The sequence below is a fragment of the Corvus cornix genome, chromosome 1, assembly GCF_000738735.6.
Source record: "Corvus cornix cornix isolate S_Up_H32 chromosome 1, ASM73873v5, whole genome shotgun sequence".
NCBI classification, from domain to species: domain Eukaryota; kingdom Metazoa; phylum Chordata; class Aves; order Passeriformes; family Corvidae; genus Corvus; species Corvus cornix.
The window spans coordinates 2214752-2358930 of record NC_046332.1 but is presented as its reverse complement, the minus strand read 5'-3'; the positions used below and the strand labels follow the sequence as shown (position 1 = coordinate 2358930).

At 41.6% G+C, this 144179-nt stretch overlaps 4 protein-coding genes and 2 long non-coding RNA genes across 13 annotated transcripts; 1 reads left to right on the top strand and 5 right to left on the bottom strand.

The window, feature by feature from the left end:
* Positions 1-35499: 35499 nt before the first annotated feature.
* LOC109144567 lies at positions 35500-43297 on the bottom strand. The gene is made up of 3 exons (XR_002045413.3): positions 40502-43297; positions 36983-37045; positions 35500-36253 (listed from the first exon to the last, which is right to left on the bottom strand). It is a non-coding gene; the product is annotated as an uncharacterized LOC109144567 (long non-coding RNA).
* Positions 43298-45414: 2117 nt separating this feature from the next.
* On the bottom strand, positions 45415-51427 carry C1H3orf38 (chromosome 1 C3orf38 homolog). Its single transcript, XM_039560425.1, has 3 exons — positions 51281-51427; positions 49793-50013; positions 45415-48361 (listed from the first exon to the last, which is right to left on the bottom strand). Exons 1-3 carry the CDS (start codon positions 51411-51413, stop codon positions 47786-47788), a joined length of 930 nt encoding a protein of 309 aa, XP_039416359.1. The 5' UTR covers positions 51414-51427; the 3' UTR covers positions 45415-47785.
* A 3252-nt stretch (positions 51428-54679) lies between these two features.
* Positions 54680-85212, bottom strand: ZNF654 (zinc finger protein 654). The gene is made up of 9 exons (XM_039556081.1): positions 85058-85212; positions 76237-76382; positions 73200-73281; positions 71785-71920; positions 67813-68015; positions 66944-67083; positions 62669-62810; positions 58868-61184; positions 54680-58539 (listed from the first exon to the last, which is right to left on the bottom strand). The coding sequence occupies exons 1-9, from the start codon at positions 85187-85189 to the stop codon at positions 58532-58534; spliced, it is 3306 nt and encodes a 1101-aa protein (XP_039412015.1). The 5' UTR covers positions 85190-85212; the 3' UTR covers positions 54680-58531.
* A 522-nt stretch (positions 85213-85734) lies between these two features.
* Positions 85735-92953, top strand: CGGBP1 (CGG triplet repeat binding protein 1). Of its 2 annotated transcripts, none has more exons than XM_039555028.1 (2): positions 85735-85776; positions 87705-92953. In XM_039555028.1, the coding sequence occupies exon 2, from the start codon at positions 87727-87729 to the stop codon at positions 88228-88230; it is 504 nt and encodes a 167-aa protein (XP_039410962.1). In that variant the 5' UTR covers positions 85735-85776; positions 87705-87726; the 3' UTR covers positions 88231-92953. The 2 variants fall into 2 exon arrangements, with proteins under 2 accessions (XP_039410962.1, XP_039410972.1); XM_039555038.1 differs by having other exon boundaries at positions 85754-85770.
* N6AMT1 (N-6 adenine-specific DNA methyltransferase 1) lies at positions 90128-100786 on the bottom strand. Of its 7 annotated transcripts, none has more exons than XR_751768.4 (8): positions 100607-100786; positions 99889-99978; positions 99396-99486; positions 98749-98832; positions 98501-98642; positions 97706-97833; positions 97003-97319; positions 91729-93451 (listed from the first exon to the last, which is right to left on the bottom strand). XR_751768.4 is itself a non-coding variant. In XM_019285912.3 (7 exons), exons 1-6 carry the CDS (start codon positions 100738-100740, stop codon positions 97727-97729), a joined length of 648 nt encoding a protein of 215 aa, XP_019141457.1. In that variant the 5' UTR covers positions 100741-100786; the 3' UTR covers positions 90500-92633; positions 97706-97726. The 7 variants fall into 7 exon arrangements, 1 of the variants encoding a protein (XP_019141457.1); XR_751769.4 differs by having other exon boundaries at positions 97776-97833; XR_751771.4 differs by having other exon boundaries at positions 97776-97833; positions 98526-98642.
* Positions 100787-101593: 807 nt separating this feature from the next.
* On the bottom strand, positions 101594-108076 carry LOC109144577. The gene is made up of 3 exons (XR_002045430.1): positions 107623-108076; positions 105330-105453; positions 101594-101733 (listed from the first exon to the last, which is right to left on the bottom strand). It is a non-coding gene; the product is annotated as an uncharacterized LOC109144577 (long non-coding RNA).
* Between the last annotated feature and the right edge of the window lie 36103 nt (positions 108077-144179).

Genomic DNA, 144179 nt, shown 5'->3' with positions numbered 1-144179 from the left:
AAATGGTCACATCTATCTTTACTATGAGATACGTGAGATTATTTTACTGCTTTAACTCATCTTAAAACACAGAAAGAAAGAAAAAAAAAGTAAAAATAATAGGCATGCCATGCAGCAGGTTAACTTGGACATTAACTGCAGACCATTGAGAAGAGAATGAGTAATTATACTTAACTCATTGGTGATAACTCTGGTCTCCAGCTCTCCACTGCCCTCAATCAAGAGCAATTCTGTTCAAGTTAGTCAAATGGACTGAGTGGAAATTGGTGTGAGATCAATACCCAGTTCAAGAACTAATGAAACCTAGTGGAGAGTTTTTGTAGGGTCTTTTGTTTCTAAGAAAGAAGGACACAGGGAGAGAGGGAGGGGTTTATTGTCAGCATATAAAACCTAGCTCAATTTCAGTCCTTCTTTCCCCATAAAATACCAACAGGAAAGTTGATGTCTCAAAGTACCACGAATTTTTCAGTGTTGTTTTGGGGTCCTTGCTGAAATTTTGTTACCTTTGATGGGGGTGAATGGTTGCACAGGTATTTTTAATAGAAACTCTGGAATTTTACACCATTTTAGAATGAAACAGAAAATTTAAGAAAATATTGTCTAGCCTGAGGATTTAAATACTGATATTAATAAAGCTTTTATTCCTTAGCATTGTCTTTAAGATTTATTTCACTTCTCATTATCCTGCTCTGATTTTTTTAGTGATAAATTCAGCTAACATCCCCAGGTTGAGTCTGTTTTGCCTGTGATGGTATTTGGTCCATCTCTCTGTCCTTAACCCATGAACCCTTTGTTTTCTCTCCCCTGTCTAGTTACAGAGGGGAGTGAGAGTGTGTTGTTTCTCATTGTTTCTTTTTTCTTTTTCCTCTTTTGGGGGTTGCATCTTTTTGGTTTTGGTTTGTATTTTTTTTTTAAGTGAATAGCTTGCCACAACAGACACCTGAATTTTAAACTGCTACATGAGCATACATTTACTCCTCAAAATCCTGACACCTGTCAACAAATTTTCAGGACGACATTTTCAGAGAATAGTTTTGCATGTTAAAGCTGTACCTTGAAGAACCTGAAATTTTAAAATGCTAGAAAATTTTTGTTTGCTTTTTAAATAAAATTCATTTTGGCAAAATACATTTGCCCTTATCACAGAAGTATCACACAAATTTTACCTTTTGCCTAATAACATTATGGGGTCCACTGTCCACCCTCTGTACACGGAATTGTAATTTAGTGTACAAATTACAATGATATTTAAAACACTAACATTTATGCTAAAAGTATGTATACTCTTGTGCAAAATTATATACTGATATAGACAATAAAAAGCGAATTAAAGTGTTTCAGTTTCGTCTTTTAAAACACTTAAAAGTACAGATGAAATCACACTCTGCCTGAAATCATCAAGAAACCATATAGAAAAATCCTTCCAAAAGTGATGTGTGGTGATCACTTCATGATCACTGCACACCTTGCTGAAAAAGCCCACTTTTCACATCACAGACCTGCTGTTTCATTTTTCGGCTTTGAAAGGACCCACACATCTAAAAGTTGGGAAAACCAACAACCAAACCACAAAAAATTCTCCCCCACAAACACCAAAACCCAAACGTTATACTAATCTCAATGTGAAGATGATACAGATACACATGTTAGCACGGAAATGTTGTTTGTTTCAGCAGTCCTGGGGATGTTCATGTGCTTACAATGACATTTATTGAAGTGGTTTGACAAACCAGGCAGTGCTTCCAGCATGGGAAGTTTGATATGACCATGCTTATGCAGACAATTGCTGGCATGTGCAGAAATTCCTCATGGCTGCTAGACAGAGTCCTGTTTTCCTTGCAGTGGTGTCTCTGGAATATCCAGAGATTAACAGAGTAAGCTGGCATTTATCCTCACAGAGCTGTTATTAAATCCTGGTTAGCATCTCTTGCCCTTGCAAGGAGTGGAATCATCTTTTGGTTTTTTTGTTTACTTCCAAGGGAATTATCATCCCACAGCCTGTGAAAGCAAATAAATCTTGGACAGACAGAGTCACACACACCTTCTTTGCAGTGCACATACGTAGTTATTTTCCCATTCACATCCATGAGATCTAAAAAATTAAATAAATAAAAATGCTTGTTCCTGGCTTGTCCATAAAGGAAAACACTGTACTCTCAGCATCACAATTCCCCACATGGGAATTTTTTTACTGGGCTCATACTTCCAGGACAATGGTGCCCATACTAAGGTATATTCTTCAAAACAAAGATGTAACACTGGGAAAAGAAGGTAGAGAATAAGAGTTCTTGTCTATTGAACTATTCCTGCATTCTTTTTGGTGTTCGCAAGTCATAAAAACTATCATAACATTTTGACTGAAAATTTCTCAACATACAGGTATGCAAAAATTGATTTTTTTTCTTTTAAGTGGTTTATTGTTGTGTTTTATTGGCATTTTAAACAGGAAGAAAAGTGGAATCTTTTCCTCCTGTAATAGCAATAGGAGGTTTTACTTGTTGTTAATGAGAAACATTATCTTACCAGAGAGCTGAATCTTCTCATTTTCATTTATATAGGAGATTGATTAACACTTAGCTAATTGGCACATGCAAATAAGGATTAGCTGAATTTGTTTTTCTTTACAGCTCAACGACTACAATTTAGATACTTATTTAGATTAAAATCTGTAATTTTTTGGAGGTAATTATCTGCCTGTTGTCAAAACTAACACAGTAAAATATATTACTATTTGTATTTTACACGTGTTTCAGAAAATAATTAATTAACTTTACCAAATTACCAAAAAAGTAAGCACAAGAAAAGCAAATCTTCACTTCACAGTATTGGAACCAGGTCTTCTAATGAGAGAATAAAGACACATTTTTTTCTAGTGAGGTGAGGTCAAATCAGTAGAGGATAACTTGAGATGCAGTCATACCTGAAACCATGAAGATTTCCAGCAGAAAACATCTGCAATATAACTAGAAATAGGTGAGAATGCAGATTGTCTTTTGAATAAAAGATAACTTTTCCAGCGTTGATTTACAAGGAAGAAAGATCTCCAGGGCATCTGGCCTCCTACCCACTTGCCCTTCTCCATTATTCATGGCAAGGCCTATTTTAGAGAACAGCTTGGGAATGACTGTGTGGCTTGATGGGACAGGGCAGCTGTTTTCAAGGCATTTTTGTGCCTCAAAGTTCTTTTTTGGATGTTTTGGGCTGAGTGAGAACAGGTGGTCAGATGCGGGTGTTCGGCAAAGCAGCAGTACAAGAGCAGAGAACTCACAGCAGCGACTGTGTGTGGCTCAGCTTGTTTCATGGCTTAGGAAACAATGCAGGCTGACACAGAAATTGCTCCAAAAAAACCTTCCTCTTTGCTCTCTTCCTGCTCTGTTACTGGAGGAGCTCATATAGATGTAAATAATTAGTTCTAATACTTATTATCTCACATAACCAAAGCAGCTAAATCATGTACATGACACTACAAAGATTTGAACTTCTATCATCATCATCCAAGGTTTATACTACCATATATTTTAAATATTTTAGTAGAGCTTCTCATGAAGCACCAAGCAATAGACCAAAGCCAACTCCACTCAAGAGCTTACAAGATAATGTTTAGAATTCAGAACAAGCACTGTAAAGCTTCAGTGACCCACAGGGCAGCAGCTGGAACTGTGAAATGCAGCCTCTGGTATATGACTTGAATGTTTCTGTGAGGTGTAGTTACTGTGTCTCCAAGTTTTCCTACAGCAAATTCAGCGTACTGCAGCCCCAAAATTTATTAAGGTGGTTGAGTTTATCGACCAGACAGTGAGTGGTGACCATAATGAAACAATTTTGGAACTTGACTCAGCCTATTTCCTTCACACCTAATTCAACCCTCCATTCCCTCCTCAAATCCTAGTGAACAGTATACCCTCTAAAATTAATCTCCACAGATTGCCTCTTTGGCCAGCAGGATTCAGGCTCCAGAGAGCTGCCATGGGCATGTTGGCTGTCACAAACACAGCTGCTAAAATTGCACTCTCCACTTCTCTCACACACCCCGCACATCACCCAACAGACCCTTCCCCACACAAAGCAGGAACACCTCAATCTGCCCCTGAAGGCAGGGTTCATTCCTCACCCTCTCTGCTTCGAGGTGGAAGCCCTCAGAAAACCAACAGGGAGAAAGCACTCTAAGGATGCTCTCTGGGTGTTTGCTCACTTTCTCTGCCTTGCATTGTATCTGGCTAGTTTGGGTATTTTTCTCTTTAATAGACAAGGGAAAGAATTGGATTATCATGTCCCACTCCATGGGAAATTATCATGTCCCACTTCTGGCCCCTCCAGAGCTAGCTGAGGAGTCTCTCCTCTCCTTTCTTTCCCTCAGAGGGCCCAGAAGGGATGACAGCAGGTTGTCCCCTGTCTGGTTGATGTCTGAGTTGTATCAAGGCGGAATCAGCCTGGCTGTAGCCACACAGACCTTATTGACCACTTTCTGTGCAGTCCATGCAGAGTGTCTGTTGCATACACCCTGCATTTAGTGCACAAACTACTGGTATGCCATTAGGATACCCCAAGTACCTCTGCAACACCCTGCTAAAATCAGGTTTAAGCAAGACAGCATCAAGATAACAAGCTTGAAGTTCCTCTCACACCCAAGCACATCACTGGCATCTTGCAATCTAACTGAAATCTAATTGTACTTCCTGAAACAGCTTCTCTATTTCTTCCAGAGCTCAGCATAATTGTTCCCTACAATGCTATTCCCACAGTTTAAAAGGACTGTGACCCTGTCACAAGATGAAGGTGTTAGCTCCAAACTATAAAATATTAAAACTGGGGCACATGCTCTAGAGCAGAGAACTTCCCACTCAACCTCTGCACAGAACCAACAACTTCCCAAGTTAAGCTTAAAAATGTCTTAGTTACAAGTGTACAGGGCAGATCGGAATCAAGCAAGCTCCACACCAAACAACTTGAAAAGTTTGCCAGGAACACAGAAAAAATATGCATGTTCTCCTTAAAGTCTAAAATAATTTAGAAGCTTTAACTAAAATGTCAGCATGTGTCAAGAAATATTAACTTATATAATACTGCACCATTTTGCTTGCCAGATAATATTATAGAAACTTGGCATTCTAACTGCTTCATGCTTTTCTAAGTGTTCTTACATGACTACAATAACTCAGCATGATTGAAAGAGCAGTAAATTTTCCCCTGTTTAATTTTCACTTTCCATTTTATTCCACAACTGCTATGAGCAGTTATACTTGGTTACAATGCCAAAACTGTAATGACTTAGATTAAGGATGCTTGTTTTCAAATACCCAGGCTAAACCGGTCTTTAAGGAGTTGAACACTTCAGCACCCATTTAATCAAATGGCTCATAACTCTACACCACTAACTTCTATATACATAATCTTATATAAACCTCTGCATCCCTGTATGCCTTGAAATATAAACATTGACTCAACCAACTTTTGAGGGTCTGAGTCCACAAGGACCTCACTTTGACAAACACCTATTAGCACATCTAAGATTTCGAAGGAACCAGCCCCAAGACCCTACAACATTTTTGGTGATTACTACAAGACTATTAAGATGGATTAGCATCCTTTCCTTCAGAATAAATACATGCCTGAGCCATCTGGACCTTAAAACCCAGCAAAGAGTGGACGGAATTTTATTAAGATTTAGGAAAGATGTTCCATAACACTAAGAACTTGTGAACGAGCTTTGATCTAGGCTACTAGAACATAACAAAGAGGGTTTTTTATTTTCTTTTCCAAACAGCACGTAGAGGTGCCTGCAGTTTTATACCAGACAGTAAGAATGCCATACTGAATTACCCCACCCATTTGCCAACACCCCCTGCATTTTTAATTGCACTTCATATGTTCCTTTCAACATCAGCTTTGAAATCTTTGCCTGTCTTGGAGACAAGATGAGTGGGAACTGGCAGAGCAGCAATGAAGACTAAAAGAAATCTCTGTCCTAGAAGGCAGAGCTGGATTACCATAAATATCTGTGGTACAGAGACCAAACCCCTGGTGGTTTACGAGGATGATCACTTGATACATCGTGTTCTTTAAACTTATTCATAATTTGTGTCTGTTTTTCTGGGATCCTGAATCCTGTGCCTGCATTTTAGCTCTCATTAACTATAAATTAAAATTAATAAATGGAGAGCTAAATAACTTGCTGGAAAACCCCTAAGACCACTAACCAGATATCAGGGTTTGTAACCTTTCCTAAGCCACTGGGAATAGAACACTAAATAACATTTTTATTATCTCTTGATTCTTAGGTATTTATTCATCTTTGAAACAGTGACATTCTAAAGGGTGATAGCAAGCCAAAAAAGCCCAACTAAAGCCAGCTGCATTCAATCCACATTTCAAAAATATACAGACCTAAATTCAATTGATTTCTTAAAATATTTTTAATCTTCCTTCCAAAACGTATCACATAATTAGATATTGTATATTTTTTTAAAATAGGAAATACAGAAAATTGATAGCCTGACATAAAAATCAATATATCATTATCTAACTTTGGCTTTCAAGCTACCAGCAAACAAGAAAAGACTGGAGATTAAGAAGGCAGAATATCTTGCTGGCAGCATTTTACTTACTGGTAGAGGCAAGCACAAGAAATCAGGGTTGGCAGTTCCAGAAATGGGGGTGGGTAGGGCTGTGCAGGCTGCTCCAAACCTATGGAGGCACTGACACCCAGGATTTGATTTTACCAGGCAGTTCACGGAGCTTGGGTTGGAATGAGGTGATCTCTAAGCTCCCTTCCAACCCAAGCCATTATAAAATAAATAACTATTAACCAGCAATGGCATGGGATGGTAAAAAGCCTAATGAAAACAGATCTTTTTTCATCCGGCTTTTTCCCCAGTTAAAAAACACATGTTTGTACAATTCCATTCAAAAACAAAAGAAGGTTTTTGAGCCAATATGCTACAAATATCACACCCGGCTTTTTGCTACATGCACCAGCCAGAACACTCTAACTCATCAGCCTAGGTGTGAGTGCAGTCAAAACATCTGGGGTTAATCCACACTGGTTAATCCCAGGGATTCAAATCCCATCCCACAGACATTCCTGACATCATCTGTAAAGACCGATATTCCTAATCAGCACATCTTCACCAATATGAACTTCCAATGTTAAATATTTCACACAATCATGCAGAATGAAAACATCACCAGATATGAACAACTTGAGGAAAAATCCACTCATCTAAAATATAGCATTTTTGGTCATGTGCTCAGCAGGTAAGCAGATCACACTGTGCTGGAACCTCTGCTTAAAAACATGAGCAGATTTTACAACCAAGATTTTTTCAAATTTGCTTGGGATGAAGATATCTGTGCCAAATTCCAATTCAGAAAAAGCTTCCAAAGCTGAGATATCATCTAAGTAGGAACAATGGAAGGAAAAAATAACACCCCACACACAGTTAGAAACATCTAAACCTGAATTTAAAACACACACAACAGAAAAACCGCAACTAAACCTAAAAAACCAACCATACACAAAAAAACCCACCAAACCGTCACACGCACAGGAAAAAAGAATAACGACACAAGATGGTCACACAAAGATTTAATGTGTCCCGTAACCAGACACCACACAAGTCCAGAGCAGAGACTGAAGATGCTGGAATACAGATTTGTCCCTGTGAGTCTTGCATGTGAGTTCTGAATTTGAAATCCAAGCTGAAATCTCTTTACAGGAAATCCTGCATTCAAATAATATCAGCCCTCTGTGCTTTTTAGTGTTAATGCACAAGAAAAAGTAAAATTTTTACTACAAGTACCACTACAAGGAAAGTCTGGGAGGGAACCCACCAAGAATAGCTTCCCAGATACATAATTTTGGTTTGTCTCTAAAGTAAAAGGCACACAGAAATAAGGAAAATCCAAGTAGCTTGCTAGAACACAACCACAAGAAAGGGGAGGCGTGAACATAAAATGAACTTTTCAAGAAGCCAGAGCTACATCCCTTGGTGCAGAGATCAGTAAGAAGAACAAAGTGTGACAATGCAACCCCAGCAAACTGCTCTCTGTAGTTTTCAAATCTGAAGGAAAGATGAACTTGTGTCTTGGCACACTTGGCAGGCAGCTCTGGATCCATGGTGCTGAGGGAGGAGACAACTTGGAGATCTCTTGCCTTGATCTTTGTCAAGTTTCTACACAAATGGATATGCTGTTGCTCTTTCTACTCTGAATATCAGTGAGACCCTTCCAACTTGCTCTCCTCATTGTTATTCCCCCACACACAGAGCATTTATTGCCCAGTGAGTGCAGATATATATGCATAAAATTATGTCTACCATGGAGCAACAAGCACATTCCCTTAAAAAAATCATCTAATATTGATTTTTATATTCTGCAATTCACTCTCCACACTATTGTCAAACCCAAATGTTAATGAAGCATCAGGTAGACCTACCTGGAATTCTGTGCTCAATTGAAAATACAATTTATTTTCTTTTTAGTTTCTCTTGGTTGTGTTATTTCAATGAAAAATCGGAAAAACGTGATCTGGAACAGTGCTAGAAACCTACTCAAAGGATAAACAGAAATGTAAGAGACTCTTGTAGCTCCTGGACTCCAAACCCAGAATTACTGACCCAGACTTCTGCATGGTTACATCTGGTCAGGATTTAATTTCATTTGTCAATTTGATTCTACTTCATTTTTTTTAGCATCTTAATGTAAACATTCTCCTGGAAAGAGTGAAAACTACAGCTACAGCCCAGGAGGATGCATGTGTGAGGCTGAGACAGCTGCAAAGCTGAGCAAACACGGCTTGTGAGAGCTACTGAAGAGATGCTTGTGCAGTTCACAGGAGCAACAGTGTACTGAGCCTGCATCCTTACAAGCCATGACACATTTTCCTGTGCCAGTAGGTTTCCCTACAAGGCAGATGTGTGTAGGTAAATAGTTAATAGATCATGTCCTTTCTATAAAGGCAGCTCGTCTGACAATAATAAAGAAAAACGTGCAAACACAGCACACGAGAAAATGCCTGAAGATGGTCCAATTTACATTAAGGACAGATGTTCTGGCCCTGAGCATATTCCTTTCCTAAGGAACATTTTTTTGGCTTAGTCTGTCAGGCATACCTGTACATTTCACACAAAGTAAAAAACAAATTTAAAAAAAATCTGGTATTATCTTTTATTTCTTGTGCATGAAACAGAAGGTGACTCTAAGGAGATCAACAGATTTCAGCTGAAGCTGGATGCTTCAAAGCTGCTGTTTTGAATGTAAAGACAGTGACAACACTGCCACAAAGACAAATTTTCACGTGCTCATTTTAATGGGGAATTTTATTCTACTCGTTTGCCTTACCCTTTTCTTTCACCCAAATAAGGGGCCTGATTCGCAAAATCATTCAAACTCAAACAGTTAGTTCCAGACATATCTGGGGAGCTGGAGGGCAGGAAATAGGTCATCAGTTTTGCAAGACCTTTATTTACATTTTAGCCAAAAAACATCTTTGGATGGGGATTTTTGGTCTGGTATTGTCATTTCCCATCATCCCTGCCACGACGCCACACAGAGGGGAGGGAGCATTGGTGTGTTCCCATGAAAGGCAGCTCGTGGGAGGCACTGAAACCAGGAATGTGGCAGATGTTGGATGCTCCCCCTTCCCCTCCCCTGGCAGGGATATGCCCGCACAAATGCTGGAGCAGGAGTGGGGTAAAGCAGCTGCTCCTGGTGGCATCATTCCCAGGTGGGAGCTCCTTCTCCTGCCTGTCTCTGCTCCTTTCCCTTCCTCACGGCTGTTCACCCAGCCTGGACCCTGGGCAACCTGCTGCTGGAGCCCTCTCCTCTGCCTCTCTTGCTAGGAAGACGGATTTCCTACAAAACTTTCCCCCACCCTTCCTTTGAGTCTCTGACTGCAGCTCCTCTCTTGCCCTCTTCCCCCTCACAGCACCCTGTAGCTGTTAAGTGGAATGTGCCCTCACACAGCAAAACCAGTCTCTGTTCACTACCTCCCCCTCAAAACAGTTCAGATAATTAATAATAAAATAAATGTGTTTTCAGGTTAAAAATGTGCCCCAGCCCTCTGTACACAGAAGCTATGCTTTGGGCTCCAGCACAACCAAAGGTCAGAAACACGTGGTCTGAAGTTTTGTCTTCAGAGGAAAAAAAGAGAAGGGTTTTTATCCCCCGAGTTTACAGCATAGCCCATACCCCGGGAGGCAGACCCAAGGAAATGCACGGTCCCAAAGAGAGATCCAGTGACTCCTAAGCACATCAATCTTATTTCGCCCCCATTTTAAGTAAGCTGACTGCATAGGAACTCAGCCCTGTTATGCCAGGTATCCTTCATGCACTGTAATTTTAATTCCTGCATGGGTTACCAGATAAAGCTCCCTCCAAAGTTATTTTTCCTTACAGAAAGATGAAAAATGTCATAAAAAGTTTCAACTTTCACTCCTTAAAAGGGGTTAGCAGAAATTAATGTTATCTGGGTATGCTTTGTGATTAAGTCTCAAACATCTTTTCAGATAAAAGGAGTTTATCACTTCACACTTTAATAACAGCTGAGAGCGCCAGCCCAAAGCTAAAAAAGTCATCATCATGCCAACAAGAAAATGATCCAGAACCATCTTAGAAAAATATCTTAATAACGAAAGCAAAACTTTTGCCCTTTCGCTTCAGAAACAGAGATACACTAAATTACTCAGATCCTCATTAAAGATTTACTCAGGAGGAAGGAGGGGGAAGAAAAGAGCCAAGGCAAAAAGTTTCAGTAATGTTTCAAAGAAACTTTCAGCAGCAGATTAAAGCCTAAGGAAGATCAGCCTTCTCTCCCATCTATAACAGAAGTGCTGGTTCTGGGCTCTAGCATGGATTTCACAGCTGACAAAAGACCACACACAATTTCACAGGCATTGTCAGTTCACCTGAGCCTAAACACTTCTGGTAGGGGCCAAGCACTCAATGTCTTGACCTAAACCAGGAGCAAGTCTTAAATTTGCTGTAAATATGTCCAACCAATTTAGACATGTTAAGTAGTTTAAAAGGGGGGAAATATGTAAATTAAAATAAAATACGGGGGAAAAGTCTGAAATCTGCAGATGATGGTTGTTTGAAGTGCAAGAACTTCAGAAAACTGTGGTAGCACTACAAAGTCTGTGTGGCCAGGAGCCTGTCAGTGGAGAGGAAGCAAAAACATTTCAGCTATTACATTGCTCCTGGTAAACTTATTTCCCTGAGCAGAAATGCTGCTCGCACCAGCTGTGGAATCCCTCCCCCAAAAACATCCCTCCAGCCCTTCAGGTTGTTTAACCAACCAGCTTCATAGACTACACAGAAAGTGTTCCTAATGCCACTCATGTTCAAGTCCTTTTTATTTTTTAATCCCTGCTGAAGCCCTGTGTCATATTTTGCATAGGCCGAAGAGAAACCCATATGAAACATACGCAGTTACATAAATTGTGGTCAAAGACTTCCTGACATGGAGATCTATGAGGCTGTGGGATATTCTCCCAAAGGAAGTGGAGGAGACTCTAAAAAGTGAGACCCTTAAAACATGTCCTAGCAGGAGAATGGCAGGCATTAACTCTGCAGTAACTAAAGGAATATTGCTCGGAGTAGCTACTTCCAGAATTTCAAGTTTTTCATGGTTACTCTCAATAGAAAGGCCAATTAAACACTGTAAAATCCGACAAAAGACCATATAAATCTATTTGCATGGTTTCCTCAATCCTTAATAGGTTTTTGCAGCACAGGAACCAGATGTACTTTTATTGAACTGGGACCTTAAATATGGTGTAACCCATATGGCCAAAATAACTAGGTAATAACAGTGCATTTACTAGGGGACCATAATAATTACAGGATATTTCTCTTTATGACGTTTAAGCAAAAGTTAACCACAAATGTAATTTATAAACTATTATTTTCATATATGAAATAAGCTACAGAGTAAGTGGCAGTGGGACTGCACTAAAAAAGACTTCATTTCAGGAGGAAAAGACATTGAGTACGACCATAGCTGGATCCTGTTTATCTCCCAAATGAATAATAAGGAAGAGACCCCCCTCCAAGCACAGATCCCCTTCCCATCCAGAGGGAGGGAAAGAAATCCTCACCTCCCAACATCATCCTTCCCCAAGGCTGGACGTACAGGAACCACTGCTGGAGATCTGCAGCCCAAGTGCTTCCAGGTTTTAGCTCAAGGAGTGGGAACTCCTGGCCGCATCCAGGAGAGCCACACGCAGAGCTGCAGCCCTGGGCTGTTCAACACAGTCCTGACACCTTCCCCTCGTTCTCACATTGTCAGTGCAGGCTGGAGCCTTTCAGGCAGTTGGTGCTTGGCCTTTCATTCCTTCACATATTTAATAAAAACCATTCCCAGCCATGCTTGCCTCGCTCCTCCCTGGACTCTGTTCCTTCCAGCTGCCCCAAATAGATGTTTCCAGAAAAAGGAAAAAAATCCCAACCCTGACTGCCATCCACTGCTCTCTATTATTGGTTGTGCAAAGGACTGGTTAGGCAAATACCACCCATGATTTTCTTGATTGCTCCAGCAAACATTACCCTTCAAGAAAACTGTTCGAATACAAAGTTTCTAATTCAAAAGTAAGAGAGCAACATCTAAACCTAATTGCACCATTCTTTTCTTTTTGTACACCAGAGCATAATATAAGAGCAGTTTTTAGTAAAAAGTAACATTTTGACTAAAGTTTAACCCTAGAGTAAGGTTACAAAGTGCTGGGACAGAGTTTCAACATTTTCAGATTTAACCTCTTGCCTCATGGGATAACCATATACTCGATATGGATTGCTTCATGCTTCCCAGGATCCAATGCAATTCATCAAGGTTTTCTGTTTGCTTTTCAAATTATCATTAAATGCTTTTAGGGTTGGGGTTATTTTGTTGCTTTGAGGGCTTTTGAATTTTTGCTTTTCATGAAATTCAGCAGCAGGATATGTGCATTTCTAGCATCAGATTTGTTTCTTCAAGTTCCATTCAGAAAAGCACACCTGAAAAATCATTTGACAACTTCCAACAAGTTCAGATTGAAATAATAAAAATAGCAGGTTAAGTTTCTCATCTGCACTTGAAACAAGACCCCAGAAACATCTCAGGCTCTTTCTCCCAAGAGTTCAGGTGGCCAAATTAGCCAAACAACCACAGTAAGACAAACCTCTAACTCCTTCTGAGGGTCTTATCTATGCAAAAAATGTATTAATTTTTTTTTGATGCTTCCAGACTTAGTGATAGCCTAAAATGTTTTACCCTTTGCAGAGAGCAGCATTCACAGGAAACAGAGATTTTTGTGTTGTAGAGGGGAGAATAAAGGGGAAGCATATTTTATTATTTCACTTTAGTTTCATTAACTCAAATTATTGAATGAAGGATTATGAAAATCCTTTGCAGTAATAACAACTTTTCAGATGATCAACTTCTAACAAGTCTCTTCAAGCGAACTAGTGTTATTTCTTTCTGAAAACCTACGTTTAAAGCATATACAGTTGTCATAAGAGGGGATAAATTATGTTAACTCCTCAATTTAACCCCAGAGCAGAGGGGATGGCATGGGGTCCAGCACAAAAAACCTTGTGGCACAGTGTGTGGCAAAGCTGAGAACCCGAGCAGAGTCCCACTGTGCTCCACCACGATTTTTAAGATACAGATCCTCACCCACCATGCAGGAGCTGGGCTGGCTCCCAACCAGTCCATGCGCAGCAACTTCATCGCCTCAACAACTTGTCTGGCATCAGCCTGAGCAAGAGGCTGCAGGTGAAAGGCTCTGCACTCCATCACCCATCACCCAGCACCTGCTCCTGCCAGCATCCAGGCATTCATTGTGCAGCACTCCAAACAAGAACCTGCTTCTCTGTCACTATTCAAAATCAATTCTGCGAAGAGCAACCAGAGCAGCTAATAATTAATTACACTCCAATGGTCTTCCAGCCAGCTCCCATACATCATGGGCTGTTGGATGCTTTTAATCAAAGTGCTGCATTATCATATAGCAATGTATCACTTTTATTGGTGGGGGTTTTTTTTAAATAAAGGATGACATTTTTATAGCAGTAACCTTAAACTTTCCAGCCACACATCTTACTAGCAAAGAAACACCAAGAACAAGTACAGATGTTATAATAAACTATTCTTCCCTTTAGTAAATGAAGTGGCATCCACACACTTCGGGGATGTGGGGAGGAAACAATGGGTATCATTTCAAATAGAACAGATGTGTATGAAAGCAACTTTAAAATCATTTTCCTCCTACCCCCATCCAGCCAGATTAGGTCCCTGTTCTATCAGCAGAGGGTGGTGCTGCTGAAGTCCCTGGTGTAATGCTACAAACCAAATGCTGTTCTCTACATTCACCAATCTCATCCAAACCTGGACAAAAATGGTCAAGGTTTTCACTTTCCTGCAAAGTGCTTTCCTGAGGGGGCACAGCACAGGGGAGAACACAGCACAAGAAACACAACTTGCAAGTTGAGGTAATGAGACAGCCACCAGTCATGAGGTAAGAATCAATGGCTGTGCCATTTTAGTTCTGCATTTTCTTCTGGTAAATAACCCAGAGCCCTTCCCCCACACGTTCAGTATGACCCCAACTACTCTCTGAAATGCACAATAAATGCTGTTTGAATAAATTCCCTCCTAAACCATTCCCAGCAGTGGGCTTTCACCATTCCCTGCCTCCACAAATGTCTCTTCTCAAAGAGTTGGCCAAAAAAAAAAATCTATCACAGAATCATTTAGGTTAGAAGAGACCTCCAAGATGCTTCCCTGGACACACTCCAGCCCCTCAATGTCTTTCTTGCTGTCAGGGGCCCAGAACTGGACACAGCACTCGAGGTGTGGCCTCACCAGTGTCCAGTACAGGTGGCAATCACCGCCCTGGTCCTGCTGGCCACTCTAGCCCTGATCCAGGCCAGGATGCCACTGGCCTTCTTAGCCACCAGCACCACCAAGTCCTTTTCCTCTGGGCAAAATTCCACAAAAATCTTTATAATGTGGTGGGGTTTTTCACATTTATTTCTCCCCTGCTGTTAATCTATGGGTAGTTAATACATATTTTTATGGGAATTATACATATTATGGAAACTTCATTTATTTTGAAACACAGCAGTAATCTGCTAATGCTCTCATGGAAAATTAATCACCCACAAGCAAATACCTCTAGCTTCTCTCTTCAGACATCGAGGGTAAACTGCACACAAAATTCATATTCCATGACCACATGGCCAGTTTCATGTTCATCACACACTTCTAAATCTGTTTGGGCTCCTAACAATAAAAGTTTCTTGCAGGAAAAATTATGAGGAATACAGCTTTAAAGATCCCAAACACTGTGCAAAGTAAAACAGGTCTCGGGCTAGACAAATATGATTTATTAAAACAAAGCAAGTGACACAGAAATCACTCAACTGTTGTGCCATAGGACTTCCCCCATTTCTTTTTCATCGACACAAAAGGCAAGGACCATTTTTCTACACAGAACACCAGATGGGCTAAAAACTATGCTCTGAAGGCCAGTTTTTACCAAGGTGATGCACAGCTTCAAACCTTTTTCTGGGGCACACAGCCTTTGTAGCATGGTCAGTGACTGCTCCTGCAAGAAGGGGTGTTCCCCTTCAGCAAATAAGTTATTTTTTACATAGATGGGAATAGAAAGGCAAGGAAAAAATAGGCTAATACTGGAAAAGTGGCACCAAAATGAAGGTACTGAAAACACACACATTTTTACCTTTCATCTTAAAAAAAAAAAAATATAGTGTTAGCATACAGGCCAACTGGACAATTTGGGGTATTTTCTATTATCTCAATCACATTTCTAGTCTTGCAAGTAATCATTTGGGTCCTGATAGCATTTGGTACTCAGATTTTTGTTTCTGCAATGTTTATAAAAATCCAGCCTCCTACAGCCATTCATAAATATGTTTTCCAATAAGATATATTCAGGTAACAATGAACAATTAAGCTCCAACTCCTCAAGCTGCCGTGTCCAAATGCTGGGGAACTGGAATATGGAGCAGCTGGAGGAGACAAAACTGAAAATATTCTGGTTTTAAACAGCATCTATGCCCTCCAGCAGCAGGATGGGCTGCAGGGGGTGCTGCCCATGGTGACAGTTGGCTCTTGGGAAATAGTGACAGGAGTTCTCTCCCTACAAAAGCAGGGATACAGAGCAGCCTTTCCTTAGGCACACACAATTTTCATCCAGCACTGAAACATTAAATTGTCTCATGAGCTGCCATTTCTCACTGCTGTGACTTCAGCTGACGGTGCCAAGCACACCAAGGAGGTGAGGTAGTTCCTTTTCTTCTGCAGAAACAAGAAACAAACTCTTGTCCTCAGATGTTGACTCCTAGAGAGCTGTGCCCCCTCCACACTGGCAGAAATGGAGAGAAACGTTCACTTCCTGCCACACAAGCACAATTATGTGGCAAAGCATCTGCAAGAGATGGGTCCTATGAAGAAGGACTCCTATGACAGGCTAAATCCCCAAGTTGTTGCTGGAAGACACCTCCAGACACGCTTCACATCTCCCAGCTCACCCTGATCCACAGATCGTGCCCATGCAAGAGTCTCCACACTTGGGATTTAACTCCTTGTCACGGTTACTTCACTGACAGCCCTGAAAAACCTGGATTTCAAGCAGCACTTGCAACCCTTGAAACACCATGAGCACCTTTGGGTCCTCTCATTACTAACATTTGAAAGCTAAGAAAGGTTTAGACAGTGTCCTGGGGCATGCTCAGTGTGAAATGCCAGCCTGGGCAATTCCAAGAGTGCTCACCACAGCCCAGGTTCATTTACTGACAGGCTCTCAGACATTTCCACCCTAGGCAGAAGTGTGTCCACAGGGTGTAACTCACCTCCTGAAAATCCCTTCCTTCAGATCTGATATCTGCCCATTGAGAGATGTCATTATTCAAAACAACAAGCTCAAAGAGGTAGAAGGCAGGGGAATAATTCTGAATCAGGAGTATGAAGTTACTGCCACAAATGAAAGGTCATTTCACCAATTATCTCCTGCACATATTTTGTATTAAATCCTGCATTATTAAGTTCACCAGGCTTTCTTCTGATTGCTATATGGAGAACTGAATATTTATGTAGAGCAAAAGGTTAAATTATAAGTCATTGAAAAACCACGATGATGGATTTCTGTTTAATAAGCAGTGACATAAGGAATAAAATATGTATGTATATATGTAAAGTAAATATACTGTGCTTAATTGATTGAAAAACCTGCTTTGCTATCCTAGGTGATCTCCCAACCATGCAAGAAAAGCAGCATCAGGAAGGGTTTCAGATTAAGCACTATCCCCTGCAGTGATTAGGCCCTCCACAGCAAGGCAGTTGAGAAGAGTTTCATTTCCTTTATGATTTAACATTCTGATAAACCTTTCCTAATTCCATTGTGTTAATATTAAACCGCCTCCACTTCCAAATTTTGACACTGAACAGAAGCCATATTTGAAGCAAGCTTTTGCTAGGGTTTTTCCTCTCCCCCTCCCCATTTCTTTCAGAGCAGGTCCCCGATTTTGCAGAGGAGCTGGAGGGCGCCAGGCCCCCGCTCACCTGAGACTGATGGTGGCTGGGTGGGGGCCAGGCTGGAGCGCAGGCACCAAGCCCGTGGGCTGGCAGTGACAGAGACAGATGCCTCTCTGTAGCTGTGCAGATGGCACCAGCAAGGCATCTCTGGCTCCTCCAACTAGGGGATGTTATCCCACTATGAAGTGAGAGCAGAGATAAGAAGAGCAGGGGGGAAAGTATCAGCTTGCCTATCAAGTGGGAGAGATCTGAAGGCAGATCGAATAGCGGAGGATAACAAAATGCGCGCGTTCTAAAAGCAACGATCTGGCCCAGAGGGCTGAAATCTGGGAAGTGATAAGGAGCTGTAAGAGAGTCTATCAGAGGCGGCAGCAGCCTGACACTTCGGGAAACTCGCTCAGATATCTATACAGCAACCCTCGGAGCAGGGGAGAGGAGGAGGAACAAATAGGAGCTCTCATACTTGAACCAGCACTAGAGGAGATTTTCCTGGGCAAACTCTGCACAGCTGAGCACCACTCACTCTGTAGGAAGAAAGCGCAATTTATTGAATTAAATTTCAAGCGTAATTCAATGTGAAATAAAGAAAAATAGACCAAAAAAAGGAAAAAAAGACCCCAAGGGTGATGTCATTTTAGACATTTTGCTACTGCTAGGTGAAAAGCCCCCCAGAAAAGAAGCCACTGATGCATAGGGAAGATAAGTTCATCTAGGGATGTTGAAAAAGCAGCAGAGACCCACACTGACCACTTGGAATTCAACAGGATAATCTGTGCATAACCTCCCCTAACCACCACCAGCTACCAAAAAAACAACAAAAAAAAATTTAGAGAAGGTACTAGAGGGGAGTTATTTCTGCTCCAGTCCTGACTAACAGGAGAATAGAAGAGAAGCAATTGAGAATTTGACATATGGGAGTAATAAATAACACTGTGGATTAAAGCAGTCAAAAAAAAAAAAAGCATGTGTATATACATACATAATTATTTTAAGCAAAACAGCTTTTCTTCTGATAGAGAGGAACAGAATGCATAGCAAGACCATCACGGCTGTGCCAGAAAGAGGCACTTGAAAACAGAAAGAAACATAAATCATATGTCAAAAACAAGTTTACATTACTGAGGAATACAAAAGAACCAACATTAATCACAGTGCATTAAAGACAAGACACAAAGCTAACTAGAAAGGGACAAAATGCATCAGGAACAAATTGGTTCACATATTACAAGAGGAAGCAAAGGAAAGCAAGACCTTGTTCCTAAGGAGAAGATGATGCATTTACTCCCTTGTGTAAAGGCTTCACCAAAAGGGGAAGTGTCCCCATCCTCCTGGGGTAACTAATGGGAGAGCAGCCCAAGGGCTTCCTTTCCCTCCCTTAGAAGCTCTTTGAAAGGATAGATAGACAGGTACCTCTCTGCAGTCCTTCAGTGCCTCCTTGATCTCCATGGGAAGTTCTCCATTGCTAGGGGATAATTAGGGAATTGCACGCTGCTAAGATCAGTAGGAGCACACAGCACTGTCTGTAGTGGCTACAAAGTGGTAGGTTGGCTCCAATAAAACCTAAATTAGGGCAGCAATCCTCTATCATTATCTCTGACTTCTCTGGGAAACCAATAGCAGAGAGGGAACATTGAACTGCCCTCTCCAACCCAGCTGTGGTTGCACAACTGATGGGGACCCAGAGCAGTCAGGGCCAGAGCCCAAACCCTGCTTGCCTCACAACGAAAGGATGCGCACATCCGGAAAAGAAGGAAATTTTAAACAGTGTTGGGAGGTAAACTACAACCAGTAACAGATCTTGAGAACAAGCTGGCCCTACAGGCCATGTGAGGAAGCACATTTTGAGACAACGGAAGCTGCCTTTAATCTTGTGTCTCACTGATGTGTTTTGCTGATACACTGCATGTCCAACAAACATTACAGGAGGATTTCCGAAAATGCCCCTTAAATTTTAAACAAACAAACCCTTTGGAAAATTAAACTGATGAAGGATCTCCCTATATTAACTTTGGCTTAAATCAGTTTTCATAGGAGAGTACACTAAGAAATAGTAGCTTGAGTTGATGTTCTCAGCGTATTTAACAGCACTCACTGCACGAGCGATGTCAGGAATGCATCAGAACCGAGTTTTGAACCATTCACAGTTTAATAGATGTTACATTTTAAATGGTTGTTATTAAAATGGTAACCATAGTCTTCACATTGAATGAATTTTCCATTTTGTAGGGAAAGTAAACTATTTCATTAGAGCTGTATCTCACAAACCCCAACTCCAAAAGCTTGCAACTGAAAATGGCTGGATATCATCTGATCACGAGTAGTTATGCAAAGAGAGGATCCGAAGGACTTTGGCTCCCTGAAAGAGGCTGAAGACATGAGCCAGATGATTTCTACCTTGCTACAGGAAAGGTGGTCTACACACTAAAGGGCAAAGAAGCTTTCATTTGCATCAAAAGCCATACAAAACACATCTTGGGAAGGAACAGCACAGGAAAACAAGCAGCAGCCAAGGATCAGATCAGTCAGACATCCATCACAGATGACTTCAGTGTACTTGATTGCTCTCAAGTGCACAACTTCTTTTCAAGTTTCCTCTGCCTTTGTAGTTTGATCAATCTTATCTCAAGATCTCCTAGAAACCAAGCACAGGATGCTGCTGCTGCAAACCACAATTAGGCACCAGAGTGGTGAAGTAGGGGAATTGGCTGTCATTATTTGATCTCCAATGATTTTCAATACTGCTTTGCTGTGGCAATAATTTGCATTCTTATTAAGATGAATTAAGATCATCATGTTGTATCATAACAAACCCCATTAGTACAAAGCAGCTTTGGAGATTTATCAGTGAAATGCATTTTCCCCCAAAGCCCAACATCCTTGCACTAAAAAGCTTTTAGTGTTGTTACCTTTCTACATTTTCACTGCATGAGCACAACAAATCCTTTCTATGGCTTCTCTATGTGTTATAAAGTATTTCATGTACATTTTGCTCAGTGTATATTGGAAGTACAAGTGTTGTGTGAATGCTGCCCTTGTACTGTTTCTGGCTTTCATATCCAGAGATAACACAGTGCATTAACACACTCCACTGGATTTAGTTTAACAGCTGAAGAACGAAAATATAACCATTTATAAAACTTGATATGATGCTGGATCCATTTGGACCAGGACCAGGTATAGATGCCCTGTGTGATGGGGAACAGGAGACATTCCCTCTACCCCCACACACTCTTGTTTTGACTTGGGAACATGATATACTTTTAAAGACACTCTCTTCAAGTAACGTGGTGGAGAAATTTCCTCTCTAAAAAGCAGGAAGCTATTTTTCAAAGGCTACCTTTTTAATTTTGAAAGAGACTGCATTCAAGCCAGAAGATCAGCTACCAATATTTTTTAAGTGATGTAAAGCATGACAAGCTTAGCCAGCAATAGAAAACCCATACAATCTATCCACTATTGTCTGAGGGTTAATATAGTTATACCAAGCCTATTACTTCTGAGCCTCCTAATGAAAAATGTTCTATTTAACAAAGTGAACATCAACATCCTGAAGAGGTTCTTCTGCTATCTGTCTTCTACCTTTAATTTTAATTAAGAAAACAAATGGACAGTAAATTTGAAGCAAAGAATCAACATTAATCTCTAAAACAAAACGATTTACATTGAGATTACAATTAATCATATGCATGAAATATCTTATTTAATAGGGCGATGCCCTCAGTTACTTTGTTTAATCACTAAAACAATTCAATTTCCAAAATTAGAATTTGGAACCATTCCAAACATAACCCATTAAGATTATCAATCCAGCAAGAACAGTGACACTGAACCACTGAAAAATAAACTCTTCAAAACTTTTCCATTCGTACACTGAAGACTGTAAAGTGGGCCCAGACAGAGCCAACCTCAATTAAAAATAGGGAGGGGTAATGCAACATCTAAACAAGGAGATGACCCCAGGACATTTGCACTTAAACTTGTTGGTGATATTACTCAATCCCCATTCAAAAAAAGGCCACCAGGCCAGATTTTAACCTCTAATAAACAAATCAACTCCACAAAATTATTGGATTTACCACCAGTTACAGTGGCTGTGGGTTTAGTTAATTAATAAAGGCAAGATTTTGCCAACATTCTTAATAAAAGAGCAGAGAGGACACAATCTTAGCTTCGTGGCTGGAATCAGCAGCTGTCATGTGGGACATTGCACAAACATCAGGTCTTGGCCCAGATGCACACACAGGCTTGTCACCAAAAAGTGGGCTCCAGGGTACACCAGTGAGAGCTTCTATAGCTGGCTGAGCCTTTTATTCTGGTTAAATGTCTAAAAATGTCTCTTCAGCCATCTTATTCAGACACAGTTACAACCATGGCCCACACCCTCCTGTTGTTAGGGAGAATCACACATCCTTCACAAGAATCTCCTGCTGTCCACAAAGACAGGTGGAGGCAGGATTTGAGCAGGCAAACCAAAGCAGCCAGCTTTGATTTAGCCTGGCCATAATATTTCAGCCAGCACATCAAAACATGGCTGGAACACTTCATGAAAACATGAATTTACACACACACACGTCTTTTACGTCCAGCCAAACGCCATAAGTCTTGAGACACTGTCTCAGCAAGATTAACACAAGACTATTCATTATGGGATCAATAAGCCTGTCCTCTCAGGAGCTCTTTTCCTCTTCCCCCATTTAGCTTTCCTCTCTGTAGGGTGGATTTATTTAAAGGATAAAAGTCTTCTTAACTGAAGACTGCCCAACAATTTCTGTTCTCATCGTGTATTCTAGCACTGTGTCTCCAAAATTTAAAAAAAAAAAGGAGCAGGGAAAGAAACAAAGAAGAAACTGGGTCATGGTGCTCTGGACACCCCAAAGAGTGTTTGTATATCTGTGTGCCACACCTTAATAGAGAAGAGCAGTCACATTCTGCTTTCCTACATAAATGGCACTTCTCATCTAAAAATTCTTTTTTCAAGCAGATTTTCCTCGCTTCACATGCTCAGAGTCACCCTGCCAGCAGAGGAGAACAAGTCCTTCTGGCTCCCTGCCCCCTCCACGTGCCAAATCTCCTCCTGTGGCACCTCAGCCACCTTCTCCTTTTCTTCCTTGCATGGCTCCAGCCTCTCCCTTCTCTGCAAATCCACCAGCAGAGCCAGCAAAGCAAAAAGTACCCCCAGCTCCAAAGCCAGAGCTGCCACTGAGACCCACCCCAGCACATCCCCACCTTCCACACAGGCCACCAGGACCCCTGCTACGAGACTCTAACCCACCTCGGCCAGGGACAACCCCAATCACAAAAGACAACAAAATTTACTATTATTCTTCTTCAAACAATCAGTGCAGAAGAGGTGAGCAATGCCTCTCTGTCCTCTCACCCTCAGGAAAACACAAGTTTACCCATTAGAGCAAGGTTCTTCCTCCTAAAAGCTTCTTGAGATAAAAATGTGCTTTTATGTCTCACAACTCTCTCTGGCACTTCTGGCACTTCTTTTTGGGGACGTGGAACGTGCCACATGGCTGGTTAGGAAACAGTCCTAACTCTAGCCCTTATTTTTCATTTGCTGAAAAACATTTTGTTACCTCCATGGACAGCACAGGCTTGCATCTGCCCGGGTTGCTGATGTGTGCGGAGTAAATACCCGCAATTAATGCTAAAATGGGACAAGCTACTGGAGGGGGCACCATTTTATTAAATATATAAACAAAAAAAGTTCTTCTCAGCTTGTCTTCTTGACATACCAACTTCCATGTTGCCTCCAGGCAAGAAATAAAGAATATTAAGCAACAAATCAAATAAACACATTTTGTGTGCTGCTTTTGGAGTGCAACGTGATAATGGGTATCCTAAATAGTTCTCGCATTTGCTGGTGCCAAACCAAAAGAAGGATAAATATAGCAGCAGCCCATCTCACCTCTTCTGAGCATGCACAGGGATTGAAAGGGACTCAGGAGCAAAGTATTGGGCTTCTCTGTTCCATAAAACCTATGGTGAAAAATTCAGCAAGAGAACATAAACATCTGAAACCAAGAGTGGTGACAGCAAGGTGACACTTCATGAATCTGGATGTTGCTCCAGCAGGAGCACTTGTCCTTCCCAAAAGTCCTTGTCCCCCCTGGAAGCTGTGCCAGCTGCAGCTCCGTGGGGTAAGGACAAGATGCTGCCATTGAGCCCATGTCCATCTGGAGGAGACCCAGCCAGCCACTGCCACCCCACACAACTTCCCCATGGCCATGAGGCTGGGGAGGCCTGATTGACCCCATTAATGGGGAAATGGAACACCTCATGCTGGGGGAAACCGATCCTTCTCGCTGGCAGTAGAGGCCCAATCCCCTGCAGCACCGATGCTGAGGAGAGAGTGATTAATGGAGAAGAATTGATCCTCCCAGTCCTTGTCAGGCAGCCAACTGCTGCCTCAGACAAAGAGGTCTATGTGGAATGCTACCAGGCAGCCACTCAAATCATGCCACAGTTTATAATGCCTCCCCATACCTTCCCCCTTCCTTTTTAACAGCTACTTATGCACTAAACAACCTCTTTTTCTACACGTTTTGAAGACTGATGGTGGAAAAACATCCCTGAGGTATGGCAGCCTTATCCACCCAGCTGCCCCCAGATCACATCCCACTTTCTCTCAGAAACAAGGCCATGAAAAGTTTTCAGAATAATTGAGAGGAGTCCAGGCCAAAGAAACTCTTCCAAATAAAAGAGGCAGATGGAGGGAAGCTTCCTTGTTGAGACAAAGTTAGTCGACAGGTAACAAAGGAAAAGGAGGGAGGATGTGCACAGATTTCAGGGCTGAAGTGTGCTGTGTCAAAACCCAGCTTGGACTAGACACAATGAAGTGTTATTGTTGCTTTTTGGCAGCACGCATCCATGAATTTTTTTCTTTTCAGTCTTCATACAATTTTTTTCCTGAATTAATTCCGTAGCATGGTGAGGCAGGAGAGTCACATCTATCCCTCCGTGAAGGGCAGGAGCACACCTCTCCTTCAGCTTTAACCCTCAAATCTCATTAATTGCAGCAGCATCCTCAGGGCCCGGTGTTTGCACACGACGTCCCCAAAAGGAGAAGGGAGGGAGAGGAGATGAGCGCACCCCACACGAGCAGACGGCTGACTGCTCAATCGGGCTCCCTTCCACCCCTCCCTCAGAGTCCCCAGGGCAAAGCTCTGCTAACAAAAAGGGGCTTTGCAAATACCACGCGAGATAAGCACGGTAGCACACGCAGCTTTTGGCATCTGTTTATCATTAAAGATAACCTCACCTGGATGGCTGGGGAAATGGCCCACCTGTTCTTTAAAAATAGGTTTCATCTCTTCTCTCACAGCAATCTGCCTGTGCTGAGTGATGCTTTAAAAATATACCAAGACATGGTGCTAACACTGAAGCATTTCCTTACCCAGCCGGGCAGGGATAAGATCTGCATCTCACAAAAGGCCAACATATGGTGCTGATAGCTCCCTGATTATGTCAACATTTATTAGTTAAGTAAAAATCACCAGTCTTCTTTAAAGGAAGGAGCCCAGATGCCTGCAATTAATATTTCTCCACTCCACCGAAGAAACTATAATGCAATTCCTAATGTCTCTACTTGAAAAGGCTCAAAACTCACAAATTATGTCATTAGAAACGGCAACGGGGTAACAAGAGGTTCGGTGTAATGTATTTTCATTAGCCGAGGCTAATTGGAGCCAAATGAGTAAAACAATGCAGGGAGGGCAAAGCAACAGAAATCCTCGGGTCTTTAGGAGCCGAAATAAATGAGGGTAATCAGCAGCGGAGGCAGAATACAGCATGTTCAATTAATATAAACGGGAGAGCAGGCGGCTGCGGCGCTCCACCGGGGCTGGCGGGCAGCTGAGGGCTCCGTGCGCCCTGCGAGCACCAGCAGGATGGCAGCGGGGCTGAGGAACACCCCAAACCAACAGGACTAAGGGGTGAAAAACCCCACAAGGGCTGTTCCGAGCAGGGAAACCAGCACAGACCTTCGGAGGAGATGGGGGAAAGGGAGTAGATGGCCACCTGTTTGAGGGACACCCAAAAAAAACAGAACTAGGGGGTGGGAAAGTCACCAAAATTGCCACAGAATGGGAAGCTGAGCAGAAAAACCAACACAGACCTCGGAAGGAGGTGGCTGACTGTTTGAGGGACACCAAAAAAAAACCCCAGAATTAGGATTGAAAACCCCCAAAAATTGCCACAGGAGGGGAAGCTGAGTAGATAAACCAGCACGGACCTGGGGAGGAGATAGCTGCCTGTTTGAGGGACACCCAAAAAAACCAGAACTAGGGGGTTAAAACCCCACAAAAATCGTCACAGGAGGGAAATCTGAGCAGGGAAAGCAGCACAAACCTTGGGAGGAGAAGGGAAAAGGGGAGGAGACGGCCGCCTGTCACATTAGAGGAAAGGCAGTCATGGCAGCTCTACCCTTGGCAGCGCCAACACTTGCCACCTGCACACACAGATATTTCGTGGGGGTGGATTCTCTGATCCATCCTCCTCCTCCATCTTTTCATCCCGTCAGTTTAATTGTTACAGTAACCACAGTAAATTGATTTTGCAATTTAGCTTTCAGACCCTTCTGAAGCGAGAACAACCAACCTTGTCTTTCATTTCAATCTTCTTCTCAATGAGATCAAGGCTGCTGTCCCTCAATTTTCTCTTCTTTTAGAAGAGAGAATAATGATGAGCACCTTCTTCAGCATTTGCTTCTGGTCCAATCTGTGACAGAGCACAAATTTTCTTTTTTTTTTTTTTTTTTTTTTTAATTCCCATTAGGCAAATCCCCTTTTTTAATATTATGCTTTGGGACTTAAGGCTTAAGAGATGACGTTATCTTGTAGCTCAAAAGCCACAAAATGCCTATGTTTTTTCAAGTTCCTGGCATTTTCATGCAATTCTCAATACACTTTTTTTTTTGGCCTTTCCCAAAGAGAAATTGCTAATAAGTGTATTATTGTCCTCCAAGTTCCAAGCTCAGAGGCTCACATACCTTTAAACACTGATGTTTACTGTACAAAACCAACTGAATTTAAGCAAATTATATGAAAGCTTAGTGAGCTATCCATCACTCACAGCCACAGACACCCTGCCTCTTTTTCATATTCTGGAAAACAATAATAAGGTTCTGCATCCATTAATAAAATTGCAATTTCATGATCAAGTCTGCACTGACTAACCTTGTCTTTCATCACTTCCCATCAATAAATGGTGCTCTGGTGACTTAAGGAGTGTATGATAAACATGTCTTCGGTCAAAAACCAATTTTATCTTAAAGCAATTAATTCGTTTCTGTTTTAGCATTTAATACACAGGTTTAGATTGGGGGGGGGTGGGGGGGGCTTGGTCTTAATTCCAAGATTGCCTTCCCTCCCTATTCTCTCCCAGAAGAAAACAGCTTTCACTATTCACTTCTCACTATTTCACTGAAGAAATCCAAGGGAAAAGACAGAAGTTAGATATCAGGAAGGTCAAAAAGCTTAATCATTATGAAACTGAAGATGAGGTAGAATTTCCTTTTGTGCCCTACTACACTGATGGTGTTTGAAGATTAGAGCAGACAGCAAATTACACAGAAGATATCCTTGTAATACAGCCAGAATGAAAAAGCAGACAAACCTACAAGGTGGCACATCAGGGGTGCTTTAGGAAAGAGTTGCCCAGAGAAGCAAAGACTTAAAGCAATTATGTGTCCTAAGTCACGCAAAATTACTGATGAGCAGCTGAACATTCATATCCATGAGCTGTTAAAATATATTCTGAGTTCCTGAAATTTGCCTAGACATTTTTCTCTTAGCTTGGTTTGTTGGTCCCAGAAATCCACCTACATATATCAAATTAAAAAAAAAAGTTACTACTGCAAAATCAAACAGCCCTAACACTGCAACAGATTTTTGAAAGAGGCTTGAGGCTGCATCATCCTTAAAGCCTGAGTAGAGGCCAGCTTCAGACCTTGCTACTAACGCTGAATCCAGAAAAAGTACATGAAATTCACTGCAAAAAAAATTAAGCTGAAAAAAATTAAACTAAGTTTCACAGGCAGCAATTTTTTTATTCTTTTACTTATTCTGCACCGGCCTGACTGGGCTGAGAGACTTTAATTTTTCGCTGTCCTGTGTAATTGAAATAGAATGAGTTATAAGGCAGACCATGCAAATAACCTGAAATAAGTGAAACTGCAGGTCTGGGCTGACCAAGATTGTTGGCAGTGCAGACAGACAATGATCAGCTCCTTGGATCACTTACAGATGCTACAAAAGAAGTTCGACTTAGGTTTAAATTAATTTTTTCTGAGAAAAATGCATTACAGGGATATTTCCCTGTGAAATATTGGAGAGGGGGGGAAAAAAAGCAGATTACTGAGGTCCATTTTTTTGGTCCCGAAACTGTTATCTTTCCACTAAAACCAAAATGATTCTGCTCCCTTCCTCCCTCAGTGGAATAAGACAAGAAGAAACCTGAAGAAAGAACCTACAGATCCAAGAGGAGATTCAATAACTGTTTTTTTAAACCTAGAGAAGAATCTGTAAGAATAGGAACAAGTCCGTAGATTTGCCCCTTCTGCTTTATTATATGCCCCCTCCATTTTTATGTAACTAAATATAAAAAAGGTTAAAAGAAAAAAAATCCTGAAGCATTCCTGCAAAACAGCCCTCCCCAAAAGAAAAAAAACTCAAATCCATACTCAATTAAAACAGTATTTCCCCCAAAATACCACAAGTATGTAAAGCAACAGTTAAAATGCCTGTGTGAATACTTTGATGTACAGAAACTCTGGTGACATTTATTTCCAGTTTAGAAATTAATCAGGAAGAGTATTTCTATCAATAAATATATATTTTGAGGTAAGAATAATTTTCCAGAAGATGTCAGGAAAAACACAAGTCTAAAGGTGTTTTTCCCAAGCACAGCATTCAAACCACCTTCCAAGTCAAACTCTACAGATTTTGCTATTTTAGCAGTGTTTTGCTTTCACATAAAAGAGTGGGAGAAGGGATAGGGGGGATGGTCAGTGAGAATAAATTGCACGTTTGTCAGCACATGTTTGTAAACACGTGATCTTAAACTATCTCAGTTAAATCCCTCCTAGGAAAGTCCTAAAGGATCTGCTGAAGGTCAGGAGTCAGGTTGACTTCAGCTCCAGGAAACCACAGAAGCAACTGGCAAACAGAACACAAACAGTTGAGGTTTTCCAGACAAACAGAACTTGGAGAAGAATCTGTTTTCCCACATGATAGGGAAAAGCATGTTCTGTGTACAACCTGGTTCAGCTTTTCCTATATAGGTCAGAGTATGTAGGGCAGGCAACTTGTGAGGCAGATCCCTGTGACACCAGAGGTGCCACTACAAAATCTACCTGCAGCAACTCATTTTTTCCAGCAGCCAGCCCATCCCAAAGGTTTCTCAGATAGATTGCTTAGGTTAAGTTCCTGCACCCCAACTCACCTTAACATTCATGTTTGGGCATCTGTGTCCAAATGCTCCCTGTTTGCCACCAGCCCAGCATGCTCGGTTTTGTCCTTGCCCTATATTGCCTTTGGTATGGAAGGAAAAGGAAATAGTGGCTTCCAAAGACAAAAACATTTTTGAAAATTGAAAATTACTCTCTCAGGCTTGGATACTAGCCATAGAAACAAGAGTTAACCCAGTGACCTTCCCAACAATACCAGCTAGAACAGGCATCTTATAATTTTTTTTTCCTTGGAAAAAATAAAGCTCAAAACACTACTGCTAAACCCACAGAGCCTTGTATCACTGTATAGCAGAAGAATATTTTATGTTGCATTTTACAACACCAGCACTTCAAGAGGACAAAACCATCCATGAGCATTTCCACAGCACCACAGACAGAGAAACCCACTGGACACCTCCCAGTTTTATTTCCCAAACAAATGAAATGAAGATCCTTCAGCTGATGTTTATTTGCCAGACTGCCAGCTGAGGGTTCCCTTCTGCAGTGCCTAACTCAGAAAATTAGCAGGACACCAGTGAGTGTTTCTCTGCAGTGCTGTTTATTTGCCAAGCAGGAGCTGCAGCAGGGGAAGGCCTTTCTGGCATAACAGGGTATCTCAGGCTTTTGGGACTCCTCACGTGCCCTTTGCCAGTGGACACAGAGAACTGAGGAGGCTGTGCTGTTCCCCGGCAAGGAGGCTGAGGAGGCTCCAAATATCCTTGCTCTCATCATCATGCAGGAGTCCTGCATTATTTCCAAAGAGGAATAGTCATTCTCTCTCTCTCCACTCCCTCAAAATTATGTCAATCTTTCACCTTTATGCACCCTGAAACAGCTCTGCCCCATCCCTTCTGAAAACTGTGTTATCCACAGATCATTTCTTTGACATATTTAGGATTTTCCCCCAGAGAACCAAGTTTTATTCGGGGGCAGTAGGAGAACCTCAATCACCATCATATCCCAAGCACACACCTTTCCTTCCACATCTCCTTGGAACCACACAAGGAAGCAGTGCTACTGGAATTGCAGGCATGAAGAAAGCCTGAACAGAAAGTCACAGACAGGAGCAAGGGTTGGGGTTTGTTTTCACCTCGTTGCCACTGAAGTTGCACATTATTCCTGTGCTTTAAACACTAAAGCAGCAGATAAAGGTCAGCACGGTTTCTAACTGCCCTGTTAGCATGCAAGTTTCAGCTCTGATTTCTCTTTCAAAACAAGAAGTGATTCTCTGTCCTGCCTGTGTTTAAAAAGGAGACTGATTTGCTCTTGAGTGATACCACTTGTAATTACAGTTACACAGAGAGTAGATAAACAAAGGTGTGGGAGCAGGAGAGCGAAGAGAACACCAGAACTTTTTGAAGACACTTATCATAGACCAGACATGAAGCATTGAGGTTTTACAGAAGGGTCCCCAGCTGTGTTAAAGCACTAACACAAACAGAGGAACATTCATTTCCAAAGAAAGAAAGCAGGTAACCAAAAACTGTCTCACACTCACCAACACTATGACAAAAGCAGAAAACTCAGCAGCCACCAAGTAGCAAAGACAGAACTTTTATTGCATTCAAAAGCACCACCTTTACTGTCATTACTCCAAGGCAGGTAACTCTCACAGCATGCCTTCAGATCTCTCCATTTCAGAGCACTTTAAAGCACAGTATTTTGTGTTTAGAATACACTAGAATTAAGACTTCAAGACAAAGATTAATTTCTAAATAATTTCAGAATACCTTAGCTCAGCACCACCAGCCTCCCAGAGGGAGAACAAAAGCTGTTGCGGCAGTTGATTGCCAGGTGTCTTCTCTTCTGAGAGAATACCACTTTCACCATGACCATGAAGCAACTTCATCCCTCCATCCAGCATCATCAACAGCTTATTGTGCTACACTTTTAATTTTTGCTCCAATATCCCAACAAAAACAAACTCAAGTTCCAAAAATGACCAAACAGGCTCCTTCTAGCAATAATGTCTCTCTCCCTGGCCATCACTGTTGTCATCATGTCAGTTCTGGATACCAGACCCAGCTGGACACCTGAAATACCAGCTCAAACAGGCTGGGGGGGGGGGGGGGGGGGGGCTATACAAACACACAAAAATGTTCTCACCACCTGCTGCTTTTTGCCCAATCTCCATCTTCAATTCACACAAGCCATGGGGGATGAGATTTTTATACCACCTGAAGTGAGACCTGTGCCACAAGACAGGATTGTCTGAGAGTTCTTGCAATGCTGTTCTTTGCCCTGTTATTTTTATCAGTTCCATCAGATAGTGTTGTAAAGCATTACAGAAACGAGAGGAACTTTCACCAAACTTCTCTGCACCAGGGCAGGGAACACACCAGGATCAACCAGGGGGTCCTTCTGCTGGGGGAAGGTCTCCCTCCACTCAAACAGGAACTCTTCCAACAATTCCCAGTAAGCCTCAAAGTAAAATCCCCTTCTGCTCCAGAAAAAAGTTTAACCCTCCCTGGTGCCTAATTTTTATATTACACTCCCATCAGCCCTTGCTATTGACAAGTCAGCTGTGACTAATCACCCACAAAATACCGATTAGTGGATTAGCATATACAGATGACTTTGCCATCTCAGCAGCACCTTACAAACATTAACTAATCAGGGTTTCCTAATCTCCTTTCACCTGTCTCTCACCTGGCTCCCTCCTATCTCTTCCCCTTCCTCTTGTTTGCTTGCAGGGAAACTCCTTCCTCTCCCAGCTGTGAAAAATCGGTATTCTGCCCTACCCACACCTTACTCACTCCCTCATCTTCTCTTTTCCTCTTCTCACCCTCAGGCATCCTTGTTCCAATTAAAAACCCCAGATGGAGCAGCTGGGAGATGCCTAAATATCCTAATGAACAGTGAGATGCAGCAAAAGAGATATTGAAGGCTTCACAAGGAGGTGAGCAGCACAGAGGGAAGGAAATGTGAGTGACAGAAATAGGGTGAGGCATGTTTGCCTAAAAGTGAGGGCAGCAGAGAGCTACAAAAAGGAGAGAATAAGCAGAAAAGAGGAAAAGAACCAAACCCATTAACGTTTGTCTTTTCTTATCAAGAAGGTTTCAGGTGTGGTGAATTCTCCTGTTGCAAGCTGCCCGTGGAGACACAGCACCACGTAGGCCTGTAGGAAAGAGCAGCAGCTGATGCTGACAGATATTTAAAATGCACTGAAATTCAATAGCTCTTGTTTCATTCCCCATAAATTTCCAGATATCCACAGAATTGAAGTGAGATGTGCATAAAGTTCACTTTATATTCCAGGAAGAAGAAATGAAAATTATACAATAAATACCAAAGTTTCAAAATAAGTCTTTTTCTTTCTGTTCAGAATGACTTAAAAAAAAAAAAATCACAATAGAAATTTCAAGGAGAGAATAATTTAATTTGAAGTCGAAGTGTGCATGAAATTGGATTATAATAATTTCATAGAATGGTTTGGGTTGGAAGGGATCTCAAAGGCCATCCAGTCCCACCCCTGCCACGGGCAGCAGGGACACCTTCCACTACCCCAGGCTGTTCCATGCCCCATCCAACCTGGCCTTGGACACTCTCAGGGATCCAGGGGCAGGCACAGTTTCTCTGGGCACCCTGTGCCAGGGCCTCACCCCCATCACAGTCAAGAATTTATTTCTAATATCCCATCTAAATCTCTCTTATTTTAGTTTGAAAGCACTTCCCTTTGTCCAACACACTTTCTGCCTTTTTTATATAAGCCCCCTTTAGGCACTGGAAGGGGCTCTGAGGTTCACATGTCTGCAATTCCCACAGCCCAAGTCCATCACCTTGCACTTCTTTATCACCTTCACTAATTTATGAATAAATTTTAATCAACCATTTGGAAGTTTCTAAGAAAAGTGATGTTCTCAAAAAGCCTCTCAAGCAAGATGATGAGGAAGCTCTGCTGCAACAGCTCCAGCCTGATAGCCTGATGGAAGTGACCATACAACAAAATACAGAGAAAGTCCAGCTGGTGATACCAGATCCCCAGAATCTCTGAGCAGGTTCAGAAGGGGTGAATCACTCTTAGTTTCACCCTTGCTCATGCTGCAGTAGTTCTACACTGTCAGGTGCATTGTGAGGGTCCACCATGGACTGTATTTCTTCCCTTGAGACATAACTTGTCTTTTCCAAGGAAATTTCAAGGTTCCTGTGAGATGTTGCAGACACCAGACACCTCAGGTGGGAATTTGGAGTATGCTTTTGATGCTCAGTGCCTGATTGTCTGGCTTGGGGTAAGAAAGATGAGATCAAGTGGTGCCTCTCCATCTTTAATTTTCTTTCACAAAAGTATGATTTGATTTCCTAGAAAAATCTGGGAATTTGGCATAGGCCAATCTCCAAAGACAGTCACAATGCAGAGACTGCTGGACCACAGAGCAGCACCTGCCTTGTTTGCACAGTGCAATCTGACTAGAAACCAATGTGCAGGATGGCCATGCTAGGAGTTACTTTTGCTTTGCTGGTGATAGGGAACAAAAAAAGCATTGTGGTAACAGTGGCTCAATAAATTACGTGCAGCAGAGTTAATGCAGGTGCGCTTTCTTGGCCAGGGCTTTACGTGGAGCAGGCAAGGGACTCAAGAAGTGACTCTGAGGCAGGGAAATTTGAGATCAGTGGTGCTGCCTCCAGCAGAAAACTGATTATTTGGAATTATTGTTAATAAATCTAGCTCTCTTTTCCTATACCCACTCCCCCTTCTCCCAGCCCTGCCACAAAGACTCCCTGCATGCTGCTGGCCAATTACAGTATCCAGCACAAAAGAAGCCACTTCCCCTTCCTTTGTGTCACGTATTTCCACTGATACACAAACTTTGTGTCTCTTGCCGTGGCTGACATGCCAGCCAGAGCCAGCAATCTTCACTTGGTAGGAATTTCCATGTGAAAGGGATATTTTGAAGAAAGCCTGTGGGCCTGAGCCAAGGTAAAAGCTCCTCACTCTCTCCAAATGCTGCTTTTCCAGTGTGAAAGTGTTGAGCCAGTGCCCTCCCAACCACTGTTCCCATGGACTTGTCCCAGGTTGGAGCCTGTCACTGTCACAGCAGGAGTAGGAAGAGGGTTTTTCAGTGGGATGGGGATCGCCAACAGCACAGACATTGTTTCTTCACAAAGGAAACAAACTCCAGCCCAAGGTTTTGGCCGGCAACACATCCCTAATGCAAACAGCCCTCGGTCCCTTCGCTCTAGGAAGGGTGGCTGGGCCTAGCAGGGACAGGAATAACCCCAGGCAGGGGCTGACAGCTAAATCCAGGTCATTGAAAATGAAAAGCAAAGTACATATTTTCAACAGCTACCCCCTGAAATGAACTGCCAAGGGGTGAAGCTGGGTGGTTTGTGTTTTGTTTAAGTTTTTCAGATGAAGATTAGGGTGCCTTCCCTGCATCACAAGTTATTGCAGACCTGGGCAAGGCTTGTTGAGCTGCAAAAAGCCTTGCACAGAGCGAGCAGTGCATAAGAATGAAGCTTTGTAGAGCCAGGGTTTCAGCGAGAATGAAATGACCAATATTGGTACTGCTGCCCTTCCAACTCGAGCCATGAGCTGGGTTTGGAGTCTTGCCCACAGCACCCCTCAAGAGGGGAAGCGGGCACTGGTGTCGGGAATGTCTTCACACTGCAACCTCAGTGGCCATCTCAAGCCCTTCCCAGTCACCTCAGCACCAAACCTCCTCTCTAGGCTTTCATCACAGCACGCCACGAGCGTCACCGTCTGCTCTCCTGCCGCCTCCTCAACCCATCCGATACCTGTTGCTCCATTACAACACGGCTGTACCCCAGGCAAACCCCATCCAGGAGTTTGTCCCCAGACTCTAGGGCAGAACTGTGGGGTTTTAGTCACTAAATCTGACTGCTTCAGCCACCCGCTCCTTGCAGAACCGCAGTGGCTCCCTGCTTTACGTGAAGCGAGGCAGGGGAGGAAGGCAGTGCCCTCCCAGCTCCCGCAGGCTCCGCGGTGCTAAACCAGCCCGGCGCAGCTGCAGAGCCTCGGGGACAGGGCCCACACCGCCAGGTGCCACCTGGCCGGGCAAGGCGGGGCTCCAGCCGCACGGACGATGCGCGCGGTGCGCTCGGGATGCAGCGCCGGGATCCCTCCCGGCGGGCGGAGGAGAGCACGGTACCCACGAGTGATCCCGTGGCACTCGCCTGTGGAGCTCGCCCCCTCTTGCCGGGACCCGCCCTGGCACGGGCGAGCTCCCTTTCCTGCCTTTTCCCCGTGGGATGCGCGGCGGCCGCGGGACGGGAGCGCGGTGGCCGCGCCGCCACCGCGGGGCAACAGCTCCGCAACGCGGCCGCTGCGCGCACTGCGGATGGAGCGGGGCCGGGGGCTCAGCCCGCTCCTCCCGAGCCCTCCCTGCCACGGCTCGCAGCTCTGACCGGGTTTGTGGCCCAGGTTTTATGGCTCAGGTCACTAAATTCCCCATAAGCATCACCCTGAGCGGAGGGGACCGCTCCCTTCTCCATCCTGCTCTCTCCGAGCCACCCCTCGCTTTCTCATTCCCACTGAAGTTCCTGATTCCAGCTTTGACGCTCTCATCGAAGTTTTGTAATCCTGCTCGTGTTTACTTGTAGCTGGAAAGAGGTTTTTCTGTGAAAGAAATGTGATTGTCACAAGCGTTCTGCGGGCAGTTGCTTCGCCGTGTCCTCAAAGTGAATGTCTGACATTGTTCTGTGCTGCTGGTCACGAACTATGGGTGGCAGTGCACCTGAAAGAGTTTCCCAGTCTTCTGTAACATGCGTCATTTTGAGCGGTCTCCTACTATCACCGAAACTGCGGGAAAAACAAAAACTCTCCTACAACAATTTAGTGTAAGAGAATCAAGGCATTACTTTATTCTGTCCAGGATGTTGCTCTGGCCAGGATGTGCAACAGAAATCGTTTCTTCCACACATGGCCCGGGTTGTGCAGAGGAAATCATCCCATCACACGTCAATTTTACTAGATTTTTCACATACTTTATACAGTCAAAAACCCGTAGAAATTCATTGGTTCAATATTCGTTGGTCCCAAGTCACAGAGTTCTTAGGATTTGGCTTCCTACTGGTTATCTCTTCGCCTTCGATGTTAATTAGGTTCTCATTCCTTGGTTCTCTTATCAGCCTTTTCCGGACCAGGTGTCTCTGACCATGCCAGGGGTGATGTTTGGAGCTGATGGTCGTTGATGGCCGTTATCTTTTGTGTATCTTCTGCTACTCCCAGTCTGCTGAGAGGTTCAGCTCATCAGGCTTTGAGTGCTGAAACAGTCCTTTGAAAAGAAACTGAAAATTCCCTTCCCCTGGGGCAAAGACCAACAAAACTCCTGATTAAATTACATCAAAATATTTTAAACTTGGTATCACTTCCAACTCTACCGCTTAATACTAAGGGACTCCTGCTTGTAGGGTTTTTCCTTACAGACAGGCTGGAGCAAATGGAGTATCCCACAAGGAAACACCGCTAGTGCACCACATACACGGGGGTTTCCACCAGCATTAAATCTGCCAGATGGGAGGCAATCCCACAAATACCTACACAGCACTCAGGGGTAATACATTCCATGGGGAAAGGCAAATTTCCCCACTGTGACCCCTGGAAGCCCATGCCCTGTGCCTATTCCTGCTCAGCAGGGTACCTATCCCCCCCTACTCCCCCAGCCCGCAGGTACCCAGCTGCTCCTCAGCCCCCCAGTTCCTCTGCAGCCTGTCCCCTTCACCCCATCAGCCCTGGTAATCACCAGAGGACCCCTTATCTCTTGTGATGATCTCTGGGAATGCCTTTTGTCTCCAACAGCTCATCGCCCTGCCCCTCACCTGCTGAGATTAGCTGCTTTCCTACTGGGAAAAAAGAATAAAAAATGAACCCCGGGAATAATGAAGAGTTCTGAAAGCTTTCAAGTTCCAAAAATAAATAAGTAAAGGGAAGGAGGAAGGGAGAATTGCATGCTTCTTTTGATGAATTCCCTTTCTGGCCACCCCCACAGACCATGCAGTAAATAAAATGAAGTCCAATCCTGAAAGACACAAACCTTGACTGTCTGTTTATAGATGGTGTGAGCGCCAATATTCCAGTGGGACTGTGCAGAACGAATCTGTCAGGGAATCAGAGCACATGTTACAGAGTGTGAAGGTACATGCTTCACATTAAAAACAAATCCTTCAGAAAGTGCAGAATACCCTAAATCTACATCTGCCACGCTGCTTATTCCTGTTGCGTTCTTAAAATTCATCCTGAATTTTATTTTCCACATCTTGCAAGTGTTAGATCTGCAAAACAGCATTATAAGTGCAGCTGTTGTGAAGTTCAGCTCTGAATAACTGTGTAGCTAGCTGAATGCTGGCTGGAATTCTGATTTTTACCTCTGAATATTTTCCCGTCTTTCGGAAGGTGCCCGGTTTGAGAAAACCATTTCTTCTGCCTGTGATCACTGATATCACCACATTTCAGGGTGATGAGGGGATGCCATTTTTTCACACCTGACTCAACCCAGCTCTAGCACCACCTTTTCCTAATTGCCTCAATTCCTCAGCACCAACTCCCTGTGCAGCTGCTTCTGCTTCTGTATTGCCATTACCATGGCCCCAAGAGCCACATTCAGTGCCACTGATGCCAGAGTCATTGAAAATAATGTCAAGGAGCAGAAAGAAGCCTAGTAAATGACTGATTTACTTTTACTTTTTTTTAATCCTTTGTTGCTATCACCACCTCCTGCCAAAGGAAGCAGATTTGAGGAGGGTCTGTGCTGTACAGCAATTTGTAGTGTAAATTTTGAGCAAGGTCTTTGATCACAGCAGAATTCAGACATCTGTATTACCAGGCAAATACAACACAGAAACCTGCCCAGCTCTGAGACATGGTTTAGTATCAGCTGATGACCCTATTGATTTATTTTGTGTTTTTCATAATGAGTTATAGCTACATTATAGAGTTGCCTGCATTGGATTGCAGTTTGATTTTCCAAGTGCCATTTCTCAGACGTGAAGCTTTTAGAAAAGCTTTCCTCACAACAACAGCCACTTTCTATCATCCTAACAGAACAGCACTGCAAGTTTGTATCTACAGTCCAACAACAAATTAAAACCCTTTTATTTTCATCTACACACCCATGAACAGAGGTTGGAGCAGAGCAAAACAGGCCAGCGTGCTCCCTCTGATCCCATTTTTCCTTGGAGGTGGAGGAGAAGAGCACTGACTATTTCTCCTCTGCTCCTACACATCAACACTTCTGGAAGCCATCACCTTTCTTTGGTTGGGGTTTGCCAAAGAAAAATAGAATAAAACATTTGAGCTCAGCGTTCCTAACTCACAGCTCTTCCTACAGAACTTTGCCTGAAAAACCTGTTTTCTCAGCAAACAGTTCATCCCCTTCCCATCCTTCAGCTGGAGCTAACACCAGCCAAAGGCATCAGCATGGCTTTGCCAGGTCTGAGTTGTGTTTCTGGAGACTGTACAATGTCCTGACACAAAATAAAGCTTCAAAACAGAGGAAAAAAAAACCAAGAAGAAAAAAGCCTACCACACTCCTCCCACAGGTTATGGATTCCAAACCACGGCTCAATTCAAAAGTATGAAAAAAGCCACAGGGAAGGAAGTGCTGGGAAATATTCTTTTCCCTGATTTCTCAAAATCAAGGTCCTAAGTGCTTGCTGGAGTTTTTTATATGATTGCGTGTTCTCCTCATGGACCTGTCACCAGCAGATAAACCTCCCTGGCCCCTGCATTTCCCCAGGGCTCAGAGCAGAGGGGACACCCCCTCGCCCTCAGGTGGGTCACTGTCCCCTCACAATTAATCTGCCACTTTGTTTCCTTCTGGACATTTAGAGTGACCAACACACTGAACAAGCAACCTGCTCTGGGTGCACACAGAAACCATCCCTAATTCTGCTCAGGAACAGGAACAGAGCTCCTTGCTTCATCCCAAATCTTCCCTTTAAGGAAATACAGAGGTAATGGTGCTGTCAGAGATACATCACGAGCCCCCAAAGTTTTGTGAATAACTCCTTGGGGATGGCACCAAATTAGATAAAGAAAGTGACTTGATCAATGTGAAATGTTACTTCAGCTGAAAAGGAAAAGGGACACTTCTGTCTGTACATTAAATAAAAGAATAAATGCATTCGGGTGGCAACATCTGCCACAAGCAAGAGAGCAATCCCCAGCACTGCTCCAAGAGACAACTTCCTTTCTACTCACCTCAGGCTTTGGGAAACACATCTGGATTTAAAATGGGGAAAAAAATGAGAAAAAAAAAGAAGGAGGAAAGAAGAACCCTAATGAGCTTGCAACATTCAACCTGGCATTGTTCCTTGAGGATATTTCCTAGTGTGCACTCAGTAGTTGAGAAAATAGTGTCAAGATATTCTCTCAAGAGATCAAAACAACTTTACTGGCACTCCAGAAAAATCAAGGGACTTTGGCAAAGGGTTTACTACAACATCCAGTCTACATAAAACACTTATCAGAGCATTAACTTGGCCCATTCCACTTGGCAAACTTTAAGCCCTTTTGCAGTTAAGTTACTCAAAATGTTCCAAGAAGCGGGAATTAGAAGAGGAAGGAAGAAAGAGACAGGAAGACAGAAAAGATATAGAAGAGCACACAGGCCACATATACATTCAAAGAAAAGAAGGCAAGAATTTGGAATTAAAACATCCTGAGTACCATTCAGAAGCACACAGTTCATCTGATAACTTTTACCTGCAGAGATCAAGCTACACCTCAAAAAAAGTAGTTACAAACAGAAATCCAATCCAGCAGCCCTTCACTTTCAACTTGGGGCCTGAAGCCATACTTTTCTGGCCCAATTTGACTTCTGTTTAAAAACTGGAATACTACAAAAATCGTATCTAGAGACAGTAGATCCAGCAGTTCTCAGGTTAAAAACATTGAAGAGGTTTCATTTAAATTTTTCTGATTAAACTGTTGTTTAAACAACCACTGGGGCTGGGAGAAGGGAAACAACCTTCCAGCAGCACCATTTCCCTTTTGCACAGTGGAAATGTTAGGGATTTCCAGCATAGACTGGATTATTGTCTTGTGGGGACACTGGGAGCAGAAAGAATCTGCAAGTGAAGCAAGGAGCTCAGAATTTCAAAGTGAAAGGGTGAGAACTAAAAGATAAAAGAAGTAAAACTAATTTTAAGCCCATTTCCTAATTTGTAATGCTCCAGTTACTGTGAGCAGATATGGAAATACAAAGCCTCTCGTTCTCTCCAGCCCTGCCCAGGCTACAGGAGGCCATGGGAAGCACACAGGGAGATAGAACGTGTACTTTCTGATGAAAAGTCCCGATTTAGGGCACTCCAAGTGGATTAGACACAAGGAACTGTCCCAGGTAACTGCACCACCTCCATGCATCCATGCAACTGAAACATGACATAGTTATTATTTAAATTTACACATTTATAGAATGCTTATGGCTTCCAGGACATGAGAAATCACAGCTGACATCATGCAAGCAAGAGGCAGGACACTTCTGCTCAGCAACTTCCTACATGTGGAATCACAAGTCCCAAAACCACTTTATAGGATAAGCAGGCATTTTTACCTCTTCCCAGGTCTGTGGAGGACAGGGTGAGTGGCCTTTTCCCAGGTGCTGCAGAGCTCTCTCTTTGTGTCACAGGAGTCATCCACACACCAGCTTCTCCCTGTGGAACACATAGCCAGATATTTTCCATGGCAGGGTTTAAAAAACTTCTCTCCATCACGCTTAGCAGTGTCAGCCCACTGCCAAAGTTTGTCAGCCATAGCCTGGAAGTATCCAACTTTTTTAGGTTGGAATCCAAGCCCTCTCTTCCATATGTAAAAGCTTCAAGGCAAACACAGTGTTTGCACTTGCAGTGCAAAATTGCTTGTGGGTGGTTTTCTCCCCCGATGCAAAAACTCTTTAACAGTGTTTGAATTAGAATGTTTTAACGTGGTATTTTTATGATCTAGTGGCTTTATTGTCACCAGTGACACTGCTCATGTTCCCAGCCAGCTGTAAAGGGGTGGCTTCCTGGGGTGAAGCAGGAGCTGCCTTGTCAGTGACAAACCAGCTCTCCTGGGCTCCTACAAAACCTGGCAGATCCATGACACAATCCCAGCTTGGATCACTAACATGGAAGACAAACCAGCACTGAAATTCAACTCACCTGGGGAAGAATTTGCCCTTCTGTTGCTCTAAAAGCCTTTGTCCTCGCTGTTAACCCCTCACTGACTTCAAAGTAAATTGTGTAATGTTCTCCTGCCTCCAGCAGAGTCCTTGCCCATTGTATCTGGGGAAAGCAGCTGCTGGGGACAGCTGGGAGGAGACTTTCATGATATTACAGTAGTTGCAAAGTCATCTGTGCCGTGGTAGCACTTGGATATTTATCAGTTTCTGTCACCAACACAAGTTTTTAATGTAGAAATGGTCTGCAGGAAGCCAGGGGAACCCACAGCACCCCAGCCCAGGCAGGTTTCAAGAGAGGGGCAGCTGCAAGGGGCTGACAATCCCCTGAAAGATGCAGGAGACATTGTTGGGCCACAGCTGGAAGGAGGTACTTCATGCCAAAGGGGGGCACAGCTGGACAATCCTGAGGGACCACAGCCAAGCCACACTGGGCTAAGTGACATCCCTGAGGGACTGCAACTCCCGGACCCCCAGGGCAGGGCAGGGGTGCTCCCAAGGGACTGAAGGTAGCACCCAGCAAAAGCAAAGGATGAGGAGACCAGGAAGGTGTTTGACTGAAGCTGTCCCTGGGGAAGGGAGAGAAATGGCGTTTCTCTAAGTGGGTTTCTTAATTTGTTTCCTTTATTCTCACCCCTCAAATCAGCAATTCAAACTTTGTGTTAACTGGCAGTAAATTCAGCCACATGAAAGTTCCTCAGGTCAAGCCACGTTGCTGCTGGGCCATGCAGACACTGCCCATGCAGAGAGCTCATGGTTTGGTCACTGTCAGAATGTCCCAGATGTGACAAAATGGAAAATTGAATTGTGAAGTGAAAATACTGAGAACCTTTTAGTGTCATAAGATGCCTTTCTAATGGCAGCATTTAAAGAGTTTGTATCTCATAAGCTGATGTTTCTAATTTCAGAGGAAAAAAATGACTGCTCATCTGAGCCTTTCAGATGCACATCAGCCAGCAAGTAATTGAAGACAAAGTGTTTTTCTGTAATAAACCTTCATAATGAAGCACCAGAGGAAAATCCTAAAGTTCAACTCAATACATCACGCTAATCTGCAGAATGGGATTTTCCTGCTACTAATCTCGTTAGAGCTGGGGCACTGTGCAAATACATCTAAACACGTAATTACTGAAGAGATATTAAACTGATCGATTTATTTCAATAAAAAATGCAAACTTTGGGGAGAATTCATTAATACTCAAAATCCAGCCAGGCAATAAATAACACTAATGAACTGAGAAAAAGGAATAGATGAACAAGTACTGACATGTCTTATGGCTTATTGCTGTTAAAGAGGAGCTGACAATTACTCCACTTGAAATATAAATCCTGCAAGGGAAATGCTAGAAAGTGAGTGAAAGACTTGTTAAAAATACGTATGTACATATATACACACATATTTTAAGAAGGCATTAGGATGAAAAATAATTTAATTTCATCCTAAGGAGGCCATATTACCATTTTCATCACCCTTAGGCTGTGTTTACCTTACCAAACAGTGCTGCGCAACAGGAGCATGAAACAGCTGTTGCTGAGATGCTGCCAGCACAGCAACTCTAAATGTGTTGGTGCGCTGCTGCCAGCCAGCTCCAGGGTGGTCCTGCAGCCTGACTGCCTCACAGAGAGCAGGGTATCCCGGCCACAGGGCTGCAGGATCTCCCTGGTCCAGTTTTGTCCCAAGGGAACTCCAGAGTGAGTGCTCTGTAGCGTGAATCAGATCACAGTGATTGTGAGTGTGGCAGCAAACACAGCATTTTCTTCAAAAGCAGCCTCCTGACTGGCACTAAAATGTTTCCTGCAGCAGAAGCACTCAGGGCACTGTAAAGGGCTCTCTCTAGGACAAAACTGCCAGACACAGCAGAAACCTCAGTGCGAACACTCACTCACACAACCCAAATGACCCAGTGACAGCCAGGGGTATCTAAAATAGTCTTTTCAGTCAGGGCTGGGACAGCTGTCAAGACAGAACCCAAGAACGTGTTCCTCCTTGTGCTTGGGAGGTTCTGGAATTTGCCAAGAGGAAAAATCAAAGCATTTGGTTTGGTACTTTGAAATTATAACATGGTATTCAAGCAGCACACTTGGAGTTATCCAGGACACTAGCAGTGATTTTCTTTAGGCTTCTGAAACAAAATAAAGACATTGAGGGGCTGAGGTGTGTCCAGAGAAGGGAACAGAGTTGGAAACGGTCTGGAGCACAAGTTTGATGTGGATCAACTGAGGGAACTGGGGTTGTTTAGCCTGGAGAAGGCTCAGGGGGACATTATCACTCTCTACATCTCCCTGAAAGGAGGGTGTGGTGAGGTCGGGGATCATTCTCTTCTCCCAGGTAAGAGACAGGAAGGGAGGAAATGGTCTCAAGTTGTGCCAGGGGAGGTTTAGATTACGTATTATGAAGAATTTCCTCACTGCAAGGATGGTCAGGCATTGAAACAGGCCGCTCAGGGAACTGGTGCAATCGCCAGCCCTGGAAGTGTTCAACAAGGTGTGGGTATGGTACCTGCTAGTTTTACTCATTTCCAGAGTTCTTACAGCAAAGCCACCTCTCCTGGTGGAGAATCCCCAGTTTGTTCACTCATTCCTTACCTGAAAGCTGCTCCTGTCCACTATTAGGGACAACAGACTTCAGCAGCTGAGGAGGAAGAAAGCTCAGCTATCAAAGATGAGCCTCTGTTTTGTTAAATCACAGTCAAGTTACTGAAAATCACCATTTCCTTTCAATAGTCTTATGTGGGAAAATGCTGGCAAGGCACCCAAACTTCATCTAGACGAGCAGCTCTGGCTCTTACTGGTTATAAAATGATTGATTTATGGCAGCATGTACGACATGATGTTCTTTCCCTTGTAATTTATGCTCTCAGAGGGCAGAGAAGAGGTGGCTGGGCAGGAATTACACATCCCTCGCTCCTGTGCAGATGCCTCTTTGCACAAACACCACTTTCACAAAAATCTCTGCTTTGTTCTAACCCCTGTCTCTAAAGAGCTTCTGTAAGGGCAACTACTACTGACAACAAGCCAACTAAATGTTGTATTTTTGTTCTTTCTGGAAGTTTATGCAAGAAAGATCGGAAATTTCTCAGTTTTCATTCTGCTCTATACAAAATGTTACAGGTTGGGCATGTCCAGCTGCTCTGTTCAAACACGATTTCTAATGTATTTTATTTGGTTGTTTCCTTGGCATTTTCAGTAAGAACCGGGGAAGAAAAAGAATGTACACTGGGAACACAGCATGATGCACCTCTGAATGAAGGCAATCCTCCTCTCCTTGGGCCTGTGATTAAGATTTGCAGTTACAAGCAACATTTAGAAAAAGCAGCTATGCTGCCTTAACAATCCCAGTCACTAGAGCAGGGTATATAGTAGAAATAAAAACAAAACAAAAAAAAAAAAACAAGTAAGGGAAGCAGATGCCAAAAGAAATGTATTTGTTAACAAGGCAGCTGGGATTTTATCACCAGGAAGCCTCCTTATCATCATTCCTCTACAACCCTAGAACAACAGATATCCTGAAAATCCCAGCTTGATGTCTCAGATGGGTTGAAATCCTCAAACATCCTTTCAGATGCTTCTCAAGGGCTGAGGGATTTCCTTCAAGCTTTCCTTTAGATCAAGGCACGGGGGAACCTGGCAATTTTAGGGTCTTTTGTGGCCAGCAAGGAGTGCGATAAAGCAGCCTGTTCTACACAGTCTCATCGGGACTGCGGCTCCAGGCAAGTGATGAATCTGCCACCAGATGTCACCCAGAGGCCACTCCTGCCGCCTGCTGAGACTCGAGCAAGCCCCTGGATTTCCGGCAGGCAGCAGGGATGGCCACAGCACTGTCATCACTCCTGCAGTTACACCCACACTTAACTTCAGTTTTCTACTTTGTGCCCTGAAAAAGAAACTTTCAAAGTGCAGTAAGTCTTCAAAATGCTTTGAAAAGGGAAGTACATTGCATGAGCTAAAAGCAAAATGCTATGGTTGTTGATATCTTTACCGAAGGCCTGCACTTCTCTTTTTACAGAATTTGATCACCTTGCAGAGTTTACCCTTATCCAACTCTTAGGGGAAGAAGAACAAGCTATCAAGATAGATAATGGATTGCAAGAAAACAGCAAGCAATGCAGAAAGAAGCAGAAGCACCTTGTGACAAGGAAACATAAGAGATTTCCTGTCATAATGAAGACAATTATAAGAGGGGAAAAATTCAGCAGAATAAAAAATGACAAAGTCTAAACAGATTAAGACTATTAGACACCTTTTACAAATTCCTGAATACACTTAAAAACTTCATTTCATGGGGAGCATCCACAGAAAGCACACAGGGACACGATTTCCACTGTTTAATATTCAGAAAGTTCTACATGCTTTGCTGCAAATCAGAATTTTGCTTTATATCAAATTATTCACCAGAGAGATCTAGAAAGCACAAATTTAGCATTGCAGCTTAAGTGGTAGTGATGGACAAAAGAAACTGTTATTGAAAATATTTGTAGTGATAGGAAACAGAGGAAAATGGATGAGAACAGTTTTGAAGAAATTCTACTTAATTTTTTTCAATCTCCTAAATACAACTACAATGTCCAGTTCTTCCAAGGGTAAATCAACAATTAATTACTTCAGCTCTGAACAGCAGCATCTAGAAAGAGGAATGAAATCACTCCTCTAAATATTTCAGCTTTCTGAAACAAGTCCAGCTCCATTCAAACAAGTCCAGAAACAATTTCAGCTCCATTTAAACAAGTCCTAACTTTTTCCTTAAAGTCAAGCTAAAAGTACCTTCTCACATTTGCCCCACAGTCAATGTTTTTCTACTCTTAAAAAATTCTGCTTGTGACAAAGATTTGAAAATTGAATTTGGAACCCTCGGTAAGGATATTTACTCTAAACAACAGAAAAATTGGAAAAATATCCAAGATAGCCTGTGAAGAAAGCAGTTATCATGCAGCAGCTAATGAGCACAGGCAGGTTCTGAGCAGCCTGATCAGCTGCACAACAGGTCAGCACTACATCACAGAGCACCCACTCCACTGCCACAGAACAGGGATTTACAGGGGTCACAAGGCTGGGACAATTTAACATTTTCCTGTGCACTCTGTGTAACTGAAGGAGTCAGGACAAGTTCATGAGGTACCAGCCTCAGTAAAAAGCTGATTTTCCACACTGCTCCTTGTATTCTGCACTCTGAACTTATCAAGCATAAAGAATTGGAATGACTTTATATTTAACACACTGACTAAAGGAACAGCTCTGCTGCCAGCTACAAATCAAAACAACAAAATATTTAGTGGAATTCCAGGCAGCAAATTCCAACATGGATGAGGAAACTCTTCTTCTGAATTTTAAATTTTGGTTGTTTTTTAATTATTAAGCATCAGTAGCTGAAGAAGCCATGACTCAGCTGTTTATTGAGAAAGAACATTCCAACACAGCATTTCAACTTTTGCTTAGGAAAGAAATTATTTTAGAAAACTTTAAGAAGAAAGCAAAATCAGTTCATAAAAATCAGTTCTGTGCATATCTGAAACTTCTTGTTTCCACTCACCCAGCCATACTTTACCATGAAAAACCTGGGAACAGTTCTTTTGGTTTTGATACATTATGAGGAATGGTTATGGTTTCAGAACTTGAAATGGTGAAGCTAGAAAATTAAAACAGAACTCCCAGACCATCCAAACAAGATGCAAGACAAGAAGTTTTCACCTCATTTCACCCCTAATCCCCTATAAATAAATAGAGTAAAAAAAACCCCCAAGTTTTACACTGGCAAAAATTTCAGTTATTAAGTTGTAATTGGATACTTTTCTTAGTGTGACCTATCATTGTAACCACCCAGTGGTAATAAACTGACTTTCAGTACCTGTAATAGAGCAGCTCAGAGTAAACAAAATAGTTATTTTGAGAAAACATACAAAATTCACAACTATTATATCAAGAACTCTGTTCTTAATATAACAGTTCTATACTCTTGTTGTATACTCTGCTGTATACTCTGTTTTGTATAATTATATACAAAATAACTGTCAGAGCATTTGGTTCATACAGTGTTGCTGCAAGTTGTGAAATTCACTTCTTGATCCAAGACAGTCAGTGCTAGAAATGGGCAACCATCTCAATCTTGTCTGCTTGGGGACACAGACAGAACAATTTGTGTGTAACCATGACAAAGTTGGAACTGTAAGGCAAAAGGACAGGAAGCAATTAATGCAAAAAGTTAACAAAAAGACTTCCACAATGCCAAGTCCCCTGCACCATCCCATTAAACCACGTTTAGAACATCCACAGCAGCTGCCTCCACTCACAGTGTTTTGTTCTGGGTTTTGCATTGGTCTTCTTGGGACTCAGAGGTCCATTTAGACACCTTGCCCTCCCAAGTTCCAAAAGCAATGACCTCCTGCTATAGCTCAGGTAAGAGTTAAAACTGGTGTCCTGAAGAACATTTGCAATTTGTGAACCCTCATTACACACTGCTGCCAATCCATATTTAAATGTAACCATGAATAACCACACTCCACTCTAATGACCGTGCAAAACCTGAAGTAATACCCTTGAAATATTTGAGAGCTCTTGGAAAGTGCCCACAAGCATCACCCGTGTTAATACCCTGTATCTCAGCTTGCCTCCCAGCAAATCTTACTCAGACAAGAGAAAATGCAAGGCAGCAACAACCCAGCCCCTCACCCAGCTGTGGCAAAATGCTCAGAACTTCTGAGGCTCAAACACAGTCAGCTCGTTCCCATCGTAGAACTCTCGCAGCTGGTTTGACTCATATTTTATGGAAGGTTCTGCAATTTGCATCCCAGGCTCCAGAGCGTTCTGTCCCACTATTTTAAGGTTCACCACTTTTATTTTCCAGGTGTTATTCCTCGTGGGGCAGCTGATGAGCCCAAAGATTTGCTCAAAGACACCCAAACAAGCGTTGTCTCTGTGCACTGTACCAGCCACTGCCACCAGCACCAGTCCATGAGGGGACATGGCACATTTCAGGCCATTGGAGTGCAGATTGGGGTTGAAGAGGAGATATTCTTCCTTAACCAAGGACAGCAGGCGCAGGCTCACCATGTCTGCCCCCACATATTGCTCCACATTTTTTTCCAACGTGTTGTAGCAGAACTTCAGCTTGGCGTCCTCCCAAAAATGCTGTGGTCCCCATGTGGCTTCGGATTTTATCCTCAAAGGATGCTGAGAATTCAAGAGTTCAAAGTACCACTGGCAGAATTCTCCTCCTAGACCACCAAAGTCATCTTGTGGTGACTTCTGTCCATTTCCATGACTCTGCAATCAAGCAAATTTTATTCTTAGAACTATTTAGCAAGATTATCGCTTAGAAAAACATCAAATCATGCACAGACTTATACTGAACCTTTTAAGTGTTCTGAGCAAGAGTACCTGAAGAGAAACACCAAAATAAAATCTCATTTATTTTTGCAAACATGATTATCTTATCTAGAGAACCAGGACAAGTTCCTTGAATTACACCTAGAACGTGCTTCAGTGTCTTGGGCTCTTTATAAACAATGAGGAAAATCCTGGTTCTACTGAAAAAGGGCAAGGGAAGGATGTAAACTGTCATTTTTTGGAACTAAATGTACAATTACTTTGTAGGACTTCTCAGTATTTGTGACTTGACAGCTAGACTTTTTTTTAGAAGTAAATCAAATGTCAAGTTTGCTAAGACCGAAGTCTAGTAAGTATTAAATTGTGTTACAAATATTAAGTAATTAAGCATGGAAAGTTTGGAGATTTCTATAAAGAAATGCTGTATTTGGTTCACCACAATTAATTTCCAATTCTGTTACATAGGTTCAGGTTTCCCATTTCCTCAAAGTGGTGAGGGTCACAAGAATTGAGAGAAAACAAACTCAAAGAAAGATGTATGAGACAAATAAATTAATTTACTTTCTTTTAATCTGTGAATGAGTTTTAAGTACTTCATTTATGTACCATCAACCACAGAACTTTGCTAAGAGAAACCTTTTTTTCCCCGAATTATGCACATACAGAAAATTGTTTTGAAAACAATTCTCAGCTAAATCCTAACTGTCATCAGTTAATCCCTGAGAGAAAGCTCAGTGCAGCAGGTTCTCAACAGGGACGGAGCTCTCACAGCCCAGGAGGTGGGGCTGTTGCCCACGAGGGCTCTGAACCACAGCAAGGTGGCCAATTAGAACTACAAATAAAACCCTGCAAGGCCATTACACCACGAGGATTTGCTACACGGCAAAGCTTTGAACTTCAAAATAACGCATTATTGCCAAAACACATTTGCTGACACTGTATTAATTGTTACAAATACCACGGGAAAACAAACGGCACCGACCTGGCGCGGCTGGAAACAGCACGTTTTAACAATATATAAACTCACTAAAATCACAAGGGTCTCTGCAGGGTTTCTGGGCCATTCATACTGTTTTCAGCTGTCCCTGAACCCACAAAACTATTTGTGAATATCCTCTGTTTTAGCTTATAGGACAATTTAAAAATTCAAAGCATGGAGAAGACCCCACACGTTAGAGTTCAAATAATGTGGAAAACAGAGCAGACACCTTTAGATGTTGTCATTTCAAAAACAAATAAACCCAAAATACCAAACCGACCCAGAGTCAAAAAGATTTGGGACCTTCCTACAGGTGCAGAGCCACATTTCCACTGGTCATGCTGAAAGCAATGCTGAGCACCCTGAGGATTTCCAGCAGCAGCACTCACCTGTGCAGGAGGTTTTCTGTGCCCTGGCTCCAAGGCTCGTGCTGTGAGCTGCCCACTCCAGAGCTGCTTCACACGCTCGATGAGGAGGTGTTTCTCTGAGGAAGGAGGCACTGCAACTCCCTGCGCTGCCAGATACTTAAAGATGATTTCTCTGTAGACTTTCCTGCGCCTCAGAAGCTCTTCCACATTCTGGCTGTACACCAGAATGGCATGAATGGCCTCTGCAAGGAAAGAAATTGAAGTTAGTGGTAGCTTCTTTCAAAATAAAACCCCAAACCTGTGCCATTTCTTAAACTCCTGACCTCCAAACACAGTACAAGACAAGGTGGCACGACATGAAGAGACTGAAAATTTATTTGTAAACTGAAATCTGCCCTCATCATATCAGACACAGAATACACCCAAAGGCTTGCAAACATATTTCTTGAACAAGAGTTCTAGTAAAGTGTTTCAGCAATGTACAGTAGTTTGTGGAAGCGAGGTTCCACCTCCTTTCTCAAGGCTGCTGGAAATGGAATGAAATCTGTTTTATTTCCACACTAATGTGATTACAACTCCCATGTTCATAAAAAAATGCAACCTAACACAACAACAGTGCATTGAAAGGAAACAATAAAAAAATTCAGCTAAAAGGCTCTGTGTCAGAATCGGGAAACCTGACAAACTTAAATTCACTTTTAAAGCAGTTCCAGCAAACAGTTCCCACCTGAACTGAGGCTGGTACTTAACGTGGGACCTATAAAAACCCTAAATCTAACCAGAAAGAAATAGCTAAAGTAAAACACAAAAATCTTTTAATGTAACCTACAACCACTGCAAAAAAGTAGATTAGAAAAGTAAGGGAAAACTACAGGCAAAAGACCTTCTAAAGAAATGTGCTGGGCAAATCTTATAGGTCTTAGTTCCATCACATGAAACATACTCAAGGCTTTGGGATGAGTGTATTTCAGGGCAACTGAGTGGCTTCAGGTAACTCACATAAAAAATTAAGTTTTATGAAACAAATCTCAACAAAGTGATGGGGGTTAGTCACAACTGCAAGTGTTCTGCAAAAAATAAGTTCACTCTTAAATTTGTGTTTTACCCTTTCAAAACCTGAAAGCAAATGTGATTGACGCCAAAAGCGAGAGACTCTTGAGCTTTCGGTATTTTTAACCACTAACAGGGCACAGCTCGCTGCAGGGCTCTAAGAGAGGGAAAAGATGCGCTTGAGAGCTGATCTGCCACGAGCCCCTCACCACCGCAACCTCCTCGGCCTGAACAAGCCCAAGCTCCGAGCAGCCAATCCCCGGAGCTGCTGGGCTGTGCAGGAGAAGGCTCCCGGCAGCGGCCCCCGCACCAGCGCAGCCCTGCGAGCCCCGGCCCCCCACTCCGGGCAGCCCCGACCGCCGCAGCCGCCGGGCCCGGGCAAGCGGGCGCGGGGCTCGGGCAGGGCCCGGAGCCCGCTCGGCAGGCCCCGGGCCGGCGGGGCCGGCGCTGCCCGCGCACCTTGGCGGCTCTCCGGGTGCACCAGGCGGTTGGTGACGGTGTCGGTGAGCGCCAGCAGCTCCTCGGTGTGCAGGAGCTCCAGCAGGTCCCGGCACCCCGCCCGCTCCCGCTCGCTCAGCCCCGGGCCCGCCATGACCGCCCCGCCGGGCCGCGCCCGGTGCAGCGCTGGGCGCCGGCTGGAAAGAGCGGCCGGCACCGAGGTTCCGCACGGAGGAACGGCCGCGGGGGGGGCAAAGCCGCGAGGAGGCGGGCTTAAAGGTATAGATTATGTATTATACACAGGGAGACTTTATAATTGAGTGTATCCTTCCCTTCCATCGCGTCGTGAAGTTGTCGTGCTGAGCTCCAGGGAGTGAGATGCTGGAGAGCGGCACCATGGAAAGGGATGTGTGGGTCCTGGTCCGTGGCCAGCTGGTTGTGAGCCAGCAGTGCCCTGGAGCCAGGGGCGACATTCCTGTCCTAGGGACATCAGGGACAGCATGGCCAGCCGGGACAGCGAGGGCACTGTCCTGCTCTGCTCTGCGCTGAGGCGGCCTCACCTCCAGTGCTGGGGCACCTTTGGGCACCACAATACCAGAAGGTTATAAAGCCATTAGCGAGCGTCCAAAGGAGGGCAACAAAGAAGGGCCTTGAGGAGAAGCTGTACGAGGAGGGTTTGGTCTCTTCAGCGGGACAAGAGGAGACCTCACTGCAGTTACAACACCCTCGTGAGGGGAAGAGGAGGGACAGGCACTGACCTCCTCTCCATGGTGACAGTGACAGGACACGAGAGAATGGCCTGCACTTGTATCGGGGCAGCTTTAAGCTGGATATTAGAAAAAGGTTCTTCTCTCCAGCACTAGCCTGGCAGAGTTCAAGCAGCGTCTAGACAATGCTGTTAGCACCGGGTGTGACTCTCAGGCTGTCCTGTGCAAGGCCAGGAGTTGGACTCGATGATCCTTGTGGGTCCTGTCCAGCTCACAATATTCCCTGATGTCATTCTGTGATTCCTACCGCCGGTCACTTCATCTGGACCAAGCCATCTCTGAACATCTGAGATGCAGCCCCCATGGGGAGCAAGCGAGTCATCCACTTGTGACTGAGGCAAGACCTGCATGCTCCCAAGTGATGCATGTCCCCAGGACTGGGAAATCCAACAGCACAGCACCTGCTCAAGGAAATGAAGTCCTATTAGACAAAGATTCTTTTTTACTAAATGCAAGGTCTCAACCTCGTGTTGCTCTTCCACTTGGCACTATTTTCTCTGTCAGGGGCAGAACAACCAGTGATGGACACTTCATAAAAGAGAGAGAAAATAGAAAGGAGGAAAGATGAACAAAAAAAGGAATAGAAGACAGCAGAAACTTCAGCTGAGCTAAACATCATAAGCTACATGCCAAGAAACATAAAGGTGCAACGAGTGCTTGACCTCTCTGTGGCAAAAAAAGCCAACACTCCTCCGCCCCATGCTTTAACATGGATGTGTAAGGAGGCCACATTTTCGTGCTAAAGCTGCCTGGAATTCAAAACCAGGAAGACCCAGATTCTGTAGAGACACACAGAAGATGTTAGAATTACTGATGGTGCTTCTTTTGCACAAGCAACTGGACTCATCATTACGGGTGGGCTCTGCTCAGAGCTGTAGTAAGGAATGGCTGCCCTCAAGACCTTGTAAACTTACGAGGGAACACAGATAGGAGCAGAGAACATGTTCCTGTATTTTAGACGATGGTTTCTTCTTTGAGATCTAAAAGAAGGCTATGCAGATCTCCCAGGTTGATCAGAAGGAAAACCAACAGACATTCAGCTTGGGTAACAGCTGTTCTCGAGCTGGAGCAATGAATTCCATATAAGCCAGAAACAGCGGAAACAATTTTGCCCATGAATTTTAAGTTCAACATTCAAATAAAAATTTAGTCTTGAAGGATCTGGAAGGCTTTAACATAATAATGCTTATTGTCTGCAGTGCCAAACTTCCCCTCACGTGTACGTTGATTTAATATTTTTGATTACTATCAATCCTGCAAACTACAAATTAGACAGTGCATCTGAGAAATATAAATTATCTTTGCTTCATTTTGCTTGTATTTCAATAAACCTTTATTTAGATTGACAGCCTTCAAGGGAGTCATACCTATCCAAAACTTCTGGAATTCAGGGGGAAAAACAAAAACAACCATCAAGATGCCATTTTAAAAATTAGATTGAGATGTTTGCTGTTCTCTGTAAGACTTGAGGGGATGGGAGGGGAAGGGAAGGGCAGGTTGCCTCAGAATGGTAACATTCCCATTAATCTTTAGAGAGGAAAAGTGCACTGGCATCAGGGCAATTGGAGAGACTTTTCAATATTCAGGACTGATGTCTCTCCACAGCCCATTTCTTGTTCTAAACCAAGACCAGCCTTTTCAGCAGAATGATTTATAACTATTTATAATATATTTATATTTTACTTTACTTTGTAAGTGCTTCCCCTTTGGAGGTGGGTGGGGGGTGGGAAGGGGATAATCTCAGAAGTAGGTTTCATTTTTTTCCTCTCTTTCTCATAACTCAAAATTCCCTTTAGAATTGTTATTCAAACTTTTAATTGACTTGAGCACTTGGCATTCCCAAAGGGGAAGAAACAGGAAAATTATTAGCCTATAGAAACCAAAAGGTGAATAGAACTCTTGTAACATTAAATTGCTGTTGTAATTCAAGGAATCCCTACAAGAGCTTTTGTTGTATTTTCTGTCTCCTGTCCATCTGAGGAGGGGCATAGAAGTTTACATTTGGTGTTAATACAGTCAACAATGAGTTTCTTAAATGGCTAATGTACACACTGCCATTTTGAGAAATATTTTTGCTGGCAAAATGTACCTGAGGCCCCTTACCCTTACACCCACACTTAAATTCCTCAGGCAAGGACCTTGTCAAAATTATCCAAAGTAGAAAATAAAGGTAAGTTTCAAGTTACACATAAAAAAAAAAAAAAATCACCTTCCAAAACTTTGCAGAAAAAGTCAAAAATCTGCAATTAAAGAAAGTTAGGAATTTACAGGACTGTGAATAATAAATCTAAATTATCCAGTAATTTTAGAGGGCAGTATTGAACTCTCCAAAGGAAAAAAAAAAAAAAAACCAGAAGAAGAAGCAACTACACTGTCTTTGTGTCTGGAGTTGACAGCCAACCAGAAGCAGAGGTACCTTAAAACAGCTGCACCCAGACTTGGCTGTGGCCCCAAATTTGGATTTTGAGCCCTAGGAATTAACTGCTGCCCCCATTTTGAAGCTTGGTCTATTCAAATCCAAATATCCACACACCCGGAGCATCAAGACCTGCCATCTTCACATAGGTGCCACACAACCCTCACGTACCAAATGTAACACAGTAGCACTGAACATCACAGCAGCATTTCCAGAGTGATTCTCCAAAACACAAAATCAGTTTCTATCAACAACAAAGACAATGTTTTATTGAACAAATCTATGTACAGTACAAAAGGTTTTTAAAATGAAACACTACTGTAGATTTATTGCAGTTTGATGGCTCAGTTTTAATTTGTACTCTTATATAAAATGCAAAGTAAAATAATTTAACATTCAACAAGGAAGCACAAATTTCCTTTCTTGCTGAACCTGTAACAGCTTTTACAAATTAAGAGTCCCAAAATGCATACACTGCATTTAATCAGAAAGGTGTTATACAGTACCAAATAAATTAAGAAAATAGTAACACTACCACCCCCTTTGGGTCTTTTGTCCATAGCACTGGTGTTAAACAATAAAAGAAATGAGTACAGCTGAACCTTCCATGTGATATTAAAATCACAAAGTTTAATGTTATAAATTATCCAAACTATACAATTCATATAATTTTAATGAATATGGCTAAATAACCAAAGTACCAGTGACCTTGCCCCACAGATATGACCACTTGCAACCTATTTTCAGTATTCCTTTTTTCATGAAAGGTGCCTACACCAAGCGGCAACTTTTTGAAATTAGAAATTACGTGACCTTTCCAGTGAAACATGATGGGGTTAGAGGAGACAGTCTGAAAAAGAAAGTCCAAATCCAACTGGAGGAATGTTACTAAATACAATTATCAGCACTGAATTGCACGAATTTTGATCCAACAAAGCTCCTAAGCTCATGTATAACTTCAGGCCGCTTTAGGGTGGCTGGAGGCTTACATTACACATGTACTTCAGGATTTATTGAATCAAAGAGATACATCTTGAAGGGTTTCCAATTATATCACACAATGCTTAATGCCTGGGGAAAAAAAACCAAAAAACCCCAACTTTCAAGATTTGTAACCTGTTTTCAGCCCTAGAAGCTGCAGGCTTAGTATGAGGTAATACTCAAGATATTAAAGAATCCTTAAAAAGCATGGAGAATTATTCCACACATGATTAGAATTATTCCATATGTGATCCAAGTATCTTTTTGCTTCTGATTAAAGTTGCTCAATACTGCAACTATCTGAGAATACCAACAGGTTTCAGAGAGTAGCTTAAAGAAAATGCAATGTCTTTTGAAGCGAAAATAATAATTTTAAAATGTTACCACCCACTTGCTACTTTAAGTCAATTTAACAGATTCCTGATAATTGTTAGGTGATGCTCATCTTCACCTACGTAAGAATTCCTATTTCCTGTTCTCCAGAGTGTACACACTGAATACATGATAGAAACAAATGGTGGTGTTCCAGAAAAGCATCTTTGAACAAAAATTACTTTAATGCAGGTACAAAAAATTATGGTCACAGTTTATGCATGTACACAGATGCATTTATCTACACACCTAAACCAAAGATAATACAAGTCTCAGTCATGTTTTTAAAGCATCTTCAAACACATGGAGCTCCAGGGAAAAGGCAAAAAAGCACCAAAGATTAAAAGGTACATTAAAAAGATTTACACAAACATCTTTGTTGACTCAGTTTTCCGATTTTCAGAACTGTAATACTTGAAAATGAACCTTTCTTTTCCCAAATATATTTAAGCAATGTCAAGCAAAGAAGGGGGAGCCTGGGAACATTCAACACAGTAACTGGGTCCTTAAAAATTAGTTGGTATCTTGAAAGTAAAAAAATGTGAAAGTGCATTTGTCTGATAAGGACCCCATTAACTTTATGTTTAAAACTTTTAACGTATTTATACATGTAAATATATATAAAGTGTGTATATATGTATATATAATGAATGATGCATTTAAACATTTAAATCAGGTTTTTTGCAACTGCAAAAAAAAAAATTCTTTGGTGCCTCAAACGTCGTACAAATCTCTGGAAGTGGGCCATAACTGGGATTCCTGTAATGCACACATACCTGTGATCATAATTTTATAACCTTTTATGTTAATCAAACTCAAAGTTAAGGCAAAATCTTCTAGAATTCAAGAGCATGATTTTGAATTTGCATTCTTTCTACCTCACAGGAAGGGGAAAGAAAGCAGAACTAATGCAAGTATCTGTTTACTTCCACAGACGATTATTAGCAGAGGCATTGCTGAACTACTGAGTTTATGTTCCAGAACTGCTTCACAGGCTGTCTTACAGAGGAACCCTTGGGTTTGCAAGGGTGAGCCATTCCTACAATGAACAGGGGGCTTTATGCACCCCCTGATTTTTATTCATTAATTTTCACCCACCTGTTGATTCAAGCCCTACACACACTGGGATGAACTCTTCAGTGACAGCTGAGCAGGAACAGTTACTCTGTGCTGTCCTACATTTCTGGGATGACTCTGGATGAACACCAGTTTTCACCACTGTGCCTTCCCTGCCTACAGTCCCATTACAAATTTCATAGAACAGGATCCCAAATAAAAAAAAAAAATATGATGTGGCAAGACAGTGTAAGATAAATTAGAGGACAAATTAGCACAGTAATTGGACAATGTGCATGTTTGCCACACCTCTGCTTTAGGGTAGGAAGACCAAAAATTACAACTGCATCTTTTTGGTTTCAAAATCTGTACTTCAGTTTTCCATATAGAGCTGAAGGACTCCTACTTCCTGTCTTCGCATTCTCATTGTTCCTATGAGCAGTGAATCGTGAATAAAGTGCTTAACATTGAAATAACTCCTTCACCAGCCTCTGGGAAAGGCTCTCCTTTCAAGGGATGCTACTAAACAGGGTTGCAGTGTGTCTTCAAGGTTGAGAGGATCCCTGTTTTCTCCTTTCTAGACAGTAAGTAAGTAGTGACAGCACTGAGTTGTGGCCCACCACCATTAAGCAACACCACAAATGTGAAACAGGCCCTTCCTGACCTTTTTGTTCACCCCAACCTGATGTGCTCTGCTTTTATTTGCCTTCTCAAGTTCTTGTCAGTCCTACCAACAGCTGAGGGACCTTTTTCTGCCAAGTACAAGATTCTGTACTTGCAGAATATCAATTTAACTCTGCTCTGTCATGCAAGTTTAACCCCTTAATATTCTGGATTTTTTTCCATCAGCTGCTGTTAACATGCACACAATCTGTGCATGTATCACTTGTGTTGCTCTTCCCACACCTACAGCAGATGTTTTACAGGACACCTTGCAAAGGGCTTCTCTTGCATGGATCTGATTTCCACTGTGTGTAAGACTCACACAATACCACAACAACTCACTTTTTCCTGCTTGTTCTGTATTTCAAGTTTTTGGCTATTCCAGCATTCCATCTATCTCAATATTTCTTTCCACATTCCTCTTTGGATTCCGAGTAGAAGTTTATGAAATGAGCTCCATGCTTTTGAGCAGATAATGGACTCACACACTCTGACTTTAAATAAAACGAATGCGTGGTTTCTTTATGTATTTATCCATACGGCAAGAATGTAACACCTCCTTGAATGATTCCTTCCCAGCTGTGTGGATAGATACACTTGAACAACACAAACTAAAGCAGCTTTCAGAACTGGCAGGTTGTATTTCCACAAGGCAATGAACACCTCTGCTTTCTCTGCCTGCTCACCTCTATGCCTTATTGTCCTTCAACTTTCATGCTAGAAAAGCTACGCCACTGAGCTTCAATCATACATTTGGAATGAACATGGCTTTTTGGATAACTGGTACTTTGGGGATTTTGTAGCAACTTTTCTGGACTCAAGACCTGCAGAGCTCCTATTACTCCTCTCTGAGTTTTTTTTTCTAGAAAATGTGCTTTGTCTTTATCAAGGTCATGTTTTTCTATAGGAATTTGAGACTGCTTCATGATTAAGGCCAACTGGGAAACAAACTGATGCTTCTTCATGTAGTGTTTCCTTACACCACTCCTCATCTGATACTTTCTCCACAACATTGAATCAGGCACCTGTAAAAGAGCAAAGATCCAAACGTAAATGGTTCCTTAATCTAGAACGTTGCTTATGTTTTTCACCATACTTAGTTTCAAACATGCAAGGAAAGACTGATTGATTGAATTTCCCCACTCTGTTTTATCAGAAGTCTTTTCCATTAGTTGCCTACAAATTCTGACCACCTCCTTCTTATTCTGAACAGCACATCTAATTTAAACCTCCAATTTAGCAGAGTACTGTGATTTAATTAGTGTCTGTCTTATCTATTCCTGTTTTCAAAGACCATTTCCCAATTGGTATTTACTGCCAAAGAGACCAACACAGAAGGACTGCAGGACTTACTTTCATCATCTGAATCGAATCCAAAGAGCGTCTGACACTTCTTTTGTGCAAGGTGAGCCTCAAGTGCTTCTGAATTACAGTAGATGGTCAAGCAGTTGCCACATCTAAATCTTTCTGTTGATTTGCTACAAATTTTATCTTGTTCAGAACAAGCATCTACTTCATCAGCCAAAATTTTTCTCCGTTTTGGCATGCTAATGTAACGTTCATCAAGGTAACTTGGAGGCAATGGTCTGACGTAGGGTTTTGTTAAGATGACACCATATGAAGTAGTCTCTGTTGTCTGATTTGGTTTAGAAGGTACTTGTGAGGCAGCAGGAGCATTATTTTGTGGTGCATCGTGACAATTCTGTAAAACTGGTAACACTGACCCATTTTCTGTCCTTGTTTCATCTGCTACTCTGTCCAAAGGTATCTGGGATGCCTTGGATGATGTCTGATCTAGGTCACTGTGCCCATTGACCAGTTGGTCACTAACAACATTACAGTTTTCAGGATTTGGCTGCAACACAGGTGTCTTTTGGTCTATCAAACTTAAAACTGGAGCACTACTCTCAGATGAACTTTCATTTCCATTGTGAATTACATTATTTGCTTTCTTCTCCACGCTTTGAATATATGTCTTTGGTTCTGCAGAATCCTTCCTTGACTTCCAGGTTGGAATTGGTAAATCTACAGTTTCTTTTTCATTAACGGATTCATCTTCATCTTGGTAACTACAAAGTTCTGAAGGATCATCTGAAGAATCTTTTTCACTTGCATCTTCTGAACATTCTGGGGTTTTATTTAAATAATGCTGAGCCTCGTGTTCATACAGCAAAGGGAGCTCCTCAAATAGCTCACAGCAGTCTGAGAAATTGCACTGAGCTTTAAACACACTGTGACTTTTTGTATGTTCTGCAAGCTCAGTCGACAGCTTAAATCTCTGATTACAATTAAAGTGTAAACAAAAGTAAACATTTGGATACACATGTCTCTTCAGGTGGTCTATAAAATGCTGGGAATCAGCGAATTTCCTCTGGCAGAAGCGGCATTTTCCTTTATTCCATTTCATTATATGCTGCTGCACCTTCAGATCAGTTGGATGAGTTTTTCTGGCATGTTTGTTGAGGAATCTTATTTTTTTAAACACTCTAGCACAACCATTCGCAGGGCACTTAAATGTTCCTTCCTCGTCCAAGGCATCAATGTCTTTTTGAGGGCAAAACACTCCATTCACTTTATGCAGAATGGGTGACTCTTTGCTGGAGCTCTCATCGTCCTCAGGCAAACTCTCTGTACTTAAAGCATCAGGAACATTATTAAAACAGCTATCACTACTGTTTTCAGTAGCATCATCCTGGTCACTTAGATGGTTTTCCACTGCATCAAAAACCTGTTCTGCATTCTCAGCCTCCTCTTGGACCTGGTCAGAACTTGGGGCTACTGCAGCCTCTGGTTCAGTATCTTTGGAACCCTCAGAATTCCCATTTTCAAGAGACACAGAAACACTAGAACATTGCACTTCGTGAAGCGCAGGAGCCTCCTGACCAGCCTCAAGAGCTGCAGCAAGATGTTGCCTTTCTATCTTCCTGACATGATTCCTTAAGTGCTTCAGCATGAGTCCTTTCTGCCTGAACTTCCTGGTGCAAAGCACACAGGAGAAGCTGCCCTTTTTTTGGTGAGCTTGTGCGTGTTTCACTATGTGATCCCCAAGGAACTCCTTGTTGCAGATCACACAGCGGTGCCTTGGTTCAGTCTGATCCAACGTTTTGGATGCCTCAAGAGCCTGGTGGTTCTTTTTGGCACTCCCTTTGGACCGGGCTCCGGAGCAGTTTCCAGGGTCGAGCTCCCCATTGCTGACATCTGTTAGACAGCCACGTTCCTCACCCAGAGCCCTGCACTCTGCTGTTTTCTCGGTGTTTGCAGGAGAGTTTTCCAGTGTACTTTCACTCAAGCCATCCAAGGCTTTATCGCCCAACAACGCTAAACAATTCTGCTTGATCATCAAGAAATTCCAGAACTCAGGATCGAAAAACAATCCTTTCTTCAAGATGGGAAGCAGCTCAAACCGCACACGGTTTTGAACAGAACTAGTGCACTCATTGTATTCTTCATCTGCACATTTATACAAATGTTCAACAGTGTAGTACGATTCCAAGGTGCGCTCCAGGAAAAAGATGGAGAGAGCACAAATTCTGAGGATCTCCAAGTCATTTGGCAGAAAATGAGCGATTGCTTTATAAATAAGACTTTTCATGTTGGGATCTTCACGGAGGTCCAGCTGTAGGGCACATCCACATATCTCAACACAGATCTGAAGGCCATCCTCGCCAACCTGCAGGAAGGAAATGACAGAGTACATAAACAACTCCCAAACATCCCAGTATTTATATTCATCTATTGCAAAGCAGGAGTTCAGAAAGCATCCTCCTAACTAAACTTCACCCAAGGGCATGAACATCTTTAAATATTGCTCAAACAAGGCTATAAATACAGATACAAAAATGGTTTGCACCGAAAGCTGTACAGCTACTGTCAACAAAGCTTCAGCTCCGCTCCATGCAGTTCTATAGTTAAAGGTAATTATTTGGGGATATAAACCAAGACTGCAAGAGATCATATCTGATCTGTCAGTATCTTCTGCCTGCTTCTTCATTGCCTTGGCTGTTTCACACCATAATTGAATGATTCTTCTCTATTTTAGCCCTGTTCTAACTTTTTTAGCTTGAATTACATAAAAACCATGGTAATATTGCTCACAGTTTTGAACAACCACCAGGGGAACCGTAACAACCCATGGCCAAGAATTCTAACAGGCCTCATTTGCCAAAAGTGATGACCCATCCTTCCAATGAGCAGAATTCCTATTCCACACTTCAAGCTGCAGGCCCTGTCATGAACATGGAACTCAGAGGGATGATCAGAAATACACTGCCCAACAGGCAGCAGATTACAGTCAAAAGAGGTATAGGAAATTTAGAAATAATTAATACCTACTATATTTAAATGTGTTTTAACAAATACAGACAATATTCAAGAAGTAGGGGGTTATTAAAAAAATAAGACTACTCAGATGCAAATAGAATTATTAATAACACCACAAGCATTTTAGAACACATACCCTTGAACAGCAGCAAATTATTGCATTTAGATCTGACAAAATAATTTAGAATTCCTTAAGGGCATAAAATATGGAGGAGCTCTGTTAAGTCAGGTCAATGATAAATAACATTTGTTGGGAAACAACTCACAGGCCTGTGTGCAAAGCATTGCACGTGACATCTTTTGCAGATGGGACAGAACAAGCCTAAGACCTGAAGCAAGAAATACAGCACAATCTTCTGAAGCAAAATCATGTCTTCTCCTGTAGTATTCTGCCTTTTCCTTTATGTTATATTAAACACTTTTTTCAGATTTGATTAGAACTGGTAAAAGGATTCAGAATTTAACAAGGATGAAGGCTGCATACAATTACACGAGGTCTATTTCCTTAAGAGATCAGGCTGAAAAAGAAACCCCAAGCAATAAATCATTCACATTTATTCCATGGACTTATTCCTCAAACTTGCTGCAGAAACAGAACAACCCACCATTCCAAAAAAACCCCAAAAAACAAACTTAAAACCACAAAAGCAATCATAATATTGAAGCCCATTCTAGAACCTGACAAAAATTTCAAGATAATACTGTGTCCTTCCCTACTCCCTCTTTTTTAACTTTCCACAAAAAGTGGTGATTACACAACACAAACATCACTTCTCTTTACTTTAACTGGTTACCAAAAGAATGGTGGATGAGGTAAAAACAAACAGAACTTACTTCATCCTTAATGACTTTCATGAAAGGGAAAATTACTCTGACATTTGTAGCAATTCTTAGAAGCTGGTAGCACTGGTCCACAAATACTTGTTTTGATGGGTTAGATTTGAGCTGCAGTTTACTCCAAATGAAGATCAGGTCCCTATTAGGTAGAGAAGAAAACATTCCAATTAGGTTGAGTTTTAGAACTCTACCACTAAGCATGATGCATTCCTAAAGACAATTATTTGCATGTTCTGTGACTAAAATCATATTTGAGGGTATAATACTGACCTAATTAACACCACAACTGCACACAACGTGCACAATGGAAAATGCAACTTAATTACTTGGTTAAAGTATTCAGGGTATCTCCTATCACTCAGCCAATGAAATATTCAACAAAACATTCATGTATTCAGCTTAGTTTCAGAGAAGTGCACAATAAAATCAGATGGAACAGCACCTAGCCCTCAACACCACAGGCAATAAACATCTGTGTGCTCTTGGGAATAAATCACTTCCAGTGCAACGATGGAAGAGTCCTTCAGGAAAAGAAGCTTTTGAACATGGAAAATGGAAGCAGCATAGGAAACTTCTGATGTGGCAGGAAATAGTGATGTTCTCCAGTTAGCACAATTTTCTGCCCACAGCAGTTATACCACAGTTTCAGGCTCTACAGCTATCCTACATCTCCATGATCTGCAGTCAAATACATTTCTGCCTGAGACAAGGAAATGTAAGATCAGATTAGGGCTGAACTCTGCACAAGTGATGTGCTTAGCCTATAAAATAGAGTTAATTGAAGTTTTAAAGCATAGAAGTGCTGTGCACTTTAATTCAGAGACTCAGGAAAGCAACTGGATTAACTTTTAGTCAAAAGAAGATTTGCCAGCACAAAGATTTCACACAGGGGTAGCTCTGGCTAGGAATCAGGAGAAATCCCACCATAACATTACAATGAAAGCAGAACCCACTGACTTTCATTTTCTGAAGGAAGACACTTTTTTATTCCAGCAGCCTGCTCCCTCAGAAAACAAACCTGGTTACTGACAAAAATATTTGGCTGATTTTCCAGAGTCAGACAAACCTTTTGAGATTAAGCTTCTCTTAGTGAGCTCAGAGCCTGAATGAAGGGAAGCGACAGAACTGCCCATGACAAAACCAACACCACTTTTGAATTCAGGACAGCTCTACAATTGAATTCAGCTCTACAACTCTGCTTGACATTGAGACCTTGATTGTTTTCTTTCATACAGAACCCAAGAGAACTAAAGTTGAAAGGAAGATCAAACTTACGGAGGAAACTGTGAAAAGGGAGACCTATAGGCAGCTCTACGCACGAAAAATTAGTCTTACTGGTTTTCCAAAGATATAAACTGTTCACCTCTGCCTTTACCAGGCTGGAAATCTGAACTCCACATATTTGCAAACTTCATCTACAAGTTTGAAATTAGTGTCTTCATGCACTAAACCATTCACAACAACTCAGTGGAAGTCTCAACATGAAGTACAGAAGTAAGAACTGAGTATTTTTGCTGTTATGTGTTACAATTCAATAAGCCATCTTATTCTCTGCTTTGCCTCACACCATTTCAGAACAAGCCACTTCAATACTAATCCCAGAGAACGTGAGAAAAATTAAATTATTCTTCTGAGAGATTAGTGATTAAAGGGGCTTGCTATGTGTTCAGACAAGTGCTAGGCTGGCACAAGGAAAGAGCTGAAAAAGGAATGCAGAAAACTGGAAGCAGAAGGAAGAGCTCCATGGGTGAAGAACAAGGTGTTACCCATCATTTGCCTAGACCCTGACATGAAACAGTATTTTAGTCTTTTAGTTTTATTTTTCTGTGTTGATATGGCAGCTTCTTCAAGCCCATCTCTTACTTTTTTGGGACAATTTAGATTGTTACTGGGAGATCACAGAACTCAGCACCTCTTGACCAGAGGCAACCATGCATTCCAGACTCTTAACTACCTCCAAAATACCAAAACCACTGTGTGCCTCCACCAGCAATATAAGATGATGGCTAAACCCTCCCTAACTTAGCTGGATCTAATCCCTTTGCTACTCTTAATAAGTAGGTCTAGGGAACACACTTGCCAAAAGACTGACCAAACCTGTGGTGAAAATTCCTTGACTTACTGAATTTACTGCACAGGAATCATCTGAAAACAGCCAAAATACTACTAAAAAAATCATCTGGCAGAAAAGGAAGGCCATTTATGCCTGCTGCATCAAAATATTGTGTGTCTTCCTGAAGAGACAACACTTTGTATCGAAGTGTTCTGAATTGACTTCTTACCAATACTTTGTGCAAAATTTTTTTTAGTATGACCAACCACAGCTTGCTTGATTTCATTTCAGAAAAATAATTCTGTTCATCAGAATCTAGAATTTATTCTTAACATCAGTGAAAATTAAGAGTTTTGTGACAAAGCTGCTTGAAGTTCATGATCCTCCAAGATGACAGCTAATGGTTTTAGCTTGAAGATTTCATATAGGCTGTAGCAAATATCTGCTATTTACAGCTTTCTAATCTATTTCGTTGTCTTATCTTTGCTAGTAGGGTTAGCTGCTAGATCTCTGTTAGATCTGCAAGGCCCTCAGTTCCAGACAAGGTGAGATGATTTATACTGTGCTGGAGACATTAAAATCTTCCCTGGGGAGAAGAACACTCTGTGGGTTAATTTAACCCAGCTCCTACTTCTTCAAAAAATTGGATTACAGCACAGCCATGCCTTCACAAGCTTTGCTGCAGTTTACATGATCTATTAAGTATTACACAGAGCTCTTGTTGGGAACACAATTGTTAAGGCTCAGCATCTGTAAAGAATGAAACATCTGTCTGAGATGCACAGACGTAAGTGCTCTGAACTCTGTTCCAAAGATCCTCAAGTTCTATATTCTGAATAGATTAAAATACTGACAGATGCCAAGATTATTTCCTAAAAACCAGGTATCAAACAGTCCTTGAGCCTCTTCTGGAGTTTCATCTTTGACATCTGCTTTGCCAGAACAAAAAGAGATAGATATCTTGCTTTGAACAGTAATTTCAAAATGGATGATGCAAAACTCAATGATCAGCTGATTAAGAGCAAGGTTAACATGTTACTACAGCAAAAGGAGGTTTAATTACAATATTCAAAATGCATTTCTTTAAAGACTGAATCCCCCAAACAGAAAGCACTAATCCATAGAGGCTACACCTGTAATTTCCTAGTAAGAAGCAGGGAGATGCAGCATTTAGGCAGGAATCAGTAAAGATGGATTCAATTCCCAGTGGGCTCACACAAACTCTACCTTTTTGGTTGAACTTCACCTGTCCTATGGGGACAGTCCAGTCCATCTTTTCCTGGACAGACTGGATGAAAAATGCCAGTAGCTAATGCCAATACATTGTACTACAAATGGATGCCATAATCATAATCCCAATGCTTTCAACTGAACAATTACTCATCCAACAGTCCAATAGTTAAGGAAAAAAGTTAATAACAAACCAAACATTATCATATCTAACTTTCATTAGTGTCTCAAGACAACAAAGCTTTTTGATTTCCTGGAATCTGGGAACACAGAAAGCCAAGGTAGCTTCTGAACTCCATATTAAAATTAGTTAGGCAGATTAATAATTTGATCTCTATCAAATCCTTGCTAAAATGTTTTGCTTTAACTACATAACCAAACAAATAAAGCATATTTTATCAAGGAATGCAGATGTTCCTTGAGGTACAGAATACAAGCTCAACAGAAGTATTATATTCCTTGCCATCTTTCAGTCCCCAGAATGACAAAATTTGTTGCCAACTCTCATCCAAGTATCAAGATGACTGAATGTGTGTGAAGACATCTTCAGTGTTTTCTAGAGAACCCCATCGAGGTGGTAGCTCTGTTTATGACATCAAAGTTTCCATAATTAGTAGCACATTTTTAGAACCATACATTCTCTTTTTAGTCACTTTGGTGACACACTACAGTTACAGAGCAAAATATCTACATGGGTAAAGTCTACAGACTGCATTTTGCTAATAATAAATGCTACATTTCTAGGTACTTCTAGCCTGAGGAGTGTAAAGGGCTCACTTTTCTGTTACTTTGAAACATTAAAGAAGTGTTTTGCACTATGTAGGCTACCCCTGTACATGGCTGTGTGTAAAAAGGCAAACAGGCACAACAGAAGCACCAGGAACATTTCAAAATCGTTTTTATCTGGTATTTTAAAGTTAGGTGAGTTTCATTTTGGCAATAAGCATGTATTTTCTGCTCAGCTGCTTCCCCAGAAATAAAGTATTTACCATATACAATACATGTCCCCATTTTGGAGCTGTGGGACTAGGAAGGATTCACAAAGCTGTAAGGCTAAGGTAGTCTTCCCTTCTTTTTCAGTGTTGCAGATGATCTCAATTCCACTCTTGCAATCAGTCCTCAACAAGTGCTATACAATTAAAATAAAATCGATTTAGATCAATTGGCTAACATGAAATCAAAACCTATCAGACCTTGGTCTACTAAAAACTTCAGGAATTGATATTAACACAGGATGTCTTTGGAATGGCTTTTGTGTACATCTACAAATAAAGATTTTGGAGGTATTTTGAGCTCTTTCATATTTCTTAGAGAAATGACCATCAGAGCAATTGTCTGAGAAATTAAAATACTACACAAAATCACTTTTTTGCATGATGGTAGCTTGTTCTTAAAACAAGGTTAAGAAAAACACTGTAATCTAGTAAGTGCAATCAGTGGTAAAATAGGGCCACATTCAGCTCAAGTGTCATTTTACATACTGGGGCATCATTAAAAAACTTCAACAAAACTATATAATGTACGATTAACATCCATTAGGCTCAAGTGCTTTTACTAAAATAATAGTCAATAGTAAAATAATCAATACACTGAAGTTACAAAATATTTAGGGACTATATCTACAAGAACACTTGACCAAAAAATAACATTTAGGTCAACAAGATTTGTAGGCACTGCACATTTAACTTTTCAAAGCTTAAGTCAGCACTAAGTTAAGCAACATCAGGGTGGCTGCCTGATTTTATGACATTTGGTTCCACAAAATAAGAGTTCCACATGCTCCTGTTGACAACTCATACAAAGCAAGTATAAAGCACCACTTCATTTTAAAAAAGAAATGTATACTGACAAACAATACCTCCTGGAATAGCTGATCTTCTAATGGTGACATATAAAGACAGGTGAAAAGAGCTTGATGGAAATACAGATCTTTACTGATATCTGGATGATTTATGCAAGATTTGATAAGAGCCATTGCCTCAGGGATGCGTTCACAGGCAATAAGGTATCTGGCACGGAGTTCAAAGAACAGTGGATTTTCAGAGCTTAAATATTTGTTAACTGCACAGAAAAGAAAGATTTAAAGGCAATTAGAATATGAAGTCCAAACAACAAATATATCTAAATGTAATGTTGTTTTTAATAACAAATAATATTAAGAAAAAATAAAGGCTCTGCTAAAATACCTATCAAATATTAAATTAAATACCATAAGAAATCTGTCCTTCTGCTTGCAAACAGAAATTGTTATTTTTCTTAAACCAGTAACCTAATTCAGTATTTTGTTTCTAACAAGTTAACACAAGGTGCTGCAAAGGATTAGTAAAATATATATTATATAGAAGCAGATGTGAACATTTTAGAGAAAGAAAATTCCCTCCTTTCTCAGCAGCGGAATCTGTGTGACTGCCAGAAGCACAGGACTGACATCACTTCCAAAGCCATAATTATAAATATTCAAAAAAACCCTCAAGATACTCATTATCCATTAAAATGTAAGACCTCAAAGTGGTGAAAAATGTTAACTACAATTCACATGCTGTTGCCTCAAGAAGCTTTGAATGCCTTGATTTTCCTTGCCAAATTGGAAAACACACCTTTTCTTCCTCTGGAAGTGCTACTGGGCACAACTCCTATCTAAATACATTTAAATTCTAGCTCCTCATTTCTGGAAATCTGGTTTTTGGCTCTGAAAGACAATCTTAACACTAATATTTGAATGAAATCAGCTCAAGTGAGATACTGAAAATACTCAACATTGAAGTAACTGGAAATTCAGAAATACCTAGAACACGTGCTTTGTACCTCTATTATAAAAGTTCATACAGATTGTAGTATCTCTTTGGATTAAAAGTTAAAATATCACTCAAGGCTACAACTGCAGTACTCTAGTGTTTCATGTTTTAAAGAAAGAAAGAATGAGATTGTCAATTTAAAGGCAGTGAAGGCTGAAAGTTTATACCTTAGAAGGAATCAGTATTAATTGCAAGCAACTTAAAGTGAAACTTAAGAAATGGTTACTGAAAATCACACTCTCAACAAAATTTTTCCCCCAAAATGAAGAGATTACTTGTACAACAAGCTTTCAGCTAAAACTTCATTGGTTGTTTTTTTTAAAAATCATTCCTTATACTCAAACCCAGGATTTCTCTAGCATCTTTATTTTTATGCAAGCTAGTAGTGTCCCATGCTAATGAACACTTAGGAATTGTTATTCAAGGTTATCAGGTTTCAGTTTGATTTGTTAACAGATGGCACTGTAAGAAAAAAAACATCTCATTCCCACTATCCATCAGCACTTTTGAGAACAAACTCTCAGAAAACAAGAGGACTAAAAGGAAAGCAAGTATCTAATGGTGGCAACGAACTGCAAGAAAAAGTGATTATACAGAAAAGTCCTTAACGCAAGTAAAGGCCTCTCCTTTTTTGAATTACCATCCTCAGGATAACAAACCACATCCTCTGTTTTGTATGCAAACATTACCCAACAGATTACTGAAAAATTAGGCTGCAAATACTCAGCTTTGGATAAGTGCTAACAGTAAGGAAATGCTGCCCATCTAACAAGTGGCTGTAACATCCTTTTCCCTAAAGGAGGGAGAACTGCACTCCACAGCACAGCTCACCCTGTTCTACCATTCCCATTTGGTGCAGGGAACTTTTAGGTCCCTTCTGCTCCATAAATGAGACTCTGTCCTCTGCCAGCCTCCTCTCCCAGGGAAGGAGATCTCCCACACCCTACACCACTGCCAGCAGGAGCTCCCAAGGATGTGGGTTCCTATAGCCTCCACACGCTGTTTTCAAACAGAGTTCCAGTGATGCTGCTAGCAGGGCAGTGCTCCCTTCCTGCCCTGGAATGTCCTGTTTTCCCAGGGCAGCACACAGAGCTCTTCTAGCCCCCAAGCCAAAGACAACTGCCAGCTACAGCAGCATTTGGCCGAGTCTGTGATACACTAACGAACAACGTTTAATCTTATCCAGGCAGTGATGCTTTGCTTTAGAGCAACAGACATCAACTCCCACCTCAGCAACTCATCACCTGCTCCATCTGAGTGCACCTCCATACTGTTCTCTTCTAGATGCTCACCTTATTCTCCCTAGTCTATCACAAGTTCATTGCTCCTGTGTTTCAACCCTACTATTTTTCTTTCAATGACTGCCTTTGTTTCCAGCCACCTCCAAACAGACTGTGACATCTCAAAGTTTACTACAACTCATGTAAAGGTAGGCACAGAGAGGTTTGTCTTGGCCTAAGCTTCTCCATGGAGTTAATGAACCCAAGACAGGATTATGTAGCTCACACAAACTGATTTTTGCAAGGAATGGTTGGTGATTCAGCAATAATAGGCAGTTTTTCCTATTTAAAATAGTTCCCTGAGGGAACTACACAGCCAAGTTTCAAAATATACACCAAACACTGCTAGCCTATAAAGCAGCACAGGATGTTTGCTTTGTGTTAAGACTCCACAAGAAGCAAATTTTAGAGGAAGCGAGAGGAAGAAAGAGTGAGCTTCCAAAATATAATTATCTAAAATGAAACGTTTGTCAGCACAGATGAGATGTGTCAAGGGTGTGTGTGAGGATATCAGAAGATAAAAGGAGAAAAAACCTCGCAGCAGAGGGGAAGGAGATGCAGCCTGAAACAAAAGGGAACAAAGTGCTCATCTCATGACAACAGGCCTCATTCCTGCTCTGCCAGGTTAAAAACAAACAGCCTCAAACTGTTACCCATCATAGAGAGGCTTCATGGTGATCAAGAGAATCACTATAGCAAAGGACTAAACCAATTCTTTGCTGGAGAGATGGAGATAGAGACCTAATTCCACATCATAATCACCAAAATCATGCAATGCAGAACAAAACAAGGTTCATCTTGGTTTTCATTTTGTTTCTGTAGGTATTTGACCAGAACTTTGAAATAGCTAATAAAAATCATGGGTAAATCTGTTGCTCAAGCAGTTGCTTCACAAAAGAGACAGAACAACAAAGACATAATGCTGTTAATTCGCTATCAAAACCCTTGTTCTGGTTAAGGAGGCAGCTCACTGAGCTCTCCTGACTTCAGTGCTCTTCCTCTCTCTCCAGAATGAGCACATTGTCACAAACACAATGATGAGTTTGTATCATGCACTTCACCATAATAACTAGAGAAGAACTGGCATTTTCCATCACTATCAAACAAAAACAACTTTTAAGAGCTCCCCTGTGAACACTGCCGGTCAATAAGTTGCTTAAGATGCTAGTAAAGACTTTACTGCAGCTTGAGTATTTTTCCTCTTAGGAACTTTCATTAACATTCCAGTGATTTTGTTCCCATGCACTGCACCTTTCCCAGCTCCAGGAATTACATATCCATAAACAGAAAGCAGCTGTCACATGTAGCCATGGGCATCATTGGAAACAGAACCAAGGAAAGCCACAAGACCAAGTATTTACAACTGAAGAGAAAAATTAAATGAGTCAGAGTGCCAGGAGACAAATACACATCAGATCCTCTCCAGTCATGTTATTTCAGGAGTCTAACTGAAGCCAAGTTGGTCTCCATGCTCTAAGTGTACAGATCTGGTAAACCCACCCTATGAATTTTATTAACTATTTAGGAGCTGCCTGTGTCTGACCAATCTGATCTCTACATTATAAAAGCAGACTTAAATCAGCAAAGAAATTCAGCTTTCTGTCAAACAAAAAAGGGACCAGCACATTTTACTACAGAAAAATAGTTAAAACTCTGTGCAATGCCAGCTACAACACCTCACCCTATATATTAAAAAAAAACGTATTTGAACACATTTTTCAGTACTCTAGAAAACTACTGTGATAAAGGAAGTACCTAATTCCTGTGACACAGGCTTTGCTTTAAGAATTGCTTGTAATACTGGATCCTCCCATGGTCCACCATCTCGAATGATTCGAGTCACTAGTTCCAGGTTCAGATTTCTGTATTTATTTAGAAGGTTCTGACATTCCTACGTGCAAAAAGAGAAACAATTAGAAAGAAGATGATGTTGTCTAAAAATAGTTAGGCCCTCCCAAAAATACAAACCAAGAAACCCATGCATGGCTGAGTATTTCCTCAGTCAGTAATCTGAGCTACTAAGTCTTTCATTGACCATACAGAAAGTCCTAAAGCAACAACTGATATTATCTAAAAACAGCAATACAGAACTGTTGAAGGCCAAATTCATGACTTCTACAGCACTGAGAAAGAGCCTTCCATGTGCACAACAAAGCAAAAACACCTTTCCTTGGATTGAGAACATTACTGGCACACACTGAGACAAGTCTTCACCTCATAGCAGCCTGCACAGATTTAGACATGTTGAGCTGGATTTGTGATTTCTGAGGGAAAAACTGAATTAAGCCATGAGTCACCAGCCCTCAAGCAACCATTTTTCTCCAGATTTCTACATAACAGGAATTACGTTTGCCTGTAATATCATGGAATGATTTAGCCAGCCATGATTTTCACACGTCAAGTTCCCTCTAATCCCTGTACCTTATTTGTTGTAAAAGTGTCAACAACACCATTAATCAACAGAAAATTTTAGTAGCGAGGAAGTTATCCAATATTGAAACAAAAAATGCAGCAGAAGAATGGCTTCCATCCACATTCAATTACCTGCTTTTCACTGCCAGTTCGATTACACAACTGATGCAGAAACAGTGCTGGCACATCAATTTGTAGAAGCAGTAATAGGTATCACCATAAAAATAACAAGGGAAGAACCATTTCTCGAACTGTAGTTCCATGAGCAATATTAATAGAGACACAACCCTGGTTTTCATCCTTTTCATCCCTTCTTTCCCTGCAAACTTTCCTCTCATGGTGGCACAACCCTAAAAATCAATTTGGGTATTAAAAAAACCCAAACAAACCAAACCCCACACTTACCTGGCAAAACAAGTTTTTAATCCAGGGTCATTCATCTTATGCGGCTGTACATAGATACATAAAACTCTGTCCCAATCTACCCAAGAATAGAAAAATTTAAACTATCCATGTTTGTGCTGACTTGAAGACTTCATTGAGATGAAGCTTCAATTTCAAATTTACTGTTTAAAACCAGAGGGGAAACATGAGATGCCATGTCATGAACTGAATGTCATTAAGCCCTAAATAGACATAAACAAGCCGAGTTTCTTTCACTATAATGGCATGATTCCTCCAGGTCATATATTCACAAAAACTGTCTTTACATCTACTGAAATAATATTAAAAGTTTATATGAAAGTAGGCAACACTACCTGGATTGAACCTAAAATATCTTTCAAAGGATCTTCATAGAACTCATCCTTTCCAAAGAACAGCAGCAATTCAAAAAAACTCCTAAAAAACAGAAGTAGTGACAAGTCAAACTAAAAACATTTATTCAAAAACATGAAACTACTGTAAGTCTCTTACTTTTCACAGCACTCAAATCAAAATTAGGAATTTTGTGTATTCTAGACTTGTGTCCATATGAAGTCACTCAAAGGTTTTTGGTGCCTGCCAATTCATGTTTTCAAGCACTTTCTACAAACACACTTTATTTTATTTCGGCCTGTCTTGCTGTAACTGAAGTCCCTCTATGAAGATGGTGGTTTAAAGGTGTTAATTATTTTATCTTTTCAAAAAAATGCTTTTGAAGATTATTTGGAAAGGGACAGCTTTGGTGCAAACATGCAAACAAAACTACATTCACCTTCCGTGTGGCATTCAAATTCATACAACTTGAATTTTACCATCACCAAGTTTTTAAGCAGATCAGGTCTATGTCCAGCAAGATGAATTCACAGGTGTTACCCCGAAATGCAGAAATGCATTTCTGCAGAAATGGCAGAAGAAAGGACTGATACTTTCAACACCTGCTTAGATTCAACCTGGCTTGTGGCCTCCATGGTTTTTATCATCTTAAAATCCTGGTCTAGCATTTCATTTCTTTTAAATCCTGGTGGCAGAATCAGAGAGGTTGGTAGAAAGCAGCTTTCAATTCAGGCTTTCATTTGCAAAAGCCTCCCTCCATATAATGCAGTTGAGTCAATTCAATCAAAAACTTGGCAGTCGGAGTTCGTGGATCCGCAGTGCAACTGTTACTGTTCTGCCTGAAGATTCTGAGAAATTCCATTTCTACTTGGAAAAAGTACCAAGCAGGAATTGGACTAATGAGCTGCAATTGCTGATTGAGAAAGACATGAGCAGCAGACAAGAACTGAGCAACTCTCAGAGGGACAGGTAAGACTTCAAGAAATACTGTGCAAATTAAAGGCAGTTTTTTCACCTCAGTAACATTTTCAGAAACACTGTGCATTAAAAAGGTCTTAATACTCACATAGGCATAATTAAATGTTCTATAGGAATAATTGACAAGTACCATAAAATCAAGATTTCCAATAGATTACACTGAATCAATTTTTTTTTAACCAGTGATTAACTATGCCAAAAACAGGCCTAGAGAAATAAAGATACAAATTCATTATGCTCAGTGACAAAATTTCTCTCAAGGCTAGGTCTTTGAATCTCAACTCAAATACGCAATGAAAAAACAATCTCAACCCAAATAAGTACTTGGTTCTGAAAAAACATTATCTCTTTTCACATTAAACAAAATTTTGCAGCATACTTGACTCTCAGGAAAGGTCAGCCATGAGTCATGTCATGATGTGGCAAGCAGCCAAACCGGAACTTAAATAGTAAGACAAAACTAGTTAGAGCAAGTGATGCATGCATTTAAATTTGCTTTGACTGATTTAAAAAAAGGAGGATCTTGCAAAAAAAATCTGGAAATCAACAGTGAACAAGAGTAAACTATGATCTTCTGCTTCATCAATGCACTTGCTCATGGTCTAATAAAGGAAGCCATCAAAATATTTTTGTTTCCTCATCACCAGTCTCCAGTTAAAATTACTAGAGTCAGTTCCAACTCTGTTTATCTCAAAACTGTCTGCAGCATTGCACATCCACATTTATATCCATGTAGATTGATCACATCACTGCTTTGGCATCAGAAGATTGCCTAAAAACACCAGCATGGCACCATTATTAAGACTTCCTGATATTAATGCAAATGCTGCTTGATTTGATATGAATAGCAATGTTATTAAGCATAGGAAATAAACCAGTTGTTCCTGTTAACAGTTTATTGTCTGGTTACCAAGGAAGTCTTACTCGAGGATGACAACACAGTCAGGCAGAGTTTTGCTCTCCAAGAACTAAGATTTAATATACACTGAATTTTCAAAAGAGATTCGAGCAAGGTTGCCCAGGTAACTGCAGCTACTAAGCCCTGGGATCCCTTTATATCACATCACATGCAAAACTGTGCCAGCCAGGCAGAAGAATAAATAATCTGACCTCCCAGTTCCAAAAATCAAAACAGACAAGGGTGACAGGAACTCAGTGACCAATTTACTTAATTATCAGAATGCATCCATCCAAAAAAATACCTCAATTTCCACCTTTTAATCGCCCAAGCTTTGCTATTTAAAAGTACATACGAGCATGGTTTGAATTTTGAGGTTTTTTCCTTAAAACTAGTGAAAAAACTCACAGCAACAGATGTCACCATGTTTTGATGCAGCTGCTCCAATATTCTCCAATACCTGAGAATTTTGGTTTTGGAAAGTGTGGTCTTATGAGGCCATAAATAATTCTCTGTCAAACAGTTTCACATAAACAAACCAGGAAATGTCTACAGTGAAGTTTGACCAACATTTAAAGACAGCTTTTATTTTTCCTTATGTCCAGTCTTCATGTGGGAAAATGACCAATGCATTAAAAAAATCAAAATTAGAGCAAGATTTAGGTCACAACATTCTGCAATTCTTGAAGCTGAATGTGACTTTGGGTCAGTTAACTGCATAACAAATAATTCCCGTAAGCATTTTGATGACTCAAACATAAAAATCCATGCAATTTTAAAGTAATTGACTTCTTTCTTAAGAAATTTCTCTTAAGAAGTACTTAGCTTATGACATCACTAGAGGTACGGAAGTAAAAATGTGAGATAAATCATTTTAAATGATCTACTGGCACAGGTTGGTCTTCAAATACTCCAAAATAAGTTTATGGTGATCACTCATTTCCTAGATTATTCATTTTGCCAGACATCCCTTATGACAAAACACTGTCATAGCCAACCTGAATATTTGACAAGGATGCAAGAAAGACTAAATTCTACTTAGCAATTCCTGGTTCTGTACAGCTATACCACCTGCAAAACCTCTTTTGGGAGCTGTGAGGATCTGAAACCCTTTTGCTGTGATATTGTAAAGGAAGGAACAATAAAAATGAAGAAGTACTCACAAAGCAAGGCTACTCAGTACATATTGTACGTGCTCACATTCAGCTGGGAATGACACACAGGCAGACGTGAAACAGCACAGCGCCGTCTGCAGCACCTGGAGCTGAGGCAAAGGGACCTGCCACCTTCCAGCATAGTCTTCAACAACCTAGACAAAAACATGGAAATACAGATTATTATCCAAGACATTCTCTTCAGCCAGAAAGAGGAAGTAGTTAGCACTGTACCTGCTTTATCTCCCCTCCCTCTCCCTCAGGACCAGAATTTGTAACCTAAAAAATGTGACTGTTTTCTGGTTTATGACCTACATCATAAAAGGAATATCACAAGGGACCTTCAACTGTTCTTTTCAGAGGGTAAGACAGGAAATACTTTCTCCTTATGCTGTACCACAGTAGACACTGCACTCTGCATTTAAAAACACAAGTTTTCGTTTTGCAAAGGGATGCAAATTAGAGAGTCTGTAACAACATCCAGAAGTTCTAGCCTAAAAACTTTCCAAGAGGTGAAAGAGTAGCCTGCACTCTTCCAGCCTTTGTGTCAGCAGAGAAAGTCACAAACATTCCAGCCACTCTTCCTTATCTGATCAAATGAGTAAATTTGGCTTTTTTTAACCATAGGATGAATCTAAGGCAACAGCAGCTGAGCTGGACTCGTATTTGTATGTCCATTATAACTTTTCCATCAAAGTTACTTTATTAATTTGTTTGAAAAACTGCTAGCTTAATGCAGCAAATATCTAGGTCAACTGAAGAAGAATTAGCAGACTTGTAGATAAATACTTTTCTGCTTAAGAAGACTAAACATTTTGCCTCACAGACCTATCAAGAGTTCCCCAAAATAGTTTTAGCCAAGTCCCTTTTATAGAAAACCACAAAAGCCTGAGAAGAAACAAAGTAGACAGAAAGAACAAACATCCTTTAGAGGTGTGAGCCTCCAAAAAGTGAAGCAAAGGTAGAGATAAAGCATCACTTCCCACCATGATGTCACACAATGCTTGCACCTGATGGGCACAGTATAGATACGTTCAAAACTGATTTCAAGCAATAAAAACAAAACTTTGTGTCCTACTGTACAGCCTCACTGCACCTTCAGCACTCATCTGAACCCAGTATAAGCTCAATAGGAATTTAAGGACAGGGAACATCCTCTCCCCGAAAAAAGCCATCGGTTCCAGTCGGCACCAGCTCCCCTGTCACACAAATATCAGAGCCAGCAGAGAAAGGAACACAACAGCAACACCACCTTGGCCAGCTGGTCTGCAACTCAAATGTACCAAAAAAAATTCACAGCAACAGTCCCCCCCATCCCAAACTGCTCAGGAAGAATAGGAATAGCAAACTTTTTCCTGAATGTACCTGAAACCATGAATTCATCAGGAAAAGAGAAGTCCAACTGATCAATTCTCAGAAGATCTGCAACGACCAGGAAAAGATGGGGGCTTGGGGAATGTGTGGGCAAAAAGATAAACTAAGTATAAAATAAATTCCAAACCACGCTTCACACACATTCTATACAAACGGAGGGGCAGGGAATAATGTATGTTTGTTTTACAATTCCATGTATCCTTCAGTGTCTGTTTTTAAATAACCTCATGGAATAACTTTTTCTGTAACAGAAAGTAAGCTCTTTTTTTGTACAAAATACTCAAGATGCCATGCTTTGAAACAGGACTGCAAAGCAGAGGACAAGTAGAAGTTTATCAGCACATTTTGAACAGGCACACTAATTTCAGTATAATGAACTCAGCCAAACAAGAACATAACCTTTTAGGTGGCCTGCTCCTTGTCCAATACACAGGAGAGAAAACCAGAAGGGAAGCAACCTTTTTAATGTGACTTTCTGCAACACCTGCTTTCAAAGCCTCTGTTAGGGTGCAATCTTGAATATCCTTAAAGCATCACCCCCCAGTCGGTCTGTACGTGCCATTGCTAATAACCATGAAGGGACTGGGCCTTTTTGTTTCCCCTTTATCATTCGGAGCAGATAAAGGCACTGAAAGGGAGGCTGAAGCACCTCCCTGACACCAACCCCCCCATTCAGCTCCACCTTTCTCCCACACCAATACACTACTTCCCCTTCTATAATGTGTTCTAATAACTCAGAGGAAAATACAAGACTCAGATGTGTCCTATTAAAACAAAATCAAGACCAGACTTATAAAAAATTTCTGAGCACACAGCTAAGGCAGCTAACCCCAAAAATAACAAGGTAGTAATTAAAAACCTGGACCAGTGAAACAATAGCTTTTCCTGGAATATTATGTTTTAACTGATTAAATATACACATATAAAGTTATTTAGCTATATTCCAAAGAGTTAAGAGAAACAGTATTACAAACAATTAGACTTGCAAATGCACAGGACACAAAACCCAAATGTTTTATGCGGTGCTAGGCCTGAAGTTGCTACAGCTTTTCCTGTTCCTCCACACAACAAAAATAGAAACTACAAATCCCACCAATTTTAGAAGTTTATCATTGCTAGGATTTCAAACAAAGTTACTCCCATAGCTTCTTGTGAGATTTAACAGTAAAGGAAGTCACCGTAGGATTAAAACTACAACAGTTCTGTGAGTTTTTCTGCTTACAGTTCTCAGGCAAGGAAAGCCTGTTGGCAAATATAGTGGTTGTTATTCATCATAACAAACATATGTAGGGGTTGTCACAGAAGAGGACAAACCAAAAAGGGACAAGCTTAGAAAAACCAAAGTTTCCTGAAAATTAAAATCCATAATTAAAGTAACACCCACCACAGCTGCCTGATCAGCAGAAATACCAGAGCAGCTCAGATACCAAAGTTCAGCTCTAGAAGAGAACTTGAGTAATGGCAAATTTACTCTACCTGGAAACACCATAAAAAATAATCACAGCTTTTTTACTGTCTTTTGGACCTGTTCAGTGGATGAAGAGCATTTTGTTCTGTTTCCAAATACAAACAAGCAAACATGTACATACAAATAAGGATTTTATTAACCAAATAGAGAGTAGGAAAAGCCTTATGATTTATGGGTAATATGAAATATTATTTAACATGTAAAAGTTGAAAATGGCTTTATATTAAAAAATGTAAGCAACGGCTTTACTGCAATTCACGTGTAAATATTACGTAAGGAGCAACCAAACATAATCACACTTCTGGCAAAAGAAAACACATCACCCAGCAACAGCATGACACATCCTATGAGACAAGTTTCTACCCTTAAAGCTAAATGCTTCCCCCTACTCTTAATCACCAAAATCTCATCCATCTCCTCAGCCTGCTTGAGGCAAGAACAATTCCCAAGACTGGCTTCCATATGCCCATTACATTTAGCAGCCCAAAAAGTCATGTATATTTACAATCTGTCACTTGCACAACAGTGAAAACTATACACTAATTCTAGAAAAGCAGTTTGGGCTGATTGGAGCACTGTAGAAAATGTTCCTATATATGATTTATGACTGAGAGATAAACACATATATTGAAAATTAGAAATATTCCTCCTCATCTTTTGATTAGCACCTCACGCCCCAAATGAAAGTCAGCTAAAGAAAGGAATTGTTTTTATTACACATGAAAGCAAGAACTGCCAATCTTCTGAACAACCACACGCTTACATCCACATCACTGGCAACCAGTAAAACACAATTTACTACATGTTTCAGTGAAGAAGTACCAATATTTCTTCTTCTCATCTAAACAAAAGGACATAACTTTTGGATTTTTGCATTACCTACTGCACTAAGTGTGCCTTCTCTAACTTGAACAAGCCTGGGTAGCAAGGCTATCAAACAGACAAGCATCACTCAATGGAGATCCTTCCTTTAGGTATAAAAACCTGCAACTCCTTTACAAGTTATAATCCTGATACATTTTTCCAAGGAAAAATCATGAGCTTATTTTCATACAAAAGGTATACTTAATGAAAAGCCATTAAAACCTGGAGAAGTAGCAATACCAAGAATTTTGAAAGTGCCAAACAGGAAAGTTTCAGAGAAGTAAAAAGATGCAACAAAGATCAAGAAAAGTCTACAATACATTGTACAAATGGGTTTTTTTGGAAAATAGTAACTCCTTAATTCCACCTGTAAAACAGGGAAATTATTTCCCTGGGTAAAGCTAGGCACAGCAAGCACAAAAGCTGATGAGAACCACCATGAATAAGAAAAGATTTTATGATGTTAATGAAAGAGCACTGAGGATTGGAAGCCTGGAGGAGTCAATCTTCAGATAAAGGGGTTGCAAATCAACTGCTATTGTGAATTGTCATAAGCTGACTGAGAAGCCAAGTGCACTTCATTCACCACAGCCCAGTTGTGCATGATAGACCCTTATCAGTTTTCCCATCAAGTGTCAGAGGAAGGAGTGACACCACCTAATCCACGCCAAGGACACCCTTCTCCACACACAGGCATATCCTCACCACAAATGGAAGCTCACCCTTCGCATCCAACTTGGAAGTAAACAAAACGTGGGTTTGCCACATCTGTTTTGTAAAGATTTCCATTTAAACATGAATTCACTTGAATCTCCAGCAGCACAATACTAAACTACTACTAAGTAAATTGAACACACTGGTTTCCACCAGTCCCACATGTAAAAAACACCATAACAGGTTCATTTTTAAATTTAAAGGGTTTCAAGTAGTTATGGTACTCTTTGAAATTTAGTTACTGCAATGTATGATTGGCCCTTTGCAAGCTTTCATGTAACAAGCAATATCACCATTCAAAAACATGAAAAAGTCCAATATAACTTACAACAGTGCTCTTAAAATTTGGGCCATGAACAAGGATAAAGCATATTTATTCAGGAAGGTACAGAAACCCCAAAATATCAACATCACAAATTATTACATGAGAAAATGGGTGGTGACAAATTACAGATTCCGCCTTCCCAGAGAAATAAGCTTCAAGGATGCTGAAGAAATCACTATTCACTACTAGTATTCATGTGAGCAACATTTTTATAGCTGAGCCTTAAAATGGTGTATGTAGATCAAATCTGAATCCCAGAGGTCCAAAATTTAACAAAATAAAAGCATGGCATAACCTAAAGGTTTGGAATGGGTTTGTTTGCAGTAGCTTTGGCTGTTTTTTGGGTTTTTCTTAATATAAAACCAACAAACCGCTATTGATTTGAAGTCCAAAGTAAGAGCCAAAAGCAAATACTTTCGAATTTAAGCCCAATAAGTGTGAAAATATATTAAGCCCAAAATCAGAAGAACAAACATCCGAAGCTGTGTATTTTTTTTACTTCCAGCACCACAAAGCAAGACAAAAAACAGTTGAGTCATACACCCCTTTTTTCTGCCTGCTCAAATAAATCCAGGAAATGCTGTCTTCTCTAGCGTGTTACTATATTTTACTACTTAACTTTTTTATAAACCCAAGAATTGTTTTTCCACCAATTAATGTAAGCAAAGGAGGTAATCTTCCTTTCAGGAGTGGGATCATCCTGGAAGGCTGTAAGCTGATGCTACAGGAAGAACAGATCAAGGAGTGCTTACCCCTCACAGCATCACCCTGTTACTTGAGATGAACTCACCTTGTGTTTATCCCAGTCAGTACCAACAACATAAAATAACATCAAGTACAGTTATGCAGCCCTGTGGACAATTACAGAAATGCTGGAAGCAACTTGTAATGTTTTGATAGCATTTAATGTTATGAGAACATACCTTGAAAGAGAAATGAATTTCTTTTTCTAGTTAGTAAAATTGTACCCACTTCCAGTGCAATGAAGGAAGCTATATCCATTTTCCAGCCTGTTTTTAAATCAAGTAAACTTGGAAATTCATCTTTCTAATTAAAAAATATTCCCTTTCATTCTCAGACCAAAAAAGTCACCATCTCCTCTATTTCGGCTGCCCACCCCCATTTGTATTTCAGTGTCACAGGGACCTCTCAATGGCTCTGGTTCCTGAGAAACCTCACAGAAAAAATTCAAATTCTGCACACAAACACAAGCTGAAACTCTTCCAAATGTTTAGGCTGAGGGAGTTTCTTCAAGGTACCACCTTTCAAATTTCTTTAACTTACAAAGTAGTTACAGATGCACTGTTCTTTTGCCTGCCAAAGCTGGGAACAGCAGATTTGCTTTTCCCAACATCCAAGTGGGTTTGGAACTTCACAAATAAGAAGAAAAGCCACATCAGCAAATTGTAGTAAGTAACACAGAAACAGCTGGTGAGATGTATAAGCTGGGCACTTGACTCATCTTCCAACTGTCTTTTTTCCCTTCCAGGCACAGACATCTTGATTTTTGCTTCGCCCATGTCATCAATCTCAAACAACATTCCAAGAAAACATTTCATTCCATTTTGCCTTGAAAGATTCAGGCTGTAACAACTCTCTATGACCCTGAACACCTACAAGACACAGATCCCAAAACTACACACGGGCTTCAAGATGGCACATTCCAACTTCATCTTGTATCACTGAATTGTGACTACCCATAAATTTATGGAAAATGCCCTCATAATCCTGAAATCTCATCTTTTTTAACTGGTACTTAATCGATCCAAAAGTGAAGTTGAGCTACAATACTCCAGGCCTCAAGAGAACTGGATCTGGCTGTTTACAGCAGTTTTTTTACCTTTCTAACATAATTCAAGGATTAAAGATGCGCACACCAATGCTTTTCAAGGTCCCAGCCACTCTCTTAAAGATCAGTAAGATTTTTCTGTCTACAGAAAACTGATCTACAGACTGAAAAAGGCTTTATTTACACCTTGCTTCATTTCTCCTGTAGTTTTTACTGAGTGATGCTCACAGACTTCACCAGCTTAACTACAAGCAATCCAAAAAGTGTTATTTTCAGGAGACAGCAAGCTTCAGCACCATGCCTGAAGCACGGCCATGTGTTTTGATAAGCTGTTATTCTGAAAATAACAATGTTTCTTTTGGGCAGTCCAAACTCCAGGCACCATCGCTATGCAACTATTTCTACAACTCCTACTGCACTTCCGACAAAAAGACAGGAGAGCAGGAGGCAAAGTAGGACTTTTGGAAAGTCCAAATGAGTATTAAGACAAGCAAAACTGTGTTATCAGAGCAAAGTGGAGTGAGGCAGAAAGGCTCAGTCTGCACAGCAGCCAAATACATCCTTCAGAAGATCTGGATAGAAAAGTACAAATATGTATTATGTGTATAATTACACACTGTCAATCCCATGAGGGAAAATGAGCTCATGTGGAGCACATACAACTTCATTTGTTGTCAATCCATAAATGTCACACAGCAACAGGCTTTTCACACCAGTACACCCCCCTAAAGATCTTGTGTTTGTGTAGTTAAAACAGTAGAAAAACCCATTACTAAAAAACATGCTTAAACAAAACACTGATTACATTGAGTGAGCACATGACTGCTGTTCACACCAGGCCAAATTTACACAAAACAAGCAAAAAAAAAAAAAATCCCTGGAGACAAATAGTTAATATATTAACTTACTCTCATCAGGATTATTTATGTTGCACATTGTTAAAAAGAAAGTTGAAGAGAAAAGGAGCAGAGCCCTTTACACACTCAGAACATTGGCTGCTTATGTGGAGAGTTCATCAACTCAAAGTAGGGGAGAGGACTTGGCAACCTTTCTGCACAAAAGAAACTGCAGGAGAAGTCAATACTAGATACATACCACATAAAATAGTTGTATCACAACTGTTTTCACAGGAAAATTCTTCCCCTGCTCTTATCATCTTCTGTTTTCTACTAATTCCTACCTTCCCTGGCATTGGCATCAGTATATGAAGCTATCACCCTGCCTGCACTCCCTCCTTAACACAATAAATTCAACATACAGTAAGCACAGAGAAAAAAATTTAAGACAAAGCCCTCAGTGTTGAGCAGAAGTAAACGTCTTGCCAACCAGTCAATGTAACCAAACATGATTGTCATTCCTGACAGTAGTAGAAAATGCCATACTTTCAAAAACATTCTTTTCTCCTTTTACTGGCTCCACAATTTTTTTCAAGTATCTAAGTCTTGAGAAATCATGAAACAGAAGAAAATATAAATGGATCAACAGCCTCAAGAAGCAACCTATGGGCTTAGTGAACACAACACCCCCCGAGATTACTATAAGCACGTACAACAGTAAATAATATTTCAAACAGAGTGTTTGACTGAATATTAAAACAGGAACAAAGTGACAACATGGCAGCACATTTCTTTGGATGGCAGAAGACAATCGTAGTGGCGAGGTAAGTCAAAAAGTTGATAAAATGAAGCAATTCTATATAAAATGACCTCTGGGCTGTGTTTCGGGAAGCAGCAAGTGGCGTGGCTGGGATACACCAAAGGTAACTAACGTTCCATCCACACCTGCTGATGGAAGCAACCAGGAAAAGCAACCTGTTGGTGCTTGTTACTTTGCAAGACACACCTAAAGGGCTTGCGAGGAGCACAACAATTCCGGACCCACATCAAGAAAACACTGCTTTTCAAAGGAAAAAAAAAAAAAAATTATAAAACACCCTGGTCTAATTCGGCCAGCGAAACGGGAACTGTTCCCGAGGCCCTTCTTCTCTCTCTGCCTCCCTCCGCCACCCAGGCGAAGCCACCCGGAATTGTTCTGTCCGCAGCACCGGCCGCACCACGCGTGTTCCCGCAGCCGCCCCCGGCTCTCCCTGCCCGCTCCGGCCTCGCACCGGGAGCCGCCTTCCCCTCCCTTCTCTCCCCTCCGGGAGCCTCGCTGCGCGCCCGGCCCGGCCCCCGCTCCCCCGGCAGCGCCGCGGCCCGGGCCGCGCCCCCGCACCCCGCTCCTCGCGGCCCGGCGGGCCCGGCCCGGCTCCCGCCGCCGCTGCCCCCGGCGCTGCCCCCCGCGCCGCGGCGCCCACCTGGCAGAAGCGGCGGCAGTAGTACTGGCTGCGGAGAAGAGCGGGCAGCCCGGCCGGAAGCCCTGGCGCCGCCAGCGCCTCCAGCTCCTCGCTGAGCCGCTCCGACTCCTGGTCGCTCTCGTCTTCCGCCATGGCGGCCCCGCCGCCCCGCGCGTACCGAGCGCCCCCGCCCCGCCCCGCCGCGCCGGAAGGGCCACCCCCCGCCGCGCCGCCGCGCGTCCGGCCACGCCCCCGCCGCGCCGCGCTCCAATTGGCCCGCCTGCCCTGCCCATCAACGCCGCTCTCACCCCTGGCTCCGCCCCTTGGCATAAGCGCCCTGCGATTGGTGAAAAAGTCTCGCCGTTACTTCAGTCCCGCCTTCCCATTGGCTGCTTGCCCCGTCTGTCACGCCCCCCCTCCGCTGCCGCCCGCCCGAGCCCCCGTCCGCTGCGCGCCGCCGCCCGCGCTCTGACTGGCCGGTGCACGCCTCCATCAGCGCTCTCACGCCCGCCCCCCCAATTTTAATTGGACAAAGCACCGCCCATCTCCGCGCCGAACCAATCAGCGAGCGACTTCCGGCGCTGGGCGGGGCGGCGAGCAGCGGGGGCGGTCCGGCGGGGTGGGCGGGGCCGTGTGTCTGCGGCGGAGCGGCGCGTCCGGCCCGGCGGGGCCCAGCGCGGAGCGGGCGGCGGCGCAGCCCCGGGGCGGCCCCGGGCCGGGCGGTGGCGCGGCCGGTGCGGGTAATGGCGGCCGGCACGGGGCCTGCGCGCACCCGGGAGTGGGGAGGGGGCTGCGGGGCCTCACGGGGAAACACCCGCGGTGCGGGGAAGGGCCGCAGCTGCGGGGCCTGGGCTGTGCCGGGCCGGGCTCTGCGCAGCCCCCCGGGCCGGGGAGGGGCGCGTTCAACCCGCGCGGGGCACAGGGCGCCGGCGGCCCGGGGGACAAACCCGGGCAAGGAACGGATCGAGTTCTGGTGCTGGCTACCGGGCGGAACCCGCCCGGTGCTTGGAGAGCCAGACTTGTTGTGCTCCTCGCCCGAGCGGCTCGTGGGGCTGGCAGCAGGGCCGGGGTGCGGTGACAGCGCTCACAGTCCAGGCCCCCGAGGCCGCCGCCTCGCCGGGAGTGTCCCGGACAGCGGATCCGGGTGCGCCGGGCACCCTGAGGTGGGGCAGGCAGCAGCCCTCAGCGAGCAACCCACGCCAAAACTTGACACCCCAAAAAAAGGCCTACCAGAAATCTTGTGTTGTGCTGTTCTCAGAATCCCCAGGAATTTTGCTGCAGTAGAACTGCAAACAGCTAGTTTGGTGGGGTGGGGGTGTTTGTGGCCTTTCAGGAGCCGAAGCAACAAGTTTGTGTTGGGTTAAGACTGGTTTTCTGCTTGATTTCAGGAAATGGTTGCTTAGGAAACTCATGTATAAAGCAACAAAAAGAATGCAGAAAGTTACATTGATGCTGGATAAAGATTGTTTAACTTGCATCAGTCAAAGACTTACAGTTCTGGAAAGTAGCAGTGAGAGCGAAAAAATATCACTAGGAAGGTAGCTAATACCAGGATCTTTGTTTCCTTCTTTTGCAGAAGACTGTAATCTCCTCATGTAGCAATGGCTTAAGAAAAAAAGACAATGTTGAAAACAGAATTCTCTATTCCTTTAGTTCCAGGGCAGGCAAAAGACATTCTGGACAGCAGAAACTATTTAATCTTTTTTTTTTTTTTTAAGATGTTGCAACAGCAAACTGAGTAACAAAAGAAAACAAGTACAGTGAAGTGTATCCGGAGTATATCTGGATACTTAGAAGAAACATTTGTTGCCTTTTGGGGTTTTTTTTTTAAGGAAATGGGTAGTTATTGTGATGACCATTCATTTTGCTCAGAAAACCTCAAACCTGAACAGAGCTATTACTTCACTTCAACTTTCCTTTAAAAAGGAGATAAATTACCTTAGCTGAGATTTGCAGTAGCTACCCCATACCTCATCAACAAAAGGACACAGGTCCTGTTTGATTTCAGTGCACTTGACTGGGTTATTCCTTGCTTTGGTGACATGGTCTAGTTAAGAGTGATGTTAAAAAGTGTCCAGCTCTCATGGTTGTGGTCCTCTTTGAAAATACAGTTTCTTGTTTTACATTGCAGTATATGCAATTTTATGTTCCCATTAGGCTCTTCCAGCAGTAATTGCAGTGACAAAATTATTTGCTCTAAGCTCCAAGTTTAGGTTCAATCTAATAGTTGTGGTTTAAAAACCAGGGCTGTTTCCAAACAAGTGCTGGCAAAGCTTTGGTTTGGTTTTGGTTTGGGTTTTTTTTTTATGTTGGGGGTTACTGGCTTTTATAAGTGACAGTAATGGTTTTCTTGCTTGCTATGGACAAAATACACATTTTCAAGATGGAAACGAAAAATACTGACTCAACACAACATAGAAGTCTTCAAGAAAAGCAAAAACCCTTTTTGTTTGACTTTAAGTGATGAACAGATTGAATTTTGAGGGTTCTGTTGAGAAACTTACAAGTGTTTTACTCTGACCCACAAGGAAATTCCTCTTCCCAATTTCTCTGGAATTCTAAATTAAGAGCCTTTCAATAATAGTGCCACAAATGTGTCTTAATTATATTTTAGGTGTCAGTAGGCGCTAGGCTGGATATTGAATGTAACCATTGCTTTGTTTCCCAGCTTTGCCTGCTCGGAGGCAGCGATGGAGCGCTTTGGGGTGAAGTCGGCTCCGTCGCGGAACCGCTCCAAGACTGCTCTGTACGTGACGCCCCAGGACCGCGTGACGGAGTTCGGCAGCGAGCTGCACGAGGACGGGGGGAAGCTCTTCTGCACCTCCTGCAACGTGGTGCTGAACCACGTCCGCAAATCCGCCATCAACGACCACCTCAAGTCCAAAACACACACCAAGAGGAAGGCGGAGTTTGAGGAGCAGAACGTCAGGAAGAAGCAAAGGACTCTGACTGCCTCCCTCCAGTGCAACAGCACTGCCCAGACAGAGAAAAGCAGCGTGATCCAGGACTTTGTGAAAATGTGCCTGGAAGCCAATATCCCCCTGGAGAAGGCTGATCACCCCTCTGTGCGAGCCTTCCTGTCCCGCTACGTTAAGAACGGCAGCTCCATACCCAAGTCGGAGCAGCTGAGGAAAGCATATCTGCCTGATGGCTATGACAATGAGAACCAGCTCATCAACACTGAAGACCGTTGAGAAGAGAACTGTTTTCATCCTTGTCGTGAAGTTTTACATATTGATGGTGTGGTTTATTTTTATATTCATGCATATATACAGTGTTACATATTGATTTTACAAGCTATTTTGTATTCTTGTAGAAATGACAATCTGCTCCTGAACTTAGTGGTGTGCCACAGATTGTTGCTAACCCTGCTGTGGACTTCAGAGCTACATTGATGTAGAGCTCGTGAGGAATGTAGGGAGCATCCCTGGCATACACCTGATCTCTGTTCAATCCAGCTGTAACTGAGGCTGAGAAAAAGGCACTTGAATGGAGGACCCCACTTCACAGTGCATCCAAGAAGATGGTGTGGTAGGGATTGCTAATCATGGCAGTGGATTGCTTTGTCCGGTATCCTGTCCCTGAGTGACCAAGAAGAGGTGCTGCACCTGTGAAATGCAAGAAGCTCTAGGATGGTTAGTTAAAGTATCACTGCTCTGTTGGGGGAGGACTATTGCAACTTTCTATTCAAGCTTGGTTTACGTTTTGAAACAGGAAACATTTTTCTTCTAGAACACTCTCTGACGCTCTTTGGTGCAACTGTGGATGTATTCATTATCCAGCTTAACCAGCCAGTCTCTTGTACTGACCTCTGAACTCCACTATTCTCATAAGGCTGGGAGTTCTGCAGGTTTGCCATGTCTGCTTTTCTAAAATCATTGTTCCCTTGTCTTGATTTCACATGCCTCCTTCCATTTCAGTGCCAATATTTGAAAGCTGAGTAGACAAACCAGTAACTTGAGTGTGGTTTGCAGTGCAGTTGCTGTCAAGGGAAACTTATGCTGGACCAAGTCCTTAGCAGAGAGGATTAATGCCTTTTTCCTACTAACAGGACTAAGCTAAATCTAAATTGGGGATGACAGAGGCACTAAATTGAGGAGATGGGAAGGATTTTCATTGTGCACAGGAGAAGAGGCTGCTCCATCTCTCCCTGAAGGTCCTTTGCACCTCTGGCCTTGTCATCAGCCTTTCAGTCAAGGGAGGTAAAGGGATTAAAACAGTTTCTAAAGCAGTTACTGCAAAGGCTTTTCAGTACTTGTAAGCACAAGTAGGAAGGCACATACACTTTGAACTTATACTGGAATTACAGACACGGGCTGTATTTCTTACTCTGTGCCATGGCCACATCTATTGGACTGGCAAAAATTAAAATGGGAAATTGAAGAATTTCAATAATGTTACCCTCTCCAAAAACCTAGTAAACTCTTACTGAGCTATTCCAAATTATGATGCCAAATAGTTCACCTCATGCAAGTGTTCTATGAAGGTTTTGAAGGAAATGAGGGAGTATTGTGCAAAGTGCTGGAATACAACTGACCTCTGCCTGCTCTAGATCTCCTGGAGATGCTCTGGGTTCAGAGGTGCCAAGCATCTCCTGGGAGCACAGGAATCCTCCTTCTCAATGGGTACCATGGCATAAGAATGCTTTAACTCCCAAGGGTGGAGACAGTTGTCCAGCTTCCTTTCCCCAGTAGAGTTTCACAGCAGTTTATTTACAGCAATACCAAGGAATTGCTGAAAAGAGACAAAATGACCAGGTTATTTTGGGTTTGGAGCTATTTCCCCAGCTGTATCTAGAGCAGTCTCCTTTGCTGGGCTGAGAGAGACTTACGTACTTAGTAACAACTGGGCTTTTGTGCAATTAGCTCTGCAGAAATGCACTTGTGTTCCATGTCCTGCAGCCTCCTGCTATTAAACCTGCTGGAATAAATGGACAAAGCTAAGAAGCAGGTGGTTTCTTATCCATGTGCACCAGTCCAGGGGTGCTCAGCCCACTGCTGGTCTAGGACTTCAGACAGAAATAAACAGTAGCAATTTTTTAATCTAATCCTAGAGATCAAGATATGCCTTCCTCGTATCATTTTTTTATTGCACAAGCTTGGGTTTAGCTTAAAATCCTTAACTGCCTTGGGCTAGAACTGTTTAATAAATCTTCTGAAGCCAAGTGAAAAGTAAACTGCCAATAGCCTTTTCTGTCCTGACAAGAACTGAAAGTATTTTCTCACAGCTGCTGTTTCCTTACAGTGAAACAATGTGCTTTAAGTTTTAGTCTTTTTTGAAACCTTAGCAGTGCTATCTTAGAATTGAAGCAAATGGAAAACAATGGCATATTGAGAAAACAAAAACAGCTAGAGAAATGGGATGATTAAAAGGTAGGAATTTGGGCTACTTCACTCAGTTTTTGCTAACATGGGATTTTCCAGGCTGCATGCATAATGATTTTATACAGGATTTGATGCTGTATGTTCTTCCCTTGACTGACAAACTGACAGACATTTTGAAATGCTTCATGGGAACATTAAATAGGCTCTTGCATAATTAAAAAAAAAATCAGGTTACTTTCAGATTTACAGTTTTACATTAAAAAGTTGGCAAGTGTAATGAACTCAGTTTGCAGGACACTGCTGTCTTAATAATAGGATGTTTTCATTTAAAAATGAAGCCACAACACTTTTCAAGCTTTTTTGGAAATCAAGATCTTGACCCATTGCAACAAACATTAATAATGGAGTAAAACTATGAAAAAGAAAGCACTTCCATGTAATCTAGAAAGAATAATGAGTAAGTAAGTTTAGAATCATGAACATAACCCAAATCATCTTTCAGAGAAAATAAGAGTAAGTGGTTGCATTCTGTCATGAAACAAGAGTCCTGCAAACATTCAGAGCATCATTTTGCCAGTATGGCTACAGTTGGATAAAACAACTTTCTTTTAACTGCTGTTGATCTCAGGGAAGATTTACAGTAGTTTTCTCATGTATAAAGCTAAGTAATAACTAAATCCTAGTTTAGAGGCTGTGGTGAAGTTGTTTGAACAGTCTCCGTGGGGGTTTAATTTCTTGTGCAAGAATGTATTTCCTATAAAGAAGAAAACTCTCAGAAGTAAAGGGAGGATGATGTCTGCTTTTCACTTTACATCCATATGTAGGGACAAGCTCTAAGGGATACTTTTTGCCAGGTGGCTTTATGAATATATTTGAACTCTAAATGTAATAGTAAAATAATTAAAAGAAGAGATATCTTCTTCTCTAACCAATACTTAAATTTAGCCAAATTAGCTAAAATTACTGCCAAGTGTTTTCCTTGAAACAACACTTGCAAAGAGTAAAATACAAACAGGAGCATTCTTTGTTGTTTGACTCCTTACATGGACACACCATGATAGTTTCAGCTTGCATGTTCTTGAAAAAACATGAGCAAGCTTCAAAATTTTTAATCATTTTGAAGCCTGTAATTTGGCAGCTCCCATGGGAAGGTGCAGCATTCAGCATAATGAAAGGGAAATCTGTTTTTCAACAGAGAGAGAAACTTGTTCTGCAAAGTATGGGATATTCTCATGATAGAAGGGCTGTTTTGAGCCAGAGCCCCTCTGAGCAATTCTGTTGAGCTGAAGAGTGAGATGCTCCCTGTTCGGTTTTGCAGCATAATGAGCTGGTTTTCAGGAAAAAGGAAAAAAAAGCTGGAAGTTTGGCAAGGATAATCTCTATTTATATTTACATGTAAAGAGAGGCAAGGCTCACTGTTGTTGCATTCACATTGTACTCACTGCTACTTTGTGTAATTTGAGTGCTTGTTGTCTTTGTACAATTTTAAAGTCGTGTCTAACTTTCAAAATATTTTTATTTTAACAAAGCTTCTCACTGTAATAGTGCTATTAGAGTTTAGTCTCTTTCGGTCTAATGAAGATGCTTTATTTTTGTTTTGGTGGTAGGGATGTTTTGTTGATGGTGAGTGGCCACAGAAATGGTTTTATTTAAAAAAAACAAGTCATGAACTTAAGATTAGGTACTAGAGTGAGGCTGAAGATATCTGGGTCCTGCAGTGCCACAAGACTTCCTGTAGGAACAGTAAGACCAGAGTAAGTGATTTAAGTTTTTATATTAAAACAATACTGAAGAGAAATACTTTACATTGTAAAGTTTTCACTTGGTAATGAAAAAACGGTCTCTTTAAAAGAAATAAAGGTATTCCTTTTTTATAGAATTTATGCATGATCTCTTATTTTACCAATCGAGTGCATCAAGAACATGTGGTAGTTCACATAGTGTGGTGTAATATAAGACAGAAGAAATGGATGGGGACAGGAAAAATTAAGGAGCTGCTGTTGTAGCTTAAGGTTGTATCAAATATTGAAGCAGCTGGTTGATTTATCTGTGCAATGACACTGAAGTCTGTTTCAGGACTGGTTGTACAAATCTTCTGTTTCCTGTCAATTCCTGAATTTTCTTCATGGTGACAGAAATTCCCTAAGGATGCCTTCTGCTCCAAGTGAACGCCAGGTGGAATGATCATTGTGCATTTTGACACTTCAGTAAACGATTTGTAGGTACAGGTTCTTGCAACTGTCCAAGGCCTCAGATCTTTTCAGGAAGGGCTTCTGCAATGTGGAAGAATCCAAAAAGGTCACAGTTTGATCCCTCTCCCTTGGGGACTTCATGAAAATTGAGCAAATAACATCAACCCATCAAAAATTATCATCAAGTGTGGGTTTGATTGTTTACACATTTATTTTCCTGAATTCTGACTTGTCTTGACATCTCATAATGGATCAATGATAAATTCAGGCAACCTCTTGACTGATGAATTTATGAATCATTACTTTCTCATTTTCAGTCATTTCCAGGTCACAGCACATTAAGATCAAGTGCTTTTTGTTGTGAAGTGGAAAAGCAGAATAAACATACCCTTTGTAAAGTTTTCTTGTGTGGACAATTCCTGTATGAAACAGCATGTGCACACTTGCAAAATCAATACATCAGTGAGGATTTGTGTGGAAGCTGATGCAGAACCAGGTGAAGCAAATATTTAAAGTAATTCGGCTATGCTACATTTTTATGGTGACATTTTACTTTTTTAACTGAATCAAGGCAGTTCAACCCATATCCAGGATGCAGTAGGATCAAGTACACATAACTTTCAAGCCACAGTGATATTGATAATTAGGTTTGACATTTGTTATTTGCATAGGCTGGAGAACAGACAGCCTGTGGCAGTTCTGCTTTTTTTTTTTCTCATCCCACCACTTTTTTACAAGGGGTTTGGAATTTGTGGCTCATGTGGTGGTGGAGGCCTCCTCTTTCATATCCAACAGCAGGGAGCACATCTCAGGTAGAAGCAGAAAGTGCAGGATGAGAGTTGGGATACAGGAGCTACTGCAGCTCAGCTGAAGATACTGCTCAGTAGTTCTGTTCAGAGCTGGAAGAAGAGTAATTAGGGGCTTTAGAGGTTCTTAGGAGGGGTATGTATATTGGTTTGCCTCAAGTGGTTTTTTATCTGTCCTCCAGTGTACAAAATAGCTCTCAAATTCAGCATTGGATTTCACCGCAGTAATTGAGACCTTCTCACCTTAATTCTTCTATAATTAGTTTCAAATTGCTTCCTCCCTCCCCTTCTTTCTGAAGCCTGTCATTACCTCAAGATAAATCCAACAGCTACAATACCCATGGTTGCCCTTAGGGAAGTGTTTTACAGACAGCAAACCCCCGAGTGGAGCTTTACCCAGCTCTGGATTGAATGAACTGACCCCCCTTGTGAGAGCACCCAAGCTCAGCCTACAGTTCAGAACCTGGCTCAAGATGTGTGCTTTGGTTCAGCAAGGCTCAGCTCATCTCCTGAAACTGAAACTGCTGAGGGAAAAGCAGGGAGATGCAGACAATCTCATGTTCTGAAGGAGGAAAGGACTTGTATTGAAATGAAGGAGGTGATCCCTCTTTTAACAAGGAATGACAGGAGTAAGGCCTGGAATGGGCTGCAGGGGCCACCTTGGCTGGTGCAGCAGCAAATCCTGAGAGCTCTGTGATCACCAGTGACAGAAAAGGAGCTGATGGGACACTGAAACGCTGCTGCTCCTTTAAGGCACTAAAACCTCCTTCATGCAGTATTAAAAGGTAATTTTCAGCAGACTTCCTGCAGCCCACTCTCAGAACGCTGTGTCTCACTCTGTGGTTTCCTGCAAACAGGAAAAATGCAGCCCCAAAATAGAACTTTGGTCTTGTCAGAAGAAAAACTGAGGTGGGACAGAAAGAACATTGCATAGATTATGGTTGGGATTTTTTCTTTTCACTTGCATTCAGTAAAGTAGCAACAGGCATGAGAAAGGGGACTGCATCCAGTGAAGATAGTTTCTCCCTATAGCAATACTCGGGTCTGAATTTCACCCTGTATTTTTGGAGCCTCTTCCTCCAAAATAATAGTATCCAACACAGAGAACTGTGCTAGTTGTTATGTTTAAATTGAATTGGTTCTTTAAATTCAATTGCACTGAATAAGGCTTTTTCAATACCTGGGGGCTGTTAGGGTTCAGCAAAGTTACTGAGTTACTACAGACAGTGCAAATCAGTGCCCAGCTGGTGACATCTTTTTCTGCCAATCCCCTTTCCTAACTTAGGATTAGGATTCTCATTCCTTCCTTTGAAAAATACTTATTTTATATTTATTTACCATTTACTATCCCTTGAAATATGCTTTTAAAGCAAAACTAGACTCTTGCAGTGCCTCAAATCCATGGACTGAGATAAAAACAATTAAAAAATCTAAATTACCATTTGGAGATCGAAAATATCTCATTTGTATCTTAATGATATAATAAAAATAGAATGGCTCAAGGTGGTAATTAAGTCTCAACAAGAGAATAACTTCCCTGAATAACCAATTTTTCTCTCTGAGCTGGCTGTGGATGCAGCCATCAGGTGTCTTCACTGCACAAAAATGCAATTTGTGGTAGGAGTGTTTTGGCTCAAGTGGAGCCCTGCTGTGTGTGCAGTTACACTCAAGGAGTTTTCTTCCATAAATATTTTGCCTATAGGCTGGATTGGAATTTTTGTCAGCTTTTTCAGTTCCTCACAAACATCAGTATCATTGTCCTGATCATCATGCACTCAATCCAAACACAAAAATTTTGATAGAAAAAAAGAAATCCAAACATAACATTTCAGAAAGTTGTTCTCTTTTGTTTTCTCCAAAATATTACTCTGGGAAAAAAAACCTGGTAATTTAGACTTTGGTAGGCATTTGCATTTTAAGCAGAAGTGATAATTGCTATATACAAAATTCCTGTTTGACTTCAGTTTGGTTCTAACTTCATGAAGAAACTTTGCATGGGCAGAGGTTTTGGGGAAGGTTCAGCTAAGTGCTTCAATGTCTTAAAAATATTTAGGGGGAAAAAGTCTTAAGGACATGCTGAAAATGCAACACACAAAATCCAAATTACTTGTCCTTATGAAGATGCTGAGAACAAGCAGCAGAAACAATCATCCCTTATAGTACAGATTACTATAAATTAAGGCATTAATGCAAATTGAGACAATTCAGATGTGTTTGACATCTACCAGCTTGTGAATAGTGAATTTTTTCAGCTTCTTAGCTCATTAATGTTGAATTAATCATACAGAAGCAGTGAACAAGTTTAAAATCCTGCTGTGCATCTCTCCTCTCTGCTATATTGCTTCTTGTAAAATCAAAGCCTCACTTGCAGGAGCATCTTTCAAAAATCAAAAAAAATCTGCAGCTTTGTTCATTGCACTGAGGGGACCCAGGAGTCAGAGAAGGAAAAAAGATGTTTTTTAAACCCCCAGGACCATCTTCTCTTTCCAATCCCTAGAGAATAAAGGTCTCTCCAGTCATGCTGATAAAAAGGATATTCCTGAACATTCTTCTGGTAATGCTGGCTCAGAGCAATTATCAAGTTTACAATAAGATGTGGCCTCATAATTAAACCTGTCTATAGCTATTAAACATTACATGTGGAGAACAGAAACCAAAGCAGTGCTCAGTGCACCCTGGAGATAATATGTCTTACTTTATTACCATAGCAGAGCTTCCTAATTTAATTGAAGAGGATGATAATGATAATAATAGAGAAATACTCAGTAACTGTGCAGATAAGAACTCCAGCACCTGAGGACCAAATACATTTTGCATCATGGCCAAAGGCTCTTCCTATAAAGGGTCTGCAGCAGTTTTTGAATAAGAGGGTCTGCTAATTTGGACTGATGTGAGGACTGTATTTGCCCAGTATACTCCTAATATAATTTTTATTTTCTTTTGTTTAATGAGATTATTTTGTTTCAAGTTCTTCTTGGCTGCTGTCGTCCAGGAGACGTAAGTGTTACCATGGAAAGGAAGAAAATCCTACAAAAAAGCTTAGAGCTGCTGCAATGGATGCACTCAACTGCTGTTCGAACATCTCAGATACATCCACTGATGAATTGGTCAACACTGATAAAGCACTGCTAAAATGATACAAATTACTACAAATACCAAAATGATGTTTATAGGAGCATCGGAGAGAAAACTCTTGCAAGTCAGTCTCTACAGAACCATGATGGAAATAATTTTTTTCAGTGTACATCCATTTTATCCCTAAGTTTTTCCAATCTTGTTTGGGTTTTATTTTGGTCAAAAGTAAGCTGGGAGTTGAAGCCAACTTATTTAAGCTTTGTATGTTGCAGAGCTATCCAGAGACAAAACAACGAGAGCCCCAGAAAACCCACAGGTGTACACCAGAAAAACTACATTACTGCTTCTTTAAAATGGGGGGAAAAGAAGTGAAAAGGAATAAAATTCAATTCTATTTGCAAAATTACATTCCTCAAAAAAATCCCAGTGGTGATATACATATGTACAATTACTAAAATAAAATTTTCCATCATTCCTTGAGGAGCCTTCTCTGAAGTTCGGGGAAGGTGTTTAATGAGTTGCAGAACTGTTGTGCTCATTACAAGGAAGAACTGGAGAATCCTCCTTACCTGCTGCTGGAATATCTTTGTATGTTGGGAGAGATGAGAAGTTCAGTACCCTGAATAGTACAGCAGCAAAGTATCAAACAGGTATGTGAGAACAAATGAAACAGCTCTTAACTCTGTCTTCACATTTTGCATTGTAACAAGTGCCACTGTATTTCCATCTGTGCATTGATCCAAACTTCCACCAAATGCTTTTGTGGTGAACTCTGACCATCTGTGTATTTTAACCAGGCTCTTTCTTCTTCTTTGAAGGTCAGAGGGAGGTGGAAGACTCTGGTTCTTAACCATGGCCAAAGTGATCTGTGCTGAGAATGCTGATCCTGGGAGAGGAAAGAACTTTTTAGGCCAACAGAAGGATATCTTAATATTGCTGCTTGCAAACTTGCAGTTTGTTGTGAATGTTGATGGTGTAAAATGACCATGATTCTGACCAATGACAACTGAAGACTACAAATTAAAAGTGATACATGTGCATGGCATGTAAAAGTGAGACTCTGTTTGGTGTGTGGGATTGGTTATGTCAGAGGATATTAGATCATTATGACACCCATTGATATTTTGTTCCCTAGTTCAGTTTTGGGGTTCATTTCTTTCTTGATGTTTTGCTTATATGAATAGGTTTCTGCCGTTAACAGAGGGCAGATTGCATTCACTTCAGTGTTTCCCAGCTGACAACTCTGTGTTCAATTTTCTTCATGCCTACTACCTGGAAGGTGAAGAGAAGTTATCAAGACTTCCTAAATCTAAGGATAGTCAGCATCTCTTGTCCTGCTTGCCTGGAAAGTACTCGTGTGCCTTTCAAGCCACCTTTCTTCATTGTTTCCAGAATTTCATCTGTAATGGAAAGTGCACTGTTTATAAATGAGTAGAAATTGCTTATAAAAGACAGTTCTAAGGTAATCCCTCAAGCTGTAAAGCAAAGTTTATAAACTGTCCTCTTACCCTTTCAGGCAGGAATTTTTATGCAAAATAATCTCCCACCAAGAACAAATAAAGCTCATAATTTACAAACTGAAGTTCAGTATTTTGCTAGAATTCTGTATGAAGCTAAACCGTAGGAGAAAGTGACATTTGTAGCATCGTCTCACAAAAGCTGCCTAATAAATCAGGTGTGAACAATAATCTTGACATTACATGATCACTTGTGGCCATTAAGCATTAGATCAGAAGAAACAAATCCAAATCTTTTCTCTACACCTGTAAAATGAAAATCACATTTCCAACTAAGCCTTTTAGGTTAACACCACCATTTTCTTCCATAAGAAAGAATTGGCCTGGCTTCATTAATTAGTTCAGACTTAATTAACTCACCATTCAGACTTGGAACTGAACTCTTGCAGAGCTGCTGGGGACCTACACACTTTCATTTTCCAAACTAGCTTGGGGAGTTCTTAGTTTTGATAAATGTGCTTGCATTTTGGGTCTAGCTGTGATCAGCATTTTGATTTATACCATGTTAAACCTGGTTTGGCACATTTCAATATCCTAGGGCAGTGATCACCTGGATTATTTTCTTTAATTGTTACCAAGTAGAATAATCCTCCTGGTGAAAGCAGGTCTGGTACTAATGGGAAAACTCTATCCATTACTTCTCTGCCCTGTTTGCCACCAGCCCAGGATGCCTCTATTCCACAGCTTTTCACCTAGCAAGAAGGAAAGCAAAGATTGTCATAATACCGAATGATTAAACTGTCCCAACAAGTGACAGTAGCAATACCATTTTTACTATGTATTTAAAATTTTTCCTACCTCTTCAGAAGGTGTTACCACATATGGTGGGTTAAACAGCAGTAGATCAACCTTCCCATTTAACCTTGGAGATAATCCTTTGACCTGTAGGTGAAGTTGATGATTCTTTTGTGTGGGGTTTCTTTTTGGAAACATGAAGAATGCAAATATTTTGTAAAAATGCAGTTACATAGTGCAGTTGGTCAGCCATTTTAAATCCCATTTATTGTTGCCTATCTATATAATCTTTTATAAACATATATATTCGGGATTAAAGAGATGAGAAAATTATCTTTTCTCCATATCAAATGTTGTGAGAAATCAAAAGTAACAATATATGTAAGTTCTCATTAAATCAGAAAAGGCTGAGAACGAAGAACTGCATAACTTTAGACAAAGGGCTATAATGTCAGGCCACTACAGAATTCCTTATCCAGGATTTTCCAAACTATATCTACAGATTTTTTTTTAAAGTAATTCAATAAATGTTCAGAGCTTAATTTTGAATTTTAGAGCTTGAGTAGTTTGCTGGGGTTTTTTTGCCTTGGCAGGGGGTGATGTCCAGAGGTCCCTTCCAACCCTAACTATTGTGTGACTCCATGATCTCCAGTAGGTATAAAAAAATTATACAAACTATGAAGGGGATACTATTGAAACATCTCTCTTACCAAGTCAGTAATGACAGGCTGCAGGTGAACATTGTTAAGCAGAGCTGTCTCCTGGGTACAGTAAGCTGCCATGGGGTTGATATCTGTGCATCTAAAAGGGAAATATTACAAAGTGTAAGCTGTAGGCTACTGTACCTGGAAGTTTAACCCTATGAACCACAACCTAATTTACAGAATCACAGAATACTCTGAGTTAAAAGGGACCCACAAGGATTCCGCCGAGCAAACACAAGTGTAGGCTTAGCAATTTGTCTGAGAAATGGGAAAATGGATTTCTAGTCACAGCACTACTTATTTGTTACAGAACCCGTAGTAAATAATTCAGGCTGCACCATAATCTCCGAAATGCTCAACAGACTCTCTTTGCTTTGATTTGTGTATCTACAGAATTGAGAAAAGAATAGTTTTTAAAATGTGAAAATGAGAAATATATATGAGAGGGCTAAGCATCCTTTATTATTTCATGCAACAGTTTAGGTGCTGTTATACTTACATGTACAGTGCACTGGGTCCAAGGATGGAAGAAGCCAGAAATGTTGAAACCACACCAGATCCAGATCCTATTTCAAGGCAGATCTCGACTCTAAAGAGAGAAAACTCTGGATGACTTTTGTTTGTAACATACAAGAGCACTGAAACAGATACAGAATTGGTGAAAACAGTGTTACAGATCACGCTGTCGTCCCAAACAAGCTAAAGTAAAGAATCATAGACTATCCTGAGCTGGGAGAGACGCACAGGGATCATCCAGTCCAACCCCTGGCCCTGCACAGACACCCCAACAATCCCACCCCGTGCATCCCTGGCAGCGCTGTCCAAACACTTCTTGAGCTCTGTCAGGCTGGTGCTGCGACCATTCCCTGGGGATCCTTTTCCAGTGCCCCACCAGCCTCTGGGAGAAGAGCCTTTTCCTGATATCCACCCTAACCCATCCTGACACAGCTTCAGGCCGTTCCCTCAGGTCACAGAGAGCAGGATCAGTGCTGGCCCCTCCGCTGCCTCTCATGACGAAGCTGCAGACAGCGATGAGGTTCCCTCTTCTCCAGGCTCAAGAAGCCAAGCGCCCTCAGCCCCTCCTCGCACGGCTTTCCCTGCAGCCCTTCCCCATCTCCGCAGCCCCTCTGGACGCTCTCTAATGGCTCTGACGCCCCTGTGACAGCAATCCCCCCTCAGCTCACCCCTCCCCGGCTCCCCTGCCTGCCCTGCCGTACCGAGCCTCCCGCAGGCTGCCCGCGTCCCGCTCCAGCGCATCGAGCAGCAGGAAGGTGTCCTCGGCCGGCTCGTACACGTCCCGAAAGGGCCCCCGCGGGCCCAGGTGCCCGTACCGCGGGGTGGGCAGCGCCATCCCGGCCCGCCCGGGCCCGCATCCGGGGGAAGGGGAGGGACAAGGGGAGGAACAGGGCGCGATGTGCCCGCCCCTCCTCAGCGTTGCTGGGTGGCGCTCAGATGTGCTAGCCCTAAAGTTCCGGCAGGTGTGGTGGCGTCTGATCACACTGACCGTGTGTTAAACACCCTCGGTGTGTCAGCGTGCACAGCGGTCCCCCCGCGGGGGCCCCTGAGGGCGGACAGGGAGGGCGCTGCTGCTCCTGCTCCTCCTGTCGGCGTCGGCTGCACGAATGGGGTTTCCATCACGAGAACGGCCACAGGGAGTCAGCACAAACCCAAGGGAAGGAGGTGCTGAGGAAGCTTCTGAAACGCACGGGGGAAAGCCTTAAGCAAAAAAGCTCTATTTTCTTGTCATAAAAAGACTATATTTCTGTGATTCTTAGCCAGCAACACTCGACAGCATCTTTATATACCGACCCTGTGAACTTCAGAGTCACATAACCCCGGAATGCTTTGGGGTGGAAGGGACCTTAAAGCTCATCCTATTGCACCCTGCCATGGGCAGGGACACCTTCCTCTAGCCCAGGTTGCTCCAAGTCCCAATGTCCACCCTGGCCCTGGACGCTTCCAGGGATTCAGGGGCAGCCACAGCTTCTCCGGGCAGCCTGTGCCAGGGCCTCCCCACCCTCACTCCGTAAAGAATTTCTTCCTAATATTCACTCTAAACGTGCTCTCTGTCCATTTGAAGCCATTCCTTGTCCTGTCACTCCAGGCCCTTGTAAACTGTCTCCATCCTTCTTGCAGGCTCCTTCAGGTACTGGAAGGCTGCAATTAGATCATCCCGAAGCCTTTTCCAGGCTGAATAATCCCAACTCTCCCAGCCTTTCCTCCCAGCGGAGCTGCTCCAGCCCTCTGATCATCCTGGTGTCTGCTCTGGACTCTCCAACAGCTCCAGGTCCTTCCTGGGCTGGGACTCCAGAGCTGGAGGCAGTGCTCTAACAAAAATGAGGCTCTGCAAAATTAAGAATTGAGGAAAAATTTCAGGGCACAGATGAGATTAATAATTTTCTCTACACAACAAAACCCCAAAAAATTCTGATCAAAAGCAGAAGAAAGAACTGAGCAGATTCTAATTCCCATGAAATATCCCCATTAAATATCTGTGTTGGGTTATTAATGCACTGAAGACTCAAATTTTGAATGAGGTGACTGTCTAGGTCAATGAAGGAAAAAGGTGATGTTAACCAAGTCAGTGCAATCAGATATTCAGAGATTATTATTCACAGATCTAAAGATGAGGTTTTAACTCAAGGATTGTTTTTGTCCTGTCATGGAAATGAAACTACCAAGCTTTATCTTAAAATAGGCTCCACTATCTAAAAAAAGCAATTCTAGAAACTCAGAAGTTCAGAAAATGTCAGTTTCCAGAGTAAATTAATTCATGGACCTGATCTTGTACTAATATTACCTTTTAATTTAAAATGTTACTTTCTCTTCAGGACACAATACCAGGTTTTTTTAGCTCCAAAGGAAACATAGTAGGTGCTCCATTTCATCTGCCTTCCCACAGATTTGCTGCTGTGCCAGAGAAACAAGTACTTGTAAAACATATTAAGCTTGCATAAAATTCCATTCCTTTGGCCAAATGAAGTCATGTTAGAAGACAGAATTTTGCATTGTGCCCATATTAGGAAAATTAATTCTTCGGATATATTTTTTTAATCTCTCCAGGTGGTCAAGCTTTGGAGTGCAGTAGGAGAAATGACTTCACCTTCTTCAGCTGTACTTGTTATTATTTTTGGCTGTTTCATACTTCATGAAATCTGGTTAATTATTATTGGGGGGGTTTTTTTAATACTTCTAAGTCCTTGTGGGTGAATTTTATAAAACATTTATTTTTACTGCTTATATAACGACCTACCTAAAATGTTTTTCTTGGTAGACAACTGTAATGTTTTTGCCAAAACAGATTCTATTTCAATTTTGGGAAATTGTTGGAAAGCTGATATTCCCATTTTTCAGCGGTGCCTGTGCCATGTTATTAAACTGGGCTTTATGGAGATGAAAAATTGGTCTTGACAGGAATCATAACCATTTGTTTACACTATGCTGTATGGCTTCATCCCATTTGGAATTCAGTGCCATGTCTCTCATACAGAATCCTTAACCCATGATTTCCTGTCAGCCCTCACAGGCTTCCTCTGTAAAATTCTCAAACATTTCACAGATGCATTTCCTGGAAGAGACCTAGGCCTGTGCAGGACCTGTGAATTCTCCTGTTTTGCTGCATTTGAGGAACTGGAGCCACCAGGATAACTGCAAAGACAGAACTGCTAAGAGAAGGCTGCAAGAAACCTCATAAATTCTTTCTTCAACTGAGCGAGTATCTTCCTAAAAGTAGATAATTTTCTTGCCGTCATTATTTCTAATTAGAAGATAACACTTTGGTGCTCTAATAATTAGAAACCCTGTAGTTTGTGGCCTAAATACAGAGGGGATAGGTTTTATACTCACTCTTCTGGCAAGTATGTAAACTTAAGCAATTCTTTTCACAGATTTTCTTGGTGGATTTGTAGGCAAAGAGAAGTTTTGCCCTCGTCAGCCCTTGTTCTGCTTGGCTAAATAAAACATGCTCTTAAAAGTTTCCTGTCACAAGATATTATTTTCATTTCTCTTAACACACTTCTAGACATTCTGCATTTAGGTTCAAGTCTGACTTCACCCTGAATGTGACTGGTACAAAATATTACAGATAATGCCTTACTGATGCTTTGGAGAATTGACAAGCCTCATTATCTCTTTTGGAACTTTCATGGTACATCCCAGGATCACGGCTGCACTTGCTTTGCAGAAATGTTTTTCGCCTTTTTGTGATCAGATGGTTTTCCTAAGTTTTCCTCAATAATTTCCAAATTACTGACCGCAAAGTGAGAATTCTGTAGCATTTTATTGGTTCTAAGAGTTCCCTTTTTGCATGCCTATTGCTCACATTCTGATCATTTCGTTTTAAATTGATGTCTCCTGATTTCTTGTTGTCATCACAGGGATGCCAAGGATCCTCATAAAAACACTAAGCAAAATCAGCCCCAGGAGTGATATTTCAGGGAATCACCAGCATTAACTTTGAACTTGTCACTATTCCTTTTCAGTATGGTGTATGACTAACTTATAATTAAGTTTTCTGTTCACTTCATGCTCCTGCTGCCAATTCCAGCTTAGTTCATACTTTTCCATATAACATGACATCTCCAGCTGCATGGGAGTCTAAGTAGATTAATTTTTGGTGTTTAAAAATGGAGACAGACACTGCAGTAATGTAGCCAGCTGTCCTGCCTCTGCCACACGGCCAAAATCATCACTCAGCTGTTAATTGTTGTCCCAGGTCAGTGGTACAGAGGTCCTGCTCCTTTCTTTCTTCTCCTCTTGAACACATGTCCAGACCTTTTTGCTCTAGTATTTAATATCTTCAATAGAAATGTAGAATTGTAAAATGGGTCACCTTCCACTAACCCAGCTTACTCCAAGCCCTGTCCAACCTCGCCTTGAACACTTCAAATTTTAATAATTCTTATTTTATATTATATGTTATAGCTTCTAAGACTTAGCTTTTTTAGTGATCAGTCTTTTACCCTATTTCTTTTCGACACAATATCATGCTTGAGATGGTTATTTAACCAATAAGCTTTGAAGCCTATTCCTGCTCTCATTCATTCCCTTGCTTCCATCTCTTACCTCAATCAAATATTTTCATCCCCTTCTGACCTTGGCATACTTGAATAATGGCTCATCATTAAACTAAGGCCAAAAAAAAATCATCTTTTTACTGCTTTCCTGGCTATTAAGTGAAGAGCTCTTGCTGCTGTTGATGTTAAAACCACTTGGATGTTACTAATTTCTAGTCTTTGGATAATTAACTACTTCTTTCAAGTGTCACATTTCCCAATTACCCTTTCTACCCTTCTGAGTTCCCTAACGTACCAAAAGCCAAAACATGGAGTTTATATTCCAATAAAACTCCCCATTCTCCACAGATACTGTCAGGTGAATCAGTGCTGGGTTTTACACACTGATTTTTTGCTCAGGTGAATAGCTCCAATCTCTTTTCACTTCCTTGCTTCCCTCCTGACTGATGAAAATCCTTGCCCTTACATCATTGCTGCAATACCTCATGGCATGGCTGTGGGATTATTCGACCTGCTCAGGAGAGGTCCAGGGATGACATATTCGAGAGCAGGAGTGCTGGACACTTGTTTACAGCCCTTCCTGAGAAGATCCCAGAGTGCATGTTAAGCTTTAAAAACCAACTGCCAGCTCTTGAAGGAATTATTACATCACTCCAATGCTGAAATGCAGCTGCCTCAGGGGGAAGGCAGGGAATTTTTAATAGTGCACAAAAGTATTTCAGCACTTCAGAAGAGAAAGTGAATAATGCCATAATCAACTGAGCAGAAAGGAATGTTTAGTAAGTAGTCATATATAGTTGTTTTAACTGGATTTAGGCCAGAAGCCTGGGAAAAACTTGCTGCTAATGGCAAAAATGGAATTGGGGTTTTTAGGTCACCGATGACCAAGTCCTTTGGTTTTCATATGCATTTTAAACCACAGCACCTGAAGCAGCAGGGTCGTAGTGGAACTTTCTTTTATAACTGGTTACCAACATTTCCTCCTTCAGTGGGCAGGAAAGATGTGTGATTTCCCCAGGAACTCACAAGAAATTAAGTTCTATCCAGGCCTGTACAGAGAAGCAGCAATGCCACAGTCAGGTTAGCAGGAGAGGAAATAAAACTGGAAGTATTATTCTACTATTATATATATTGATTTTGAAGTATATAAGCATACAGATATCTGTAATGGCTATAATTAAAAATCCTATTTTATGTAATATCTGTTACCCAATGATGTATATATATATTTTTTTTTTAATATATATATATATATCATATTTTTTGTGTCCTGGTTTTGTAAAGAAGCTCATAAATAGGTGATGGAAAGCTGTTGAAGCCAGGAAAAGACTCTGACTTTCTGGAGAATAGATTAGGATGGGAGACAAGGGAAGAGTAAGAATAAAAAGTGATTGAAGCTTTTAAAATAGTGAATGTTGAAAATTACATTGTATGAAAGGAAGAAATTGAAACTCTGAGTGAATTCTTGGGAACTCATAAAATTAAAGACAAAAAAGGTTTTCCCTGTCTGTATTTCCCTGTCTGTATTTCCCTGTCTGTATTTTAGTATGAAAACCTAATAAAGAGATATTTTAAAGGGTTTTTGCTTCAAAACAACCCTTGAAATGTTCTTCATAATGACATTCTGAAATCATACATTGTTCAGTCAAAAACAGAACAGCAAAATCTGGCCCATAATGAGGGATTTTATGGCAGTACAAGACAGAAGCAAACTGCCACCAATATAATCTGAGTGCAAGGGACTGTGGATGAGAGGCCGTGTTTTCTATGGCTGTCCATAACTTTATATCAAGACTCGAATTACTTTTCTTAGCTTTTTTTAAGGAAAAGTAATAGAAGAAGGCACAGAAAAGCGCAACTGAAAGAAGAAACTGAATATATTGTGGGAAGGAACCTGAAGATTAGCATATTCCTGGCTGAGTTAGGCTGATCTACAATCAGAATGTGAGATTTGTGAAGCTTATTTATTTTTGGCTTGTAACATTTTCATTGGACTACACCCAAACTGAGTCTTTGTCCAGCAACAACAAGCTCCTTAAGTTGTGCGGTTTTCACACTCACACCTGTTAATATATTTTAAAGGAAATACTAAAAATATGTTACAAGTAGAGACATAACATATGTCAGTAAGAATGAATGAGGTGATTTAGAATTGAAACCTTCAAGGTGCCTGGTTGGTGAGCCATGCTCCAAAGCACTGCAGGTTGACCTCAGCTGGATCCAGGAAAATTGCTGTGATGGATCCTTGTCACTCCTATTCCCTCACTTTGGTCTCTTAGTGTGGGGTTCAAGTTTGCAAGAAATGTTGGAAAATATTTTGTGATGTGATGGTGAGTTGAGACAAAGCCCTGGAGATTTGCATCTGCTGCATGTCAACTTGGAGGGCTGAACTCAAATATTTTTGTCCCTTTCAGCAGCAAGTCCCCATCTGGAAGCAAAGAGGGATTTGAATTGCAAAGGCTGAGAAGTTGAGGAGCAACTCACAGGGACAAATTTCCTAGCAAGAAGAAACATAGAACAAACAAAGAAAACAATAAAAATGCTCTTTGCTTTAGAAAGATCTAAACAGTTCTTGTTTTGTGTAAGATTAATTGCATTTTTTCCTTTTTTGGTGAGTCTGCAAAGGTTTTCATCAGCTGTCACCTGTATCAGTGGTACTTTGGAATATGCCAGAAGATCGGGGCGATATTTGAGCTCCTTGGCACCTTTGGTGCCTAAACACAAGGGCTGCCAGCATCTTGGGGGCTTTTGGGGACCTAATTCAGGAAAGGGAAAAGGGAGTACTAAGGTGGAGTACTGCTTCTGAAGGGAGTAAATCTATGATATCCTCACTTTGCAAACAACAGCCTTTGGAAACATAGCTTTGAAATGTAATACCCTGAGTAGATGTTCAGTCAAATATTTAGAGAGAGATGTAAGTAAGCTCTAGGAGTGAAAATTTGGGAAGGGAACAGAAACTTGTAAATAGATACACAAATAAGGTCACTCTTTAATAGGTTCACGGCAATCGCACATGGAAGAAAAACATGACAGTACACGTGTTAAAGAAAGCAAAAATAATCAATCGCTGGGAGCTGGGCTGGTGTAATTAGTAAATGTAATTCTCCCAAGTCAAATTAATTTTTTCTAAAATATGCTAGATATTACCATGAAACCTATCAAATAAAAATTCATATAGCCATGCTTTTTCATTGCCAGCTTAAAATAACAATACTGACCTTGGCATGAAGTAATTTCTTGAGATTAGTGACCAGCTTGGGTTAATGATCCTTGGCTGTGCTGCTGACCTTCATCTCCTCCCAGCCAGGCATTAATCCTCAGAAAATTTACTGCATCTTGATTGTTATTGTTCACACATGTCCAAGCCTCAGGAGCTGGGGCAAACATGTAAGTGGTGCTTTGCATCAAAACTCTTACAGCAAAAACCAAAGCAAGAACAGCTTTGGAACTTTAAAAAAATTGGAAAGGCAAATCATCTGATTTTGATCAAAGAATTAGTAACAGCCCTGACTGTGCACTGCTCTCTCTGTATGAGTCTTGGAGCAGTTATTGAAGAGAATTACAGAATACAAAAAATGTAGCCCTTGGCATTGACTATCAGGGTCAGGCATTCCTGAAACTGCCATCAACTTTGAATTTAAATGCCAAGTACAATATTTTGCCTTGATGCAATTCTTCCAAGTACCATCCATCCTCCTTGTGCTGGAAGTGGTGCAAATCAGAACAATACTTTTCTGAAGGTATGAAATGAGTGGGAAGGTTTTGGCTCATCAAGCCTTTTTCACTACCCACGGGTCACATAATTAATTCTTGCACTTAGCTACAGCTTGCAGAGGGAGATGATGAGGCAGAGGGTTTGCCTAAGACCTTATAAAAAACCATATGTAGAGTTATAATTAGAAAATGAGATGTTTCTAGTTAATACTGATGTTGGTGTTCATTCCTGAAGACTTTTTTCTTCACTGTGCTAAGGATGTGATATTTATTCACCTGATGATGGTGAACAAACCAGAGTTACCTTTTCTAGCACCAAGAATTTCATCAGAGCTCCAGATTCAGAAACAAATAGGAAGAAAAATAGGTGATATGATCCTCCTTTCTACAGTTGTTTGAACTGGCAGTTCTGGGGAAAAAAAAAAAAAAAAAAAGAAATGACACAAACCCCATGACTAAAATCAGACATAAATACTTCACTGTATCAGAGGTCTTACTTTTAAATTCAGATCTAACTAAACAACTTCTTCCTTCTGAAAAGGAACAAACAAGAAGTTTGAGTAGGAAGACATCCTAGAATATTTTAGCCATGTCAGTTAATGTCTGTAGAATTTATTTAAGCAATAACACTTTTCCTTGAAAACTAAAGGCTTTGAAGGCCTTGGCAGATCCATCTTCTTCCATTTTTTGTGACTTTCTTGTCCCAGTTATTTACCAGCTTAGGCTCTACATTGCCTCCCAGCAGCATTCTGGCTAAGGGGAATCATGAAAACCTTGGAAATGCTGTATTTTAACCAACAGTGCAGATAACCCATGAAAAATGTCAGGAATTTATTTCCCCCATAAACAATTAATCACAATGTCTTCCCAGCATTCCCATGTCTGCCAGTCTGGAGAGGCAAATACCTGAGGACAAAGAATAAAACACCTCCTAAATGTTTTATTTCCAGGGCAATTCCTGACTCTATGCAGATGTGGATGGAGCAAGTGAAGGAGTGGTTTTCCCAAGAGAATAAAAGGCACCAAAATGCTTTTTAAAGACTTCATGAAGACTGTTGTGCATTTTTTAATGACAATAAGAAGTCATCTTCCCGCACTATAAATAACTTTGTAAACCTTCCATTAGAACTATTTGCATTAACATAAGCTGTATCCAAAAATCCAGTACAGTCTTTACAAACTGAACATTTTACTGATAGTTTCCCTACTACATCTTCATAACAAAAATGTACAAACAATTTGGTTTTTCTCTAGTTCTAAGAGGATTTTACTGAGATAAAAGGAGACGTTCAGGAGTTGGTCAAAACACTAATTTTAGTGTAAATTTAGTACCTTGCAGTGCAGGGGAGGAAGAAGGAAGATTTTAAGGGAGACTGAAAGAACTTATTAAGAAAATATGAAAATAACAGGACTTCATTTTTTCAGCTGATCTGTGACACGAACTGAAAGATTTTGTTCTCCATATCTCTTTTGACCTCCTGGCATTTCACTAACATGAAGTTTATCTAAAAGTTCTTTTTTCAAATATTGGTTCTAGTGTCACACTGACATTGCAATATGATTGGTATTTTTATAAATGTCAGCGTGCAGGTAATAAACATTGATGATTTAACTAAGGGCGAAAAGTTATGGATGGCTCATCACTCAATACTATTCCAGCTCTGTCTCAATATCCCATACCTGAGGCAAGCATCCTGAAATATTTAATTATTGATTACCAACAGCCAGCTTAAAAAGATTTTGAGGAATGGAGAGCTATCAACAATGAAATACACGGTTTTGGTATCTCATCAGAGAGTTCTCTCTTTTTTTCTGCCAGAAAAGGAATATATTAATGAAGACCTCAGGTTAGTAGATAGATATAATCCTTAACTTTAGAATGCCTCACTTTGCAACAAAAAATTATTAGTTAAAATGGCTAATGTGCATGTAAAGGAAGAAGAGGGACTAAATTAATATACTCCAAAATTCAAAAAAATCCCTGCAATAAAGTTAGTGGATATCTCTGCGATAAAAGCATTTTGTGTGGAGATCTTGATGTCGGTATTTTTCTGCTTTGTTAATGATGATGTTCAGCAGTCTGCTCCAGACAGGACAGTTAAGTTCCATCTGGATGAAGGCAGCAGGGCATTGCTACCTGGCAAGAGGCCTCTGGCCATGCCTGAAGGCACACCCTGGATCAAATCCAATCCATATCCCTGACTGTGGACAAGAGCAGAAGAACAGGGCAGAAGTGTGAGGATATTCCCATTACAGCGCTTTGTCTTGCAGGACATGGAAGGCATGGAAGGAAGTGTTTCATTTTCTGATCTCCCAAAATTAGCAAGCAACATCCATCCAGGGCAGAGACCAGCCTTCCCCTCCTGATGGTGGGAGAGCAAGTCTGTCACTGCTGTGGCACAGGGAAGGACAGATTCGGACTCTTTGGTTCACAAACTGCAAATTCGGGGTCCACAGAGAGTTGGGGGAGAAGTGAGGATGGGCTGCACACACTGCTGGCCTGATTCAAAGCTATATGGAGCGCCTGACACAGCTGAGTCTTGGACAGGCCTCTAGAGGGGTCTTCTCTGACCTGTTTTCTTGTGAGAAAATAGAGAAAATGCTCAAATCTACCGTTCCACCCACTTTCATCCACCTGAGGAGTTTGGACTGTCCTTTCTCCCATGCAAGGAAGGACCAAAGCCACTGTGGTCATTCCTGATATGTCCGTAAAGATATCCGTGATAAAGCCTGCAGAGTTTTCTAGGCAATCTATTGCACATCTACACTTAAAATTAGAAAGGGCTTTTCAAAATGCCTATTCCAAACAGCTTTCTTTTCAGTTCAAGCCAGTGGCTCCTTGTTTCCTCCAAAGAAATAAGATAACTCCTTGGAATGTGTCCTGCAGTGAAAGATTGTTGTTGTGTCTGCCACTTTGGGCACTGTGGTGTTTAACACCAGCTGGAAATTCGACTCCAATAAGCCCCTGCCCTTCCTCCCTGCTCCCTCCTGTTAGAGAGGGACAAAGGCAGAGACTGAGGGTTAAGATAATTTACTGAAAGCAAACAGCAATGGGGTGAGAAATGCACAGTAACAGCAGCAACCTGTTGGAGTAGATCAAGATTAAACACAATCACACCTGATTCACTCTATATGTGCCAGAACAAGAGGAAAACAATCACTCCTTCTGCTCTAGTCACATCACATTTACTGGGCAGAAAAAGTTCCTTTCTTTGTGCAGGACGATTTTTTTTCAAAGGGTTTCTTTTTTCTCTCTAGCCCTGCCAACATTCCTTTCACATGAGGAAACTTGAACAGATTGAAGCCCTTGTTCAGAGCATGGTTTGTAGTACAAACATGTTACAGTTATCAACTCACAATGCCCAAACACACGGGGGGGCAAAAACAGACTGAGACCCCACAACATAATTTCAGAAAGTGGCACAATAAATAAGTGTTATAAAAGCAGATCACTATTTTGTGATCTATTCATGAAAACTGGTAAAACTAGTGTTGTCTGTAAGATTGAAGATATATATACTCAATAATTAAGAAGTTCAATATGAATACAGTTTTACAATATAAAATACAATTTACCTCAGCACACTTTTGCTTCATCTGTTCGGATTCCACAGGTTAGCTTTATAACACAGCCAAGGAGACAAGAGTTATTATGGAAATTCCACCTGTCCCCACTGGTATGTACCCAAAACTGAGGCCAAGTCTAGCATGATGTCAAAATGATTCCACTCACACAAGAACAACATTAGCCTAACTGCAAGCATTTGATGTTATCCAGACACTTCTAGAAAAGGGAGAAAAGCTAAACTGGGCTGAATTTTTGCTAGGGAAAATATGCAAAAATGAGATGCTATGATTTCTGCTGAGTATTCATCAGTGAAAAAAATTTTTTTTAGCCTTCTCATGTAGAGTGGGAGACTGCTAAGCAAAGGCATGAGAGCAGTATATACACATCTTGTATCCTAGTTGAACAATATGATGAATTCCAAGCACTTATGCACATGGTTAAGATGCACATTCATGGATCAGCTCCTGGAAGCCTTACCTTCTGAGAGGACAGAACAAAGCAACCATCATTTAGATGTAGTGCTGTGCCAGTCCCAAGGGGGTCTTCTAAGAGAATAAAAATCTCTATTTGTTTGCATGTGGCCACTCATATTCGTTTTTAAGCTGTCTGAGTTTTTGTGGAGGTTTTTTGCATAGCATGTCTGAAATAGGAACTGTTTGGAACAGAGTACTGGGTTAGATTTTTCAAGATTGTTTCGATTTTTCCTTAAAAAAAATGAGTGGGCTATCAACAAATAAACTGGCAGAGAGGGAGGTCTGAACCCACAATACACTGGTTTTTTCAGTGGCAATGATTCCATCCATTCCATTAGTGGGGAACTAGGTTACTAAGACAAAAAAGATTGTCACCACTCAGTGATTTAATGGATGATTTCTGTTTCTCCATTCAATTGCTGAGTCATCCCTTTTTGGTGTCCATAAGGTTTGTTAAGGTCAGAGCTTCTTTCTGGTGTCACGTTGCAACTGAATTGATTAGGGTAATAGTTCAGATGCAGCTCATGAATGGATATTTTTCCCCTGAAAGAGATATTTAGGTGAGGACATTCAATATTAATTTGGGCAGATTTATCAAGAATACAGGACCAAGGAAAAAAAAAAAGGAGAAGGAAAAAAAAAAAAGAAAGGAAAAGTTCCAGTATTCCCTGGCAGATAAATCTGTAGTGACTAATTGTATCTGATGGTTGTAGTAGCATTTTGCTAAACAATGTTTATAGTTCCTGTAGTGTATAAATTTGGCAGGACACTGTTGTTCCTTGAGAACGTGGAATTCAAATGCCTCGACGCTGGAAACATACTGTAATTAAAATTGCTGTTTTATTAATGGGTGGTTTGTGAGCTATGTGACCCTCCACTCCAGCAAAACTGGAAATAGTCCCAACACAGTTATGCCTGAACTGAAATAAGACCTAGAAATTTGACATGAGTGCAGGGAAAAAGCATCTGCATGGGTCAGAGAGTATAAGCATGGAAATATATGAGATTTTTAATTGAAGCTCAGAGAATAGTTTTAAAAATGCAAGTAGTCTGAAATCTGCATAATTTCCTCTGCCAGTCTATACACGAGACGATCCCTGAAATTTTTTAGGAGGGCACTGATGAGTTCAGTGGGAGCTCTGTTAAGCTCCAGCATTCCTAACACAATGCCAGAGCACAGGCAGTAGAAGGTGCTCTTGTAACAGCAAACAGCGGTGCTGGATTTGACCAGTGAGGGCTCAGAATCCTCCTGCCCCTCATGCACCCTGTGTTCCAAAAGCCGTGGAGCCAAAGGATTGCTCAACCTGATTGTTTTTAATCAAACAAGGCCAGCTTTAGCCACACTGAAGTGTATAGAGAGAGAATTCCTTCATGGTCTGGGGACTTACCCATTGCTTTGCTCACTTTCTCCAGTCCTCTATCCACATATCCACAGCACCTGGTTTATCCCACACCCCTGGAAGTTCTGACAGCTCTGATGGTGCAGAATATTTCTTTATTTAAATAGATTATAAAAGTTGATTTCTACTAATATGGTTTTCATACATACCCATTAGGATAGGTGAGTGTGAAACAACTTTTACTGCTTCACAGTGTCAGATATTGGGAATTCTGTTCCTGCAGTCTTCAGGAAAGGGAGCTGAGCTTTTTCCTGAGCAGCTGTTAATGGTGAATGGGAGAAAACTCAACAGTTTTTCAGCTGTTTTAATATCCCCCCTGTTTTTATCTGAGCATTGCACCTACAACAGAGCTGGCGCTTTCCAAGTGCTTTCAAACGCCCAGGTAAAACAGAGCATGAAATTGTGAAAAAGGACCTTGTGACTGGACAGTTGTTGTGGTTTCTGGTTGCCATTGTTGGATCTCAGCAGTCACAGAATGAGGTCTGCGGAAGGGAAACAGATAAGTAACACATGTTAAGTGAGCTGGAACATTTGAAAAAAATGGTAACATTTTTCTTTAGACATTAATGGATGAATTTCAATTGTCCCTTCAAGGCTTAAAACAACTTACAGCTGTTACTTGCTAGGGGAAGGCCTATTTTAATTCTTGCTATGCCCTGGAAATGACTGTGTGTTTTCACTCTCATCTTAGTATCAGTAAACCAATACTCCTAGAATTATTCTTTAAATAAGTCCTTTCTATGGATTTTTATAGTTCATGGTGATTCCCTGTCTGAAGAAGAGTAAGTGCTCATGAGATTTTTCCTGGAATTTAAAGGAAGAAATTGTCTTGGGTATCTTTTACAATAGTGTTTCATGATTAATGACAATATTAGTAGCCAGACAAACCAAAAGGGCACATGCTTTAAGAAGCCCCAAACGTCACACATATGGATTAATATGTAAGAACTTGTTAATGCTTAGAAGAAAAAAGGAAACTGATGTTTTGAAGTCACAAGACCAAGTTTTTTTTTCCTTTTACATCTCAAATGTGATTCTTTATTTACAGCCCACTGCAATTGTGCTCATTAGCTATGACTGAAAAGCTGTGCCAACAGGTTTCCATTTAAAAAAAAATCAAATAAGAAGAAGAAGAAAAGGAAATGTAGAATTGCATGATCATATGTCTAGTTGGTTGTTTCTGAAGCAAAAATTGGTGCATTGCAAGGCACAGAATTCCAGGTTCAACAGGCATTTCCCTAAATGAACTGTCCTATTCTTCTGCACAATATAGAGATATTATCCCTTTAATAGTATTGGCCTTTAAGCTGGCACAGTAACCCACACATCTTCAAACTGTACCACCAGACATCTTGATGCTTTGTTTGGCAGAACATTTGAACAGAGAAAATGTGACAGGTAAAAATGATGAATTCACCTGGAGAATTATCCCTGTCTCCTAAAAGACAATCCCACTTGTTACAAGCCTAGTCACTGCAATTGTATCTTCTAGTAGTTGAAGTTACCATAGAATGATAAAATCACAGGATGGTTTGGGCTGGAAAAGATCTTAAATATGATCTGGTTCCAACCCCCCTGCCATGGGCAATGATGCCTTCCACTAGATTATGTTGATGCTTAAAGTAGCACGAATTTATGGAAATGATGCACTGGGCACTGCTTCTGCTGCCTTAGAGACAGGACCAGTAGGGACCAGTGTGTTCCCACACTCTCAGCAGTTTCCATTTGCTTTTTCCCATGTGTATCCTTCACAAAATTCACTCCTTAAATGGCTCTGGTGTTCCCCCAGCCACTTCCCTCCCCACCCCCCATCAGAGGACCGATGGTCACCAAGGGAAAAGAGCCAGGCTGCATTTTCTTCTTAGACATATTTTTGGCAAATGGGCAGAGAGTCGAGAGCACAAATGTTACAAAGTGTAATTGCCAAGTCACAAGGCATTTTCCTGATCTTCTTGCTCCTCTCAGCTCTGTCTGATACAGAGATCACTCGCTGTCACCTTTGCCAGCAGACGTTGGGTCTTGTGCTTCCAGCATCCTCCTCCTATTTCTGGAAGTTTTCTTTTCATCATCCAGGTGCCTGGGCAACCAGTGTGGTTCAGGTGCCTCCTGTCCCAGCAGCAGACAGAGGAGTTTCAGGAAGGTTCGTTGGCCTTTTTGAGCCACACATGATGTTATTTATGAGCAGACATTACTGCACCAATCAGAGGCAGACAGGAGCCAGGAGAACGCAAGCACTGTGCAAACCCCACACACATTTATGCCACGAATCCTGATGTCCAGCACCCCCTTTGACCTCATGTTCCACTTCCTTAGGAACACAACCTGCTGGCCATGCTCCACCAGGCAATGTTTATGCATGTGATCTCTGAGACACTGATGACATAATTAAGACATCTCAAAAAACAGGCAGGCTTTGCATTCTCACGTCTGGAAGCTCTAGATTTGCGCTTGGAAGTCCCCTGATGTCTCTCAGAAATGCAGGTTTCTGTTTTCCAAATTTTAGTTTAAAATGAGCAGAGCAGGATTTGTGCTGGGTCTGGGTATGTCCAGTTCAGCACGTTATAATTAGTTAGCTGATTTCACAGAATCATGTGGCGTGCAGCAAGTGATTGCAAAATGACTAGTAAATGAATCCATAAAAAATGGGGAGCTTTGGCCCATGATGGATTTCCAAACAAAAGCCTTGGATGCTGAATGTTCTTTTGATTTTTAACACCTGTAAGCCACGGAGATTTATTTCTCCACCACACTCCTGGCCTGAAAATTTATTTTGTTCATATTACAATCAGGCTTATTTGGGGCTTAAGGTTTAACTTCTGGATAAGCTTCTAGATGCAATTATTGTTTTAAGATGGGGTGTTGTACCTATTCCAGTGATGCTGTGCTGCTTCAGCAGATTTTTCATTCTCATGCATGCATTTATTTTGTAGTTTATCTTGGCCTTACAGGAAACATTCTTCATGAATCTCTTTAAATCCCAGAGCCTTCACCTTTATAGGGCTTTTACATGCATTCTTATAGGAAAGAATTTCTGACGGGCTGTAAGAAGTCTGATAATTTTATTTCTGATCTGGACATTGGGGCTGTGCAAGTGTGCTGTAAGAGGCTCTTCCTTATTTTCCTATTCCTTTTTACCCAGTTGGCTCAGTGAACTTGCAGTAACTACCACATGTGACATCTGAATTTAGGACTCCCCTGGCACTCAGTAGAGAGTGAATTGATGTCACTACAATAATACAGTAGATTTTTTTGTTTGCAATATATTAAAACATGCTTTTTATTTTCATGTATTTTTGTTCTCCTCTTGCGTTCAAACTATTTCCAGCAATTAGAGGAGAACATTGTAAATTCTCTTCTGATTTATGGAGCTTGAAATAATTTTCTCCAGTGGAACTTATCCTGCTGGTTGTATGGTCAGCACATGTTAAACACTTACTCTGTAAAAGCACTGCTAAGCTCATTAAACTCAGGAGAAAACCCCTAGGAATTTAAGAGGAGCTAAAGTAACAATGTTAATTTAAAATAAATTGAGGGTTCGCTCTGTTTGAAAATGGATAACTGAAAAATATCTGCAGGTGGATGAGAGGCTGGACATGCCCTGGCTGCATGGTCTGGGAGCCCAGAACCCCTTTCTATGATTCTATTTTAATTATTGAATTTATTTAAAGTAGGGACATTCCTCTACATACCTCAGCATTCTTTTATTTTCTAATAAAAGAGTTTCTTTGCTTTTCTTCAATTTTATTTTTAAATGCTGTTTGGATTTGTTAACAGTTGATTGCTTACCTTGGAAAACAAGCTTCAAAAAAAAAAAATCCAAAGCAAAACGTTTTTGTACAGTTCTTTAGAGCGAGGATACCAACAGAGTGACCTGTAGTGTTTAATTAATAGACACAATTTGCTATTTATTGACTTGTGGATTTAATTGGTAGTGCTGTAAGAATTCCAGGAGTAGCTTAAGATTTAAATTCCTCCGAAAATATATTGCCAAGTTGTTCTGCCTCAAATCTGCAAGAAGAATGTTTTTGTTTATTCAGCCTTTTGAGTGCTTCGTCCACATATTTCTGACTAGAGCTGATCTGGGTTTTTGCTGAGGGAAAAGGTTCTCTCCAGACCTTGATCAGGGCCAAACCACACATGTTTGTATGCAGATGGATGTACAGGAGGCAAATTACAGTCTCCTGAAGCGAGGAGGGAACACTGATGCTGTTTGTTTCAGGTGCAGTGTGAACTTGCCTCCTGAGTGGCTGTACAAAGAGAGAGCTGGCCTTCCTCTGAGAGTTTCATTCCAGGGTAGAGGGATTGTACTGGAGTGCACAGTTCAGTAAAAAAGTGAAAACTCAGAAGCCAGCATGGCTTGAGTTGTGTTGAACGTGAAGTTCTGTGATTTGTTTTCTAACCTGAAAAAGCCCCAGAAGGTGTTCTGCAGAAATCTCAGCAGAATTGTAGCAACATGTTCCTACCTGGATCACCTCTAGCAACAACTAATGAAAAGCAGGAGTCAGCTTGTAGAACTTGTGGAGATGGACTTCTTGGCAGTGCTGGTGCCACCTTCCTTTCATCCAGGCACCTGATAACCAGGGCACAGGGTTATCACACCCTCTCTCATGGGCTTTGAACCTACTTCCTCTGCCAGAGGTGCCAGGGAGAGATTCCACTCTAGACCAGGCTTCTTGGGCAGTGAGTTCCTCAGTTAAGAAAGCTCAGCCAACTCACAGCCCTTTTAGCTCATTAATACATCACTGATAGGGGCCTCAGCACCAGTGGCTCTGACTTGTGCCTCCTGTGCTGCTTTGCTTGCTGATTTCTGCAGTCCCACATGCACACCCAGTTTCTTGGAGTGACCTTTCTTCTAATTTTTCGCCCCTGTTCTTCCCTTTCTACTTCATCCCTTGTCCTTTGTTTTTGTCACCCTACCAAAACAAAGGATTGACAACCCCTGAACAGCAGATCATAAAATCACAACAGAATTTGCACAGAATAGGGCTTTCTAACATAAAGTGCCTTTACTTGTTCTGGTTTTGAGCTCTGTCTTCCGGGAAAGACTGTACTTACATTTGTGGTTTTTAAGTTATTCCTTTCCCTGTCTCTGGAGAGCTGCCTGCTCTTCTCACTGTTCCAGCACTGCTTTTCTCCCTGTTTCTGCCTGCACATTGCACTGCTTTCTCTGAGTGCTGGGATGGCTCTGCACTCTGATGAGGTGGAGTGGAACACTTCATAACAAAAGACAAAGTTGTGTTGGGTTTTCTTGGCCAGGCTTGGTTTCAGGATTGGTGAGGGAAATTTGAAACCAGGATATACCTAGGTGGGTCAAGAATTTAGCAGCAGCTTGAACAGGCAGGAATTTCTGCAGGGATACAAGAAAGGAGTTTGTATTTCATATTTCTTATGAAAATGGAAGAAAGTCCAAATCAACTAAACAAGCTCCCTAAAGCCTTTCCTGTTATTTATAAAAATCCTAAGACATCAAGTTGCAAAATTAAGCACCTAATTTAGGCAGTGCCAGTCATAAGATTTTCTGGCCAATCTCAATACCTCTGAATTATGATTCTGTTCTGCAAGAATTCTGGCCCACCTCTCATTTGCAGCGCATGGAAGACTGCAAAGAAGTTCCATATTTCGCTTATATGTGCAAGAGAAGAGGACTTGTTTTTGCAAACTAAGTGTTCATCTCACACTGGTCGAAGAAAACTCTGCACATGTAGTGTCTTAGACCTTGCCTGCAGTTTATTACATGTCTCCTGCTGAAGAGAGGGGTTATTCCCTGTCCCAACTGAGTAGCTTTGCCTTGGGTTGCACAGAGGAACCTTCAGCAAGCTCATATTAACCACGTGCAAGAGACTTTTTGCTGAATTGGGCCTAGAATTGGGCTTTTTGCTGAATTGGGCCCTAGAAAATGATGCCTACAGAATTCCAGGATGGGTCAGGCTGGAAGGGACCACAGTGGCTCATCTGGTGCCACCTTCCTGCTCCATCCCAGAGCACAGGGCACAGCAGCGTGTGCACACAGCTCTGGAATATCCCCAGGGGGAGACTCCACAGTCTCTCTGGTCTCTGTTCAGGGCTGGGCACTGCCCAGAGAAGAAGTTCTTCTTCCTGTGCAGGGGGAACTCCTGGGATCAGTCCCTGCCCGTTTCTCTGGTGCCATTGCTAGGCCCCTGGAGCAGAGCCTGGCCCCTACTTGGAGCCCTCCCTGCAGCCAGGGACACCCAGGGACAGAAGGGACACACAGAGCAGAGGATCCCTGTGAGTACAATATCCCCCCTACCATCAGAGGGCGTCCTCAGAGCAAGCTGTGACACTGGACCAGACCTGGATCCTCAACATCCAGGGGCATCCTGACGACTCCTGAGCTAGCTGCTGACTGTGTTTGACTCTGTGTAGCTTGTCCAAGCTAAAATCCTGATCTCTCCTGGCTGGAGCAGATCAGTAACATTCTCCACTGGTTTACTGGCGCCTCCTCCAATTTGGAACAGTGCCCAGCTGTATCAAGTCCCCAGGACTTTTTGTTCAAACTGGCAGGGCTTTTGCCTTTTTTAACCATTAATCACTAAATTGTGCAAAGTGGAGAGTGAGACAGGGCATTGTATAGCCCCAGACATAATAAATAGTTTACCAAGGATATTGGGTGAAGTGACATGTAGAATTCTTTAGTTATTTATCTTTACTACGCACCAGCTGAGAGCAGACTGGAGTGCATTTGCCGACAAGATTTGTGTGCCATCAGGAAAACATTTTATAGAACTACCACAATAGTCCCGATATTATGCTAAGAATAATAATGACAGCACTCACATAGTACCTGAAGAACTCCTTCCAGTCAGAGGATGCTTTTAGGTGCACAGATGGAAAAGATAACAAATTTGCCTCATCAGGAAAAATTTGAAAGCCAATTAAAATATTTTTCCTTTGCAAAGACTGTGATTTGGCAGCTGATTTTATAAATGTTCTTTAACTCAAACAAAACTGTTTTCCATTAAAAAACCCTTCTTCTTTTGCTCTTCAGTTGCGTAAGACAAGGCCGAGACAGACATTTTATTGCTGAAGTCTGTTTAAATTTATCTTATGACTAATTGGGCTTTGATTAAAGTATAATAAAACATTAAGTGTCTGTAGGCTGAATCCAAAAACTACTTTTCCTTTTTTGCAAAAGATGATTTTTGAGCATGTATGACTCAATATTTCAGTGCTCTTTAGTCTAAGGAACTCCTGGTACTCTAAGTACTTGCAAATGGCACTTACAATTTGTGGTTACTTGTAGTGTGTAGCAATTTGTGGTTACTTGCAGAAGAAAACTTCCACATAATTTACCCTATTGCTGTGCTATCTTTATAAAAAACTGCCATGGTTTGATTAGCTTGTAAAAACCAGCAAATCTTTACTCTCGGGGTGGGATCTGGGAACTCTACGTCTCCAGGACTGTGAAGAGTTTGAAGTGTCTCCTGCTCTGAGCATCTGCCATAAAATCCCCTGACTAAGCCCCTAACTCAATGTTTATTGCCATTTATAGTCTGCTTGCAGTAGCCATAAGCTGAAGGGTGTCTATTCTGGTTTCCTACTGTTTTCATTAATAAAGAAAGCGATGTAAATAATACAAATAAATATTTACTTCTCCCACTCCTCCGCTGCCCTCACTGACATGAAACTGAAGAGTCCCTAATGGAGGAGCTGGCCTTAGGGTTAACACAGCATTTGGGATAGTGCTTGTCCTCTCTTCTACTATTTTTGCATCTTTTATTAACACTCTGGTTTATTTTTCTGACTTTCTCATGGGACTGATGTTGTGCCAGTAGTAAGGCTATACATGACCCATTTAAATGCAGTTTTCCAGCTCTGCCCACTGCTGGTATCCATCTGCAGTGGGTTTTCAGATGTGCTGCTGTCCTAAAAGCTCAGCCATGCAGAAAAAAATCTCTGCTCCAAAACCTGCAACTGTGAAAGTGTGAATTTATTCCCTTACATTGAAAGAGCAATTAAAACATTTAGATGCACAATCAGAATTGTTCTTCCTCCATTCTCTGGGATTTTTTTTTACCAGAAGGAAAAAAAGTAAATACAAAATACTTGGTGAAAGTCCTTCTGCATTTCTGAGCTCATACCCTAAACAACAGCACAGAAAATATGGCATGATATCGTTTCATGCCTATGTAACAGCAGCTTTTATGGCATTTTGTGGAGTCCACAAGACATATTTGTCCATCTTCCAGCTCTGCAGGCTTCTGATCTTCTCAAAATTCAAGCTGCATTCTCCTCAACTTCTTCTTGTCACGATAACTTCCCACCAGCCAAACTGTGTCTTGTATTGCATTTATGCAAGCACACATTCTTCAGATTCTGTTTCTGGTTAATCTTTTTCATTCCTTGTCTTGCAGAGGCTGTCTGGAGAGACAGGATTATGGCCTTGGATTTGGAACATATTGATACGTGAGGAAGAGCAGAAATCCTTTAACTCATGATGCAGAACAGTAGAACATATGGAAACATGATGCAGAGCAGAACTCATTGTTCCTTAATGGATGTGGCTTTGCAGTACTCACAAGGGGCAGAAATAAGAATAAATACCTACTTCAGGAAGAAAAAGGTATTATGGCTCTTATTATCAGCAGAAATATATGAATTTTACAGACCTGCTTGCCAGAGCACACGTGCAGCTCTTGTTTCACATTAGAGTTGCAATTGCATGTAATTTAGAGCTAAGGTGGGGTGGTCCAAAGAATGGGATACCAATAACTAAGTTTGCTAGTCTGGCTATACACCTCTATAATGCCAAATAACCTTTATTCTGTCCAGAGGACCTGTTAAAAGCATGATGATGATCATGCAGAAATTGCAAAATTCGTGTTTCAGAGGTGGTTGTCCTGAGAGTGTTTCCTTCCAGGCAGCAGGTTGGTCTATGTGGTATTGGGATTTTTCCTGACCTGCAGGATGTTGCTCCTCAAAAGCCACAGATTATTCTGGTCTGTGTACAGAAGTTTCACTTTCTGGATCACTGAAGGCAAGGGATATTGCACAGCATTTTAAGCGAGTGTTTCCTGCATCCTCAGGCTCTTGCAAATCCCAGGATCACAGAATGGGTCAGGTTGGAAGGGACTACTGGAGGTCAGCTGGTCCAGCCTCCCTGCTGGAGGAGTCTGCCTGGACTGAACACTGACTTCCACTAATGATGCCCTTAAACATCCTGCCAGCATTTGCACGAGTATTTAACACATGGGAAGGTGGATTCTGCAGCTTCTCCTTGAGGGACATAATTTTTCTTTAGTGTCACAGAGTAGTCTGTCAGGAAAATGGGGTATGGGATATGCTGAGTGCCACCTTGCAGACTGTCCCCTACAGTTTGCAGCCCCACAAAAAATGTGACATTGTCTTACTCCTCATTGCTCAGCACCTGAAATCTCGATACAAACCTTTTTGTAGGCTTGGTTTACTTGTTGGAGCCATCCTTTGAAGGTGAGGAGTTTGAAGTGTGATGTGTGCTGAGGTATCACTGTGCAACATTAATCCAGTCTCCCTTTTCCCTGCTTTGCAGCCTGCCTTGTCTGCTTATGTATGAGCAGATCGCAGACCTTTCAGAAAAAAAGAAGAAAAAAAAATGGAGAAGACAAAAAGAGCATGGATCAGGCATAACTCCATCAGTAAAAGAGTACCAAATAATAAAGAATAACGTTTCACACAGCTTAAGAAATTTCAGGCTGCACTAACCCACACTCACATTTTATCCACAAGCTGACTCTGCTGGCTCTAAGGTGGTACAGATGCCTCAGGGCCACCAAAGATGATGCTTCAGGCCCCCAGAAGCACAGATTCCAGCGTGTTTTCGGCAGCACAGTGAGATCTGAAAGGCTGTTGGCAGCTTGGCTCATCAGCTTCCAGAGGATGTGACAGCTCCAGTTTGCAACCAGTGCTACAAGCCATTGATGGAAGGCTTCACATCCCAGCCCTCAAATGCTCAGATGCTGCTTCCCAGAGCTGCTTCCCAAACAGACCTGGCACTCTCCAGAGAGCTTGTACATCTCGTTTACCTCCTGGCTTATACTGTGTTAAGTGCAGGCAAATTTCAGAGACCAGCTCTGCTTTCACCAGGGAGGAGAGCCTGTGGAGGACATTTCCTCTCCTGAGCCTCTCCCATGTCGTATTGTCCTGTCTGTGCCTTGCCAATGGCATCCTGGCCTGGATCAGAAATAGTGTAGCCAGCAGGACCTGGGCAGTGCTTGGTCCCTTGTGCTGGGCACTGGTGAGGCCAGACCTGCAATTCTGGGTTTAGTTTTGGGTCCCTCACTACAAGAAGAACATTGGAGAGTGTCCAGAGAAGGATAATGGAGACAAGGAAGGGTCTGATCAGCATAGATCTGTGGCCTGCAGGTCCCTCAGACAAGGCAGGCTGAACTCTCGTGTTGGAGAAGGTGTCTGTGAAAGCCAATTAATTTAGGGGGGACATGTCGAAGTGCTAAGGAAGAGGAAGCAAAGCTGAATCAAGAAGGTGGAGGGAGAAGGAGCAGTCCTGAAAGCAGTATGTGATTTTGGTCTTGAAAAAGTACAAAAGCTGACAATAGAGAGAAAACAGTTTACAGGTGTGAAGCTGGGGTCCTTCATAACAGAGTGGGCTTTGAGAAGCAGCAAACACAGAAGGAAAGCAGTGAGCAGACAAGAGTACATAAAATGAAGGAAAAAGGCTGACAGAACTAGGAAAAGGAAGGAACATGAACAATAAAGAGAGAAATTAGGAGGCTCAGTGGGTGAAATTGGAAGTGATAAGGCAGCAATGAGAGTCACCAGCTCAAGAGCACTGATGAAATAGAAAAATTGGTGTATCCAAGCTGCAAACTTAAGGTTTTGTTTGGGTATTGTACTGCTTTATCATATTGCACTATTATCATGTTGTTCTAAGAAAAGTTAGAAATTTTGGGTTTTTTTCTTGGTATTTCTGAAGATTTTCTTTTGGCACTCACCTTTGTCATGCTCCAATGACAAGTGAAGCAGCTTGCCACGTAAATGCACACATTTATCATCAAACCCTCTTTTAAAGTCCCCCGTGTTTCCCACATTGTAATAAATGCTAGGATTTGAAGCTGGAGCCCACAGTACTGCTGGTATAAAACATAACAGGGTGTGACCAGAGATTTTTGGCTCTCACTGAATCCATTGGAAGATTTACTGTTGACGTCAATGGGAGGAGAACTGGGCCCACGGTAGGAACTACAGTAGTAAAAACAATGCATTTGACTTATTTTGCCATCTCTGCTTGCCAGTGGCCCTTTGGGCACTACGTGTAAATGAAGACAAAACAATAAATATATTAAAATGTCTCTGATTCCAGCAGATTTAGAACACACAAACAGTGAAAAATCAAAGTCTGCAGTGGTGCAAACTGTGTCATCACACTGCTTATGGCAGGTCATCTCACAGTCCCATGAAACACTGCCTGCTAGGGTTTTGCTAGGATGCAAATCAGCACAAAAAAGTGGATATTGGTAAAAGAGAATATTTTTAGGCTTGCAAATCAGCCAGTCAGTCAAATTCTTGGCCTCAGCCATGTGCTGCTGAGTAGTGTCAGATGCTCACACATACACAAATTGATACTTACAAGGCATGCTGTGCCTAGTGCCAAGTTCAGAAATAAATTGCCTCTTTTCATAGGTTCACCAGAGCCTCCTGAGTACACTAGAGCCTCCTAAGATTCATTTATTGTTTGCTACTGGAGGGATTGGAATGCTCCTGGGCAGAGAATGAAAATCCATCCAGGCTAGCATAAGGGAAACTGAATAAAATGAAGTGCAAGAACTGCAAAGCTGCAGTTCCGTGGGGTAACGTTTTGGGTGTGCTTCAAGTGGAGGATTAGGTTTGACTGTAATTAACAGCAGTGTGGGCTGCATAATTAACTCCACATGAGTGCTGCTGGAAACCAACTCAAATAAATACCAGCAGCACTTACCTGGGAAGTGTAGAGGAGGCTGGGTCTTACCTCTGAGGCTTTGCTTGTAAAGAATTCAGCCCTCAGAGGATTTCCTTCAGGTGCACGGAGGTGATGCTGACTGCTGGTGGACCTCTCCAAGAACACAAAGTATTTTGGTGCCAAAGGAAGCTGAAGATCCTCATTTTGCCTCTTCGCTTGTCCAGGCCCAATGTGATATTAAGCCCTGCAAGTCCACCTGAGGAGAAATCTGTGCACATTTATAGTACAAGAAAAAGGAGAACCTTGCCTGTTTGGATGAGCCATTGATCAAAAATCCAGTGTGCTGTCACTTAGGGTGTCTGTTACAGCTCATGGTAGCTCAAAAGAAACATAAATTTCACTTAGGCAATGCTGCACAACAATATTGGACACAGCAGCCATGAGCTTACATCTCAGAGGCTGCAAAGCCTGTCTAAACCCCTTCCTGAAGCCCTGAGAGCCAGAAAAGCTCACATTCACCAGCCTTTGTCCTCCTCCTTGGACTGTTTTCCTCCTGGAGAAGGTGCAAGCCCTGACTTTGCTGATGAGGCCACTTCTCAGTAGCATTGTCTTTCTGCAGATAATTATAGAATGGGTTTGGACAGCTAAGAACGATGATCTCTACCACATGGTGCTGTAACATTTAACAAGGGAGACGAAGAAGACAAAGCTTTACCACAGACTCCCCTAATGAGGCAAGATGGTGCCTGTGGTGAGAGATTCTATTCCCTGTCACAGTAACTGAAAACACTGCAAGAGGAAGAAGGGCAGAGGCCTTACGTGTAGTCATCTTCCTGAAAAAGAGCTACAAATACATGGCTGCTGGCTCGTCTGGTTCTTCAGATCTGGGGCAGGCCTTGAGCTGTGTTGGTGCCACCAGCACTTATCCTTCGGATGTGATGGTCGCTCCTGGCTGAGGGAAGGTTTCTGGAGAGAAATATGATCCTCTGTTGGGCTAGTTCATACATGTGGGAAAAATCAGACAAGATTTAGGACACACAAGCCCTTTTGGGAGAGAAGGGTTTCGGCTTTGTGCCTGTTTATTCCAGTTTTATCAGTGGGTCTAATGCAAGATGTTGTATCACCCTGAAAACCTTGCTGTGCTTGCATCTGTAGTTCCCAGCAGCTTCAATAATGCTTCCAGGAGTATTTATCCCATTTAAAACTGATCTATGCAGCTTCAAGCCCTGGTATGAAGTGCTGTGAGCGTGACCTTGTCTTGGCTTTAGCAGCTCCAGTGCTGCCAGCTGTGGCTGGGGTAGCTGGTCTGGATTTTACGGAAGTTCAGAGATCTCCAAACACTGCCCACTGCCTCACAATAGTGATGGGTGAATCTCTCAGTCTCTATAAAATGCTTGTGTTTTAAGGGCTTATTATAAAGAAAAATGGGAAATAAGAAACAAAGCGAGCTGCTCTTCTTTCTCTTGGGAAAGAAGTACTTTGGGAAGAGAGGGCAGAGCTGGGAGAGCTCATGCAGACATGGTACCCCCTCACCCACACAGCCCTCCCGCTCTGCCTTTAAATGTCCTGCTTTTAAATATCTGCCCCTTTTGGGGGTCAGAAGTTTGAATCGTCTTCGTGGGATAAAGAAGGGAATATGCTGAGGGACAGGTTTCCCATTCTTTGCCTTTCCTGTGGGAGGACTTGGGACATTTTATAGTAGAGTTTGTTCAAAATACAAAGAAGCTGAGAAATGGCTTGGGAACAGAGCTGGGAAGGATGGGAACAACTTGGGGCTCAAGAGATGTGAACTTCTAGTCCTGCCTACGGATGCCACAGTAACTGTAACCAAATAGCTCCCAGTCCATTTTTATTAGTGAGCTTTATGTGTTTAGGGGTAGCTATTAAACTACAGTTTGGTGTGAATGTCAGGTGTTGATGAAGAGCAGATCCCAGCTGGGGCAGGAAGGATGTTGCATCCAGGCTGTGTTGGAGGTGCAGGACTGGAGCTGTGTGGGAGACTTTGCTGAGTTTGTTGCTCCAGGCCAGCTCGAGCTGCTGATTCCCTGTAACTTCAGCCGAAGTAATTTGATGTGCTTGGGCATGTGGCTCCAGTCTGCCCTCAGAAACACCTCTTCGAGCCTGGTGACCTTAATTCCTCCCTTTCTATTCTCTCGTGTTAAAAATAAGGAGGAAAGAAATCCAGCTTTTGTTGGCAGAATGCTCTGCTTGTGCCACTTGTCCTCGGGGGACTACACCCACACTGAGCTCTCAGCGCCTGGGTGTGGGAAGCCTGAGCACGAACGTTTGCCCAGACATCAGGATTGCAGGGACTTGCAAGGATTTTTGGGACATTTGTCCCTTAGTTTGGGTCAGCCCAAGTGTGCTGGGTTAGGAGACAGGTCTCACTCCTTCTTCATCCTCCATGGAGAGAGAGGGAGATGATGATTTTGGATACTTGGCAGCTTTAGGCATGCTCTTGCTTTGAATTGTTGTTTGGAAGCGTGCACAGGTTTTATGGCATTAGCAACTCAGGTCATAACAGGAGCCCCAGTTTTCCTCCATTTTTGTAAGAATTCACACTGCAAGTGCAGGAGACATTCAGTACCCTTAGGCACACAGTGTGACTCTCAGGGTGTCCTGTGCAGGGCCAGGAGTTGGACTCGATGATCCTTGTGGGCCCCTTCCAACTCAAGGTATTCCGTGATTCTACGATTCTAAATTTCCTGGCTGCAACCCATGATACAGTGAGGAGCCACACACTGTTCTGCTGAAAGAAAAGTGTGTCACTTTACAATGCTCTAACGAAGTACAAGTTAATTCCCCTCAGATGCACGTTCAGATGTCCTGCACAAACCACAAGATGTCAGTCTGGCTACATGAAAACTCAAGCACAGTCCTGCCCATGTTCCTGAAGTATTTTAAACTCATATCTCTGGTAACACAATCTCTTCATGTACCACTACAATTCGTCCTGCCATACAGCCATAAATCTTGTTTTTCTTTGCAGTGACTCTTTCACATAGGGCAAAATATTTAAGATTAAAAAATGATCTCAGGGAATGTAATTTACCTCATGTTAAAAATAGTTTTTAATACTGAAGTGTCGTTCATCTTTATGTTCTGGCTCTGGTTTTGCTGTGCTAACACTTGCAAGGACACACACTGGCAGGTGGGATTAGTTGTACTCTTACAAACCATTTCCTTGAAGCACCATGTGCAGAAAGCGCTCTCGGTATTAAACACGTCACGGGTCACTTTCTCTCCATGTTTCCCTATTTGACTGATAGCTGTGCTACAGTTTAAATTTCCACATGCATTCCCTCAGACCTTTGCTCTGGCAATTAAATGGAGCAAGTCCAGGGGAGGCCACAAATATGATTCAAGGGCTGGAGCATCTCTCCAATGAAGATCAACTGAGAGAGAGTTGGGGTTGTTCAGCCTGGAGAAGAGAAAGCTCCAGGTAGACCTCAGAGCCCCTTTCCAGTGCCTAAAGGGGCTCCAGGAGAGCTGGAGAGGGCCTTTGGACAAGAGATGGAGGGATAGGACACAGGGGAAGTCTCTAAACTTAAAGAGAGTAGGTTTAAGTTGAATATTGGGAAGAAATTCTTCCCTGTGATTGTGGTGAGGCCCTAGCACAGGTTGCCCAGAGAAGCTGTGGTCCCCTGGATCCCTGGAATTGTCCAAGGCCAGGCTGGATGGGGCTCGGAGAAACCTGGGATAGTGGAAGGTATCCCATGGATGACAGGGGGTTGGAACTAAAGGATCTCTAAGGTCCCATCCAACCCAAACCATTCTATGATTCTAATTTTTTTGGGGGGGGTTGCTTTTTTTGTTTGTTTTGTGGGTTTTTTGGGCTGGTTGTTGTTGTTTGTTTTGTTGTTGTTGGGGGTTTTTTTGTGTCATTGGTATCTGGGGAACTGCAAGTGCTCAGTTCAGGGTACCCAACCTCATCAGCTGTGGGGCTAGATCCCCGTTTTGGAATCCTTCTTGCTGATTTCCTCCATGTGACATTTTTTCTGGCCATGTGTCTGTGTAAGATTTGCCTCTGGCCCACCCTGGGCCTCCTTAGAGAGTCCTGGGTCTGTTCCTAAGCACTGTGACTTGACCATGCACTGGGAGAAGCCTTTGTCCCTTAAGGCAAAGCCATTCTCTGCATCACGGGGCTGTACCAGCGTAGGTGAAGGCAGGACCTGGCCCATGTGCTGCTAACAAGACAGAAATCTTCCAGAATGTGACAATCACCCTGAATAAATTTCTTGGGATTATGGATCTTTTCAGGCTCATTCTTTATTTCAGATAAAAGCCTACCAAACCTATTTATATTTCTCTGGTGATAGATGTTAGGGGATATATTCAATTATACCCCAATTTTAATGCTGCAACTGTACTTAAACAGATTTAAAACAATTTCCATGTGTAGTTAAGACATCCTGCACAACTTCTAAAAAGGTCTTATTTCTCAGTGTATTACAAATCTTCTGGGTTAATAAATATGTTTCACTTTGTATATGACATTCAATTTCAGTTGGCAAAGACAGTGGAGTAGTGAGATAAAGCAGAAAGCTTAAAAAAAAAAAACCAACCAGAGAAAGAACAAACACAATCTTGAAAAAGAGGAATATTTTGGTTATTTTACCATTATAATATTTGTGGGGAAAAGCCTGCCTGCCAGTGAACATTTCTAATGTTTACAGGGAGGACGCTGTTGCCAATAGCCATGTGAGCCTGCTCGTGGAGAAAGCTGAATATTGTCAACCAACTGCAGGTGGCAGTGCAGGACTGTGGATGGAGAGACGGCAGCTGTCAGGATTGGGTCTGGTCCAGTTTTGTAGCTAAACTTACCCACTGTTACTGTGACGAAACCCTACCGTAACCCAGGCTTGCTGCTGGTGTTGCTCACTCTGTTGAGGGGATTGCAGGTGATTTTCTCTCATGTGACAGTTTTCCTTCCAAGCAAGTGTAACAAATGATAACAGCTGAAAAGAGTGATACACTTTAGTAAAGGATGTAAAAAGGAATTTACTTTTTTTCATTGGGGGTACCACTGATCCGTACATTCATATTTCTGACTATTTTCACTCATTTTCTGAGGGGGTAATAAGCGGTTGCTTTAACAGTGCATGTTGGGAGACTAAAAAAGAAGACAGGGCAGAGGTGTGCCCAGGCTTTGTCACACCTTTAGGTTTCCTCCTAAAAACCTTCTGAGACATGGCTTAGGGGTTCAGAAGCTAAATAACTTCTTATGAGAATGACTGAAAACAAACGTAGGCCTTCATCTTGCAGTCTTGTGTTTTAGCAGCCTGACTTCAGACCCTGCATAGGATCAGTGACACACAGAAAGTATCTACGGAATTGATGCCCATGATGGAATACAAAAACCAGAAGGTCCTGCTTCCAAATAATAAAATAAGATGCATAACATTTTTGTTGCATAGGAGAAATTAATTATAGAATTGTAGTAAATTTGGTGTTTAAGAGAGCTGGATTTGAATTCCAGTTCTTTCAAAGGCTTCCTCCTGTGACCTTTGAGCAGGGCAGTGAGGTGTAAAAACAAGGCTCTTGGAGAGAGTCCCTGCAGCCTGGAATACTGATTATTTGGAATACTGATTATTTGTTTCTAACGGGACTGGCAATGGGAGATAAATTCCCTTTCTGCTCAAGGATCTGTGAGTGTGACCTCTGATGTTTTGCCACTGCAAACAGGGAGAGGACTCATAGCTGCCACGTTTTACCCAAAAGTATAAAAAGCTGTAGGGAGAATCCACACAGCCTCTGAAAGGTTTTGTATGTGTATCCCCCTCAGCCAGTGCAGTGACATCACTGGTGCCGAGTGCTCTCCCTTTCCCAAAGTGCTCCCTGTGGGTTTTGGGAAGGCCAGGAAGGCACCAGGCCCAGCCAAGCCTTTGACTGTGCCTCCACCTACAAGAAACCACAGTTTGTGACAGTAAATGGTGCTTGGAGAAGCCTCACTTTTGTTGGACTGGGAGATTTTTGTGAAGTCAGAGCCAGGATCATGTGGTTTGGAAAAGGCTCTTTGAGATTAGCAGCAGATCAGTAGATTTCTCAACTGCCTCTGACAGTTACGAGTAGGAGGGACAGCAGCCTGGGTTTTAGGAGAGTCAGGGTTATGACCCTTGCTCTTCCACTTTCTCCTCTGTGACCTCAGGGCATGGGACTGGAGCCTGGGTGAGGTTCCAAGGACCAGATCCTGAGAGAAGGACAGGCAAAGAAGAGATAGTCCTTGAAGGGCCAGGTTCAGCGCAGGTGTTGCAGTGATGGCTTCACCCCCAGACCTCAAAGGTGTTTCTTGGTGCACAGCTGAATTCCCTAGGGAGTCAAGTTCCCTGTGCCCTTAGGCTGGAAATAGGTTAAAATGTGTTCCTGTTTGGTTATTTTAATCTAAATCAGAAGCCATGTTGGAGTTACACTCAGCACTGGGATAACGCTGCAAAGACTGTACTGTGAGGGAAACATGGATATGCTTTTAAACTCACCCTGATCCCTATGTGACATAATGGGGAGAACTGAAATGGTTGGGTAGACACGGTAAAAATTCAAATATTGACACAGGCAAACATCTGAACAAATGCCTGGATGTGAGAAGACCCAACCTTCATGGCTGTGAGGGCAAAGCCCTGTGCTTATCCACAGAGCAGGTCCTGCAGTGGAACAAGCTCCTGCTGTCTCCTCATCAATGTGCCATCACTTTGTCCTTAGCGGACCACTGGTGAGCAGTACCTGACCAGGGCCTGGCATGTGGCCATTCATTCATGGCACACAGATGTCTAAACAGCTACAGGACTGGAAGTGTCCAAGGCCAGGCTGGACGGGGCTTGGAGCAACCCAGAGTGGTGGAAGGTGTCCCTGCCCACGGCAGGGGATTGGAACTGGATGGGCTTTAAGGTCCCTTCCAACCCAAATCATTCTGTGATTCAATGAAATGGGGGTTTTGGTTTGGTTTTTTTTTGTTTAAGAAACAGCCCATGAAATTGTGGTTGGCAAGATATTGGTGGTCTTTATGTAGGAAGGAGTTTACAGTCAAAATCTACAGATGGAATTAGGAAAATAATCATATATAAACTACGTAGTACATGAAAGAAGTAGGTGAACTACAAGCAGATTGTCCAAGTGATAGAGCACACCAAGAAAAATATTTGTCGGGACTGATTGCAGAGATCTTTGATTTTCTTGAACTCTACAAACTCACTATAATTATAACTGAAATTGGAAAGAAGCTATTAATTGGTAAAAAGTGTTCTTCTCTCCCCTCTGCCCGTGAGGGTTTGAACTGAACAGTTTTCCAGTTCCACCCATGTCTTGGAAAATTTAGAGTATTCAAAACTCCATTAAAACACCTCATGCAATCTCTGGAAGGGCACATGTGTTTGTCTTGTGTGGTTTGACAAATGCTCTACTTGCTTTTTCCACAACACTTTTCCTTTCTTGTTTTGGAAACTTGCTTCATTTTCAGTCAAAATTGTCACTGTAAACTGTTTTCGAGACTTTGATGGCCATGAACGACTGACCTTCTTCCTTCTTGGTATGATACTACAGCAGCTTTGAAGACAGGACCTCTTTCAGCTGATTTGTTGAAGAAGCTGGGCTGATTAAACAAATTTTAGAAAAGAACTATAAAATACCTGACCTGCTTGACCTGAGGCTGGTGGATATGAGCTACAGGTGGAATCTGGCAGCTGGGAGGAGGAAACAGGCAGAGTTTGCTGGGAACTTGTGTTAAAATTGTTCTGCTCAGTCATGACCTTCAAAACTGTAATTCAAACAAGAGACCTGTTGAATTAAGAACAGACAGCTCATATCCTGATGTCTCCACTACCAATGCTGTTTTTACTCTGTATACTGAATTAAAAATAAGGAAATGGCTTTCCAGTGGTGATAACTTTATTGAATTTACATCCTAAATCACTTTTAAATGAGAACAAGTGATTATGATTTTCTTCTGGAGTACTCTGAAATATTTGTGATGACTAAAAGATGATCTGAAGCAATTCACAAAATTATAATGCTCAAGCTGAGCTCTGTCATGAAGGTTTGCAAAGGTCCTAAATATCAGAGTATTTTATGGCTGTAATAAGTTTTTAGAGTCACATGACTGTGTGATGCAAATCATGACAACTCCATTGGCGAGCTTGTATTTTTCCACTGAGAATTTAATTATAAGATAGCAAAATTCACTCTTGGACTATTTTCTGTGAATGCCAGTAGTGGAACAACAGTATATTCACTCCCACAATCATGCAGTATTTCACAATCCCTAATTTCCTTTTTAAAAACTGGAGATATCTCGCTAATAGCATTAAACCATCTTCAGGCAATTAAAAGCAATAACAATAACTTCTGCAAGAATATAATTGTGTTAGGCTGGAAAATGATCTGCTACTTACACAACTTAACTAACACAAATAACCAAATAACAGCTGCTGTCCTCTTTGGCTCAGGCCTTACAGGCTTAGTTCTGAGTTCTTTTTGTCCTTTTCCAGCTGCTACTTTGGATGTTTGCAGTGCCTAATAGTGTGAGCATCCACAGAGAGGCATAGGCTGCTTTTTGGAATAATAAATGTTAAAGGTGAAAAGTGGAGTATATAAAACTACATGCTTTAGCTTTGAAATTTTTAGCTCCTGTGAGATATTCTGCATCTGAATCATCCTGTGAAATACCTCATTGCTTCTGTTCAGAGGGTGTTTTTCAGTTGGGAGAACAAGAAATCTAATTTCATAATGACACAGGAAGAGTGGATTAAAATTATCCAATATTAGCCAAGCTTGCTCTTGCTCCAAGCCTTTACCGCTTTCTTATTAAATTTTGGACAGGGTTTTAAATAGATTTTTCAGTTAAGAGTAAAAAAATCAAATATTCAAGAGCATATTCCATTTGGAGCTGTAAATTCTACATGTCTTGAGAACTTCATGAAGAGAAATCAAGTAGAAATGATAAAGAGAACTCAGGGTCACTGCAGGGATGCTGCAGGAACTCACATGGTGGTGACCCTCTTTCTACTTAATCTCTCTCTCTCTCTCTCTCTTTTTCTCTCTTCTCTCCTCCCTGCCTCTCTCTACATCACACTTGCTGTTAAATAAAATCTGTATTATTTACTTTGGCCTGTGGTTTCATTCGCACCTTCATTTGGGCAGAGGCATCTTTTAATAATCAGATCCTCCCAGGTCTTGTCTTGGGAGTGCATTCAAAGCTGAGTTTGCAGTTGATTCAGTGATTTAGCACAGTGAGAGTAGGCTTGTTTTTTCTCTCTCTTTTTTTTTTTCTAGTTTTATATGGTCCTTTTTCAGATAAATGGCCAGAAAAAATACTCCTGATAAGGAAGCAGGCACTAGACATTCAATCATGCTGACTTTCAGCTTTTTTTTTGGTAAAAAGAAAGACATTTGCTGACATCTTGCATTGCCATGTGACTGCTTTCAGTGCTTTCCATGACTTTTTTCCTGGACCAGGTTTGTTTATAAGTGATGTATTTCCTAGCCAGGAATTTTAGCTGTGCTCTCTGCATCCCACTCCAGAGGCACATTGTGAGATTCCGTCAGAGCTGCTCGGGCTCTCTGAGCGCTCCCTGGCTGGAGTGCACTTCAGGCACATATGGAGAAGATATCAGCCGCAGAGACTGCACCGGCCCTCAAAATTTCTTTTTTCACTTGAGGCCTGTTTGAAAACACCCGTCAATTTTGTTTTTAAGTGTATTTATGGAAATGGTCTAAATCCCCTACACGTCAGTTCAGTTTGCTTCCCGAGGCCACAGCAGATCATTTACGGGTTAGTTACACTCCTTGAGATTGAAAAACCTGTAAAGAGTCACAGCAAGGCCTGGAAATCTAATTATTAGTTGCTTGCAGCTTCCAAGGGTGAAACCTTGCTCTCAGGTCCTTACACAAACTGCTGATTTTTAACAATAATTTGTGTGGGTGTGGGGGGTTTTTTTGGTTTAGAACACACTTTGTCTGATCTGGACAATTTTAGCTGGGGCTGATGCAGTCAAGTGCTTCTTTTTGCAGGGAATATTCACAGCAGATGCAAGGACTGGACACCTAAGATGTGAAAGCTGTGGTCTGATGGATTTTTTAGCTCAGCATTTCAGTCACTTCCCAATACTGGAGCATGGTAGCGTCACTCAGGGGCACAGCAGTGATCTGCATTTTATGGGACAAAAGTAGCAGTACGTTTTTCATGTTGGTGGGCATTTCTCTTAGCTCAGTGTTCAGCCCCTACCAAGATGAGGTATAGAAAGCTGTCATGCCATGCATTTAATAATTTAATAACCTTTGGGTTATCCTCTGATGTCAGCAGGAAATAAACAAGCAAAGCATATCCATCACTGCCTCTCAGCAAAGAGCCCACACAAAGTTTTAAAGTAACGGCAGCCTTTGAGGAGCCTCAAATTACTTTCACACTTTACCATCAGCTGCAAACCTCCAAGAGAGACAGCGAGAAGATTTGGGCAGAAAAATCCTTCTCTATAATTGATCTCCCAGATAAGTGTGAGTACATGACTCAGATACTGCTTTGTTTAGGGAGTCAATACTGGTTTTGTAAAGACTTCTCACAGGTTTGATCCAGCATCGCTGAATTAAGGGGTATCTTGCATTTTGAATTTAAAATAAGAATCAAGAGAAGCCCTGATTAAAAAAAATTAAAAATTTCTTCCTTATTAAACTTTATTATCCCAGCCAGAAAATGTATTTTTTAATCCATTAAAAGAAAATATCCTCATGCAAAATAATCATTTCCTAAATATGGTGGATAATGATGTTAGCACAGATAAGAAGTAGGAGGCTGGATCTCTCTTTTAAGCTATTTGAAATCACTCCAATAGATTTTTACATTGAGCCAGGGAGAACTTGAGAGATAATGTTAGAAGCTTCTTAAACTTGCTATGTATTTTATATCCACTTGAGGAGAAACACTGTAATTCCAGTCCAAAGAAGCTGAAAACTCCTCACTCAGCAGTATTACCTGTTCCTTGTATTAAAAGAATTCGGACTCAGCATTAATTTATCAGTGGAACAAGATGAATAAAGAATTATAAATGAAATTGTTCCCTTGGAAGGAGCCAGAGATAACTCTGGACACTATTTAAATATCGCTCTGCCCCTGCTTCATAAAATCCAGTGCCTTTCAAATGGTGGCCAGGCTTCTGACTGACATTCTCCATATGGAAGAGTTTCATGGTGGATGAAAGAAAAGGGACATCTGTCTTTGAAATTGGTTTCCATCCCAGTGCATGCAAATCTAATATCCGAAAGATTTAATCAAGAGAGAATTAAAACTAAGAAGAAATTGCCCACTCAATAAAATTCAAAACCTGTGATTGCCGACTCTTCAGGAAATCATAGAATCCCAGAGTAAAGACAGAGAAAAGTGATGGGAGACTTCAGCAAACTTAACAGGCAAATAATACATATGCCTTTAATTATGTACAAATATATTTGTATACATAATATTTATTTTAGTTGTTCAGCTGAAGTCTATTTTTTATTGAGAACAGATTGAAAATCATCATTTATTGCCATTAATAGATGTATTTGTGTCGTGAGATGCTTCCCCAAATGAGCAGAGAAACCACATAAGAAGCTAGCTTTGTGTTGTTAATAGTAAATAAACATTATTTTTTACTTATTCCCGTAGAATAGAGTCTCGACAAGGTACAGGCCTTGTCAAGCCTCTAAAGGGGAGAAATGATGCCTTAGGTTGTAACTTCTATATTTTTCAAATTGTATACTGCTTAGTGTGGAACTCTGAAGTTTCTTGTAGCCTGTTAAATTATGCTCTCTTATGCCAGGCAGACATAACAAAACCTCTACAGGCCTGCTCTTCAAGGACACCCAGACTGCCCTAGGCCCAAAAGGATAAACTAAAAGCCTCTAAACGGGGGGTAAGCTGAGGGGAATTACATCATTAAACTGAAGTTTTAATTGGAGAGTTAACCCTGCTATGCAAATGAACCAAACCTATAAAAGTGTGAAGAACTCGTGCCCTGCCATCCACCTGGGGGTCCATCTGGGCAGTGGCCCTTCAAATAAAGACCTACCTTACTCCCTTACTCCTGTCTAGTCTCTGTTTTTAGGTGGCCTCTTAAGGCATCACTACCACACCACCTTTACACTGCTGTACCCCAAGCCAAAGGCCAGGTCAGAAAGAAAGCTTGCCCCAAATGCAAAATGATGGTTTTCTTTATTTTATGTTAAAGAGGAGCAAACTGTCTTGAGTTATTGAGGAAAAATCTGCAGCGAAATGTAAGCAAGAGTCTTTTTCTACTGCAGGGTATGAGTAACTTCTCTTCAGGCAAATAGGAATTTTTTATGTGCAAGGTTTTGGGTGCCTTGCATAATTAATAGATGCAATTAGACACTACTATGGAGAATACGTAAAAAAAAAGCAAGACACTATATTTGATATGTGCAGAGAGTTCATTTTAATATATTTAATACTTCTTATTCAGCTTCTGGAAGCATCTCTGAAAATACTGTTTCTGAAGTGAAATGCAATTATAGGAGCAGAAATCAATGCTTATATTCACACCTGGAGAAACAGTTCAAAAAAGCTCTTTTATGTTAGAGATCGCATGAAAATCAGAGCTGCATCTTAATACAACCCAAGAGGTGATTGGGAGAGTATCTGTTTCTTCACAGAGGCAGTTACTAAGAGCCCTAAATGGGTGAGTTTTGGAGCACTGTGGTTTAGATATTTAATGTCAGGATTGTCAGACAGCTCTGGAAGACGATAGAAAAGATGTTTTTACTCACATGTTCAAAGCAAAGAGACTCCTTTGAAGGCCAAGGGGAATTTTACCAGTTGCAAGATTAATATAAAAGAACAAAACAATACTCTTCTTTTACATTCAGCAATTCTTTGCAGGATGCTATCAGGAAAGGGCTGAGCTGTGCCAAATCTGTGCTGAGAAACCTTTCTGGCTCTAGAAGTCATTAGAGGTACACTGCAAACATCGGAACAAAGTCTGCAAGGTGCCCTCTGGATCTCACAGCTAATATTTGCACTATTTCAGATATTTTTGGCCCCTGTTTGCGCTGTGTAACGGAGTATGATGCCAGGATTGCATAAACTCCAGTGTTTTCCTTGGAATTGGTGAGGATTTCATTAGGCCTATGGATTTGCTCTAAATACACAAATATCTCTTCAGACATGTGTGGCTGCAGGGAAATTCAGCCCTTAATGTCTGAGCTCTTCTGCTTTGCAGCCTGTGAGAAATTCCAATCAGCTGAGGGCGTTTGTTTAAGGGTAGCACAATTTGGAATTTGGATTATTCCACAGGGGTGCTCAGTAGCTGGCCATATTTGAGCTGTTTCTACTTCTATTGTGTCCATAAGACAACTCCACTCAATTTCAGTGAAGGCAAGTTGTGCTCATGCCAGTCTGATGCGAAAAAGAAGGAAAGGAAGGAAAGAAGAAGGAAGGAAGGAAAACCAAGAAAAAAGGACAGTGGGAAGAAGAGAGAGGATGAGAAAAAGACAATCCCTCCCCTCATCCACCAAGACAAATGAAGGCCTAACAAAAGTGTTATTCAATGCAGAGCTGTCATACCTTATTTTAGCTTCTGATCCGAAATCCTTTGACGTCAATGAACTTTCTTTGACTTTAATGTGCTCTGGCTCGAGCTTGTCTTGTGGATCTCAGACTTGCTGTCTGTGAATTAACATGAATCCGTGGATTAGTTTTCCAGAACAAACAAATAACTTTACAAGGTAATTAGGCTGGTGTTTCAACATTAGCACATTACAATAGCCAGGTCCCCGAGCAGATATGGAGGGTGATGGGTTTGAATGGCGCACGATGAAGTCATTTCTCAGCAGTGCGTTTTCTGGGGGGGGCTGACAGAATTTAGGTTAATGGAAAACATGCCTGCCTTGCAAAGTATTTCCACCAGAATTATTGGAGCCTGAGCAAAAACCTTTCCTTATTCTGAAAAACAAGTGGAGCTGCAGTAAAGTGGATTTTTTTTCCCTTTTGTGTGTCTACCTATGTAACTGAGTATATTCATGTTGTTATAATGTGTATATGCAGCAGCTCACATTACATAAATACATTAAAATGTAGGCATATCTACCTGATACATTTATAACAAATACCACTTATTATTCCAGAATAATGATTTCCTGAGCTATGCACACTTGATCTTAAATACTGAAATAAAATCTTAACAGAGAATTTTTGTTTTGCATGCTTTTATCCATATGTTGTTTTTACTTTAAAGGAGAACTTTCTGACTTAGCAAAATCATGAAAATCTTTTTTAAAGTCCCACAGCCACTCAATGAGAGATGTAGTTTTTAAATAGTTTATTTTATGGAAGCTGTAGGGGATGCGTGTGTTTGCGTGCATACAAAGAGGATAAAGAATTCTTTTGTTAACCTACTAGGACTAATTTTATATGGTTGATGTTCTGTATTATATTTAAATGTGGAACTACCTATTTTAAACTATTTACTGATTTTGTCTGATCATTGTCCCAAATGTTGCCATTTCACATGGCCAGATCATATTATACTGCAATTTCTAAATTGTGCACACTTAAAGATTCTGCCAAAGTATGCAATTTAGTACGCAGAAATTAATGGTTGAGGAAAAATATATCTAACAGTTAGCATCCTGCATGTCATTTCTATGGATTTTATACTTGAGTATGTTGGCAGAAACAACTAGAGGGAGACCAAAATGACACCTATTGAGTAGGAATGAATTCCAAAGCCTCTGTGTTGTTATTACATGTTATTTTAAACTGAAATAGAGTAGGTTTAGATTAGATATTAGGAAGAAATTCTTCCCTGTGAGGGTGGGCAGGCCCTGGCACAGGGTGCCCAGAGAAGCTGTGGCTGCCCCTGGATCCCTGGAAGTGCCCAAGGCCAGGTTAGATGGAGCTCTGAGCAGCCTGGGATAGTGGAAGGTGTCCCTGCCCATGGCAGGAGGGTTGGAACAAGATGAGCTTTGTTTTGAGGTTGTTCAGAGCCATTCAGATTGTACCCCTTGAAATCCCATCCCTGTTATACCCATGTAGTTAATTAGTCCCATTGAAAGAGAAAACAAAAATACAACAATATAGTTTTAGCCCTGTGTTTGGGGGCAAAAAGTCTGTATCTAGTACAGGACAGAATCAGGATTTGCCTATATGGTGGCCATTTTTATTTCTTTTTCCTATCCCTCTTTGTTGCACTCTGATCAGAAAAACCATCCTGAAAGTCTGGAGGCCACTAAAGCTCGGCCATAAGCCACATTCCTCTTTCTATGCATGTATGCAGTTTGTGGTGTATAATTAAAAAAATGATTATATTTTATTCCAACAGAAGCTAATCCATGTAGCAGTGCAACAGGGAGCTATGAGGGGAAGAAAAAAAAAAAAAAAAAAAAAAAAAAGCAGTGTTCTGAGGTTGAAAGGGAATAAGTGGTTGGTGTGTTTAAAACAAAGACTCATTTTCTCAATGCACGCTCCTGCACAAGCGCCAGTGACCACAACTGAAAACTCCGTGCCTGGGTGATGTAAGAATGCTGATCTGAGCCTATGGTTCTGATATTTTCTCCTTACAGAGGTCAATCACAGTTGCTCTGCTTCTGTGGCTTCTCTTCAGGGCAGCTTGACTCCTTGCTGAGCTCTGTGACCCAGTGTCACCATCGTTGTTGTGACGATCTCCTCAAGTATTTATGGCCTGGCTCCATTGCCCTTTGAGACACCCTAAATAGGACCAGGGTCTGGCTGCTGGACCCAAGAGCAGAACTGAATCCCGTTGCTTTTATTACAGTTTCTAGTATTTTTCTTAATTTGCTTAACCATAAAAATCTAACCCATACTCAGAGCTAATAGAGAAATATGTATATTTATATTAAAAAATCCCTGTGTATATCTGTCTGTGTCTGCAGTTATCATTCAAGTTTCAACATTGTGCTGGGTTTGGCTGGGGCAGAGCTAATTTTTTAAAATGGGAAATGAAAAGAACCAAGTGTGATGCGGTGATGCAAGGAGAGAAGGAGACAGGGAAGCACCTGGCATGTACAAGGGCCATCTGTCTTTACTGGGTTTTACACGGTAGGAATGGGAGGGAGGAACAATTTCACACAGGAAGACAAAGAATTGACAGAGTTTTATCTGGATATGGAAGAAGGATGAAAAAAGAGAAAGAAGCCTAAAGCATGAACAATTTCTAAATAGGAACATCTGAATTTTTGAATAACTAAATAATTGATTTTGAATAAATAAAGAAAACGTGGTGGTTTTATTTTTTTGCCAAATAACTACTTTTGAATAACTAAAGAAAATGTAAAGGTTTTTTTTCTGTTGTTCCAAAGTGTCTGAAATATCTGTTTCCTTCGTTGTTTTATCTTGCTCCAAATGAAGTGGGTTGTCTTTTAAATCAGGTATCTTTATAACCTTTCAACTGTGAAAAGAATCATTTCACATAAAATAAAAAATGATGCTGTTAAAAAAGCATTTTCCATTAAAACATTTAATTCAACATATTTAGATTAGTTGCCTTGAAAACTGGGTCAAAACTAGAAGTGAAAGTAAAGGGGGGAATTGGAGACTGTGACAGAAAATAAGTGAAGGGAGAAATTTGGAAAGACTGGTGAAATTTTGCCTAGTACAACAACACTATTGAATACTGTTACTTGGATGTGGCTGAATATGAGTTTGTCTTTATGACATTAAATACAATGCATGCGGAACAAATACATTGCTTGTTAGACTCTCAGGGAAGAGAAAAATAAAAATATCTTGTTGGGGAAAGAATGGGAAATGAAGTCAGGACCAAGTGGTTCCTTACAGGGCAGTTGCAGAGAGACCTCCCACTTCCATGAGATCAGGCTTTGGCTCACGATGCTGCACTTCATCAACTGAATTTAAAATAATGCTGAGACATGGAGAAAGGGCACAGATTTCTAGATTTTGACCACTAGGCCAAAGTGGTAGGGAAAGGGCCTGAATGGCAGAGCTGAAGGAGAAAAACTTATCCACAGGACCTGTTATCTCTGCTCTATAATATGCTTCCATGTACAGATTTATACTAAGGAACTCAAAGGACACAACACCTCTTGGATTCTTCATGGAAACATCATGGATTTTTATCAGTAATCATTATGTTAGTATTTTACATAGGAGAATTCCGAAGTTTTAGAGGAGAACTGATCTAGTATGAAATATTGAGTAACTGTAGGTTAAGTAATTAATTATTACCAGCATAATTCTTTTAAGTGGCAGAGGATTCTTCAGGAATTTCACCTTAGCTGCAAATTAAATCAAAGCAGAACAGCAGCCTTTATCCAGAAGGGAGAGAGACTCTCTAAAAGTAGGATTAAAATCTCCACCTGTCTTCTACTGCCTGCCATTATATTGACACCAAATTTTGTGCCCAGTGTCCCACTGACACCCTTGTGGGCCACTTCACCTGCCCAGTCTGACTTATGTGACCATGTGTGCATGTATTTTATTCCTTTCTAAAGGGTTTTTGTTTCCTTTCCAGATGGTCCGAGCCCCAGTGGACCAAAGCGCACTCAGCCATGTGGCACAGAGCTTTGGTACCAGTGGTAGTAGCACAAGTGTTAAAAAACTTTCTTTGGGTAAGAGCTGTGATCACAAAAGAAGATGAGGAAGGGTCAGGACCATTTCACTGTATTTTAATTTGGGATCTTTTTGCCTGGGACAAATTCAGTTAAGAGTGCCTCTCTGAGGGCATTGCACATGCTTATATTGGGTCTGAATTTAGCCTAATTGGCACCAGGCACTTGGCACCAGCAACAGACCGCACTTCTGGGAATCTAATTACGGCAGCAGAATGTCAGGGCTCCCAAAACTGGAACAGCATCTTTCAGGGCAGTGACATTAATAGCCCCAAATCTCTTGTTTATCCATATTATTTACCTCTGAGGAAGGAACAGCATTAGGTACAAGGATGTGTTTACCACTCATGACTAATATCTCCCTCTTGAGACAGGCCCAAGATGGAACTGGACATTTACAAAAACCGCTGGGGCTAAGAAACTTCAGGATAATTTCTAGGTCCTGCTGGAACAAGTGACAGAATTCCCATGGGGTTTGGTGGATCTGGAACATTCTCAGGTGTTGTCAGGCTTTTGTGATATCACTGGAAGCTGCAGACAGAAATGCTGTGTGGGACATAAGAGGCAGTACTGCCTTCTGAGTGGGGAACATTGGGACAGGAGAAGCTTTGGGATGAAAAACAACAACCTTATTAAATAGGGACTTTCCCTTCTCTGCAGAGGGCAGCTGGCATGGAACTTGTCTGAATTATCCTAGAAATGGGCAAGTACAGGTTTCCTGTCTCAGCCCCACAGAAATTCAAACCCCTCTTTCTTTGCTTTTTGAATAATATAAACAATGAAGTGATAGATAATCATTTGTATCCTTTCTCCTCTTGCCTCGACTTTTCATTTGGGCACTCACAAAGTGCCTCTGTTTTGACATGAACAGATTGTTTCTGTCTCTGTTCCTGTCTCTTTTGGTCTGCATTAAAAATGTGTCTTCCTGAAAATAGAAGCCTTTGCTTGCACATTGGCTGTGCTCTCTGCATTTTGAATTGCTCATCCTTTACCCCTGACTCGGCCTATTGGAGATGCGATCAACAAATCACAGTATTTCCAGTCATTTTTCTTGCACAGCTAATCTGGGAATAGCTCTTCCCAAACAGAATGTCTGGGACCTGCTACTGGGTTATTTCCTCTCATTTTTATCACCTTGATTACAAAATGACAGCAAGGGTAG

Coding starts and splice junctions, on each gene's coding strand:
- C1H3orf38 (XM_039560425.1), bottom strand. CDS start 51,413: ATGGCGGGCCCGGGGCTGAGCGAGCGGGAGCGGGCGGGGTGCCGGGAC. Junction 50,014..51,280: donor GCACCCGGAGAGCCGCCAAG/GTGCGCGGGCAG, acceptor CTTTCCTTGCAG/AGGCCATTCATGCCATTCTG. Junction 48,362..49,792: donor ACAGAAAACCTCCTGCACAG/GTGAGTGCTGCT, acceptor GCTTGATTGCAG/AGTCATGGAAATGGACAGAA.
- ZNF654 (XM_039556081.1), bottom strand. CDS start 85,189: ATGGCGGAAGACGAGAGCGACCAGGAGTCGGAGCGGCTCAGCGAGGAG. Junction 71,921..73,199: donor ATATTTTAGGTTCAATCCAG/GTAGTGTTGCCT, acceptor TTTTGCACGTAG/GAATGTCAGAACCTTCTAAA. Junction 62,811..66,943: donor GGGGACATGTATTGTATATG/GTAAATACTTTA, acceptor TCTACCTAATAG/GGACCTGATCTTCATTTGGA.
- CGGBP1 (XM_039555028.1), top strand. CDS start 87,727: ATGGAGCGCTTTGGGGTGAAGTCGGCTCCGTCGCGGAACCGCTCCAAG.
- N6AMT1 (XM_019285912.3), bottom strand. CDS start 100,740: ATGGCGCTGCCCACCCCGCGGTACGGGCACCTGGGCCCGCGGGGGCCC. Junction 99,979..100,606: donor GGCAGCCTGCGGGAGGCTCG/GTACGGCAGGGC, acceptor TTCTCTCTTTAG/AGTCGAGATCTGCCTTGAAA. Junction 98,833..99,395: donor AGCCTGTCATTACTGACTTG/GTAAGAGAGATG, acceptor CTTCACCTACAG/GTCAAAGGATTATCTCCAAG.